The sequence below is a fragment of the Vidua chalybeata genome, chromosome 1 (assembly GCF_026979565.1).
Source record: "Vidua chalybeata isolate OUT-0048 chromosome 1, bVidCha1 merged haplotype, whole genome shotgun sequence".
Classification (NCBI taxonomy): Eukaryota; Metazoa; Chordata; class Aves; order Passeriformes; family Viduidae; genus Vidua; species Vidua chalybeata.
In genome coordinates this window covers 107,559,433-107,662,114 of record NC_071530.1, presented here as the reverse complement: position 1 = coordinate 107,662,114, position 102,682 = coordinate 107,559,433, and the positions used below count along the sequence as shown (strand labels likewise).

Sequence of the window (102,682 nt, the reverse complement as noted above, 5' to 3'; positions counted from 1 at the left end):
AGGTGGGCACTGGGGCTTGGCTGTGCTTCCAGGCAATACATCAGGGATATGAGGGAGCAGCAGCAACGCCCCGCACTGGGGAGAGCACTGCAACAAGGCAGGCTTGGAGGATTTGGAGGGCATGACAACCATCTGAGGCTCCAGCAAAGGGAGGATGGATTTATAAGCATGTGTAAGCCTCAACTCCAGCCCACCAACACTCTCTCCCCAAGGGAGGGCATACAGTTTCCCCTAGAGCATTGAAAATATGGAGGGAAATACCCTTCAGGAACTGCCCAGATTTCATACTTGGAATTCAGACCACCAGTCTTGTGATTCCTGGAGATCTGATTCATACTTTTTGAACGTGTGGGTTTGGCAATCCTGTGCTTACACTTACAGCCATTTCCCAACCCCTTATTTTCCCCAGAGGTGTTCTTACTTTTCCCTTTTTTTACTCTTGTACACATGAAATAAACTGCTTGGGGGTTAGGGGGGTTGTTACTGATAGCAAAACTCATCTATTAAATTCACAGTGAGTTGCTCACTAAATAACACCAAAAAAATCCCCCACAATTTTATAGTCTAAACCAACCACAGCAGGTTGGAGCGACTCCTCATGGCTTTTGCTTTGCCTTGGGGCAGGATATACTGAGCAAGGGTTTTTCTCCCCAAGGAGCAGCAGGGAAATGCTGTCCCCCCACTGCAGCCATGCTGGGGGTGGCAGACAAGCCCTGTACCATTGTGGTGGATGTGACCTATCTGTTCCCACATGTTTTTGTGGGAAAGGTGAGCCCCTGTCCCCCCCAGCTGCTCTGGGGAGGAGGTCTGGGTACGTGCAGGCACATAAGCTCCTAGAAGAGCATCTAAGGGCCTTTCCTAGGGTCATGAAAATAGGATGGTTTTGTTCTGGGAGATTTAGTGTGAGATTTTTGGGCCCACATTAATTTGGATCAGAAAAAAATCCATTTTTTCCTCCCATATATTTATTTTGTGCAGTCATAGAAAAGACTGTATCTTTATCACTGTAGATATCAACCAGAGGCATAAGTAATACTGTAGCTCAAAGAAACAGCATTAATTATCCAAGCCTTGTGCTGAGCACCATTTGTATTCCCTCAGACAGCCTGCTGTTTGCACAATGGAAGGTAAAACTATGAACCTGGGGGAGTGGAGACTGTTTCCCATTCTCTCTGAGAGCTCCCTGCACATTTGAAGACAGAGCAGAATCAGGAAGCAAAAGGATGAGGGAGAGGGTTTGCAAAGTGCCACCTTCGGAGAGGTTACAAGATGTGACCTTCCAGTCAGTTTAGGATTCACAGCTAATTTCAGGAAAAGGCTTTGTTGTGGTAAATCTTAGGAAGGTATAATAAATACAGTGCTGTCCTTGGTCTTCATTGCCTCAAGCAATGGGCCATGGACCTCCACACAGGGTGGCACATTGGGAAAGGGAACTACCAAAAAATAGATGGAGGGAAATTCCCAATGCAGGGTTTCAGCTGCTGAGAAGTGAGTACTGCCTTCTCTGTGATGCTGCAGAAGCAAGTTTTTACTGGCATCACAGCAAAGCCCAACTTGAACGAGACATCTGAAACAGCTTAATAGCCTAAAAGCACTGTAGCTGCATGGGACAGCGTGCCTTCTTTCTGCAGGAGGTACACACAAAAATCTAGGGAAGGAAAACTGCTCCACCCTGGCAGTCCTTCCCTGGGGAAAAGGGAACCTACTTCTCTGACACCTTGGAAAGGCAGAAATGACAGCAGAGACTTTTGCAGCCAGTACTCCTCAAGGCTCTCAAGAAGTTACATTCAAGGTTTGGAAGCTCTCAAGATCACAAATACCACAGGATTGACACTGCCTACTCATTAACAAAGATAATGGGAGAGGAAGTAACTGAGCCCTATTTTAGCCCTGTTCAAATTGATTTAATGTCTCAACATGCCCACAGGGACCCCCAAGTGCTCACAATTCCTGCCTGGACAACAGGTTTGCGATAAAGCTTTTTGAGCTCTCAGCTCAGACAAGGGGCAGCTGAGGACTTGCTTGTGCAGGAGATGTCTCCTATGGAAGGCAATCAAAGCAGCAAACCTGAAGAAGGCTGAGAAGTGATGGCAGTCATCCAAGGGAAACAAATTATTTGAGGAATGGGGAGGAGAATCAGAGTAGCCATGGAAGCTGAAGAGGAAGGCAGGCTTTCGGGCAGAGCAGAAGTGCCCAACAGATGTAAAAAATGAAGGTGGAGGCACCTGGTCTGGGTGTTGCTGGTCCATGAGCATTTCACTTGGGTTTTGCCTAAGCACAGAAGTTCAAGTCAGGTTGGAAGGTGCCTGGATGAAGCAGACAGTTCCCTCCCAGTACAGAATTCACAGAATCATCATAGCAGAACAGAGGGGCTGAATCACCTTCCTTGATCTTCTGACCATGCTGCTTTTGATGCAGCCCAGGATACAGTTGGTTTTCCAGGCTGCAAGTACATGTTGCCTGCTCATGTCCAGCCTCTCATCCACCAGAACCACCAACTCCTTCTCATCAGTGATGCTCTCAGTGACTTCTTCCCCCATCTGTACTCATGGCTGGGGTTACCCCGACCCCAGGTGCAGCTTTGCACTTGGTCTTGTTAAATCTCATGAGGTTTCTGTGGGCCTACTTCTTGAGCTTGTCCCGGTCCCCCTGGTCCCTCTGGATAGCATCCTTCAAGTGTGTCAACTGCACCACCCAGCTTGGTGTCATCTGCAAACTTGCTGAAGGTGCACTCGATCCTTCTGTCTACGTCATTAATGAAGATACTAAATAACACCAGTCCCAATACGGACCCCTGTGGGACATCACTCGTCACTGATGTCCTTCAGGGCTCTCAGCCATTGACCACTATCCTCCAAATATGATCATCCAGCCAATTTCTTATCCATCTAACGGTTCACCCACCAAATTGGATGGACTGTTCTCTCTCTAATTTAGAGAGAAGGATGTTGTAGGATATTGTGTCAAAGGCTTTACAGATACTCAGATGACATCTGTAGCCCTTCCCTTGTCCACCGATGTAGTCACTCCATCATAGAAGACCACTGGGTTGGTTAGGCAGGACTTGCCCTGTGCTGATTGTCCTGAATCATGTCCCTGTCCTTCATGTGCCTTAGCACAGTTTCTGGGAGGATCTGTCCATGATCTTCCCACACATGAAGCTGAGGCTGACAGGTCCATAGTTCCCAAGGTCCCCCATTCTATTCTTTCCAAAGATGAGTACAATGTTTCCCTTTTTCCAGTCACCTCAGTCTTCAGTTGAGTGGCGTGACTTTTCAAATATCATGGAGAGTGGCTTCGCAACTACATCAGCCAATTCCCTCAGGATTCTGGGAGATTTATCTACATTCAGGTTCGTCAGGTGGTCATGCTTACACAGTGAAAAACACTTTGCTCTCCAAGTCCATATCCTGCTGTCCATCCACTTGAGAGATGTGGAAGAGAAGTTGCCATTGAAGCCAAAAACTTGTTGAGTACCTCAGCCTTGTCCTCATCTGCTGTCACCACTATCCCAGCATTGTTTATTACTGGGGCTACACCCTATACTTTCAAAATACCATTCCCAGGGTTTAAAACACTGAGAAAGGGAAGGCCAGGGAGAACAGTAAGGGAATGCAGGCAGTGCTACAGCAGATTTGTGCAAGGCATGAGCAGGGGGGAAAGATGCAAAACTAAGGCAGCTGTAGGGGTAAAGAACTGGTGTGAAGGGGATCCAACACCACAGAAAACAGGTGGAGGGGATAAGAGTGGGAAAGAGGAGCGAGGCCACTGCATGTTGGTCAGATGTGCCTGGGGATGTCAGCTCCAAGAGCCAGGGAGTCTTTATGCTGCATCCCGATGTGAGGAACTTGAGCCCCTTACGTATGGCTTACTGCCCGTGATGCAGACTGGCTTCGCAAGGAGACCTCCTCAATGAGAGATGTGCCTCAGGATGCTGGTGCCATGTCACATCACGGAGCACCCAGGGAACCATGGTTCAGTGAGGGCCCACATCCCCCCAGCCAGGCCTCCCAGCCGCCCTCTGGCCGAGAGCCGCGGCGCTCCGAGGGGAAGGGCCCTCCTCACGGGCAGGGCCTTCCCCAGGGGCTGGGCCGGGCCGGGCAGGGCAGGCCCGGCGGCCCCGGGGCAGCAGGGCGGTGCTGGCTCCTCTGGGCCCAGGGCCAAGCAGGAGCTTTCTCAAGGCTGCCTCCGCCAGCGCGGCCTCTCCGCCCTTCCCGGGGCTGGGTCGCCGCGCAGGAGCTGCCGGAGGGTCAGCGCCAGCTGCCGCCATCCATCGCCCCTGTGCCACCCACCCTGCCCCAGGCCTGTGCTGATTCGGCTGCTCCTATGTGTCAGGTGCCGGCCAAGGCGGGTGACAGCTAAACAGGAATTTTAAATATCTTCTTGATCCCTTCTTTAAATCATCCCTGTGTTTCTGGGGGAGGGGAAAGAATCACCAAAAGAAGCAGCACGCTACCCCTTCCTCTCTGCGAGGGCTGGGTGGCACCGCCCGGGCTTTCTTCCTTGGGGAATGCTGCACCTGGGGTCAGCTCGGCTTCCCCGTTCCCAGACGTGGCTCGGAACTGCAGAAAGTTGAGCCCGTTAAGGAGAAAAAGCCTGAAAAGGCAGAAGTCTAGCTCAGAAGGTGGAGGAGCCTCACCCAGGTACAGGGAGGTCTGGAAGAGTCAGGTTCTCTGCAAAGTTTTCATCCCTACGAAGTTTTTACTCAATCAGGACTATAGAGAAGGGAAAAAAAAAAAAAATGAAAGGAAGAGAGAAAGAAAAAAAGAGAACGAAAGAGAGAGGGAGAGGAAAGAAAGGAAGACAGAAAAGAAAGAAAAGAAAAGAAAGAAAGAAAGGGCTCCTGACTCATTTTCTTCCCAAGACTGCCCTAGCCCAGGGCATTTTCCCTGCCTTGGGAAGTGTTGCAAAATTTGAGCTTGCCCTGGAGGTATCTCTCACTAATAACTGGATATCCTGGTTTTGTGTAAGGACATAGGCAGGACCTTCCCACAGGTTCTTCTTTACCGCATGGGAAAAAAAAAAACTCGGAACGCTGATTTCTGTTCCAGCATCCTCAGCAGACTGCTGTGAAGGGCTGATTGCACACTTGAGGGGATCTTTTTCTGGAGCCATCCTCCCCAGCTCTGGGGCACCAACAGCTTCTAAGAAGTGTGGAATTTCAAAGGCAAAAACAAGCTTACTTTTAATATTTGCCCTCTCTACCTGACGTTTGGGTCACTTTCAGTTTTTTTTCCCCTGTAATAAAGAAGGCTAAAGCTTTCAAATTAGAAGCAAAGACTGAGAGCTGTATGAGATGAGGCCTCTTTGAGCTTGCAATACCTGCCAGCCCATCTGCAAAGGGCTAAGGAATGGGCTGGTGAAAGGCAGGGTGCAGAAAATTACAGACCTGGCCCTGACAAGAGGTAGCACAAGCCTGATTACTACCTCAGCTTGATGCAAGGCGGACGCTCACGTGGGCTATAAGCCTCCAACCGTGGTTTATTCACATCAGTAGAGGAAAACTGCTTCAGCTATGAGGTGCTGAGTAGACTACATTGTATTTACACATCTCCTGGTATGTCTAATGTAGCTATACATCTCCTTACTCCAGCCTGTTGTTTCAGCATTAGGCTAACAACTCCCATAGACAGCATGTGGCCCACAGCAGCTCAGTTCTGTGCTGGTGATAGCACTTGCTACTCCTTCAGAGAGAGATGAGGTGATAACAGAGGGGTTTTCCAAATTGTAAGAGACATGAAGTTAAAAATGAAAATTGCATTGAGCAGGAAGCAACAATATAAGGATTTCTTCCTCAGTAAGTCTGCTTCGTTAAATACACAGTCTGTGTACACATACTCACCTACTTTGTTTCTAGGAAGGTCCTTTTCTGTCTTTTCTCTAAAAGAAAGGCTCTGCCAGAATGCACATAAATGTATCACTGAAGCTCCTGAAGAGAGGAGCAAGCTCTGTTTTCGATTCTCTGTATGCATTCTCCTTTTCCTATCCTTCCTTCTTGAGACTTCCCGCTGATCAGCTCTTCAAGGGAGTCTTTATTCTCTGCCCAATTTTGCACAAAGGTATCAAAGGATTTTAACACATTAAAACTTGAAACCTCTTAAAGAAAGAAGATAATTTATCTCCTTCCTGCCTCTCTCCTTATTGCTGGAGTTTCACGCCTGGGAGCTGTTATAACTCAGTCTTTACATAGAGTATTTTTTTAAAAGTTATTCAGCCATCCTTATACACACAGAGTACATGTATATTCACACATAATTACTTGAAAAATACTTCCATCCTCCCTTCCAGGTTCTAAGAACAGAAATAAGAAACACCTTAAAATAACTGTAAATAATAAACCCTGTCATGCTAAACACTTCAAAGTGGAAGAGCAAATATCTCAAGAAGCTTGGGGAACTACACATAATTATGAATTAGCTCTCAAAAACAGATACAGATGATCTGTCAGATAATTTTTAATTTCAAATAGATTTAAAAATACTATTCCCTGTGATCTGGTAGAGACAGTAACTGCTTACTGATAACTGCAGAGCAGTTATCAAACAAAGCCTGTGAGTGGGAGCATGGCATGCCAAGCTGCTAAGAGGCACTTTATGTTTTAGCAGTACCTATGCAGAAGACCCCCACCTTTGCTCCCTCCCACCAGGGTGCAGGGGAAGTAGTCTTTTAGTGACACTGCAAACGGGCAGAACTCTGGTGAAACACATACTGGTCACCCTCTGGGGCCTCAGGGGGGTCCTGACACTCCTCAGTGTCCACTTGAATGACACAAAACAAGCTCTGTACCCTTCGCTAGTTCTGAGACACACAGGCGGACAATGAGACATAGAAGAGCTGTGGGACTGTGAGATGGGGCTGGGGAAGAGAATGGATGACCATCTCTGATAGGGTGTCCAGCAGGAACTTTGGATGGTTCTGCCAGGGAAACATCCCTTGGAAGATGGCAAGTACCTACTGCTATAAGGACCTTGTAGAAAACCTCTGACTGAAGTAGGACTTAATGGTGGAAATCTTGGCCACCATGAAACACTAACTTCCTGCAAGAATCTTCCTGGCGCAGAAAGTAGCTGTGGGCTGACCTGTGCCACTATCTCCTTCCACTCCAGAATAACCATTAAAGTCCAGTATGAAAATCCTCCTTTTCCTCCCTTCTTCACAGCAAAAACCCCTTTCAAAACCAGGCTCCCCAGAAGGGGAACTGTGAAGCAGGGGCTCATGAGGAGAGACTGGGTAGCAAAGTTATCAGCTAACATGCCAGAATAGCTACAGAGAGCAGGCAATGAGTGACCATCTCATACCTGCAAGAGAAAAGAAGAGGCTATAGGATATATCTGAAAGGAAAGGATGAAGTTTATTTCTTATTCCTTCAGTGTTACAAAGCCAGATGAGGTGCTTGTCTAGGTTACTGAAGGTCTGCACCAAATGAAACAATGGCATTGTGGCCTGTAGACAAGCAGCCTTTGCATCCAGTGAGGGAGGGACAAGCCACTGACACATCATAATGAGCCCAAAACCCAAAGTTTCAGAACAGACAGGTACAGTGTGCTGTGGTCTTCAGTCTTGGTGCTCAGCTTTGCACCCCTCAAAGGAGTAAAGCCTTCACTACAGATTGAAGTTATTTCCAGAGCTATGGCCATGGGACCTGGGATAACAATGGCATCCAGTTTTCACAGCATGTGCAGACATTGTGTGCTACATGCACAGGGAAGAGTGTGGAGCACTTGGCCTCAGAAACCCAGCAGCCCTCATTTGAAAAGCTGCTGGGAACAAGCCTGTTTCACCAAGTCCAATCACTTGGACTGTCTTCCCCTTCAGGACATCCTCACTTGCTTTAGTCTTTCTCTCTTCACCCCAGTGATTACAAATGAAGAGGAAAGCAAAGAACAGAGCAAAGAAATGAACCTGGAGAACAGCTGACAGCACTTTTGCTCAGCACAGTGCACTCACATGGCAGGACACAGGTGCCTACAAAGAGAGGGGGGCTAGAACAACTTGATGCAAACAGTAGCCTTAAGCTACTCGTGTCAAAGTGTCCAAGAGAGTGCAATGGCTTTGAGGAATCATCCAGCAATGTCTCACGATCCCCTGCTACCTTCCTCATTAAACCTCGAACAAAGCTGCAGGGTGTGTTAGTGCACTCCAGCTAGGCTTTCCCATGGGGAGAAGGGAAAAGCTGGAGTCAAAGACAGTGCAAAGGGCTAGATTCAGTGCTAAGACTTCAAAATGGCAATAAAAGGAAAAAGCAGCAGTTGGAGGAGAAACACTAAGGCCCCCTTTTGACAGCAAGTAATACACAAAATTTGGCATAGAATGCTGCTGAGATAGCAGTAAAGAGCAAGCAACAACAGCTTTCCCCCCACAGCTGTATACCCTTTTCTCTGAAGGTTGAGCACTTCAGTGGCAGGGATAGTTGCCCAGCCAGCTCAGTGCATCAGAAACAGCCACTAGGCTGGCAGGCCAGCTGGAAAGCAGGAAGTGCCTGGAGCAAGCTTTAGAGCCCTCCCAGCACCGGTAGCACAGACAGTCCCCCCAGGTTCCCAAGCTTGAGCATGAGCACACTGAGAACTACAAGGCAAGGGAGTATGATAGCAGGTTTTGTCCTCATACTCTTATGACTGGGATTTCAGTATTCCCATAAAGGGTAGGAAAAACGGGGAAAAGCATGGAAGCGAACCCCAGCTGATCTCTCCTTTAATTCCTGATGTGGCTGAGCAAAGCCCAGGTATCTCCTGAATGCCACTTTAGAGGACACTTTTCTCAGAAACAAAGCTGAGGTCAAATGGGAGGCAGGATGAACTCTTGGCAAGGAGACAAGTATTTTCAGTTTTTGCACCAAAGACAAAGCTGTCCCTGTCTGAAATTAGGCCTAAAGACTTGCTGAAAAACCTTTTTGAAACATCTGCTACTCCTTACAGTGTGAATTTTTTGAATTTGAGAGGTCTTTTGGGAGTGGGGTGGGTGTGGACATGACAGATGGGGGAAGAGGGAGCAAACAGGGAGAGTCTACTGGTGAGAGACAACTTGCTCTGGCAGCAATAAAAGCATGTGATCTGCATCATAGGCAGGCCATAAAAACACCTGAATCATCCATAATCCTTTAGATACATCTATTTATCAATCATTTTCTCCAACATATTTCACTTCAGTATTGCACTGGTTTCAAGAGAAAGAGGCAGGCCAATTTGCAGATGCTCTTGGTGGTTCTCCAGCCTGCGCTTAATTAATTGTGAGTTGCTTTAAAAATAATTTAGGACAGTGCTTCCATAGCACATTGCTGAAGTCTGACACAGTTCATGCTTTTGCTTCCCAGAACATGTGCAAAGCTCTCACCTCTGCCCAGCTGTCAACAAAAAACCCCACAACCCAGTCTCCGTGCTGAGAGGAGGAAATCAGACATGAGACATTGTTTTTTCTCCCTGCCCACCCCATCCCTTTCCAGCAATCCTTTTCTCTGTCACCTATTTCTGTTTAAAACCCCTTCAAACAGAGTTGTTCATAGTTAATATGTCACGTGAGGAAACCGTGCCAGCTCCTGCGATGGGCAGACAGCTGGGACTCGCTCTCCCAAGTCACACCATTAGTCATGGTGCTGACAGCTTCGGATGCTGAACTTCTCACATCAGGAAACAAACTTGCCAATTTATTATTTTTAATAAAATAATTGCTTTAATGCAATAGTTAAAATAATTTTTAACATCTGATCAATAAGATAACAGTACACAAATATGGAAAATGCTGCACTTTACATAAAAAGTAAAGCTAAGCATTTAATAATACAAAACAATTTTGCCCGATGTCATCAATATCTTGCAAACTATAGTCAAAGTACTGCTTTTCTTATATATATATATATATATATGTGCTATATATACATATATAAATAATTTACAGTATTCATTATTCATTTACTAGATTTGTTTACTACTGTTCCAACAAAAACCAACATAACCAATTCACAACTTCGTGAATTTGGTAACCATCTACACTGGTTCTGACAGTGCAGAGTAGTTGTGTGAATAGCTGCTTCAAGTTTTGAAGCAGCATGCCAAATAACCATAGGAAGCTTGTTTCTTGTCAAAGAAAAGAAAATTCAGCAGGAAGCCATTCAGTAGTTGGTTAGAGCACAGTGCAAATAACGTTCTGTGTTCGATCCCTGTGCAGGCCGTTCTCTTTAGAGTTGGACTCGATGATCCTTGGGGAGGGTCCCTTCCAACTCAGGATATTCTGTGATTCCATTAATGCAGTCAGTGTTTTCCCACCAGTCCTGGGAAACAGTCATACTATACAGCGCCGTGTCATGAAAGGCAACATGTTTGGAGCCTGGGGAGACGGGTGACCCAGAGGGCTTTCCTTCCACCACAAGGCAGTCTTTACCACCAAGTAGACAATCTTTGAACCTGTTCTAACAGTCTTTATAATCCAGAGTCCTCCTTCTCACTGAATGGGAACAAAGCAACTGTCTAAATACTTTCTATTTGAGAAGCTTCCCTGTTACACCACATTAAAGTATTAAAACAATATTCTAAAGCAGTGAATCCTGTGCTTTGCAAACACTGCTCCTCTCCAAGGAGTCTTCAGCGCCAGTTTCAATGCATCTCAACTTTTTCCTTTTTTATAGTCAGAACAGGTTTTGTTAATATCTTTCCACATCTATGCTCAACTTTAATGCTATTTTTTGTATCCACAGAAAGATAAGCTGTTTTTTCTGTTTACCCTCCCTTTTTAGGATCTTTTACTCCTTTTATTTTTAGTAATTCCGAATTTTCCATGACCATGCAAGTATGCCCTAACTACACTATGTGATGTACTTCCAATTACAAGAATGACTGATTTGTCCTCCTTCCCTCAGTCACTTTCTCAGAGGAAAGGCTGAGGGCAATCGAGGCAAAGTGTGGGGTAGAAAGGACCCCTCATTCCTTTTGCTTGCTACTTTGATCTCCACCAATGAGCATCCAGTAGTAATTTTAAACCCAGAAAATTTAAGATGGTTGAGTCAGACAGGCAATACATTAGCATGTTTACTGACTGCTGGCTCATGATTAAATACAGTTGCCATGCTATGCTGTGCCATTATAATGATATTTGTTTCCCTAAATAAGATTGGGTTGGAAGGTGGCACTACACATAGAACAGATGTTGCAGACTCTGGAGTACTGAAGCAAGTGGCATACACAAACTAGGGACACTTATCAAGCCCTCAGAGCTTGTAGGACAGTTAAATGCAAGCAGATAGGTGCTTATGTGTGCAGCTCAGTGTTTTGACTGTTTTACAGACTGATTTAAGCCAAGTATTATTAAAAACCTTACAGGTGCTAAGTTAGGTATTTAATAAAAAAATGCTTATCTGTAAACAAGAGTTATCCTTACAACGGATCATTTTCCAGAAACTGGAATTTCAAGACAGTGCAACAATGCTTCAGTGTTATCTTTGGCAGTAGACAGTATGGTGAAATGCAAGATTCAAATCACTTCAGAAGAGCATGGTACAAGCGTAGAGAATGCTTCATCTCCCTCTCTTGTTCCATGCAGAATATCAAGTCCCTGAGACAGACACGGGTTACTCTTGGACAGAACATCTGCTTCGTAAGGCTAAAACCTGATGATCCAGCAATTCCGTTACTGTTCAAACCCTAAATGGGGGAGAGAGGAAGAAAAAACCCATCAGAAACATTAGAATTTCATGTAAATAGAAATTTTAACTAAACTGGTTGGATTATACTGCCTACTTGTATAAAACTAGCCCACTGATGTTCAGCTTTCCATGTTGAAAACCATCAATCCAAAAATCTTTGCAGATTATATACTGAAAAAGACAAAGCAAGCACTTGCCAGCTGATGATTTATTTCAGTCAAAGCAACCACACAGTTCTTTCTTCCTTTAAAATTATACTAATATGGTAAGATAAATAACTGCTGTTTCACTGAAGTCTGCTAAACAGACTTGCACTGAGAAAGGATCAGGCAACTATGAGGAAGGTACTAACACAGTACCTATGCAGAGCCCCAGGTCATGCACAGCTCTAACTACTGCTTGCTCCAGAGGTTTCCATCTCTTCATGAGGCAAACTGTCACTGTGAGTGCACCCTACCTTTAGAACATGGCCAGGAGAAACTCATCCCAGCCATCATCTGTGCTCTGTCCTTTAAGAGGGCAACAAATACTCAGTGAAAGCATCCAGATATTCAGAACACTGTATCTGAGCCTATCCATCTCAGTCAGCTGCCTTGCTTGGTTATGAAAATACAACTGGTAGGAGATGATGTTATTTAGTAGTTTTATATTCAAGCTACTGGAACGAGCAACCCCCATGCTTTCCAAAATGCCCCAAGATTTATTATTAGGGGTGGGGAAGAGGAAGATTACCATGAGCTGCACAATAGACTGGCTACTTATCTTGGAGCCAATCTGTGCTGCACAGCCAGTCTCTTATCACTACTGGAGGGTTCTTGGTAATGAATGTAATTTGTACAAATACGAGTGCTCAGTCTCTGTAACTTCAGCAAGGCAATGCCTGCCAGCATCAACACCACTTGGAGATGGTGTTGCTTGGATGCAGTGTTAACTATATCAATTCTTACCCTAACACTCTCTGCAAGACTTCTGCAAAATGACTTTGCCCACTTTGCTTAGAGAAATCTGTTTAAACCCCCCATTTATTAGAAATGACTACCAGTGCTGGACTACATATAGCAGCAAATGCTACTGTTGTTAGGGTGGAAGCATTGAAATTTATTAAAAATATAAAGAGATTCACCAGAGAGCACATGCTAGCCACAGAAAACCCAGGGCACATTGCAGAAATGGAAGCTGTATTTTTTTACAAGCAGCATGCAGGGTATTCAGCACCATTTCATTTGCTTTACAGTCAATACTATTAAACACTATGAAATGCCATCATTTGAAACTTTCAGTTTGTTAAATGGCTTGGAACAAATGCGTGCGTGGGGAAGACTGCTGGCCACATTGCACAGAGGGCACTGCTGTCCTGGTAAGACACAAAAGGGTCACAGTTCAAGTTTGTCATATGACAACCCTGAAGGATCCAGGGAAAAGATAGCTCTGCAATGCAGCTGCCAGCACGGGTTGAAAAGGAGGTCAGTCCAACAGGATGCAGCAGAAGGCCCGAGGCAATGTTATAAATGAAACAAACCCCAAGGGTTTTCAGTAACCCAAGAGCAATGTCCTTTATAATTCAAAGAACTTTATTGAGGTGAAAGTATTTTCTCTCTAAATAAGTCATTAGACTAGAAGTCTTACCTTGAAAAAGACACCAAACAAAGCCACTCAATCCTGTTCACTCTTACAAAAAGGGAGACAGACGGCACAAATCGCCCAGCCCACTTTGGAAGCTGCTGTAGCTGCAAGATGCTACAACAGGGCAGAAGTACCAAGCTGCCTGAATTTGAGACATTGTTATGGATTTGTTTATTCTTAAATTCTTACCCATCATGCCCAGTGCAGAGACATAAAGCGATATTATGCTGTAATACCACATCCAAAGTCAAAGCTTATTCTGGGCCCCTGTTTACTAAGACAGCCATTCACAGTTCTAAGTTTCCCATAGCATCACTCTGGCTTATCAAAGCTACCCAGCACAGCATTTCAGGGGCCAAGGAACTCTTCGACAACCAATAACTCCTACTACAAGTTCAAAGAAAGTGTCCTTCTCTCACAGTACATGATGGTTTAAAATAAAAGAAACCAACAGACAGCCTAAGTCATTCCAGTCCAGATAGGGACCATGCTAGGGAACCCACTTTTAAGAGAATTTATGCAGTGCTGAGCACTATCTCCTGTTAGCTACTGTCTTCCACAGTTGTACTGAAACACTGTTTTTTCCTGGTTTTGTTTTGGAACTTGGACCAAGCAGTGGTCCAAGATCTGCACATCCCAAAGAACCATCACAAACCCTGCTGTTAATGTCCAAGACTTTACTTATTAAATGCCCAGCTCTAAGCTCTCAAGCGACACAAGGGACACTTTAGGGGAGGGTTCTCTGCTGCTCCACGTGAGCAAACTCCTATTGGGTAGGAGGTCAACCTTGTCTAGCCCTAGGCAACAGTCAATACTCCTCTCCTTTAGATCTCACATACTCCTTCCTCAAAAGCACAAAACTTTTGAGACCTGAAAAACACCAGTTGACTCCTTGCTCCCAGACATCTCTATTATGCTCCTCCCATTCAGGCAGCAACCACTTGGGTCTTGCTGTTTTGGAGGATTCTTCACTGCTTGTCTTCAGCATACCCCAAGACAGCTTTGTCTATTTCTAGGGGAAAACTGCTGCTTTTCAACCAGGTCACAGACAAGTACAAAGATAAACAAATAGAAAATGCATCCCTGTGATTCTGATAGAATCAGTTCTAACAAAGGGTACTACAATCAGCCTGCATCCCCCTTCTGCAACATCTAATTATTAGTGCTCTAAATAGCAACTTCTTTTTTTTTTCTCTCGCTCTTTTTTTTTTTTTTTTTTTTTTTTTTTTTTTTTTTTTTTTTTTTTGTTTCCTTGAAGTTCCTGACTTTCAGTAAACCCTCACCACCCTGCCTTCCTTCCAAAAGGGAAATGACAGACACACAGCCCAGGAGGGTCAACTGCCAGTGTAGATTCTACCTGTCAGCCTGGGTATCACAGCTGGCAGACCCTGTTTGTTAGCCAGGCGAGGCACTACAGCAGTGTAACTGCACCACTGTAAACCACCCATCCCAGTACTGAGACAACAACTGGCTTAAAATCAGGCCCAGGAGGTCACAACAGCAGCAGTCCTGCTTTTGAACTATCCTCAGAATTGAGCCCAAATCAGCACCTTTTCCACAGCAGCACACTCTCACCCCTAGAGCCTTTTATAAACACCTGACAGAGATCAATTACACTCACTTGGCAGCAGATCCCATTGTGGTGTTCCTGCTGTAGTCCCAAGCTGTTGAACAGCCAGTTTCATTCAAAGGTTGCTCTGAAACCTGTTTAAAGATCTCTAGAGCTCTCTCCAGTGGCTGGATGGAGAATGAAATACCAATTTTCTGAAAAGGCAGGAGTGTATTAACTACAGAGTCGCCACTACCACCTTTCTTCTAGTCTGCAAGGTATCTGGAGCTTGGCATCTGCAAGTTTGGACCATGGATACCAACAAGGATTTCGAAACTGCTCAGAGCTATTCTACAGGCCCTGACACAAAACTCATGGAGGTCTGCAGACACGTCCCTCCCCACCAAGTTCCAGTCAGGTTCAGTGAGCTGTTCCTGGTGGAGTATACGCTCCCTTTCCCAAATTCAATGACTTTAACCAAAATTCAAAATTTTAAACTCTTGGGAGGCAGAAACTTTAAGGGAGAAAAGCACTCAGTCAAATGTTTAAAAGTCAAGCCAAGAGTTCTCATTTCAATTTTTGGTGTGGCATAAACATATTACAGGCCCAGAGCCAAGATCCCAAGAGAGTAAACTGTTATTGCAGCTCTGCTGAACATTATAAAAATACCACCAGCAGAAGGAAGCAAAGTCATGAGACACTTTTCAGTGATATCCCCAAACATTGAAAAATGACAGCTGTGTACAGCAGAGATGTTGCTGAAAGGTGGTAAGAGCACCTAGTGAACTGAAGCAAAAGCATCCAGGTTCAGCCCCCATCTCTGTCACATGTGGTCACCCTGAGATCAGTGATATCTAGTGTATGCTGTACTTGGTTTCCCAGCTGTAAAACACACAACACATTTCTGTCTCATAGGAGGAAACAAGAGTTAAAAAACCATTAACACATTGTGTTCTAGCACTTACCTGAGTCTCCTCCAGCAGGCAGGGGGAAAGGAACAGACCCTGGCAAAATTGTGACGTTTTTGCTCGTACACGTAAGTGGCTAATGTAGGCCAGAGAAAACAAAGTGAAAGAAGTTGATAGCAGTCTGGTGGCAAGCCAGCCTACTGATGCTGCCTATTCTAACAAACCTCAGTCTGACAGAAATACTCCCACATTCACAACACTAAAATATTACACGACTCAATATTTATATGATTCTTTTTTAAAAATAAAGTTGGTTGTTTTAAGTTGGGGTCTGGGGATTTTGTATTTTTTTTAACCCTACAGACCATTAGGGTAGCTCAAGCCAATGGCTGAAAGACTCAGATCTCTATGTCCAGACTGCTTCTTGTGCAGCTGAAAACAAGCGTGTATTTATGATGTTATCTGCAGCCTACAAAAAAGCCTCACAGAGCTGTCAGATCTATATAATAGAAAACTCCATTCAATTACACATTTTTCTTCAGATTTCATTGCAACATTCCTACAAGTCCTTTCAAATGTAGGCAACAACATGTTTTACATATTGAAACAAATTACTGTGAATGCAATGTCAGTTTATTCACTATTATGCCCAAGATTCATGTACGCATGTCACTTCTTATGGGTACATCAGATGCTTAATCTGTACCTGGAGGTAATGAATCCTATACAAATATGTCATGTTAGTTAACAGACAATTATTAAGCTGAAATTTTCTGGCTCTTTGCCACATCATTTTAAGCAATGTATTGTCAACTAAATTATAAATCTCTTGACCCTTCACATGTCATCAACATTTGTGCATTACCAATATGTTCAGCCTAAAGCTACAATGCAATTAGTCATTTAAATTGCAGATCTCTTTCACATATAAGAAGAATTAAGTTCATCTCTAGCACAGAGAAGGCACAATATGGGCCAATGAACTGTATTTCTGAAGTGTGTGAATGGCAGTTGAGAATATTTTTGCCTATTTATATGGGGAAAAAATCAGATCAAGTGTATAGCCTAGACTGACAAGCACGAGGAAATTCAGCACAGAAACTGAAACTCTTTAGCTGACAGAGCTGTGCTTTCTTAGGTCTTGAAACAGGTAACTAAGATGCTGGAGACATTTTATAATTGCAGTAATTTTTAGCTGCCTTCTTCTCCAAAGGTAATGACCATGTCACAGACACTTCAGTTGTCCAAGTGCTTAAATAAGAACCAGAAATTTAAATCAAGAGTCTGCATACATTCAGCATATGCAAAGTAGAAAAAACCTCACCCTCCAGTATCACTTAATACCTATGGGCTGGGAGAAGGGGTGACAGAGACAGAAAGAGACACAGAGAAAGTGAAGGAAACCACTGAAGTGTAGAAACAGATTCTGTAGCCTTGTTATGAACACCTACTTATATATAAGTAGCTCAATTTGAAGTGATTGCTTTTAAATTAATTTTATGCAGCTTCTAAGAAAATACTTTTGCAGATGATCATGTACCCATGCCAAAGACCAAGCAGTGGCCTCATTGCACAGAGAGCTATCATTTGCTACAGAGCCAATTCATGCCTTTAAATTCACACTTAGACACAGTCATGTCCTTAACACCAATACTGAAGCTGATGATTTGTCCTAGTGTGTTCCCTCATCAGAAAAGTTTATGGCCAAAACGAGTGGCAGTAGCTTCTACAGTTACCACTTATAAGAGCAAAACCCCTTCTGGGAATAAAAAATGAAATGAAATGAAATGAAATGAAATGAAATGAAATGAAATGAAATGAAATGAAATGAAATGAAATGAAATGAAATAAAATAAAATAAAATAAAATAAAATAAAATAAAATAAAATAATAAAATAAGCCATTGTATTGTCACACACCAGAAAAAACAAATCATATGTCTTCCCCAGTCACTTGGAAGAGTTGGGTTTACTTCCATTCTGCAGAAAGGACTTGTTGCTCAAAGGCTTAGTTCTTCCTTGGTCAACCTAAAGAACATTTCCAAATCTTAAACAAGCACCATATACAGAATATGTTTAATCAATGTGGATACCAGCATCCCAAAGTTGTAAAGCAAGAAGGGTAAGTTTAAGTTCTGCTAACAATGATCAGATGTGGCAGACACAAGAGAAGATGACAAGCTCATTTCCTCCACCCACAGTCAATACTAAAAATGGAACAATGCCCACTGTGGTAAACAAGGCATTTCTTCCATTTTTGCTTGCCAAACTTCTTTGCAGAAGAAGAATGCGAGTGTGGACTGCTGTATTAGATGTGCACAACCCTGGAAGTATCAACTTATTTTAAGTATGTTGGCCAGGGCTAGGAGTTTGACAGAAAGGGAGTATTTGAATGGCTCTGCACTGACCACAACATATCAGCTGCATGATTTACTTATGTAGCAACTACTTGCAGTAGCTTATGTTTGCACAGCAAAGCCTGTGACGAGGCAAAACCCACACTTACTAACAGAGTAGCCAGTCTTGGCAAGGGACAGAACAGACACAAGCAGTATCTGGAAAGTGGAATTTCCTTTGCCATTTGATCTGGCAAAAAGAAAGAAAAAACACGAAATGTACACCCCTGAGTCAGTCAGTGGAACCAGCCTGGAAGAAAGCAAGTGAAGAACTCAGCACCAATAGCCTTTGGGGCAGGAGAGACTGCATCACTTCTAAGTTATAATGTTCTAATGTGTTATCATGGACTCAGGAAAGCGGCGCAAAGCAAGTGGCCTACCCCAAAAAATTACACAGAAGTACTAGTATTCAACTAAATTCTCCTATACAAAGTAGAAGAATTCAGATAATGACCATAAGTGTAACAGCCAGTCTTCTGAATCTACTTTCAGAAACATCTGCAGACATTTTTCCTCCCTGGTGCACGATTCTACACAAATACACAGCTCTTGGTTCAAGGCCAAAGATGACCTTGCACCCAAGACACCTCTGAATAGCAGAAAAGAAAGTTTAAGGACTCAGAACTGTAGTCTTCAAATTTCTAAGACTCCAGTTACAGTGGAAATGAGAAAAAGCTGTTTCCAAAATGGCTTTGTCAACAGAAAAGCAGTAAAACCTAATAAAAAATATAAAAAATCCTTGACTATTTATCAGCATTGAAAACATTATGGGGCGTGTTACCAACCAGTAAAAGCTATGAAACAGAACAAAGAATTGGGAAAATGAGTCTGTGGTTTCAAGTTTACTTTTTTCTTATTTGTTTTAGAAGTGTCCTCCCTTCCCAAGATGAGTTAGTTTTCAATTCTTCCTACCCTTTAATTCATTACTGTTTACCATATGCCCTCAAACTAGGGGAGGAGTAGAGGTGGGTAACAAATGCATAAATCCCAAGACACATATAAATGAAATCTGAAGGCCTCTCCTATTCATTGTATCCAAAACTGTCCAGAGGGATAAGAATGAGAGAGATGAAGATATCGCCACCTCTGGATTACAAGTAGTACCAATTAACACATTTTCACAACAGAGGGATATTCTTACCAAGGCTGTCTCAAATTGCTCTTTCTGAACAATACCATTCAAATGTTAAGTTGCAGTAAAGAGAACATGCAAAACTACCCAAACTAGTGTTTCCAACAAGAAAGGAAAAAGAATTCCCATTACACTGATGTCTTTCTTTAATTTTTTTTTCAATTAGGCCTAGAAAATTAGCCTTATTTTTTCATTCCATGATCATCATGGATTTGTCCCTACTGCTATTTCAACTTTAGAGATACATAAGCAATCATGGCAATATATAGATTATGGTTTTTATGTTGCTTTCAGGTCCAAATTAGTTGACAGGCACTCCTCTGGACAAGAGCCTCTTTCTGTACTTGTTAGGCTATGAGGTGATGAGGCTGCTGGCAAGCAGGCTTCTAGCTGGAAAGCACATCCTTGTGTCACCACATGTTCTAGTTACCACATTAAAATGACCCATAATAGGTCTCCTGGAAAGACCAAGAAAAGCACAATTTCAGACATCAAAATAAGATGAATGTGCAGGAATCATGTGCTCAAGTATCTTGGAAAAAAAGACTTTTCAAAAGAGGAGCAAAGCCTAGTGCTGGTGTGTGGAGAAATAGAAAACCTTGGGCTGAAGAATCATCCCAGTTTAACACAGATACTCATTTGTGGATAAGTTAGCACACCATGCTCCCTAAAATGCTGGTTTGAGCCCTTCACATGTACTGCAACAGTAGGCAGCAGATCCAACCAACCCAGTTTGCTGAACTGAACTTTCCCAATATCCATTACATTTTGGTACTGAATAAAGGAAGGTAAATATATGACAAATTTGCTTACAGAGTTTCACTTTTTTAATACATACTGTAAATGATTATTTCCTCCGTCTGCCCAAATACATTAGGGCTTCGGTTTGCATCAATAATTGCTTGAAAGAATTCCTTTCCTTTAATTATTGCAGTAGGCAACCATAAGAAGAAGCTGTACAGAGCTGACATGGCCATAGGAGACACAAAGAACATTATCCAAAAAAGCTGAAGTCATAGTTAAAAATCTTAATCCAGTTAGCATCAGTGATTTCACTCAATAATGTTAAATATCATTAATATTTAGGAATAATTTCTTCCATCATACATGTCTACCAAGTTATTAGTCTTTAAAAAAAATTTTAAAAGTCACAGGAGTATTATGCACAGATTTACATGCCATTGCACAGTCTAGAATTTCTGACATTTAAGATTATTTGAGAGTAAAGCACTCTGTATTTTGTCTGTATTTGCAATTTGAAATGAAAAAGCACATCCTGCCTGTTTAAATTACTCTCAGACAGGTTGCCCAAAAAGATGATTTTAAAGATGCCCAAATGTGTATCAGCCTAAGGCCATATTGTACTTGCTTTCAGTTTCAAAGACCTCCTTTCATCTCTGAAGAATGGAATGTTGTTTACTGCTCAGGATGTTTTACCATGTTATCATGAATGTATTACAAATGTTCTGCTTCTTGAACTAGAGAGAGTTTGTCAAAACCATTCTTTATTCTACATGAGGAGTCTTAAGCCTTTTATAAATCCTGCTCAGACATATTGGGACACTTAAAAACATTTAAATCTAAATGTTTCTCAAGGATTGCTATCCTGCATAATTTCACAAAATAGGAAAAAAAAAAAAAAAAGGTCTGCAGAGAAATGCTTTCTGGTAGCATGAAGCCTAAGAACTAGGCACTGGAATGCAAGCTTGCATGCAAGAAACCAAAATGGTTTCAACTGTCAGAATCAGTTTCACGTACTGCCCTTACAAATCAGTCTATGTGGCAACCATAAGACAAGCTGCTTAAAATACAGCAGGTAAATTTGTGACAAGGGAATGTTATCAAGGTTTATGGTCAGCTTTAGGCGTGTCGTGTCCACATTCTTTTAAAGTGGCAAAGTAAATAATGGATCACCAGCTTTCAACAGCAACACTGTTATCTGCCTCACTTTGGCATAATCTCATGAAGCTTTTAATAAAGCAGACATACCACAGATGATGAGAAATAACTGAAAACTACTTAACAGGCAGACTTGTTAAATATTCAGAAACAAATCCGGCAATAATTACAGAAAACCACTATGAAGAACAGGAATAGTTACCCGATAGAAGCTTGGGGGAAGACGAGAAAAGGATGGGGAAAACTGTTCTTCTGCTAGACTGATTTTTTCAAGTTTTTCCAGTGGTATTAAAAAAAAAAAAAAAAACCACATACATTTAGCTTCATGTGAAAGTGCATTTAAAAACTTCAAAGAAGAGAAGAAAAGCTGCTCAAAAGCTGTGAATGCTGCTTTCTGCAGCTTGTTTAGAAAGATTGCTTCCCTTCACTTGTGGTTAACAGGGAGTATTCAAAGACCTAATTCTGTATCCATGTCAGGGAAAAAATAAGTTAAAAATTCACTGAAGTAACTCTATCTCACCTGCTTAGTGAGGCCTCTTGTCACAGTCCAGATGAAGAAAAACTACAGGACAGTTGCCACCACTGTCTCAGTTACAACGCAAATAACTGAGGACAAGGCCCTCCTAGACTCTGCTATGCTAAAATGACAGAGTATTTTCAATCCTACCATCTATTTAAACTTCCCAGACAACAAGAATGAAAAAGACTGAAGGTTCATCAGAAAGGACAACTTTACCACCACTGCCTCCACACAAGAGTTACTTTCCAGGTTCCTGATCATTGTGATTATGTCAGGCCAACCAGCCTTTCACTTGAGCAATATCGAGGCTTCACGATAGTGGGGCAAAACTGGCTGTAACACCAATTTCTCCCATCTCCAGCAAAGATGATGACCTCTAACAGAAGTAGGCTGTCAGTCTCCTCAGGACTTCTGCAGCCACAAAAGCTTCCCAGGTATTGGGAACAGTTACTCTTCGGCATATTGAGAGATGTGCTCAGAAAAGGTTTGTTAAAAGCACTTTCAGTATTCAACATGAGCCATAGAAGATGATCTGGCTCATTGCAGGAAGTGAATGGTCTAGCTTTACTGACTTACTTACTGCTTTTTGGGAGAACCTAGCCAAGGTGAACTCACAGAATATTTGAGAAGAATCCCTATGCATTGTGCATGGATAAATGTGCTCAGTCAAATGTTAAATCAAGAGCCATTTCAAAAGCCATCCAAACCAGGAACTGTGAGCTCATCTGAGGGGCCATGACAATTATCCACTGTGGAAGGCCACCACAACTTGGTTACCTTCCACTATAGATGGGAATTTCTCTGAGTCATTATTTCATTTAGTCCTTTACACACAGTGCTCTTATGCACAGTCTTTCCTTTAACACACAATTACACATTCCCATCAAATTTACCAGAAACAATCCTTTCAAGCACCTAACACACAAACTAGGCGTCTTACAGAACACAACAAACCATTTTGTGTTAAAGAATTTGCACTTCTTCCTACAGGGAAAGGTAAATGTAATTCAGGATGAAGATGTAACAACATGCAAGTCATTGCAAGCCACATCTGTACCTCGAGCCCAGATCCAACGTTTGATGAATCCAATGGTCTTTTCTTCCTTGGTCCAATGGCTGCCAAAGCTGTGAGGTTGGCTTCTCTTTGTTGCATCTGTGCTAATTCCAACTGTTGCATCTAATTTAAAAAGAAAACATCTACATTAATTATGATACACATTATGCTAAAGGTTCTTTTTAGAGCTGTTTCAGATGGCTCTGTAGCTCCTCCAGAAACAATGTCTTTCACAGCATCTTTCCCCTCTTTCTGGTCATTTTTGACAAATTCCAGTACTCGGTCATGCTTGAAGCCCTATGGACAGCACTGTTAAAGTAACACCTTTTATGGAGACCACACTGTGGTATCAATGCAACCTTAACACAAGCATTGCAGCTGCTTCCTTACCCCATAAGGTTTGTTGTTTCTGATTAACAGAAAATCTTGGTCTGAACTGGTTTATGAAGCTGGATTAGTATTAAAAATTGAAGTTACCAGGTTATGTGACCCGGTTTTATTCTTATTTCAAAATCTCAATTCCTGACTGCACAAGAAAGATACTCAATTTCTTTTATTACCTGAACTCAGCACTTAATATTGCCTTTGTGAAACACTGTACTACCCAATTTAACAGGATGCTGCTAGTTGACTACTATTCTTTCTTTTCCCAGTACATACGTGCATGTTGAGGAACATCTGAAGCAAGGTAGAGATACAGTGCATGTTTATTTTCACTCACCTCCCAAACTGTTGAACACTAAGAAATCATTAGAAACAACCTTCATCTGGGTTAGGTAAACTTGGGATGGGATAGAAAACCATAGTTTTCTATCTAGAGGATTAAAATTAAAAAAAAAAAGAAAAAAAAGAAAAAAAGAGAAGTTTTATTCTTGTATTTTGAGACACATTCTATTCAATGATTATCGATGCCAGCTGCTCTGGAGCTCAACCCAGTCAAGTCTGCTGACAGACTTACTGTCTTAGATCAGCCACCTTGCTAATACAACCACACTGCTTCCAGATCCACCAGCTGTCCAACTTGGAGCAAGGATGGAGGATGGAGAAGGAAGACTTTCGAAACATAAACCTCTGGGTGATGTCAACCCTGGGATGGTCAACTAGTATAGCTCTGTAGCCCACATCCTCCCCATACTCAGGACTTAGAAGTTTGTTCAGATGGGGATTCTCTGCATGGATGTGTGTGCACATCTTAAGAAAACTGAAGTACAACCATACCATGGGTAGGAAAGCATCCAAATCTCTTTCCCTCCCCATCATATACCCAATGAATTCCCTGGACTTCCTCACCCAGTCAATACAGATATCTTGCTTACCAAGCCTGCAACACTCTATGATTTTGCTTGCTTTTCAGCTCTCAAAGATCCCACCTGGAGAGGAGAAGAGCAGCTGATAACAACTGAGCTTGCAGTCCCTACATGGTGTAAGTCTCCTGCTTGCTACCACTTAAATAGAGATGAATCCACAACCAAGAAATACTTTGGGGTTCAGGGGGAGTGTTTTGGGGGAGACAGCTTTTGGCTGGGTGGTTTCTGTGGTTTCTGGGGGAGTGTTGTTACAAGCCTCAGTTTACATCATATAAGTAGACTTCAGTGATGGTAGCAGCTTCACATCAGGTACTGCAGCAACAAGGCTATTTAAATAAAAACAGTATTTCAGGTCAAGATTCCAAAAAGGACAGTGTTCCCTGGAAGACTCAAACTGCTCAAGGTTTTTCAGCAGAAATCAGGGAAAGCAAGATTTTAACAAATATGTTGAGAATAGAGTTTTTGGGGGGTTTGTACATTTCAGTTTTGAAAACAGCACATCTTTGATCACCCTAAGGAGGCTTTTATTGTAGTAGTACTTCTTCACACAGTAGTACTTCTTCAAAGCTAGATACCATCATTCACTTTCCACACACACTATTCTTGCTTTTGTGCGCAGTGTACACAATTAAAACCTTATTTATCAAAATTTGCTCAATTCAGTCAGCTTGTTTTTATCCAAATATACACGACTGCTTTCAAGAATACTTTACAGACTATGAACATTCAAACTACTAGTATTTTGCAATTGTCTACTAGCATAAAATGTTTTAAGATAAATTTTCCTTTAATCTCACATATAGATTAAATATCATATCTTTATATTCAGTAACACACTCCAGCCAATCAGAGATGGGGGAAAGTGAAAATAAATTAAAAGAAATTTTGAAACTTCACAAACTGTGAAAGATTTAAGCAGGAGCAATAAAATGCTTAGAATAAGTGTTAAATCTCAGCAATAAAATGCTAAGATTTTTTGGCAGAGGCAGGTGCTCACTTCCAGCCTCAGCTGCCCAGGACTCCAACACCTGGAGCCACCCATCCTTACAAGCAGCTATGGAGCATCCCTGCAGGAGTAAAGCACTCCTTCCTGCTAGCAGTGTAGTTCAGTCATCATGATGGTCACATGTACACCACAGTCTTCTTGCCATGAGAAGGGGCATTGCAACATGCCATGGACACAGCACCCCTCTGGGGAAAGATTAAATTCCTAAAGGCTCCAGTGAAAAAGAAAAACAGAAGGGGAAAGATTATTTGCTTTAGTTTAGGAACCATTACACTCAAAGTAAAACGACTTTTAAAATTATTAAACTTGAGACAAAGCAAAACAAACCAAAAGCCTTTATTAGTCTAACTGTGGGCTTCCATCCCTGGAAACCACTGGAAAACATATCCCCATTCCCTCTCAACCCTACAAAACACACATCAACTAGCTTTACTGCAGTTAAGACTTGTCAAAAACGTGTGGCTGCTGAACACCTCTGGCTTGAAGCAACATTGAAATAAGCCCCTCTCCCCTTTTTACAGCTGCTGCTGATGGGCAGCCATGGTCAAGTGTGAGGATCAAAGGCAGAGCTATGAATTAAATACCAAGCAGGCTTTGGGTCAGCATCAGCATGAGGTAGAGGGGACTGGGCAAGTTAAGGCTCTCATGGTGGAGCATCAGAATGCTGCTCTGGTTGAGGACTGGCACCATCACCATTTACCCCATAGAATTCTAGCGGACCAAGTGTGCTGCTGGCACAGACACACTGCAGGAGGGAGCAATGCTGCTGGAGAGCAGTGCTGGCAGAGGTTACAAAGGAGAGGATGACACTTGGGAGACTATATAAAAAAGATGTGCTTTCTAGAAACAGAACTGATGCATCTTTGACCAGGCAGTTCCCAAGATGATGCTGGAATCACATGTCATTACCAACATCTGCTCTCTCCAATACATTTTGCACCTCCTACCTAGTCAAAGGATTTTTCAAATCATAAAGAATCTCACCAGGGGTTTGGAGCAGAAGAAGAAAAAAATCATAATCTTGTTGCATTCTACACATCTCGGGGATTTTTCTGAGAACATAATTAAGACAAATGAATTTAAACACTCAATTTCTATAATGGACTCAACAGATCCCCATTAAGTGATATGGGCAGGCATCCAAATTACCCTGCTGAAGCCAGCAAAATCATCTTTTCATCAAGTTTTGTTCCATTAAAAATTGCAGATTAAATGTCTAAACATTGTGTGAACAGTAAAAAGCACAGGATAAGGAGAAGACAGGCAGATAATGTCAAGGGATACCTGAGGATACTGGCTGGCTAACTACTGCCAGATTTTCCTAAACAAGATTAAGAAAAAGCAAGAGGTGACTATGTGGAGTCAAATCTTTCTTTAATGGTTAGTTTTGTAGCATGTAAGTTAGGGAAGAAAGATCACTGCATAAGGGGCAATAAAAGTGGTAGATATATACACTTTATTAAAATATACACCACTATACTAAAAGTATAGTAGTATAAAACATACTACTATATTAAAAGTAGCATATACACTTTGTTAAAATGTAACATAGAGAAGCTGCATGGCTTCCCTTCTAGAGGTCAGTTTCATTATCACTGGTGTCTTTGAGTATGATAGGATACAAAGAGAACTGTCACACCCAGATGAAATCACACCATCATACTCATCTTGACAACAGACTGATCTTCCTTGAAGACTGAAGTGTGTGATGGTAATTCCACAGGAGCAGGGGGGAGCTGCACCATACATTGGACCCCCAAACTAGCAGGCTGCCCCTCAACTTGACCTACTTCATGTACTGAAAGATGCTGCTCTTCCATCACAACACAAGAACCCAACACATGCCCTATTCAAAATTCATTCCCCAGGAAGGGCATTAAGGGGGGATGGGTTACAGGCAAGTGGCAAATGAATGTTCATGCTTCCGTCCTCCCCTTTCCGATTTCACATATGCTAAGAATTGCAGTACAAAGAGTTCTAAGAACCTGTGTATAAAGATCAAATTGCTATGAAAACGTCTCAGAACTTGTAAAATAGTCTTTGTTGCTGCTGGCCTTTTTAATAATAAAAATAGGGTTTAAAGTCTGGTCTTCCAGCAAGCCGGAATCTCTAGGGTGACACAATAACCATTTTAGTTAATCTGACCTGCAGCAGAAATCAGGAAATAAGGTACGTTTTAAAGTCCTTCCTTATAGTGAAATGGCATTTGCAGCATGGCTGTAATCACACAAAATGAAAGGTTTTAAAATTGACCTCTCTGTTCTTCACTCAATCCTCTGAGAAAAGTATTTTTTTCCCGCTCAGAGAAACTCTCTCACGTCTCATACACCACATTTCAGAAAATACGCAAAATCTATTTTTCCTGTTACACCAACGACATTTTTGAGGCACTTTAATATTAAAAAATAAATTTTAAGTTGTATAAGAAGACAAGAAGTACTTCAGCTATGAGATGCTGAAACTTTTACTTAAAGCAATACTGCAGATTGGTTTTAAACTCTTTTGGTTATGAAGTACATGATTATGTGGTTGCCTGCCTTATCAGAGCCTCAATAATGCAAGTTATGCAAATCTCGAGGCTTTCCCTGAAGAGAAAGAATCCCTTAAACATAAATGATGAAAAGTATACACTGCTACAAATAAAGTCAGCTAATTCACAGCAGCTAATCCATGATATGTACAGCAGAGGGTGGCTGTATTATCAAAGGTGTGGAAAAAAAGAGTGTTATCTAGCTGAACACAAGTTCATCCTGGAAAAAGAGTAAATTAAACTCGTCATGTCTGGTCACAAAGTACCCAGGACAGGATTCAGGTATTTGATACAAGCTTTCATAGAGGACAAAGTGCTTGAAACATTTGCTCTCTAGATCCTCAAAAAACAGTTTTACCAGGGAAGGTTTTTCAACAGGTAGTTAGGAGATCACCTGTCTTAGCCAGGGCTCACAGAGCAGTAACAGGACTGAGGTTAAAGGAAAGCCAGACGGGCGGCTCTTGTCCAGCAGATGACATGTCAACATCGTGCTGGCATGAGAAATTCATACCACTGTCTGCTTCTGCAGGCACTTCAGTATACAAAGTACTAGGAAACAAATCTGAGGAGCAGAGAAAAGAAATCTCTCTTCATCTGAACGCTAGGAACTTATGCCTGGGGAAAAAAAAAAAAAAGCCAAAAAATTGTCTTGGCAATACAATAACAAATAAATAGAGCCCCATGGATGTAAATGAGCTCAGAAAAAATGCTGGCAAGACAGATGTAGCTGAACACCACAATTCTGGACTTGGTTATAATTAATATAAGAGAAAGACTTAAAAGTACATGTGCAAGATACTGGGTTTCATATTAAGTAAAAAGTGGGGATGTCTCGACATATGACATTACAGGCAGATAGAGTACAGGACAGATTAAATAAATATTTAAACTAACAGAAGAACTGGCAGGAAAGGAAACCAGGGAAGGCTGAAGACAACTTAATGTATGCCTAAGGGTTATGTGTGCTATCTAGCAATAAGTACATCAGGAGTAATAAAAGCACTAAAGCAGATGAACAAGAATTTTTATAAGACTTGCGGGGGGTGGGGCAAGAAAGGAATATAGGCATACAAAAGAGTCAGAAGCTCCCAATCCTATCAGCTTCCTTAATGAAGAAACTAAACAATAAATTTACAAATAGTAAAAGTCAAGTCAGTAGAAGAAACTGAAACCAAATTTCAATGTCTACCTTTTTTAGCTTGCATCTGTGAAAGAGAAACTTCAGGACCTATCTGAGCCTTTTATTGCCCTTTACTGTGTATTTTTAAAGAATTAAACACTAAGGTTACATTTTAGTGGGTCCACTTATTCCACTGAAATGACTTTTCTCTTTTTTGTATCTCTTTTTGACCAGTTTTTTTCAAGCAAGGTTTCACTGGGTTTCAGTAGATCCTCTGTTTAGTGCTTTGAAAGTTGTCTACTGCTCTCAGTCACTTCTCTCTTCATTGTCTTTGGAAGAAAGAACTGCAATTTTTTTCACATCCCCTTTAAGCATTTTAAGGAACTTGAGAAGAAAATGAAAAATAAACGTTAAAATCTGCTTTCAATCCCAAGCCTCTCACACTGGTTGTCATAAAGCTCAATGAGCATTACTGCCTCCAGCCTCTACCTTTCCTATACAAAATTTTCTGCCCTACAGGTTGAACGCGGCTGAATAGAAGACTTCTCATATGGGGGACATTCTCTGAGGAAAACTGATACTTGGAGGCTGCATATTTAAACATTTACCATCCTCTCCTCTTGCCTATAATGCAATTTCTCTTCTTGCAATTGCTTCTTTTTAAACTGTTTTAATTAGCCATACAATTAGTTTCCACTGACTTTTCCCTCTGTTGTAATTTAGATTTAACAGCAGAAAGGCAGAATAGCATGCACTGGTTTGAAATGCAGCCCTGACTTATAATAGAGCTGTATGTAGTACTGTAGATTTCTTTCAGGTCAATATCCCACATACCTGCTTCACTGGCAGAACAGGCCCTACCATGGCTGTGTGCCCCAAGACTAAAAGGGTCTAAACTGTCTAAAAGGGTGCAATTAAATGTTCTGAAGAACAACAGAACCTTTTTCCAGGATACCCATGAAGTAATCTACACATAGGAGAAGGGGAAAAATTTGGTATTCTTAGTGGGTATTTCCTAATATATAATTAACTCCACATGAGGAAAAAATCCAGGGCACAGTAATTTCCTGATCCCTTATTTTGCCCACTCTTGGTAAGGATTTCCAATGTGTTGGAGTGTGTATTTCTTTTTACCAGTTTTTTTTTTGTTTGTTTGTTTGCTTAACCATTATTGATACATTTCTGTGTTTTCTAGGACACTTGGAACATGATTTCTCCTGTGCAGTCCCATCAGCTTGCTTTACTTGGAGGCCCAGGGAAGTTCTTGGGCATCTGGCATCCAGCATCAAGTTCTCTGTGTGCTTTCAGACACTGCTTAGGCTAATTTTGCTGCAAGGACAAGAAACAGACCACAGCACCCCACACCAATGCAACGTATTCCACAGGTTTTGTTTCAGATGCTATCACTTAGGACAAGACTGTTCAATGACCATCAGCAGGCAGGTTTGTCCATCTCATCATACAGTCCACCCAACTCTTCTTGGCACACAACTCTCTGGATCTTCATTATCATTTTCTTTTTGTACTTTCAGCCCTAAAGTTTCCTCTGTTAGCAAATTTCTAATCCAAGGCCATACTTACAACCAGTTGTGTGTTCATTCTCTGTCTCTCAGACAAACTGAGAAAAGGCTATTTTGTAAATCCAAGAACATGCTTAATGGAGTTTTGTGTGGGAGCTGTTCTTCACTAAAGATAGTTGTTACCATCTTTCAGGCAGATGGTTTTAGGGTATTAGATGCAGTGTCTCAGCTGCTCTTTTCTTACTTTCCTTCAAAACACCAGTATGAGTGTCACAAACAGCCATTTGGTTTGCTTTATAGCTCGCCCAATAATCTAACACGTCGTGGAATTTCTATTCTTGACTTTCTACAAGACTTGTAACACACCAAATCTCTGATGAATGCCCTTGGTAATTTGTAAGGCTACATTGCAGCTAATAAAATTTATGTCTCTTTGATTATCATGGTTTGTCTTTTTTTTTTTCCAAAACATGCAGAAGCAGGTAAGAAACACAACAGAACAATAAAGATAATATAAATCAAGTAATTAAGCAGAAGCTCTTAGGCTGCCACTGAAGGCTCATAAAAAAGCCAATTGATAACAATGAGGTCTTGTTTTGTTTGCAGCAGCCTTGCTTTTTTGAGAGGTTATGGTTAACTACTGCCCTGCCACAAGAGTAGTCTTAAATAATTTGAACCACTGGGTCCAGAAGACTAGATAGAGAAGCAGCACAAGAAGAAAAAGAAAACAAACAGCTTAAAAATGTGAGTTGGAGGTGGTAGGGCAAGCAGCAAAGAATCAAGTTATAGTAGCTTGTTACCTGAGAGTGTGAGAGGAAATAAGGAGTTAGAAGGTTTTATGAAACAGGAAAAAAAGATGGTAATTGTTGAAAAGATACTACAGAACAACTGAAATTCAGTCATTACTATTTAAGACCAAGAATGCACTGGAATTATGCTGGCTCTTTGTTTGATGTTTTTATAGGGGTTGTTTTGTCTCTACAAAAACCCTAGGGTTTGCCAATTTCCTCCCAGTCAATTGATACTAAAGGTACTGAATTTTCTCAGCATCTCATCTACTGCCATCTTGTATCTGTGTCAAAAAATGCACAAGTGCGTCAAGCAGGCAGCAACAAGGGAGTGGGAAGATCTGTGCAGTCCCAAGTGAACAGAGCTGCTGAGAGAGCAAAGAATGGGGCGGGCAAATCTGCTGTCCATCAGGTGCTTGCTTCACACACTCCTCCTCTAGCCCAAGATGTATCTGCTCCCCTTTATGTGCTGACGGACGCCGCAAGGTGACACAAGGTAAGAGCAGGGATAAAGGTGGCTGCTATGGAAATAAGCAAAGATGTTCCCAGTAAAATACCTCCTCACCTGCTCAACCCCAAGCAGGTATCTTGCCCAGGTACATTCAGAAAGGTTTGCCTAGGCTCAGCCCTAAGCTTCCTGAAGCTGTAGTACAAAAGCACACTCACTTTTGAAGAGGATGGACAGAAGTACAAAGAAATTGGGAAAAATTCCTTCACCCAAAAGGGTTGTCAAGCATTTGAACAGGCTGTCCTAGGAAGTAGATGAGTCACCATCCTTGGAGGGATCTAAAAAATATTTAGATGTGGCAGTTTGGAACATGGTTTAGTGATGGCCCAAGACTTGGCAGTGCTGGGCTAAAAGCTGGGCTCAATGATCTTAGAGGTCTTTTCCAATCTAAATGATTCTAAGGGATCAGAGTTTATATTTAGAATTACACTACACACTGTTTAATACTGACATTTTTACAGGTCTTCTGCGATGAACTGTTAATATGGCTGGCTTGCACATTTGACAGTATCCTACACCTACTCAATTTAGGAAAGCTCATTTCAGGAAAGGGGAAGAAGCCACAGATAAACTATAAATACAGCAGCAAGAATCACATTGACTGAGCATTTTCTTTGTAACTGGAAGCATTGTGGAAAGTAGAACAGAAAATAGCAGAAACCACCTAAAAAAAGTCACGGTTTAATAGTGCAAACATCATGGACAATGAGAGGACTGCATCTTCTCAGCTTGAAGAGGCAGATAAAGCAGAATGAAAAACAGGGGTAATTTACCCAGACTGCAGGAACGCCACTGCACAAAGAGCTGGTCCGTGAGGAGAGCAAGGACAAAATTCTTGAGTGCACAAAGCAGCAGCTTGGGGCAAGCCTTGCAGCTGTCTCAGAAGGAATGTGCACTTTCCATAGGTATTAAAATCTGCTGAAACAGGTGAAAGACGGAAATAAATACAGACTTAATTCATGGCAAGCTACATAGATTAAGAATATAGGAAAGTAAATGACTTAGCATAGGGGAAGTTTGAGGCAGTAAGTCATGCAAAAAGGGATGAAAAGGTCACAGCAATTATATATAGCCTTTTGGATAAAAGAATCCACTGCAGAGTCTCTGGATGTACTTCCAGCAATGTTAAGATGTTGCTTCCAGCTACTGGATGACAGCACATCCTGGATTTATAAGTATTCATTGTCAGGATGTACACCCTGCATTTTGGGAAACTTTGTTTTAGAACATACTACAGTGCCATTACTCCACACCCTCTTCCTTCTCCCAGGGAGTCACCATCAACATACAAAAGACAGCTTTGAAGAAGGCAGGTCCATATTAATTCTTAAAGAACTATAAGCAGACAATCAGATCAGGCTTTCCAGCAGATACTCGACTGCAGTGACCTGGAAAGGATCTGATTCCAGCTGACAGAGGTATCAAAGTTTCCAAGTTTGGTTCCTTAGGAGCAGACTATAACCACAACATGACAAGACAGACAGACAAGGGTAAGCCATTCCAAGCCTTCATCCCACTGTACACCATGCTTCTGTGTTACCAGTTTTAGTCTTGTTGACTTTTATTTTGCTCTTATTCCAGTCCTATTCATGCTTGCATTTTTTCAAAGCAAATGTGTGCTGATCAGTTTTCTCTCAAACTGTCAATAAAGTGCTAATTTTTCCCAGCTGCATTTGCTCTCATTTCCACTCAACCTTGAGATGGTCTGAGATGAAAAAGCACCACTGGCACAGAAGGTGGGCGCCCCCATTCTCCATGTGAAGCTTGGAGAAGCTTCTGGCTGCCTCATTCTCTGGAGAACAAAGCAGCAGGACAGAGGGCAAGTAAATACCAACACAAAGATCTGTGTTGCCCCAAGAGGCACATCTGCCTCCTCCACTTTTGGTGGAGCAGTTGGAGACTGTCACTCTGGGAGCAGCACGGCATGGAGAAACACACAGGACAAAGAGTGATGCAGGTTGTGTTAGTCTGGCACAAGATGAGATGCACTGAAGGAGGGGAACTCAAGACATATTAGAATACCAAGCAATAAACTTATATGCCTTCTCTGCTCTCTTGGCTCCTTTTTTGTACACCATCATGCCACTTTTTAAAAGAGATCTCATGAAAAATATCAGTGAATCTAATCTAACCTTCTTTGTGTTCTAAATATGTAAACCACAGAATACTTTTAATTATTTTGGATACATTATTGTTCAGAAAACAAGAAAAAAAGAAGCTGCATTAATGAATTACTTTGCAGTCTTTATTAAAAGAAAGTACATCTAGAAATGATCAGATGATGCAGAGGTAAAGTCACCTACAAAACAAGACAGATTAGCATCACCCACTGATTGTTGATCCTGGTGGCACTAGAGGCAAACTAGGAAGGGCTTTAGGGCACCTTTGTACTCACAGATTTTAGCAATGAAGAAAGAGATGTAAACTGAAACAAAGAATTAAAAGATAGATAGTAAAGCAAGTTCCTTCCTTCTCATTTTACCAATTTCATCTACTGTGGTGCAAATCCAGAGCATTGATTCAAATACTATTTTACTGGATTTCCATTTGTTTTGCCTGGGCTCCTACATTAATCCAAACAATAAGGGCCTTTAAAGCATTCATAAATAACCTGCTGCTGCTGGCACCTAGGAGCCAAGTGCAGCAATGTTAAGCAACAACAAATTTCATAGTTCAAGAGGCACAGTTAAGGAAAAAGGTTGCTCAGAAAATCACTCTCATTTAGCACAAAGATCCTTAAAAATTGCATGAAATCACTCAAGTAACTATAGAAACCAATTTCTTCAGCTCGGTATCACACGTCTCACACCTCAATTGTCTTTATTATCGTCTGCTGTCAGATCCTTAATCAGAAATGTGAACAGGCTTGATGATTTATTCAGCAGGGACAAGAATCTGTAGGTCAAGTGAAAAATTTCACACACACATACACACGCACACACATCTTCAACCTTAGGTACTTTCATTTCATTCTGTTCCCAGTAGCTCTGGGGGCAACTCCAGTGAGATCCAATATTAAGGCTCAATTAAAATAAGCTCCAATTAGTGGAGCTTTTTTCTCCCAGGCTAGAAAAGTCAGGAAATGGATATTGGGAAATGTAAAAAGTCAGCTACTGAGAGGAGGCTGCAGACATAAATGAACTTATTTGTTGATTTCTACAGTTGCTATGCAGAGGCCTCTGGGAGTAAAAGCTTAACCAGTCTAAGCTATAAACTAAAACCCCTGCAGCTAAACATGAACTGTGTGAAACAAGGGCTCCATTCCAGAACAGAAAACTGCTGGGCCCAGAAAATTAAAAGCCAGAGGCGTTTTCCATTTAAAACTAAATCCCAGTACCGCCTCCCAGCCAAAGAATTATAAGCAGTATCAGATTTACAAAACGAACAATTACCCTGGAAAAATGTAGCCTATTGTACAGTCCCAGATGCTAAATCTCAAAGTTTCTTTTTTTTTTTTTTCCTTCTAATCCCACATTATATTCCTACCAAGTGTACTGCTGCAGTTTACAAAGGACTGTTTCGAGACAGGACTGAAACTGCAAAAATAAAATGTTAAAAAAAGAGAGCTCATAATTCATTGACCTCATTTGAAGCACTGCCCTTGCCTGTGGCAGTTCCTGTCCTTCCCCAAGGCCTCTGCAAATGGTATGCAGCAGCAAAATAAACCCTGACCTAATTGCCAGGACAGGGCTGCCAACCTTCTCTCAACACACAAAGGCAAGCATGGTAACTGGAAACTCCTACCTCTTTCGCTTTCTGCTTTAACCGCAGTTGCTCTGGATCTTCTTTATTGGAACGGCTCTACCAAAGAAAGAAGAAAAAGACTGAATAGAAATTACTGGCGTCCAAACACCATCCTATCTGTTAAATATTTAATAAATGACAGTTTTCTCTGGTGATTGAAAGACTTAGCTCCAGGGGTGAATGCCTCAATCCAGACTGGCTTCCATCCCCCTCCGTGCACATACGTGCACACCCCTCCTCATCTGGGCCGGCTGCCTCTGCTCTAGCCAGAGGCAAGATTAAGCTGAAAATGATGCTAACACTGTCAGTCAGGTCCAGTCTAGGCATGATGTTGTTCATGTCAGCAGCAGACACTTAAAAAGGACAGGAAGTATAGGAAAGAAAGGAGTTCTATTCATGCAAGCACAACACTGTTCCTTCAACTCTAGATTAGGCTTCCACCCAAGTGGCTCCAGAATTCAGCCTGAAACAAAACCAAAAGAAAAGAATCAACAGAAGATGGTCGAGTCACAGCTGATGAAGCAACATCTACTGTTGCAGTTTTTCTTTTTTTCCCTCCTCTTCCTGAGGGGAAAGAAGAGAGAAGAAACTTATTCTGTACTAGCAACAGCTCCACCAGAGGTTCGTGGATGCTGTGGTACCAGCTCCAAGGCTAGCCCTCGGAACTTGACTACAGGAAACAAATACACCTGCAAAGGTGGTGGATCTCACCAGGCTTCCATTTCAGAGGCAAAAAGAGATACAAGAAGGACATTTATAGATTTTTACTTCACTTTGACCAGTAGAAATAATCTCAAAAGAATAGTTCACCCCACCACACATTTCAAAGAACTCTTGTAGACTTTTTAAGAAATTTAAAGAGGTTCCTTTTTTGTATAGCCTCAGTTGTCCTAAACATTATAGATTTTCAGTGACAGAATTAATGGTTATTATATTTAAAGCACAAGTAGGAGAAACCTGAAGATGCTCACCAATCTAGAGGACTGGACTACTTCCTTGGAAACCTAGAGTCTTACCTTGGCTGCTCGAAGCAACATTTCACGTTCCTCTTCATCTTTTCTCTGCTTTTCTAGGTGATCGAGCTTCTCAAGAAATCTCAGTTGTGCTCTGGTGTCACTACATACAATGTACTTATCACTTCCCTGAAAAAACAACTTTGTTATAGACAACCAGGAGCTGATAAACCTAATGGGAACAATCTGAGAAGAACAACAGTATTTTTGAAGGCTGAAAAGTGAGGGCTGTTTTATAAAGACTTTAGGTGATAGGTAGTCATTTACACATCTCCTCTCCACTGAAGTATGTTTCCAGGTGACTGTGACTAGTAAGAGGTTATTGAACAAGTGACATTAACAACATCCAGTCTAGACTGACTATATTAATAGAAGTCTTCCCTAACCTTAGACTAAAGACTAAAGAAATTTTGTTCTAAACCACCAACTTAATATCCAGTAAACATGTCAGGAAAAGAAAAAGGATTTATAAAGCAGCAGGGCACAATATCTTTTTTCCTTTGAAGAAAAAGAAAATTAGAATTTGACATTTTAAGTTTCTAGTGCTTTGTGTTCTAGTTTCAGCCATTTAATGCAGAAGTTGAAACAAGCATCACCTGGTATTTCCAAAAAGATGATTTATGTATTGGAGGGACGGTCTAGAATCAGTTACAATGAATCTTAGGGGTGAAGAAGGTGAAATCTATTATATATGGTTTATTATAGCTTTAAGAATACATATTTTTGCCTCAGTGAATCTTTCAAGTACCAGGATAGCTTATGTTGAAAGGTAATCTAGGGAAGTCATGTGGTCCAGCCACCTGTACAAAGCTGGGACGGTGAATACTAATGATTAGTTTTAGTCCAACAATCACTGGACACACAGGCATTGAAACCGGACTGAGGTCCTTTTGGTCTCTAGAATAACAATCAGTAGTTTATTTTACGTTCTATTTTTGCCCCCACAGGAAAGCCTGAGTTGACATTTACTTTAGCTCAGAAAGGCAGAGAAAGGAAAGATCCAAAACATGGTCAACTGGCATTGGTTTTACTATTGTGCTCTTCCACAGACAGACTTCTTGAGCCATGCGTTGGCCAGATGGCAATTAGGCAACACAAGACAAGGAGCCCGTTCTAGATGAGGCATGTCTGTGCCACCTGTTTGTATAACTTTTTAGTGCACGTCCTGCAGCTGTCTTTTTTCTCTGTTACTTTGTGAACTTTTTTTTTTTTTCCCTGAGAAATTTATCCTGAAGCATTTATCAGCCAAAACCACTATGTACTTCCAGTGACTCTTCATTCTGTCTTACACCAGTCTCACATTGTAATGAAACAATTCTGACATACAACTATTCTAAAAGAAGCACAGGATATTTTACGGCTGTATTTTAGGCAAGGTTATATGCTAAGTATATGGACTATCCATGACTTCAGTTACTCAGTTTTTAGTTTTTATGGATACTATACTCAGACTCTTCTTCTCGCACACAGTTGTGCACTATGAAAAGATGGAAGGAAAGTAAAAGTTTTTTTGTGGAGCACTGTTGTCTTCTGATCTGAATTTTCACAACTGAGTCAGAGCATGAAATCAATCCCTTTTCTGGTATTACGTTTGATCATTTTCAATGAGCCACCTCATTGTCACATATTGCCATGTGTGGCTCCAAACACGTCATATGCTGCAACCAGAGACTTTCTCAAGCAGCGTCTGTGGCTCTGCAAAAAAAGTCCAACAAACCTTTTCCCCTCCACTTCTGTCACTGCTCAAGTCTTTTTTAACTGCTCCCCACAAAGCATAAGCTATTTCTGAGTCACTCTTAGTACATCAGTACAACTTGTTTTGAAGCAGCAGTTTATTATAATCCACCACCATGCCACAATCCTTTTAAAAGGACAAAGAAGAAAGCTGTAGTACCAGAAGATTATTTTTTCCAAAGTTTAGAAGTGTTTCGCTTTGAAATAGCCAGATATTTACACATTTTAAGACAAATCCATGTCCCTATACCAATCAGCAATGTAAGTCTCAAGCAGAAGCTCCCCGATGCACTACCATGAGCTTATATGGGACAAGAAATAGGTGCATCCACAACAGTATTTCAGCTCATCACCTGTTTTAAGATAGCTTATTTCAGGAATTTTTAGAAGAGGAACACCTGCAGTTATATTTTGTCCTACTCAATGAATTTCTCTGTGGTCATTTAGCAGGGAATTGCTGAGACAGAAAACATCACATCGTATGCCTATTCATGACTTGTAGCCAGTGCTGTTATGATGAAGCATTATCACCCATATCCCATGGCCCTACAGATAATGCAGTTTAGTGTTGTGGCATTTCAGTGCTACTGCATGAGAGGAAAATGTTTTCATGGAGCATCACTTATAGCTCAGCACCACACCATGCCTCTTGGAGCCATGAGCTCAGGGGCTGCAACCACAGGAGCATGGCAGCTCTTTCATGCTGGGATGAATCTACATAAAAATCCTTTCCCTTTATGGTCTTCCAAAGACTCTATACAAGAGTCTTTGCAACAAGAGCTCCATCACAGAGAGCAGCTCCCAAACATCTGAAAGGCATCTGAAAGAGACCACCATCATAGCTTTATCCCAATTATGTCAGTGACTTCCAATTATAATTTCTTAAATTTAACAAAAAAAGGACTACAGTTGACAAGTCTACATGATGGCATAGCATGAAGCTTTTACCCTGCCAATTCACTCTCTCTGAAGGGCTTTCTATGAGATGAAAGCTGCTAGGCATGAGCTGAGCAGACTAGGAAGAGGAGTTTCCTGACTATGATCCCATCAATTACTGGCCTTTTTACACCAACTCCTACCCTAACAATAATTACTTTGGTTTCACCATAACTACCCCTATTACTGTATTTTTGTAATGAAGATAGACCAGTACAAAGCCCCTTATGGAGCAACCACCCAACCCTCCCGGAAAGACTCTGGGAATTTATCTGACATAGATGTAGCCCACATTGTGTAGGGGTACCAATCAAAAGCCATGAGGGAAAAGAGAACAGGGAGTAAGCACCAGGGCAGATGGAATACAGGGCTGTATAAATACCTATATTAATACATAATGGGACTCCAGCATCCTGCAGTGTTCTCTTCTTGAACTTAAGCCTCTCTTCTAAAAGCCTGTCAGCATCCCTCACAATAACATTGCTCACAGAGGTAATCCTGTAGGACACTCCTCTGTCACGTAATACCATCTTCCTAACAAAAGAGGGTATCTGTGCCTCTAAGATTACTGTGCCCCTTACTTTTGATTTTTTGTTTGTTTTGCTTTTGAGAAAAGAGGAAAAGAAAGCCAGCTTATTGCAATCTTATAATCTTATCATTGCTTCTGGCAATTCAATCAGACAAAAACCTGGTTTTCTATTGCTTTAGTTCAATGAGAAGGAAACTAGCCCTATCCAGCCTACTGTCCAAAACCATTTCCTTCTGCTCTTGTTGTCTGCAAGACACCATGTCCTACTGGTTACTCCGGACTTCAGCTTCCTCCTCACTTTTGCTCACAAGCTCAATTGTACCTCCCACTTCGGAGAAAACAACATACAACAAGTGCAGATTTCTGAAGTCTTTTCATACAAAACTCTGTGCCTGTTCTATATTGATTTTCTTTTCTATAACATCTTCTTCTGGCAAGGAACAGAATACTCTTACTGCTCCAGAAAACACCATAAATACTCAGAAGTTTCCAGATAGTTGCTCCTCTTTACTATTGCTGCTCCAGTGCTGAAAAGCCTATAAAAAGTGTTCAGTACAAAAATAACTCTTATTCCATCAGTTGGTTGCTCTTGTTAAATTTCATTAAGTATAAATTTCTTGAAAAAAACTCAACCTGAACAAACAGGAAACTAAGAGTTGACAGATACATTTGCTTCTCACTTCTTTTTTTTCTAAAACAGCTTCACACTGTAAGTAAAGATTAGTATCTTGCTATTGAATGACAAAAGAAAAAAAGAAAGAGCTGGTTTGGCTAGTAAATGATCACTTCCCATTTGCACCACACAAGCATCTTAAGGGATACTAGCTCAGTGGGACACAATATACTTTATATTGAATAAAGCAAAAAAAATCTTAAGATGAAAAGGGCCTCTGCCTTCATGGAGCATTTTCTAAAAGTAAAATAATCAATTCAGTTTCCCAAGGCTTTTTACTGAGCCAATACTGACTGCAATTCCACCAACAGTATAGGCATAAGGAAAACACAAGACCCTAAATCAACCCACCATCAAGAGCATTCAAAATTAGCTTTCCATTTACCATTAAAGAGACTTTGTATAACAGCCACCACTGCTATGGAAGAGAAGAAACACATGCATTTAGTCTTATGCAGTTTTTAAGAGCACTTGTCCAACAAATCAAATGGAACAGTTATATGCTGGGCTAGACACAACTAAAACCAGCCTTTGGTAGCTACTGAGAACACAGATGTTGCCTGTAATGTGCCCACACTTGGAAGAGGTTTACCTTCAAGGCTGCAAAGCAGGAAAACTTTGTGCAAAACTTGCTAATGATTTCCTTTACCTTGTGGGTTGATACTCTGTGCTGAGCAATTACAGTTAGTTTTTCTAGGAGTCCTCGTAATCTCTCCTGTGTAGCGTGGGAGATCAAGTTCACAACATCAGAGTTAAGTTCCATAATGTCATGCCTTTTACCTGTGGAAGCAGAGAAAATCCATTACGTGTTTTAGTAGTAGCTGATAATTGAAATAATTAGCACAGCAGGTATTCTGTTCCCCCTGGAAGTCATACCCATTATGAATAAAGGTTTGGAGATTATGATTTTCCTGGTAAAGTCACAACTTCAAAGATCTTAGACATTACATTAATAAAACTTAGCCTGGAGCTTCAGAAAATATAGACATTGTTTCACTTAGCCTCCAGAACCACTCTCCTTGCAAGGTCATTTATAGGACAAAGTTAATAAGAACACAAATCAAGCTTCATGTTCAGGGAGGGGGAGAAGCAGTAGCTGTAGAAATTAGTGCCATATTCTGTTAATTCCAGTAATTAAAAAAATACAGAATTACATTTTGCCCTGCTTGACACCGTGCTTGTTAACAACTCATGACATTTATTTGACGAGCAGCAATGGTTTTGCAGCGCACTCCAGGCACACGAGACCCTCCAAACTGCCTTGACCGACCGACACGGGGCAGACAGACCCAACCGAGCCACAGCAGCCGCTTGGACAGCGCGGATTCCCGTCCAGCCGGGGTCATCCTGCCATCACCTTCAACCTTTCCTCTCGGGCTGCCGCCGAATCGCTGCGCCTCAGCAGCTGCGACCGAGGCTGGCGACAGCTCCAGGCAAGGCTGTGCTGGCCCTGCACCCAGAGCTGGGCGTCACCTCTGCGACCTTCCCGCGGCTGCAGGCTGCCGACGGAGGAGCCTTCCTGCGGCTGACACCATCCATCACTCTGCACAGCTCCGTCGAGACACCTGGGCGGCAGCGGCTTTTCCCTGGTAGGCACGGCAGGCAGCAGTTCCACATGCCTCATACGTTGTACCTGTCAGAAGCACTTTTCCTTGCCCTATGCTGCATTTACGGCAGCTGTAATACTTTATGATGCAATATACAGCACGCCTTCAAAACCCATTTCAGTATTTACTGCCAAGTGAAGTGTTAAGAATGGATAAACAGCACACTGTAAAAAAACTAATCACCTATTTCATTTGCTTTCACTACTATAACTGAAAATGAATGACAATCTCACAAGGCAAGGAGAACCTAGAATGTTGTCCCAGATGCAATCAACCCTGATCAACCCTGTTTGATCAGTAAGCACTGGCCTGTAACTTAACTGACTGCAAAGCTCATTTAGCTCAAGTACCTTTCAATACTTCTGCAGCTTCTCACTACACCATCAGATTACTGAAACACCAACTTAAAGACAAAATAAAATCCCCCCAAACCTCAAGACCTCCCTACACACATGCACATGCAGATTTCTTAATCCAAAGATGGCTCAGTTCAAAAGCAGACATGTTAACTTTCTGAATTGCTCTTCAGGCAGCATTCCTTTCCTTGCAAACAAGCACTTATAATTTATGACATTAATTACTGGCATTGCTATTATTATTATTACTATTATTAATTTGGAGTAACTACCATTCTAGCTATGAAATAGCCAGGCTTCTATTTTCTATCTTTCAATACTTTGTCTTTACACCCACAACCAGCAAATTATTCTAGAAATACTCTCTCTGTTTTTGCAGAGGTCTTTGTTTTTCCTTATACCCACTTCCCACGAATGACTGATTAATCTTCTACTGAACTTTGAGAACATCTTCTAGGCACCAGGTCTGATGTGCGTTTTCCCTTTGCCACTAGTAACACAGCATTTGCTATGCCCCATACAGCTTGAGATGACACATCTGGCTGACCGAGGCAGGAGCACCAAGGTCACAGGTAGCACTTGCAGGTTATGAGCTTGTCACAGGCTAGCTGCTCACTCTGGACTAAGAACCAGTTGTGTGTAGAAACAGAAAGACTTTGTGAACATGTGGTTAAGCCACTGTGACAGAATTGTGCCTGCACATTCAGGCTTTCCTGGATGCTCAGGTGTAAAACTCGGTGCTCCAGTACAGCAAGTACCAAGCAGAGGGCATGAGCAAGGAGCAACATGCATTGAGTTTGGGGTCGACAGCAGTGGGACCAGCCAGCGTGCTGCTACACAACTGTGTGCTCCTTGCTCTGACATAATACAACATTGCTAAGCAACACTTATTATTTTTGCTCAAAAGGTAACAGTTGAAATTATATCTACACTAGAAACTTCCTGTAACACAGGCATTCAGTGTACATTCCACAGTATTATTCATTATACATACAAACTACTTCAACATGTCTTTTTTCCATGGAGGGAGTCATAAACAAAGCTCTGCTCTGTGTGTATCTGAAGTTTGAAACTTCTTCCTAATCTTAGTCCATAGAGTACATATTCCTGAACAGGCTCAGGAATGCAAAAACTGTTAGGGAAGTCAGTGTAATGCACCAAGTTAGAAGCTGCTGAGACAGAAAAGCACATTTAAGTGTTTTGACACTAGCACCTTTATGGTTGTTAAGTGTTGCATTAGGTTTAAGAGTAAGAAAGTTGCTCACGTCTCACATGTTAAAGTGGCATCAATTTCTTTTTTCTGGTTGTGCTTCATACAGTTTCCATGTAAAGAAAACCTTAAAGGACAGCTGCTTCCTAGAAGGGGAAGTGAAAATTCCGTATTGTTTGGTAGAAACCCATGAGATGAACTGAGATGGTAGATCATAACACTTCCAAGTCCTTCTTCAAAGACTGGAGGCTGGCTGATGAAAGAGGCAAGGAAACACTACATCCATACATGTCTGCTATGTGTGCTTTGTTCTCACCTATGTTCAAGATCTTACTCTGAAGAGCTTCCAAAGACAGAAATGGTTCATCTGCGCAAGAGTGAATCACTGTGCCAATGAGCTCAGAGTTTGTTGCCAAAATGCAGGCATTCTCCTCGCTGAGATTAACCCCAGCCATAGAAGTCACATCATTTAGGTCATCTTCATCTCTACAAAAGAGGAGACCAACATTTATGCTTTGTTCAGAATAGACACACAGAAAAAGTCTCATCTATCAACAAGCAGCTACATTAACATATCCTGTATACAACAGATGTTCAGTGTGGGCGTGGATAGGGAGCTCCTAAAAGCTCTCACACTTCTGCAAGTTGCCTCTGAAACATTAATTTGGCTAATGCCTCAGTTGCTAGACATGCAAATCCTTTATATGAAACTGAAATTTTGAGCCAGCTTGGAAACCTAGGACTGAGTTAAACCTAGATTAAAAGTTCCCACAACCCCTAACCCTGCACCACCACTCTTGCAGCCTGAAATTTGTTCGAAAACTAATTCACCAGGTAGAACCAAGTGTGGAATGAAGTTGAATGTTGACTTACTGGACTATAAACAACCCATTTTCTAACCAAGATGTATATCATGCAAACTGAGGCTTAAAACACAGGCTTATTAGCACAGACATGATCATCAGTTTTCTATAGCGAGTTCCCTTAAAACACAGGATACAAACACTCCTTGATTATTTACTAAAACCAGTCCAGACCTTGTACTTTGAATCAGTCCTACCATACTTGTGTATATAGCAGGGAAGATACCACAGCTTCTGAAGCACCATGCCAGAGCTCTAGCTGGTAACACCATTAGCTGGATTCTCATGTAGCAGCTTTGGACTACATGTTCAAAATAAAAACTCAATTACGGTGAACATCACCCAGACTAGCTATAGTAGCCAGTGTGCTTCAGCCTAATGTTTTTGTTTTAGAAATCATTTAAGTTAAAATACTGAATGAATCTTACATGGAAAAACTTTTTGCACTACTTTGACAGTGAAACAATCCAAGCTTTTATGAAATGAGTTCAGACCATCAAGAGAAAGCATTTTTACTTCACAATGTGACAAAGGCCCTAATGGTGGCTTTCAGGGATTTAGGATCAATCCAAAACAGACATCCATAGTATTAGGACAGATAAGTAAAATCACTCAATCTGAACGTCTTTTTATTTGGAAAGCACAGAAAACAAGCCCCCTCTTGAAAACTATTCTCTACCAAGGTTTGATAAAGTTCACCTTCAGAAAACACTGTGTGGCCTCAATAACTCTTGAACAAGGGGTTAGCCAGAAATTTGTCGTTCTAAGATGAAATGATATTTCTTGGAGGCTATCCTTTGACTGACTGGAGGCAGAAGCTAAAGTTATTAGAACATGATTTGGGGCTGAGGTTAAGCAATACTCAAAAGACACAAGAAAATGTTAGGATATTTTTCTTAAAACTATAGATGCATTTTCTCCTTTGGGTTTCAGTATACTTTTATGGCACAATTCTTTTGCAAACTTCCAGTGAGAGACCAAGCCAGAAAAGGAGTTCAGCCTTGAGTCCAGCCTTCTTCTACCCCTCCTTCCATTCATGTGCCCTCATTGCTAGCAGCTCCTATGTGTGTGTGTTCAGGGAAAAGGAGACTCAGTAGATTCTCAAAACAGCTCCAGCTCTTTAGGTCTAACTAGACACAATAGCTTCCCAACCAGGCTTGTGCCCCAAATCCATCATGCTAAGAAAAGCATTAAATCCCAGGACTGTCAGAACAGTTAGATGTCCACAGCTACAATTTAAAGCTGAAGCCAACAGTGCCAGAATAGCTTCCCTCCTCCTACCCCTTCTCAACCAGCAGCTGAGCAGCTTCAAGTGTATACTCAGGCTCTATCAGCCTAACAGAGACTCTGAACTTTCAACAAGCGTGTCAATGAATCTTCATGGGATGATAATTGAGTGCTAACTGATCTTCACAAGTACATTCCAGTTCCCTCTTCTTAGTGACCACTACAGAGAAGTCTTTGCTGATGGCAGAGACAAGAATCCCACTGAAGCACAGCAACTGCCACAGATCTGCTGACAAAATCAGCACAACCAGCACCAGGAACACACATCAGAAGCTATCGGTGCTGGAACCTGTGGAACTGTTACTCCAGTGGAACTGTTTATGGAACCCCAGGGAGGATGCTTGCATCCCAAGTACAACTGTATAGCATGCAGTTTCAGGAAATCATTTTTTGCTTTTAATCTGGCCACATACTGAAAACACTCAAGCAAAGAACAGATAAACTTCTATCCATTTTTCTACATAGAGAAGTTTCATTTCTTTATAACCTGCCTTTACCAGGTTACTATTTTCTTGATTATTTCCATGCACACAGTCTCTCTACTGCATACAAGCATACAAGAGTTTATATGCAAGCAGACATCTCTACCTGTACTGTTGTTCAGTACCAATTCTAACTTTTCCACTGTGAGACGTAAGTTTGCATAAGTCAAGCTTTGATTAAATATATGAAAACCCTGTTGCACTTATTTCACTTAACCCAAAGAAATTACCACTATATTCCTTAGAAAAAGTGCTCACTAAAGATTAATGAAAGTTTCAGAAGCTATGGTAAGTTCATACTTTTTACTATTCTTCTTTCTTTGTTCAAACAAACGTCAGTCATTTAAAGTAAGGTATCCTGTACTTTGAGTAAGCTGTAGAAATCATTCCACTAAGGTGATAAATTTAAAATATTAGTGCGTACACGAAGGTGTTTCTATGGATATTGACTTGCTTTCACTTTCAGCAATCCCTCCATAAAGCCCCTTTTCTGCACCACTTCCTTTAATGCTCTTTATATTTGATCATGTCACACTCAGAAATGAACAGGAAAAACTCACCCAGCTGTTATAAGCCTCCAGTGATTTAAGCTTACTAGGACAAGGCAGAAAGCAGAACTCAGGAGTTCTGAGCGATACACCGCACAAAGTCAGGTTCGACATTTCTACTGGATATTCACTGCAAAAGAAGCCCAAGCAATGCAGACACACCTCACATCTATGAAGTTGCCTGCTGCCTGAAAAGTGAGTCTGTGGCACCCTCTGGTGTCTGGCGACCGCACGAGTCTCCTGAATCCCCTTATCTTTACTCCATTTTATCCAAGAGTCAAAGGGAAAACCAGAAAGACACACTGAACCCAAACCTCTGTGCACCTTCCCTGACAACTACCCAGGCCAGAACAATTCCAGCCAAGCCAGAAAGTAGCATGTGCTTTGGAGAACAACTCTATTAAAGAGAATAAATTCAAAATGAATATTTGAAGATTAAATATGCAATTTATTTTTTTCCAGAGTGCTCTAGCATATACTTTACAGAAATGTGTAGATCAGTTTACAAAAATCTTGATTTTTTAAAAACAGACTATTTCTTGACATGCTATGGTGCAATGTCCATGCTTAGCTGAAACAACATCTAGAAGGTTGGAATGCTTTGTGTTTTGTTGGTTTTTTTCCTGTTTGTTTGCTTGGGGGGGGGCAAGAAATCACCACTCTTTCTACTGCTTATCTTGGGCAACCTAAACCAGCGTGTTAAAGAGTAGACAAAGTCAAATTACAGCTAATTAAGTACAGCTTAGTGAGTAGAATGTCCTCAAATCCTAAGCTAGCCTAGTCACACAATGGCAGAGGGAGTCAGGCTGGATGACACACTGCAAGGAGAGTGCACAGTAAGAGCACTCTCGTTAGAGCCACATGTATAATCACATCAATTACAAGGCACACTCTGTCCTTGTAACCAATTTCATCACACAACCTGGAAACAGGCTATGGTAACTCTCTCTGCCTCACACATGATCAGCAGTTGATTGATCACAGGTAAGGAAGTTTGATTATAGCAGTGAATAGAGGAAACACCAAGGGTGTATCCAAAGACAAATTCTTCAGAGACAAGAGACTACAAAGAAAATTTAGGGTGAGTTAGAGGTTTCCTACCTAAATTCTCATGGACTTGCTACTTTGGATATGGATATGTTCATTGATATGCTACTTTGAAGATCACAATTCAAAAGGAACAAAAAACATCTCTACTGAAACACTTTGTAAAAGCAGTTTTTTTCTACACTATGAATCTAACAATTCAGGGAATGACTTCCGAGAATTCTAATTTGTCATGTAAGACAGCTAATATATTCCATTTGGAAAACTACAGATTTTTTTTTTTTTTCTTTTTTGGATATGAGTTTGTTTATTGTTGCTTTTTTTTTAATTATGATATTTATGAAGGGTTTTTTTTTTTAAACATAACTACCCAAAATTACATCCCACATTACTTTCTAAAGTATACTTCATAAGACCTTGAGACAGATGAACAGAGCTATTGCTTTAATATGAGCTTTTCATTTCAGCTGCTGGCAACCACTGTCTTTAAGTGTTCACTGTATACTGTATGTTACTGTAAAAAGCTGCAGCTTTCTGTCTATACCAGTGCATTCAAAGCTGCAGCTTTCAAGAGTTAATAAGTCAACTGGTCAACAAGATAGAGGTGTCATCATGTCTGCTTTTTTTCCTTGGAAGAGAAATGTCAAACTTGCCCTGAAGTGGTAAGACTAATAATGCTGATGGCAGCCTGTACCTCTGTTCCAACATCAAACTTCATAGCTGCAAAAATAATTTATGCTTTTGAAAAGTTAATCAGTTGACAGAACTACAAGGTTTAAGCATTCTTGCAATCTACAGACCTAGAGAATATGTTAGAAATCATGATTAAAGATGTAGTCAAAGACTTCCATCCATACAGACAGAAACAAGGAGCTAATAAAAGATTCTGAAATGCAGCGCAGAGCTTTAGACAGGTTACAAGCCAGTCCAAGTAACAGTTCAGTGCTATCAGACTATATGCAAAAAACAGAGATTCTATCTACTTTACTCCTGTTGAGAGACTTTACTACAAGATAACTAGATTAATAATTGTATTCCCAGGATGGAAAACATGTTAGTGACAAACTGACACAGAATGCAACCCCACCAGGACAGTTTTCTTACACTAAGAATAATTAACATCTGCATAGAAGTTTTAAGGTTACCCATTGCCTCTGAGTATTGTGACACAAAAAAACACGTGTCAGGAAAAAAGCTTCTGAAGAAAGTTGCCAATATTTGGGCTCCACTCCCACCTCTATACTTGTTTCTTCCGTTTGTTCCTTTCTATACCTAACTTCTGATATTGTTCATTTTTACCTGAAGGATGTTGCTCCATTCTCTTTAATTTTCACTTTCTGAACAGGAGATGCTTGAAGTGACAATATTTTATTTCTTGGCAAGGTAATTTGCTTCAGAATAGAACCTAAAACAAAACACAGAAAACATGCTATAGTAGAAAGCAAAATGCTAAGACAACTGTTTACTTAGTTCATTATTCTAAGTAAGGTTACTGCAGACTCAGTAACAACTAACTGGGTCCATCTGAAAACCAAACACTCTAGAATCTTACATTCTACAGGTTCTGTATGGCCCAAAGCCTCCCACACTCTCAGCAAACACCCTCCCTTCTGTGCTGACCAGGGAAATGTTTCCATGAAAACGGACTGGCTGAGACAAACTCTTAATGTGCATCAACCTGAACCTGTTGAAGGAAAAAGCAAGGCCTCATGAAACAACTCTCAAAATCATCAGCTTAGAGGAAGTTCACTGCAAGGAGCTCAGTTATTGTATTTTAACAAGTACAAATATTTGACTGATGTGCTCTTAACAAGTGCCAGATGTAGATGTGACATTGATTTTCTCATCAGAGCTCCAGACAGTAAAGATGTTCAACTTAATGCACAGAGCTGGCTGCTCCCAACAGACAACCACCCTCTTGCATTCCTACAAGCTACCAACAACCTGCACACACTTCTACACCTCAGCAGTCCTCCCCTTTCTCCATGAAAGAGGTTCCTGCACTTTACCTGCAGGAAACTGGTTGGTTTGAACAAGTGTATTCAGTGGCACCTTCTTGTCAGCAGGTGTCTGTAGGGTGAGCACCGAGGGCTGTGGGAGCGTGGATACTTGCTTGACAATGGTTCCCGATGGTTGCTGGAGTACCTGGAAGTGGAATATCCAATATCAACAGTGAGAAGAGCTAAAAATACAGAGAAGTAAACAGTATGAATGTTTCCATTTAGCCAGAAGTGCCACTGGGCAGGTATACTTGTCTAGTTTTCAGTTTAAAGCAAACAGCATGCTCAGAAAAGACCTTTTTTTTTTAAACTTCACGTCAAGAAATCTTACCAAGTGGTAGTGAGCTTTAAGCTCATTCAGTGAGCTCTAACAGACACTTCACCCCATTCTCTACTGATGACTCTATTTGACAAGTTCCACTAATTATCACACAAGCCATTACACTGAGAGGCTTTCCTCTGTGTAGGTCTTGCTCAGCAGGCTAACTATTAAAGAGTGAGTCTGCCAGTAACTTCAAAAGGGTAGGTATCACAAACACCTAGTCAAAAAGGGAGAACACCAAAATAACTGAAGTCTTGCACAAAATACTGTACCTGCTAAGAATTAAAGAGTACATGCTATAAAATTACTGACGTGCTTTTGGAATTGCAACCTCAATTGTAAATTGAGGTGCTGAGTTTCAAAGTGTTAAGTTAAAACACACTAAACAGTTGCCAGGAACATGAAGTACTAAATAGCAACACCTATAGCAAGTAGAGCTTCTACACAAAGACATCAGTACACAGCTGAAGGGTAAAAAGGAAGGCAGTTCATAGTTTTGTTTAAAGAGGCTCTTCAAAGAAACAAAACCAGACAGTAGGATGTCATCACAACACAGACCTACTGGCACAGCCCATAAATACTAATCCTTCCTCTTCAGGGGCAGCTATTAAAATGCAAGAAAGTAATAAAATTGCAGCAATAAAATTGCAGCATCCCTAAAAATCTCACTTCTAAGCCTCCTAGCTACCAGAATGTGGGCTTCAGCTTTGATACATCTTTTAAAAAGTTCTTGATCACAGACAGTAGAAAGATGTTACTTCACCAAAGCATAAGATCAACATCTTCAGATTGAATCCTATTTTTTTTAGCAGCAGAAAACCAACAAAGAAAATGTCAGGGTCAAGAAGCCATTTTTCTCCTCTACATCTTTCATTCTTACTTCAGAAAGTCTAGAGGGTGCTTGCACAAGTGTAATTAAAGAATTGACATTTACAATACTTGAGAAATTAGGCTCTCTCCTGTCACTTCTCCACTATTAATAAATATCATCAACATAAGCATCACACATTCACAAAAAGATAGTTTGTTATCAAAGAGTCAAGATACCCTCTCAACCATCTCTGTACTGGTAGCACTAAGGCTTGGTGTAGGCAGCAGTAATAGAATAACTGATCTGAAAGTGGTATCTGAAAACCTGACAGACAGTTAACTTTAAGATCTAGAGTAAAGAACTACAGGAATACAGGGACAGACTGTGGACAGAGATGAGGCTCACATATGCAGCACTTTCTCATGGACAGAACAGATGCTAACATTTACTTCTATGTGTTTATCCCAAAGCTCAGTTTGATCTCTCACAAAGGACTGGTTTCCAGAACTGCAAGTTGTGAATAACCTGAGCAGTGTCTTTTGTGAGTTCAGGTAACTAATGAGGAGCCAACCAGCTTGGACACACTATTCACAGGCTCCACTAGCACTAACACAAACCTAGAGATCCTCCTTACCACCAGGAAGAATGATGCTTCATCTTCAGCATGCAGAACACTGGAACAGCACAGGAGGAAACATAAGCATTCCAGACTGAGGTACAGCAGACAAAAGAACAGAGATAGCAATGTCACAACAATGGTGTAAGTGGAGACTGGGATTTAAGTCAAGTAACCAAGGAGGCGACATTGCCAAGAAACAGAGAGGATGTGATGGCAGTCGAGCTCCTTTTCTGTTTGCCATTCTAGCTCTAGACTGACAAAAGCTGAAAGTCCTTGAGAGTTGCAATGGGAGAGAACAACAACACTGGAAATCTCAACAAGGATACAATGCCAGAACAAAGCATTATCAACATCGGTAATATTTGTGAGAATATCCTTTATTCAGGTTAGCAGCAGGAAATAATAAAAGAAAGGGGACTGCTCCTTTGTGTGCTGTTAAGCAGGCTGACACAGACATCAGAATAAAATTATTGATGTTCCTAAGTTAAAAGAAATGCAACACAACATTCAGCTGACAATGAAGAGACAGCTGCCTGAAAGAGACTTTGATTAGCCTCACTGAACCTGTTTTACATTCATAAAACAAAGTCTGGAGATCAGCAGAGGGATGTTGAGGTATCATCACACACAAGCAGGATTGCTTCATGAAGGAAGCATCACTAATTGAATGCAAGAGCAATAACCAGGACAAAAAAAATAATGGAGAAAATTGTTCATGAAAGCTCAGCTCCAAGGGGACATGACACTAACAACTCACTAAGAACAAGCAGTTGCAACAGCATAAACACTTCACTCCTTGGTTCAATCATTAATAATCTCCAGGCAGTGTGTCTCACTGGTAACTGTGGGGACTACACCATAAACCCCTAGCTGGTTATGCCTGAATGTAACTGTAATCTCACAGCAGCTTTCTCACCAATGGATGCCAGCATCTGGTAATGTAAATTTTCATTTATGGTGCTTTAACAGAAGACAAAGCAATACTAGAGCAAGATAAACTTTTATTTCCAAGATGAAACATCTTTGTAAGCCAACACTCTTAAATGAGGTGGTGTTAAGAAAGTCACAGAAGAAAATCCTTCAAAATGTGCAACTCTCACAGCACAGAAGTGCAATCAATCCCAAGAGCACCCTTGAAGAACAGGTCCTGCAGTGTCCACACAGAGTTTTGGTAATAATGCTACAGAAATGAAAAGTTTTTTGTTGCATCACTGCAGACACAAATTTGATAGTAAAATACAGCAGTGCTGCATTCTTGAGCACCACCAACATTATAATGGAGCTGGCATGTGAGAGTTCAAATTATCTCAAGCACAAAAAGCCAAAATTAGAAAGGGGCATGCAGAGGGAGTGTATGGCATCAGGCATCCCTGTGGGCTGAAAAGGGAAAAAACTGCTGGCAGTATTGTATGAACAGATTTGCACAGCTGGCAGTGTGCTTCCTTTTTCAGCTGGCAGTAGGACCCTTCTGTTTAGGGAGGGCAGGTCCAGATTTGTTTTCTTATGGGAGAAAATAGACCCTCTGCCCTTTCAAGAAAAGGCATCAGGGAAACCGTAGGAGATACAGCCACTTCTACTAACTTGCCCTTCATGCTAGTAAGTTGTCTGAACAAACACCAAACTCCTGATATGGCTAAGCTGTGAAGCAGTCAACTCAGTCCTTCAACTGTATCTGAGAAGAGCAAGTATTTTAATCACTGTGCCTACCCAAATGAGGATGAAAACCATGTTTTGTATGCAATGCAATACATGTAAGGCACAGCAAAGAAAAGCAATTGCAGCAGACTGCCACAGTGCAGCAGTGTAGAGGCAGAAGACATTTCTTGGGTTCACCAGTATCAAATTCAAGAAGTGTTTTGACTCCCCTGTGTGGAGCTAAGCTTCCTTGCCTATTTGTACAGATGGTCAGTCTTTCCCCTGGATTACAAGACTTGCTATATAGCCAACAAACTGCTCTCCTGCCCCTGTACTACCTAAGAAATTCTCCTTTTCTTCTGGCTGGAATTTCAAACTTAGTCCTCGAAGACAATATGAGTACCAACTCCTTTTCCAATTTGACTTTAGCTACTACTAGCCAAGATTGTCAGTGCATATGTTTAATAACTCCTCTTTGGAGTTTTGGGGTTATTTTGCTTTTTTTTTTTTTTTTTTTTTTTTAACAAATCTACTCAGAAAAAGGTCTCCTGATCCATCCCAGTGTTTTGTTCTTTTTAATCAAGTCTGGAAAGGTGAAAAGCTCATGCTTATGGTAGTTTATGCTAACCATAGCATGAACTCTTTATTTAGAATGCAAGATTCTTGTATTAGATCTACCTTATGCCCTTTGAAAGGAAGGGAACTGAAAAGGCAAAACATTTTAGGGGTCTGAACACTGTTAAATCAAGTATACAAAATATCCAAGCTAAAAAGAAAACTCACACTGCAGATGTCCTACCATACCTGTGGAAAGTAAATCTAGTTTCACAGGAAGTCTAATACATTTTCCCACTTTTTAAGGAAAAATAATTTTTACAAGGAATTCCTTTGCAAGGATCGAGTTCTTTATCTGCCAAAGGGAGACAAATTCTCTCAAAATACTTGAAAGCATTACTTACAGGTAGACCAGCTGGACACCATGCTACTTGGTATCCTAAGCATCTAATATTAGCCAAACCTAATTTATTTCACAAAGTTGCTCTTTCAGGTATACCTGTGATCCACAGTTTCTAGGTATTTAATATTAATATTAGCAAGAAGTTAACCTGTGCCAAGAATAAAAAACGTTAACACATTGCTTTTGAGAGTATTGTTTTAATAAGATAGTTATTCCTCCTGGAATTTGTTAGCTAATGAGACCTGATAGAAAAAACTCACTTTTGGACAACTTCATAATTAACACGTCTTAGTAAATGAGGAGGTCAGAACGCAGCTCAGAAAAGCTCCTTGAGGTAGCTCATGCATTTCAGATAACATATCACTGAACAATATCAAACCACCTGTGCCTGCCAAGTACCCAGGGCAGGAACTGCCAGGGGAGAGAGACTGGCATCCCTGGTGGCTAGCTGAGGCACAGCCCTAAGAGGGCATCCAGGAGCAATTAATGTAGGTATCCCATCAGCACTTTCTGTTTCTGACACTTGTATTTCCTAATTTTTCTTCCAGGTGCCTGGCTGTGGGCCTAGTGGGGGCTAGACCTTGTATCCCTCTGTGTCTCAAGATAGATGTTCAGTCTGGTGAAATGGTGGTCAACATGTCTTACAAGAGATCAAGCTGACAGCTTGGCTTTAGATTCACCTTTCCAGCAAGAGCTCAGCATTTCTAAACTATCACAAACCTAACTGATGGACTCTTCATATATTAAAAATAAAACCAAAAGAAGAACCAGAGGTCCAAACTGGTATCCTCTTTATTAAATGGCAAGAATGAAAGTAAAGGAGCTGGGTTATTACAGAGAAGCAGAGAATCCACCTTACCAGCTGCTTCACTTTAACCACCTGCTGAGCACCCGCTGAGCGCGCCACGATGGAGCTGGGCTGCGAGATCTTAATACCAATCGGGGCTCCAATGACTGGTTTCAGAGGCTGGAGAGGGGTTGCTGCTGAAGACGCCGCTGCAGAGACCAGCACTGGCTTTGCAGACTGCAGAGAGGGCGCAGGCACCGCAGAGGTGAAGACCGGCTTGCCAGGCTGCACAGCGGTCAGCCCGGACGACGGCACGGCTGTGGTGAGGACGGAAGCTGCGGGCCGGAGCGATGCTGGCCCCACGGCAGGCGAAGGAATGGCCTTCGCGGCCTGCAGAGGAGCTGCTGCCGATGGGCTGGCAAGGACTGGTGTGATAACTAGAGGGGCTGTGACCGCTGCAGAGGCAGACACAGCTTTTACAGCTGGAAGAGCAGGTGTTGCTACAGTCAAAGTTGCCGCTTCCGTCGAAGGAGCTGGTACTGCAGAGGGACAAGTGGAAACCACTTCTTGAGTTGGAGCTGGCTGCTCCATACACTGCTGGATAAAGCTCTGAGGATTAGGCATTAATTGCCGCAGGGCAAGCACGCTTTTCTAAAAGAAAAATGAAAAAACACTGGATGTAGTAGCAGCAGAGTTTTCCACAATAATAATACATTTTTAACTGAATCCTCTTCCTCATTTTCCAATTAAATTTTTCATGAGACAATAAATGGCAAGCAAGTTCTGCAAAATTTCAGGCACCCTTAAATCAATGACCCTTAAATCCTGTTCAGTGAAGATGACAACAAACACCAACACCAGCTGAGCAAAGGTCAACCATCACCACAGCTACACTACACATAGTAATCCCATCTATGAGGAAACTCACATCTAACTTTGTTCTTCTGTTTAGATTTTTCAGTTTGGAATTTATGTTTCAGAGTAAGATTATTTTAACTGCTTTATTACCTCAAAGAATTTCTTTTTGCCAAAAAACCCTGCTATATTGGAACAGCTGTGTTTATTTCACGGAGCCTGACAGGAAGCTACGAATTATCCAAGAAAGTCAGGAACAAGCTCTGAAGACAAGAACACTTTTATACCAATACAGCTGTACCTACACTAGGGGGGGATACCACTTTAATAATGTCTGTAGAGCTGCAGCAACACAACTTCAGCCAGCTACTTCTCTGCAATAGGAGAACAAAAGTAAAGGAATCTGGCAACATCTCATTTTTACTACAGCTGTGTTTGAGAAGGTTAATGGACAGAATAATCTTCAAACTCTCTACAGATTTTTCTCCTTCACTGTTTATAATCTGCTATGGCTCTGAACCAGGGGAAATCAGTTCTGCAGCTAGCTGTATATTCTTGAAAACCCTTATGTTTTTTCCTCCTCTCTTAACAGTTGCTAAAGTTTCTAAGAGCTCCTAACACAGTGCTGCCACTTTGGACTTCGTGCAAAAGGTGTCTGTCTCACCTGCCAGCGTATCAATAATCATTTTGTCTCTATGCCGCATCTTTTGCAGATGTTTTTTAATATTCACTTCTTTTTCTTTTAAAAAGCTGCTTAGCTCCTGATGCAATTTATGTACCAAAAGCATCCAGCAGACTTGAAAAATCAAGCAGGCTGCACAGCCAAAGCCACTGTACTTTTTCCACCTCTTGGAACAGACAAAACGAAACACATGCACAACTTCATCAAAAACCTGCAGCTCAAAGATAAGAGCTGACTCCAGAGAGACCTCCCTAAAATTCCACTTCACTAGCTAAAAGTGGATTGGCAAAAAGCCGTATCACATTTCTTTCCAGACTCAAGCTGCAAACATTTCCCCCACAAACAAGGCCAGCACTGATCCTCTTAGCACCTTCGAGAAGTGCTCCTGAAGTCATCCTCCATTTGGCACTCAGTCCTGTCACAGCTGCTCAGTTACAGATCAACCTAATTGTGTGTATCAACTGCACATCCTTCCAGTGTTTCAGGAAAAGGCAATCTGGGTGCAAGATGTTTTAAAGGATTGGCAACACTGCAAAGCCAGCTAACTCTGACCATGTCTGAACAACACTTTTGAAGTCACAGTGTATCTCTGTTAATGTAGCACGCAACAGGGAGAGAGCACCATGCAAAAGGACTATGTGGTATGGACACTGCCCAAATCAAAGAAGCTTAGATGGTGCCAGTACCTGGCAGTGCGCTGCAGAAGAAACACACAAGGGCTCTGCTGGAACAGGTCAGGGGCTGACCCACGCTGATGAACCCAACTTAACCCCTGCAGAATTGCCTTGAGTTCTCTGCATCAAGTGTAGCAGTTCTTCACATTGTTGGATGGCTTCTTATAACAGCTGAGCACTTTCATGAGTGCCAGTCACACTGACCCTGTACTCACAGCCTGGTCCTTCTGCAGCCAGAGCCACACTGGATGCAGAAAGCCCATTCTCAGAGCTATTTATTTTTCTGGCTTTTGCATGGGCATTTAAGAAGCCTCCAGGAAATTAAACAGGTAATAAATGATCAATTGGAAAATTTTATGTATCATAGAATCATCAAGGTTGGAAGACACTTATACCTTTAAGATTATCAAGTCCAACCATCAGTCCAGCACTACCACTGCACCCCCTAAACCACTAAATCTCATCACCCAGCACCAGATCCAGATCCTATTCAACACCTGCAGGGATGGTGACTGCACCACCTCCCTGGGCAACCCATTCCAATGCCTGACCATCCTAACAGTGATTTTTTTTTTTCTAATATCAAATCTGAATCTCCCATCTCAGCTTAAGGTCCTGCAGAGATGACTGCACTCTTTCAGACTCATGGCAAACTTACTAGCAAGGCATTTACAAGTTGCCACTGTAAGGAAGATTTTTATTCCAGATTTGAGCAGATTAACACCAGCCATCTAGAGCAAATTCAACATTATCACATGCATTGTTATATGGCCTGTCAAATACCAAGGAAAAGGGAAAATTCCAGAAAAATTCTGTCCCAGCTTTGCCACTTAACTATTCTTCCTTTATTCACCATCGTGCCTATAATGAATGTACAGATCTAACAAACCTAAGTGTATAGTGTACATTGAAATTTAGTAAATTTAACGTAGTTTCCCATGTTTTCACTGAGATTTAATGCTTGCTGTATAATTCATTTTTATTTTGTTAATACCATTCTATAATATGATTAAAAGTCTCAAGGAAGCATTTTTTCCTTTATATGGTTATTTGCTTGAACAGAAGTAGAGTCCCTGGGATCCTTTTCCTAAGCTACAGTAATCTTGTCAGACCCTTTCTGGAGCAAGGGGTAGAGACTTTTTCAGCCTCCAGCTAAACATAAACCAGCAGAAGATGAATAGCTTTATTCAGATTCTTTGATCTTTAACATGGCATAAGCTTGTGCATCGCCACTCTTGTCAGCCTCTGAGTTAGAATTGCTACAATTTTGATGAGAAAGTAGGAGGTCATCTTAACACAGCTGCTCTACTGTAGATTAGATGCACAGCTTCCAGCATACTGGTCTCCACTAACACCTAGAGGGCAATTACTCTACAACATTAGGAACACAGCATAAATTACTCCTCAAAAACTCCCCTTCCCCTTAAGAATTGCCTTTCCAAGCACAACAGTCACAGAGGTGTCCTAAGTACCATTCTTCAACTGACCTGACGAAATCTGAATGCCCCAACTCTTCTCTTTTCTGGTCCTCCTCCCTTCCCTCTTTAAATACTACATATCCATAATCAGACACTTACCTTGAGAAAAGGAACTAAATATGGTTGTGGAGATGACTTAAGCTCTATGTACAACTTTTTTGTAAATTCTTCTGGTTCAATTTTTGCTTCCTAAGAGGAAAATATAATTACAATAGTAAGTTATAACTGAATCCACCACACTTTTTCCCCCAAGATGTATCAAAAAATCAGGGAAACTTATCATGGCATTGTTCAATTTCAGTACTCAAATGCTTTTTTTCCTGCTTTATTTAAAAAAGAAAAAAAAAAAGGGGGAGTTAGGATAGAATAATGTTGAAATGTTCATATAGTATTACCCAAGTTGTTTATGCTTTCCTCAGCTACAGACAGTTAACACACTTAGGGATAGGTGTTCACACCCAGTCACTGAAGTGAAGGGATAGAAAGAAGTTTATAAGCAGCACTGATCTTTTGAATATCTCGTTACTGATGCATTTTAAATCAACTACTAGTACTTCTTTCAGTAAAGGTAGTTTAACTGTATAAAAATAAACTTAGAGACATTTAAGACTAATGACAGCTTAGCAGTTTTTGTAAGACAATTCCAGACTACTGCATACAAAGCATAATAGAACATTTAACACAGTCTTTCCCAAAGCAATCAAAACATTTCTGCATATCCCCAGGTAACAGTCCTCTAAATTGCAGAGTACTGTTTCCTTTCTTAATGCTTTCCAGCCTGTCCCAACACAAACACCTGACTCAAAGGCTCAGGAGGGTTAGGAAGCAGCAGTAAACTTCTGAGACCCCTCACTTGTACACAGGGCTAAGCCCCAGACTCTGCTGCCCTTCCTCACCCTCCCAGAGTCATCAAGAACACTGTCTCCCCCAAGAAGGTATAGACACACAAAGAGCAGCACCAATCTCCGTTTCTGCTGAGAAATTACTCCTCTCACCCATATTCACCTCTGGGGCAACTGTTCCAAGTTGTTACATAACCAGAACAGGGATTTTAAAGACTGCATTTACAGACAGAGCTTCCAGCAGCTCTCCCATTTAGCCACTTGATCTGTTGCCTGTTAGATCTCACTGAGATGCAGACATGGGTCACCGAGGTTTCACTGATACGGATGCAAGTGTTTTGGCACACTAAGGCTCAGTGCATACAGGGTACTTGACACCCACTTCATGAAACACTGCCTTAAGGATCATTTTGCTGCCCAGCTGCAATTTACTAATTTCTCTCATACACACAAATGCATTTAAATCATACACATACCAAACAGCAGATTTTTAAATTACTACAAAAAGCAAACAAGTGTGCAATTAACAACGTATTAACGACTCTTAGTAAGTGCTCTTAAAAAAACCCCAAAAACCAAAAAACAAGTACTGTAAGCACAAGAAAGAACAACTCTATTTTTCCCACAGAAGGAAGGTGTGTAGTCCAGCAGGGACAGAGGCTAAGGAATCAAATTTTTGCAAGGCTGCATTCTTCAAACAATCTGCTCTCTGAAATTACACCTGTCTACATCACACCTTCCTAGACTGAAAAGCCCTTTGGTACCACTAGCAAAGCCACTCCCCTCCACCAGCACACAGCCTTCTGCTACGGTGGAACAACACCACAGCAGCAGCGGTCAAATGCCATGACAAGAAGTGGCAGGAGAAATCGTTACCAGGAAAACCCAGCTGTGCTGGGATACAGCACAAAGCACCATACGGAAGCCACCTGCAAAGAGAGAGAGGTTGGCAGCCACCACATTGTTTGCCCCATCCTACTGTTTTAAGCTATTGATAATGTCATTCTTGTTCCACTGCTCAGTTCTGTCTTGGAGTAAAGCAGTAGTATGGACTTAGCACTGCACTGCAACCTCCACATCAGATCCTTGCTACTGAGGACTCAAAACTACACTAACATAACAAAAAAAAAAAAAAACCCAGAAGTTGTGTTAACACTACCAGCCCCTCCTGCTATCAGTTACCTGTGTGTATGAAGTGAAACAGAAATGTGAGGGGGGGAAATAACACAGCATGGGATTCAGTTAAAGTAAGATTCATAATGTAAGACTTAACAAGGGTCAGATGCACTCAGACACAAATCCAACTCTTGAGCTGTTAAAAAAAAAAGCTACAAAATAACAGGAACAAAACTATGATAAATTAAATGTCAAAAATCCATAGACAAACGATGCAGACGTTGTTTTGAAAAAAGTCTCACCAGTAGGTTTTGCACCAGACTCTTCACATTCTGCCCCATCTCAGGGGCTTGAGGTCCACTAGACGCCAATTTTACTAGCGTAGCAAGAAAATTCTTGCATTTCTTCACATTCTCTAGCATCTCCTAGTGTGGAAATAAAGAGAAGACTGTTAGATGTTGCACTGTCTCTTCAACCTCTGATGAACATACAGAATGTTAATTTTTAATTAAAAACTTTTTTTTCCTTACTGTAGAAGCGCTGGTCTGTGCTACTGCTGTGCCCTCTGCTTTCACAGAGACTGCCTTTTGGGAGATATCTTGTGCAGGTGGTCCTGTAACTGGAAGTTTTACAGGTGTTCCAGTACTCAAAGGCTTTACAGCAGTAACTGTAGTAACACTAGCTGTTGCAGCTGCTGGCTGAAGAGAAAAATTAACGCTTTTTAACCAAGGAACAACGTGACAAACATACTGGATTCTGCTAGCATATAAAGTAGCAACTGCTCTGGATTCTGCTAGTTTATAAGGTAGCAACTTCCCTCCACACTGCTATTTGAAACACAAAGAAACAATTCTTCTCCTTGTTTTTAGAGTTTAGATTCATTTGCTTTGAGAGGCTCTATTTAATACAGTAAGTGACAGCCATAGCCATAATTCTATTTTACAAGTCAAAGGTGTTGGGAAGAAATTACAGAGGCACATCCAGACCAAAGCACTGCCGGCAACTTTGAAGGAAGAGAGGAAGGTAAAATTGTCTTGAAGAAACCAATATATTAACTTTGCCAGGCTCCTACAGTCTAAGACTAGTGGATTTTGGACAATGCTAAGCCAGATTATACTATTCTGAAGACAAGCAGAACCAGAAGTGATTATTTATCATCCAGTCTTGCCCTGAAGCTCCTCTCCCAGTGGCAACACCCCTTGCTTTTCCTATTACACACAGAGCAGGCAAAAGACATCACGTCCACTTTGGAAGGATGCAAGTGCCAGCAGAAGCAGCCAGCTCAGCAAATGGACCTAACAAGTTCTTCCTGCCTTTTCCTCATGGGCAGCAATTTGGATGTCCTTCTCCTCTGCCCTGACAGAAATTCTCACAAAATTCACTTATTTTGAGACCTCTTTTTAAAAGCTCATTATAATTTACCAACAGATTCAGAAGCTCCAGCAACAGGAGAGTAATTAAGGCTTACAAAAAAATACCACCCTTTTTCACAAATTAGGCTAAATCTAATACCCACTAAACTGAAGTATTTCTACTTCAGATTTTAAAGAGAACAATCAAACAAACCATACCCAAAAAACCAATACAGTTCATTTGATACAACAGCATACAAAACAAATAAAATAATCTGCCCATGCAAAAAACCACTACTTTTGATTCAACTTAAAAACTGAAAAGCCAGAGGGAACCCACAGGCAGAGCTCCAGGTTAACATTTGAAACCTGAAGTTGGGTGTCATCTCTCCTCCAAGCCTGTAAAGAGGAAGGAAAAGTCTGGTTTTGTTTCTAGTCTCAGATCTGCACAATGTAATGGCTTTCACTGACTCTTAACACATTTAAGCAACCCAGCTTAGTCGAATAGGCACAACTAATACTGGCTAATTGCATCAATCATAAGAGAGTTAGACGGGAGTCTAACTTACCCTACCATGGATGAAACAAAAACTAATTAAAAGTGGGACAGACATAATTTAGAATAGCAGTCTTTCAGGATAGGGAAAATTAATGAACAAACATTTAAAGGTAAAGCAAAACCTTAACACTCTTGTCACATATTTACAATTTTTTTTTTTCTGGGTGGGTGCCCTCCCCTCCCTAAGCTGCTGCCAGCTTGACATGAAAGCAGCAGGCAGCTACCAGAAAGCTTTCTAGCTTAGGCTCCCACTGTTGGTAACACTTTAATAGCTCTCTGCAGGATCTTTGCCACCACCACTGCCTCTTCCAAGGATGAGGCTCAACAGCTCTGAGACCACAGGGAGGCAAACTGGGCACAAGAATCCCACAAACAGATGGGCAGGAGGAAGACGGAAGGGGACACAGTACAGATCTGCCAAGTTGCAATGCCCTGGGCTTTTAAAAGTCGAAAACAGGAGCTGATCTCCTGCAAATTCCAGCATGCTTACACATCAAGACTAGAACAGCATTTTATCAGCTGAGGGAGGAAACAATAGTAAGTCTGTTGGACCCTTTTCCCAGGAAAATTAATATATGGGAATTAATTTCCGTCATCTGCCATCAACCTTTTTCACTACTGACAATTCTCATTCTCACTTTGAGCAACAGAGAAACGGTCACCACAAAAAATGGCATTAATCCTGCATATTTTGAAGTCATTTCAAGAGAAGAAGTGTTCTGCATCTAAATGAAAGTGCCCCAGCATGATGCTAATTAGACACTTTGCAGCTTTCTTACCCCATCTGGGAAACAGGTAAAAAATAAGAATGTGCAGGTAATTTTGTCTAATCTCAGAGCTTAAACATTCAGGAAGTCAGAAAAGGGATATATTTTCACTGATGAGGAGAATAATCCTGCAGTCAGTACCTACGGAGTTTTGCAGAGAGTGCTACAAGTTGTATTTCACACAAGATTGAAGATGCACATCCAAGCCAAGGATTATTTCCTCTCCACTCTCCACCACTTTCTGTGGTGACATCATACTTCCACACCAACACTCCTCTCCTGTGACCTCAAAAATTTTTTGAGGCTAAGATCAGGAAGTTATTTTGAGACTGATGAATGAATTGCTGCCAAGGAAATCAGATTCAAGGGCTCTGCCATCCTTCCCCCAGATGGTTCCATCAACTTTTTGCACTGACTCCCTTTTCATCACTCTTCTCTTGTCCACCCCAGGATGAGGAGCAACGTGACCACGTGATGGCAAGATGTACCCACATTGCATCTATTTACTCTTCATTGTACAAGGAGCTTGTACAGAAGACTTTGCAATCCTCTGTAGAACAGAGGGGCTTCAAGGAAGCCACAAAAATACTCCAAGTCTATGTCTTTAAGTTTCTCAGAAGAACACAAGTTCAATAGACTACATCAAAACTGAATTAAAGTACAGAAAAACCAAGCCAAAGGCAGATAAAAGTTTTAAAAAGAGAAGTTAATAGCAGGATGAACCTCAGTGTTTACTCACATGAGAGTGTGAGGACGTATGTGACTTTATTCATCAGATGATGGATGACCTTCATCTCTTTTCCCCAGAGCGAGGGTAGTATAGTAAATGACTATTGTTTTTATATCCTGAAGACCTCTATGCAGAGATCACAAACGCAGGGTTTGCAAGCTAATATTCCAAGCAAAAGTAAGGAATATCCATTACTGTATTCAGACACAAAGCATAAACTGTTTCCATACTGAGCAAAAAAGAGAATGTATTAAGAGAGGCCTCTGGGTTTCCCACTTTAGCCCCAACATTATCCATCTGTAGTGAGAGGGAAGTGAAAAAAGAGCACAGAGTGTGAGTAATGTTCAGTTGCTGATACAGAAGAACAGCAGAAGGATGAACTTGTTAGTCAGACTGTTACCACGGTCAGTACACAGATCCCCCAATCCTTCAAACATCCTCAGGTTCAAGAACATACATCCAGCATGTTTTTTTGAATGACTGATCCTGCTCGTTTACTGACTGTTTTGTCAACTGCTACAGCTCAGCCTTCTTCAAAGTCTTGTCACAAAATACAGGTACAAGCCAGACTTCTTTATGATTTCTCCTCCAGATTATGAGAACAGAACATACTATCTGCAGAAAAATGTAAGTTTCTTTTCATTCCACATGTTTATCCAGAAGTCTGGTCCCCAGGAACAGAGGACGAACCATACGCAGGAAAAATCTCATACTCTGCCGCTGATAAAAGCCTCTTCAGAAGAGTGCTACAACATTTTTCTCTAGAAAAAGCAAAATAAGGCCTAGGAAATAAGACAAAAATACAACCTAAAAATAATGAGGCATTTTCAACCACTGCCTATTTACAGTTGTACCTGTGGAACCCATCTGCCACACTCAATTAGAGAACAGGTCTTCAGCTACGACCTTCCTTCAGTTTGTAATAAGGGGAAAAAACATCATACACATAAAGAACAGCTTGATTGGTGCAGACAGCTCACTTTCCCCTCAACATCATCTCAAGTATACCTTTTTCCCCACTAAGGAATCGGGGAACCCCAACAGGAACACATCTCCCAGAGAAGATTTAGCAAGAGATTGAGGGAGCTCTGTCACAGCATACAAAAGCACCAGAAATGGCTCTCTGAACTATTTCTTTTATTCATTGTTCATGTGCTTTCTACTGTAGTGAGATAAGATTATCTGACACATGCTGACAGAAGCCTAATTAAATTATGCATTTAAAAAAACAGATTTGGGAAGTAATTTTTTATGAGGACAAAGGTTACTAAGCTTACTGAAAACCAGATTACAGTTAGAAATAACAAGAATGCATCCATATTTTCTCTATTTCTTTCTGTCACTTATTCCACCATACTATAAAGCTTGCAAAGTACCTGTATTACAGCAGGTGTCTGAACAGTAGAAACCACAGCATTTGTTGTTTGAGATAACGTTTTCACAGGAGCAGCTGCTATTTTCTTTACTAACTGTGTGCCAGAATTCTTTGAAAAAATAAAAATAAAAAATAATTACACATGGGCAGAGAACAGATGTCAGACAAGTCAGTGACAAAACAGACATTGAAGCTGGGGTCAGATACAAACTGAGACACATTCTCTTACAGTAACAACACAGGTGTCATTCACACAGTCCATATAGTTTAAACATTGCTCAACAAAGTTCTTTGTCTACCAGTTTAATATTCAATAACTGATCCAGAGACATTTAGAGATAATGCATAATCAGAATAAAATGGTTAAAGAAATACATAAATTGTTGCTTTTATGTAGCTCCTTACGCTCAAGCGCTGACCACACTACAAGAGGTGGAAGCAAGAAGCCAGAAGAGCTCAGGGAAGGAGGAATATCCTAGGGACATGGGAACGGTCCTCAGCTTTACTCAGCTTCAGAGAAATATCCCAACAGAGGATCACAAGGTTTTAGATACTAACAGTAACCATTTAGGCAATTTTGGCTGGCATTTTTTCTTAAAATGGTTTACATATCATCATTATCAGAGAGGAGTTCACTAATTTGACCTTTACTATATGTAACAGCTCACAAGTTTTTTCCCAAGCTAGAAAGCAAAGCACACAGTGATGTTTACTGGTGCAAAACCAAACACCATCACCCCATTCAGAAAGGGCTCACACACTTATTTAAGCCCCCACAACCTATTTGCAAACCCTGTTGTAACTACATAACATACAGCTATGTCAAACTGAAGCTATGAGAGCAGTTACCTGCACAGCACGTATTCTGACTGCAGGTGTGCTTGTTGGCACAGATGGTCTCACATTTGTGCTGTTTTGTGTCTGGTTCTGTGGTCGTGCTATGGACTGTTGAGATACCAGCATTAGGTGGCCATTACTGCTTCTGATAAGAACAGTTCCTGTTGAAAAAAACCCACATTCAGGCTGTGAAATTAAGTTGTATTATGGCTTTTCTATATTTCTGTGGAAGAAATAACTAGACTGCACTGATAATGTAATATTTACTTTATTACTCCAAGGAACAGCTGCCAAGAAATGTAAGAATTAAGTGCACATCAGCTTTACTATGCATCTTACGACAGAAAAGAATTCCTAAATTCCAGAGAAAAATTTAACCACTGGCCATGTTGAAACACAGCGTGCATATAAGATGCAAATTGCAAAGCAGCTCACCATTTGAGTCAAAAAGATATTCTGAACATTAAAAAGACAGACACACAAAATATACACACACTCTGGGATTACTTTAGCACTAATTTTAAGCAGTTCTTCAACCTGCAAAATTCATTACCACTACCACACTTGGCTGCCTCTTCAGTTTCTGAACATTTAGGCACATACTTAGAGGTGAAAACACAGCTTAGAGAAAACTGCAGTGGGAACTGAAGCCTGATTAGTATCAGCTCACCTACCTGTATCAAAACCATCCCCCCCAATCAAGAGGGCAGTGGTCTCCCATGAAAATCAAGGTCACTGAGGTATTTGAAACTGTCCCTCTGTCAAGAGTCCAAAAAGCATTTAAACCCAGGATTTTATTGAAGAAGTTTGAAGCCAAATAGGGAGATTCCAATGGGAAAGAATTAAAAACAAAAAAGAAAGGAAAAAAAAAAAAAAAAGACCATTCAGCTACTAAAGCCTCCTTCCTCTTCCCCTAAAGGGCTCATCACTGAACAATTCAGAGGACTCAATCATAAATACAAAATGCCAGCTGGATACTTGGTCTGTACCACATCAGATCCTTCAAGGGAGCTACAGATGACCCTACCTTTGTGGTGTCTCACCTCCTTTGCCTCCAAGAGCAGCTGCTGCAAAGTCCACCACTGAAAACACCATCCTCAAACACCCTCACTTAACACCGACCTTTCAAATAAAAGGAAGGAGGAGGTACAGGGGAATCCAGATACGTAATTAAGACTTCCTCAGTGTTTCTGGAGGACTGCATTAAACTTCCTTGCAAGTTATCCAATATCCGAAACCCAGATCTTTTATGCACACTTACGATCTTTCCTAGTGTAAAACAAGACTGCAGTAAAAGTCTTTTTACTACTTGGTTACTCTGAAAGCTGTCAAAATACAACCATACAATACAGTCTAAAACACTGCTTCTGTCTGAGTTTAAATGCATACAACAGAGAAAGCCACAAGCTCCACAAGTTGGGTTTTGTTGAGTATGTTCCGGGCTTTTTTTTAAAAAACAGTCAAGCTATAACCACATGCTTAGAAACAGCTTTTCATCCTCCACATCTAAAAGCATAAGAGGATATTGCAAGACAACACAAAACCTGGTATAAAATTCTGTAACATCAACATATTGCCATTTACATAGTAGACACAAGCTGAGAACTGCAAGAGCAGCATCTACATGATCCCCTCCTTTCTCAAGCAGCTTTTACTACATGGGGCAGATGCACAAGGCTAGTTGCATATACAGAAAAACACTGCTAACTCCATCTGACAGCTCAGCTTTCTCCTCCTTCACTGATGACTTGACTATAATTATATTTAGGTACAGATGGATCATTTAATTTAATCAATGAATAACCGGAATTATAGAAAACATATTAGATTTCTCATTTTCTTTTCACGCTGTCTATTTAGACAGTGATTCATGGCAAACAATTTATCATCAGCCATAAAAAGGGCATTGTTTCCCTTGCTCAGACCACATGCTTATGCAGATTTCACTGAAAGAGAGAAAGCTGACCACATTTTGCTAGCAATAGCATTTCTCTATGCTCTAGGTCTACATTCAGAATGGCAGAAGTGTTGCTACTGGAGATTTTAGGCTTTTCTCTTATAAGCCTGGTTTAAAACATCACTGCCAGCTCTACTACTTTGAGAAGCCACATATAAACTTAAGATTTCATTCCTTTAGAGGTTTGGACTGCATTAAGAGCTAGTTTTCATGTACTTGGATATTTTGTCACTACTCATTACATTTGTCTGTTAAGTCAAATTATCAGAAGTGCATTTTCTACTTCTTCATTTGAGAAATCGCATTGATACCAGTCAACTTGATTACAGGGCTGGGACTGCTTTTGCACTACTGTTCTGCATTTTCAGCTGGCATTCACCAGAGATGGAGACCCTGCTGAAAAAGTATCCCATCTTCCAGTCTTCTGAATAGAGTGAGTTTCCAGCACAATCTACTTGCTTGACAGGAAATTACCTCAAGAGCAAGCTAGAAAGTTTATGCAAATACAATACAGTTCATATGTAAATTCATTAATATCGCCAAAAAGAAAAGGTAAACAAGTAGCCCCTTTACATTTGAGCAGGATAGCAATGATCCCAAAAAGGATGTAACCCAAAATGTGAAGCAACTTTCCCCCTAGGCAACACAAGGACATCCATACTGAATTAAAATAACTTGGTGAGAGCATCCACAGAAGAAGTTACCTAAGGCCACTCCAGTGGCCATAGCCTTGATTTGAACATTCAACTATGATAATGCCTGTTACTGGAATACAATTTAGAGTAAGAAATTGTTCCCCTTGGAACAAACAATAATTTCCCTATCTTTGTTCCATTTGGCAGAATTTTAAATAAAGCATAGTAACCTTTTCGTGGCAGCAGATCTTTGTAACACTGGCAAAAATATAACTCCAAACCAGTATTATGGTAATCTACTAACTACTGCTTCTGTAGGCTTAGTGCTATTGATGTCTGCTGCACAGATAAAGCTGAAGGCAAATTTCAAACAACTGTTGGAGCTACAGCTCCACACGGTGAAGAGGCACATCTTGTCCAAGCACAAGAGACAGTTCTGGGCAGTTACAACCTAATGTCACAAAGGGACAGTAAACTGACACATGAATTGTCTGAAACACTTTGAAAGCTGTTGAGAACAGCACTTATTTTTTACCTTTCATTGCCACAATTACAGTTTTTCACAACTTTGATACTCCCCTTCCTCCTGGAAACAAAAGCAATAACCCCATACTGCAGCCAATAGCACAGACTCCAGGAGGTGGCACAGGAGGTCTCTTATGCCAGAAGAAGAGGTTCCATGGCTCTCCTGAAGTCTCATACACTTTATACAGCTGCACAAGCATGAAATGAGGGAACAGCAGGTGATGGTAACCTTGAGGCTCTCAACAGAAAGGTCATGTAAACACACTCGTGCAGCTACTAAGACACTACTATCAGAAATGAAGGTAAGTGCAAGAATCCACATTCTTCACGTGGTGGGGGGGAGGATAGTACTTCTTATCAAGAGCTGTTTTCACGTTCGCTAGAAGGCAAATACTAACAAAATAAATGTGAAAACACATCATGTCTTGCAGACACTGCAACTCCGCAAGAAAATGGGGAGAAGGAAGAGAGAACATACAAGACAACACAGGACCTTTGAACAACTGAAGCATGAAATTTCAGCTAACACCTCTAAGCACTGCATTTAAAAACAGAAAAGGTATTGGCAATCTGAGCATCAATGGTAGCAAATGAGCGATAAGGCATCCTCATAACACTAGAGATGCACTTCCAAGAACACTGTTTGATAGTTTTACTGGAGTTGTTTCACAGAACAGGAACAACTTCCTCACTATTCATGCACTTTGATATGAAGAGCAAGGCACAATCCCTTTGGGACTACAAAGCTGTTCCTATTTTCAAACCAAAGTGACCAGCTACTATCAGGGATTATTTCTTACATGCTTCACTGGAGCACTCAGATGTCTCTTGCAGATTAAAAAAAAAAAAAAAACCAACAACTTCTGTCTTTAGATATTCTGCCAAAAATGTACTTTGCAAAGTTATTTGGTTTTCCTACACTGGCTGAAAAGGCAGTTAAAACACAATCAGCTGTTTCAGCCATTTGTTCTCTGCACATCTTTCTTCAGCTGTAACCCTGTGAAGAGAGCTGGAGGGGAAGTACGTGACAACCAAAACCCAACTCAGTTTCCTACAAAGCTTCAGAGAAGGAGCCATGCTATACCTTCTTACCTTGAAGAGGTCTCATTGAGATCCACACCCAGTGCTCTGCCCTCTCCTGGAACCAGGGCTGCAGGTAACCAGCCTTGAGGAAGAGAGCTGGGCAACAGTCCTGCAAAGCTCCGGCAGCCACCACCCAGATCAGCCTCTACCTAGACATGCCAGCACTGTGAGCAATGGAAAATCAGAAGCCTTTTAATGAAACTTCATTTCATTTTGCAAACTCGAGATCCCTCTGCTACAAATTTTCACTGTCCCAATACCATTGATGAAGGAAAACCAACTTTGTCTGAACTTGGTTTAGCACCCAAACTAGGAAACAAGAAACACAGGTCAGCAGGAGGAGCAGCTTCCAGATACCTCTGCATTTTAACTAGAAAGCACCAAAACCTCACTGGAGCCAGGAGCAAGCCGTGGGATAATGGCAGAGATCTGTTTATGCCGCTGTATGTAATGCCACCTGCATGGGTTTCACTGTAGTTCAGGGAACAGTGTTAAGGAAACCACAATGCTGTTAACACAAACCTGCGCTGCCAACTGAAGCTCTGGGCTTCATCCAGCAGCACTGAACACCAATGAACGATAAAAGCATCCCACCATAAGGGCAACTTCCACCATGTAAGACAAGCCCGAGACATTTCTGAAGAGGAACTGCCCCCAGGAATTTCCTGAGATGAACCAGCTGGTATTTGTGCTCCAGTGGAGATACACCTTATGCTGTTACTACAGGTGAAGCAGAAGTTGTCAAGTTAAGCCACCACTTTGATTACAAGGTTTCTAACCCAACTGCTCAACCAAACAGCTCTTGGGAACTACTGCTTAGGGAATAACGTGAGGAAATGAAAGCAGGTCTTTTGCTCCTAAAATAAAATACAAGCAAGAACCAACCACAATGAGATTGAGCTCATTTAAGAGAACATAAGTCACAGAAGCTGCATTCAAAGAAGGGTAAATTTAACTTATTTCATAACAAGGAGTGCCTGCATCAGGTATGCTGCCAATCTTAGTAAAGCACACTTCAACCCAATTATAAAAACAAGGCTAAATGGGGACTTCCAGGTCTCAAATCAGTAACTAAACAACAAAAATGTTTTAAAACAACAGTAATGTGTCAGAGCTCTCTGTTCCTAAACAAATCCCATTCTTTCACTGAGCTACTCAAAACAAAGCAATAGCTCTTATTTCAAGCTAAGACCAAGCTGTAAAGGGGGTGTTTTAATAGGAAACTAAGTGGCAATTAAAAAGGAATATTGGTTTTAAGTTTCTTTGACTATTTAGGATCATTCAAACTTGGAAAATAACATACCAAATACTACTAATCCATGCAACAGGATAGCATACAGTTTTTCTCTCTAAAGCCATCCTTTAGGAAAAAAAGCCTGGTTTTTCCTCTTCAATTCCATTTATTGAGCCCCACAGAATGCACCACTTAAAAGTTTTAAAAAATACATTACAGGACTGAGGAAGACAGACCAAAAAAGGGCATTATTAGATATGTAGACTGTTGCAGCAACGATTCTATCAAGGTGCATTATGTCAGTAGGTTAGCTGAAAAAGAGTGCTAAACAGGCACAAAGTGTTAATGAAATACTGTGAAAGACAGTAACTTAACTTCTACATGATTGACATAATCCTTCTAATATGACGGGGCTCTAATGTTTTCAGATGAAGTTTGGTCTGTAGTGCATGCAGGAGAAATACTTACTCCCTATGAACCTCACTCATATTTGAGTTCTTCAAGATGTCTATGCAAATTCTGTAGTGGAGATGAAGAAACAAGATGAAGAAACAAGGCCCAATTTGGAGGCAACAGCTAGCTGTGCTTTTCACTGTTTTAGGAATGAAGCTACAACAGTGGTCTAGAGGCGACACCAAGTTACCTCATCACAGGCTCTCAGTAATGATCTCTAACTTCTATTTTTAAATGCAATTGACTTCAGACAACAGATCTTTTGTGAAGTCACAAAGATTGCCTGGTTTAGGCTTTTCTTGGGAATAACACCTATGACTGTTCTCATATTTCCCAGATAAGCAGGGCAGAGGGCTCATCTACACTATATGGGGTCAAGATAAGTTGTTCAGCATCTACACTACAGCCACAAAACATTTTACACCATACAGCAAATCATTCCAACCTTTGGAAGTTGATTCTGTCCGATATAAGAAGAACTCAGAAATGTCCAATCCACAATCAAACACTGCTATTGCAGCAACCAGAATCACTCACCACACATCCAGGCCCTCAGCCAATTAATTCCATTCACATTTTTTTTTCACAAACTAAATAATTGCATTTCTCAGAAATCAACCAGTGTGCTCTTTCCCTTTGTTCCAGGGAAACTTCTAAACTTCTGGGTCTTCATAGCAATGGCTCAGGACTAGTTACTAGCATATTGCAGAGTCACAACGAAATGTCAGATTCCAATGAAAGACACCTTGTTTTGCCTGTGGATATGGAAATCATTAATTTCCATGTCAGGAGAAAAATTCAAAGGGCATAATCCCCATATTCTTTCATGTTACAACAGAACACAGTCTCTACACAATGTTAAGTTCTTTAAAGATGTTAGTGGCATCTTTGCCAGCTGCACAAACTGCGCTGCAGATTCATGTAGACTCTGGAACACAACTTTCAAGGCTGATGTCTGACATCACACCTTTTCAAAGCCAGTGACCAGCTTTCCTTGCAGACATCACTGTCCAGCTGACAGCACAGTTCCACCAGCACTGACGTTTCCCAGACTGTCTGGGTGGCAGTGAGCAGCGTTTTAAACAACCACCATGTACACACTAACAGCTCGAGGGGTTTACAGTCCCAGCCTTTGCCTCCAGTAACTCAAACCTTTCTCTAGCTAAGCATCTTTCTGTGCTAACAGCAGGCACCAGCTCCTGACATAGCCAGTGCAGACAGAGGCTTTCAAAGCATAGAGAGCCAGGAAAGGGATGATGCTATCTCTTCTAGGCAAGATGGAGCAGACTCCGGTATCCTATTGTTTAAAACAGTCTGGAATAATGGACACCACACATCTTTCTAAAGATGTAAACAAAGTTCTCTCTCCCTCCCTTTCTCCAGGAACTAGACACAAACTGCTAAAACTGCAAAAATGTGAAGCCAAGTTTCACACACTGCTCAACCAGCAAGTCTTATCCGAGCTGTTGGAGACTAGCTGCTCATCAATGCATTTTGGTGCCCAGATGGATATCTGTTTAACAGTCTAGCAACTGGGCCCCCATCATTTTCACATTTTCTGATGCCTTTTCACAGAATACAGGCCCACATTTCAGCATTAAAAGAGTTCTCCTTGACTGCACATACGGATGAGCTTCTTTCCTGGAGAATACATTTATATCCACATAATTTCAGTTATAGTAGAACTCTTAAGCAAAAGTATAACTGTACAACCAACAACAAACAACCAATAGGTTTTCTGGGCATAGTTACAAGACGGCACTACCATTTCTATTTGGATTCAGAGTGTATTTATTACACTTGAATCCCAAGAGGTGTTGTTTTTATTGTGTGTAGGCATCAGGGATTCCCAGCCAACACTGTGTACCACAAGGCAGAGGATTATTTGATATTGTGATAGCATCTAGCTCTTGTCCTTGGGCCATGCCTTTCAGGAACTGGGATAATTTCCCATCAGCATTTCCCCATCCCATCTCTGTGGTTTGCAACTTTGCACCTTGAGGCTTGGTTGCTTTCCTATCTGAGTAATCAGACAGTTCTAGGACTGTCTACAGCTGAGATGATCTGACTTGAGCATTCTCCAGGACCCAAATTACCTCATACAGGAGCTTCAAATATTTGCTGGGGACTCAGCTGATGGCAGTGAAATAGTACCGCGAAGGAGCAAAGTGACACTTCCTTACTCTCAAGACAATTCCTGCTGCACTGAAAGAAGCATTGAGTCTCTACACCACATCCTCTTGTGTACTCCTAGTATTCACTGGAGTGAAATTCTTCAAACAGCAAGTTATATGCTTGGCACACTGCAGCCATATATATACAGCAGACAGCTTTCTAAGGACCAGAAGGTATGCCAACAGCCTGCACTTACCATTTCTGGAACAGCCATTTAGCTGTTACAGAGAAATCTGAAGCTGAAATGTTGAACCAGAAATCTTAATTTTAAACCAAGAGTTGCTGAAAATATCATTGGTGTTTTAAGAAAGGACAAGATCAGTCCCCTTTAAATCTCTGTCTTCTTTAAGTAAGAGGTCAGTTAATTCAGATTAATTTTACAATGCGACATTTGTTTCCTCATTGCTCACTTGGGGACCAGAAGAAAGTTGAATTCCACTTATGAAAGTGCAAATTCACTCCTTGGCTGGATGGTTTTTCACTTGCAAACAAGGGATCAACACTGAATTTTTAACACTGATCACCACCTTGCTCTATGTGTGATGGAGCAAACAAAAAATTATTGCAGAAGACAGCAAAACGTTCAGGGGAAGTATTAACTTCTGTCCACACAGATATTGTGGAAACTGTCACTGTGGAAACTGTGTAATATTTGTCAAGTGCCTAGTATGCCAGCTATGTATAAAGGTGGTCTGAGTGCACTAACCCCCTTCAACAGAGAACATTTGGCTGCCCCACTGAGACTGCCTGGTAATGCACCACCCACCAGTCAGCTGGACCCGGCTTCCAAGGCTCCACTGGAAATAGGTGGCAACTGCCACTGGGCAAGCTGCCAGGGAAAGTCTTCAGGTGCTGGGCCAACCAGGGCGTGCTGTTTCGCCCAGTCCTTATCTAGCCTGGACATCCACGCAAGGAACTCTGATTTCCCAGGCAACTCCCAGGAGCAGCCAGTACTAATGAAAGCATCTCCTCTGCCTCCACCAAACTGGAAGTGTGCATTGGAAGAAGTCTGCAAACACAAGCTATGAAAATTAAGTGTTACCATATCATTGGACTGTTCTTACAGCACAGGAAGATCACTGAGCTTCACCAATTCTCCAGCCTTAACAGACCCTAGATTTGCTCATTAGCAACAATGATCTTCCATCTATTGCTGTTTTTACTCCATTTCAGTTGCAATCAGAGACTATTTCCTCAAGACACTGGTGGAAAAGATCTGTTAGTGGACTTTGTTCTAAAGGTGATCCAGATGGCAGAGCAGACCTTAATCCTGACAAACTGAATAGTAAGACACTTAAAAACATCTATGGTGATCTTCTCCATTTTGCAAATTATACCTGGTTTTCTTCTGACATCAGTTTTCAGAAAAGTTGCTTCATGCAAAGACAATTCTAAAAAAAGTATCTGCCTTTTGCTTTTGTCTAAATGGTTAATGCAGTACTAATTATTCACCTTTGATAGTTATCAGAAGTGTTGCAATTTACATCAAAACTAGCATATACATAGATCTGCAAATACAATCCTACTCACTAGGCACAGCACAGACTCCAATCAAATGTCATAACAAATACCTGGTTCTCTAAAGAGACTTTAAAAACCTGGTATGGTTACGCAAAATAACAACACATGAACTTACCTAGATTTTATCAGCATCTTTGGGAAAAAGAATACTGAAACATAATTAGTGCTTCCTCCAGCTGTCACTTGTGTGGATGATGCTATTTTTACTGCTACAACCTGAAAGGTCCTTTAAATACTGCAACAGCAACACAAGTCATGCTCACATTCTCTCTCTTCTAAGGATTAAAAAAAGTTTACTATTCACCAAACTGTAGCTGTAATTCTTTGCAATACACTCCAATCAGCTGTAAAAACTGAACAGCATTTAACATTAATTTTACTGAGCATCATATTTCCATGCTTCAGTATTCAGAATGCATCTTTTTTTTTTTTCTGTGTGTTGGAAAACAATAAATCTAGACATTAGCTTTACATCTTCTGCCAAGATTTAGATCTTAATTCCCACATGGCTGTGCATTTAATCATATGAAGGCATTATTTTGCTAGACACACTCAGTCCTGAAAGCAAAATCAAGTCCTACAGTACAGCTGAAATTTCAACTAGTTACAGCGCAACACATTTCTTCACTGTTACCTAAGTTTGACTTAGTTCTTCCAGCCTGCCAAAGCTTTGTTCACCCTTCCTCAGGAAAGAAAAAAAAAAAAGTTAATCAGTGTCACCTGATGTGAAGAGAGAAGTTTGCAGAGAATCCATTCCCAGAAGCTTTCTAAACAGAGGACGTTATTGGGACACAAAAAGGTACAAGCACCGATTATTTAGCCCCTACTGGTCTAACCATAATACTACGCTCAGACTTCATGGGATTATCAACATGCAGAAACTGCATACTTTAAAGGAATTTTTACAGTTTTCTGCCTGTTGAAACAAGAAATCTTTAGACAGCCTACTCCTACTCATAACATAATATAAATTAAGAAGTATTTTAAAATCAGCATTTCCTCCTATTCTAAAGCAACGGATCAGATACAAATATGAAAATATCTAATTCCTCATATGGATTTACCACTGAAAAACCACAACTAGAAGATGACGAGGGAGATTCACAGCGCTCTGCAAGAGACATACTAGGTCAATGTCAGAGTCCAGAACATCCCTTTGGCTGCTCTGGATGTCTCAAGACCCTGGCAGGGGGCTCAGGGATCTTGGCAACAAGTCAAAAACACCTGTGGCTTCGATTTTAGCCCATGGGAGAGGCTGCCAACCTTATATGAGGAATTACAAGCCAAAAGGGTTCGAGTAGTGTAATAAGGGAATTGGCACAGGGTGAAAAAGTAGAATTTTGGGTTTTTTTAGAATGTAATTCAGGGATACAACATGGAAGAATCTGGGCGTGCCCTAGCCTTTTCTTCCTTCTTCTTGTCCTCCATGTCTCGGTGTGATAGTGACACTTTTCTATTGGTCTAGGATAGGGACACACTGTCCAACATAGATTTTAGGTATTGGTACAGGAACTGTAAACATGGTACACATAATTCTGGGTATATAATGTGGGAGATGCCCGGGGCTCGGGGCAGACTGCCATTGCTTCTGTACTAGGTGGACCTCGGCAGGTCAGAGAGAAAATATTTTAGATAAGAAGAAATAAACAACCTTGAAAACTCAGCTTCACGCCTTCCAGACCTTTTCTTTGGCTGCCGGGCTAGGGAAAAAGGACTTTCACATTGTTGGGATTTTGCCAACCTGACCCTGACAGGTCAACTTCAAAAGCAGAAGGCAGCAACATCCAGATGTTTATCAGCCCTTACCTCTTCAGGTTTCCTACCTTAGGTTCTACAGGCAATTAGGAGAAACTCGACAAGACTAGGCTCCATGCCATGCCATTGCAGTTTTGGAATACCCACGCCAGTTCTCTCCTTCCCACCTACAGGAGTGCACATGCTGCCTTGCCTGCCTGCTTCACGCCACACAGCCCAGCCACCTGACACAGTGGCTGTGCTTTCTGAAGTTACCCACTATCAGCCTAGATAAGCTGCAGGCAGTGGAAAACCTGCCACAGACGAGGCAAAACATCCAAGCAAAGACAACTGAGCTGCAAACAGAAACCAAGAAGCTGAACTTGCTGCTGTTCCCCTGTGAGTCGGGTGCAAAGGAAACCTTACACGGAGACCATGCCTTGCACCACACTGCTAGTGAAATTACAGCACGCTCAGGGCCCCTCTTCTTTGCTGACACCGTGCTTGCTCAGCCCCACTGGTGTTAGCAGTAATGGAAAGCATAAAATAGAAATACACACACCAGAGGCAGCCAATGCTACAGTGCAGAGTGATGGCAGCTGCTGCCATAGCCCTGTGTGGCATGAGGTGAGGTTTTCAAAGAATTTTCCTGCTCTAAGCAAATTGAAGGTAACAATGGAGGATCCCCGGCATCTGGTTCAGTTCTGTCCTTTTTCATCCCATCAGCAGAGAAGCAGATTTATCTACTAATTGTCCTTTCAACACCTGCTTGTAATGAGCATTCCAGGGCCAGGGATAGACTGAAAATACAGACGCAGAAGTGACAAAAACCTAAGTTCAAGAAAAGTAAACAAAACAAAGAAACAACATTCTTTTTGTTGTTTTTATGCTCTTTTTCTGCCCTCCACTTCTCCAAAGCAGTGCGGGACCCAAAGACACTAAGGTGAACTAGAGACATTTGTCACGGCCCCTGTCTCTCCTTCTCCTTCCCAATTATTTCCTCCTGTTTAATAGCACAGCCCATCCATTTCTCCCCCCCATTAAGCTCAGGTTAACCAAGGACACAGTTTCTTGTTAAGCAGATGGTCCATGACATGAGACTTTTGCAGGTTTGTTCGCATCAGCACAGGCCACATGGAGCTCAGGACTGAGGCAGCACTGCACTCACCATGCCGCTCTGCTCTCTGCAGACCCAGACTGCTACGTGCAAAGCTTCTGAAATGCTGCTAGCCTTGCTGCTCTTGTCAGCAAAGAGGGCAACTCAGGAAAAGTCCCTTTAGTAGATCAAATTCCCCTCATTTGGGAGGACATAGCGCAACCATTGAGTCTGAGAGCTGATGGTATGCCCCATAAGAAGACCAAACCTATCCCTGAAGTCAGACCAGCTGGGGTCATACTGAGTGCTCAAGCCTCCAGTGGTAGCCAGCCAGGGATTGACTGGAGCAGGAGGATGGCCTTGGGTATCTGCAGCACTGCTCTGACAGCTGGCTGCTCCGCTGACAACCAGCACTTTGTAGAGGAAATCATAGGAATGTGACAAAAAAGCCTTGTTACTCATGAGCAAGCCTGAGTCCTTCAAGACCAAGAGAACCTGTAAAGCTCAGTGGTCTTTCCTGGGCAGTCAGACAAAAAGAGGCACTTGGCAGACTGGCAATCTGTGCTCAGGGACATGAGGAGCCAGTCATTATCTAGTCATCTGCTTTTCCCAACTCCTGGCTTTATTCTGAACAAGAGGAAAGGGGAGGTAGAGATGGAAGAGAAAGAACAGCATAAATCTCAGATTTCAATGAACCTCCACTGCCCTCCAGGTCACAGAGGCAAACACAGCTCCGCTGGTGCCCTTCCTTCCCCAGTCTGCAGCGCCATGGAAGCAATGCCAGGCCACACACACAAGCAGCTCATGAGTAACTCAGCATGACCAGTAAGGGCAGTGCTGTCCAGCCTTCCTCCCAGCAAGCCACCTCAAATACGGCCCTTTGAAACTCAAGGGAAGGATGTTTTCTGTATGCATTTTTCTTAACAGGTGCCACAAAAGATGAATGCCATGATTTTAAGCCTAAGTGCATTTTCCCTCCTGTATTTTATCCTGTATGGCTAGATTTGACAGTTTATTTGAAATAAAAAAAAACTTTTCAAGCCTAGGAATTTGGTGGTTTATTCCACTTCCTTTTTTTAATGCTGCTAACTCTTGTAGCTTTAATGCTATCTTGCATTTTTTATTATTAATTAAAAATTTAATCCACCTAGAAGACAGAGGTAAGATACTAACACCTTTTCAAGACAGAATGCATAACCTTGTGACAATTACATAGACAAATTTCCTTGAGACACTGATCCATTTGAAATCTGACAAAGTCTAGTTTCTTCTGAAGCACTGAAGTCCATAGAGTTATTTTTATTTACAATGCTGCAGAGTACCAGCACCTCTGAACTTCTGATACAAAGACTGCATTGTCTCAGGAGCAAGGAAAACAAGCTGATGCAACTGAGGGGTAATACTACTTTTGTGACATCTGCTTCCTACCACAATACAAGTCAGATGACATTCAACAATATACCTGAATGTAATCAAACCTAAGCTACTACAAAAAACCTGTAAGTTTTGCTAACCTGAAGTTCCCAAACCACAGGCAACTCACATGATCATCCACCTTCACAGAAAGGTGTTTAACTCAACATCAATACATTCCAGAAAGCAAAAGTATTAGATACAAAACCTGAATACCTGGGAAGCCCTGCTACAAGAAGTTAATTTATTTCCATTATGGTTCATTTCAGAGGAAAGTTGGCAAGGATTTAAACTCATCCTTGACTGCTGACTACCCAGACATTACAGCATCATGAGTGCTGGGAAATCTACAGTGAAACTGACTGACTAAAGACTTTTTTTTTAATTAGCATTATATGTCTCCTTGGGAGGTGCATGTCTTTGATAAAGACATTGAGATTTTTTTAAAAAATTAGGAAAGAAAAAAAAAGCAAATATGCACTACCAGCACAGGGATTACTGTAAAGCCAGTCATCATTTTCAGCAATAGCCAACCTGAAAGTAATTGCAACAGATGCTCTAACAACAGAACTGTCCTGGCAGGAAATAATTATAGCATCAAATAGCAATGAAGTCATTACATATCTTGGGGTCTCAACAGAGCAAGACCAAAACCAGTGGAAGCAAAGTCACTTTTTTTTTTTTTTAAAGCACTTAAATACATCCCAACAGGGAGAAGTGGGAAGTTCAGAACCATCAGCACCTTCTTCCTCTTAAGAGAAAGTGCAGGTGGAAGCCCAGGCTAATATCTGTTGCTATCCAAAGTATTAAGATGTCTGTATCAGCATTGTGCAATTCCTACGTTATTTTCACTGCTGCTATAGGAAGCACATCTATAAGGGCAGTATCTCTCCGAACCCTTATCTTTCCCACAGAGAGTTTATAGAAAAAAAGGGCTTCAAGGAGCAACACGTAATGAACTATCAACTCTGTCCTCCTTAGGCACACGGTAGTATTTTGTTCCATGAACAGTCGCATCGGCCTGGTTGTGCCAGTGACAAAAATTCCCGCGGGACCGCCCTGTCGGAGGCGAGTGCGGGCAGCCTGACCCTGACCCGCTCCTAAGTCACGGAGCCGCTCTGCAGTCGCCAACCCACACTCACACCCCCTCCCCGAGATACTCCTTCAGCCAAGTTCCACTAAACCCTCGAGCAGTCTTTTTCAAGTCACATATAAGGGTAACTTGGCCGCTGAGTTTTTGGTTACTCCTCCTGCTCTTCGTGCTACCCAGCAAAGTAAGAAGTTGCCTTTATCCAGAGACTTCCAGATCCATCCTCCAGACAGGCTGTAAGCATCCCCAGGGCTACCCGACTGAACACAGTCACAGTGCCCATGCCCTGCAAGGCAGACGCACACGCCGGTTCCCAGAAGTTTGGGGCAGACAAGCAGCCGAAACACACACCGCCACTACATCACCACCACCACCCCGCCGCCCTGCCCGTCCTTCGCCACGGCTCGTCTCCAGCAGCAAGGGCAGCGCGGCGGGCTCCGTCCTGCCCACCGGCCCCCCGGCAGCGACGACCGCGATACGCCGGCTAAGTCGCCACACGGAACATGCCCGCAGCTAGGGCAGCCCGGGAGGGATCACTCACCTGGGGGTAGCTGCAAGTTGGCCGGCAACTGGAGGGCAGCCGTGGGCGGCCCCTTGGGCGCCACCGGCCGCGGGACGCCGGGAGCGGCCACCCGCACCACCGGGGTCCCCGCGGGGGCGGCCGCGGGACGCGGCGGGGAGGCGGTGGGGCCGCCGGGCAGAGCGGCGGCGGGGCTGCCCCGGTCGGGCGCCGAGCCCGCGGCTGGGGCGCAGGCGGCCGCCTGCTCCGGGCGCCCGCCGGGCATCAGCCTGACGGGGGCCGCCGAGGTGCTCATGGAGGAGGAGGCGGCGGGGGGACGGGGGGCGGCCGCGTCGCGCAGAGCCCCGCGGCGCCCCGCAGCATCGCGGGCGGGGGGCGCTCAGGCGGTGCCCCGGCCGGCGGCTCGCCCGCGGAAACACATGGCAGCGCCGCTCCTCCGGCTCCCGGGCGCCGCGCACGTGGGCCCGGCCGGCCCGGCCTCCCCTGCCGGCGGCGGGAGGGGAGGGGAGGAGGGGAGGGAAGAAGGGCGGTCCAATGCCGCCAGCGCGTCCTACTGCGGCGGCGCCCGGCCCGGCCCCGCCGCCCCTTTGGGCCCGCCGGTGTTTATGGAGCCATGCGGACTCCAGCGCCCGTGTCGCGTTGAAGTTGGCGGCAGCAGAGAAAGAGTCCGGGCGGCCGGAGGGGGACGCTCCCGGAGCCCCGGGATGGGGGTGAGGCGTGGGTGGCCACGGCAGAGCCACGGAGCTGCTCCTCCCGCCGTGGCAGCCTCCGGCCCGCCTCCCTGCGCCAGACCACCCCCGGCTGTACCTGGGCTGCAGGTGGCCTTGGGGCTTCCATTCAAAACAAGAGCAGCTCCGGCAAGTGTCAGAGTTCGTCGTGTCGTGACGGGAACTTGCTGACAGACCGAGACGGCGAAAGCAGCACGGACCTGTACGGGTGAAGGGGACAACACTGTCCCGTTTGACCTTCATGCCCGGGGCTCGACTTGAAGAAAGGCTGAGAGAGGACGTGGAACTCAGTCCGCCTTGTAAAGCAAGGGTGATCCTGACAGAATACACCCGACACAGCTCTAAAAACAAATTTTAGAATACAATAGAAAGTTTTTGCACCTGTGATGGGGAACTCAGCATGACCTTCAGTAATTCTGCTTTGAGCTCGTTGTATATCATAGCCAAGTCTAGATTAAATTTCAATACATTCTGAAGCATGTTGATGCACATGCTTTATTTTATGCATAAAATTAAAGGAGTATTGCTTATAACTACCTAAACAGAGCACAACATAAGCAATTATAAAATACAGGGCCTATTGTATGGTTCATTAAAGTGGTACAAAAAGCTCGAAGTCCAAAAAATATTAGGAGAAAAAAAAATTATTCTTATATTTAACTTACCTTGCAACTATGTTTTTCAGATAGAAATGTCGACAAGAAAGGTAAACACTCCTCCTTTTTGGTCATTTCGAGTAACAACTTTGCTTGATTCCACAGCGTTAGTGCTTTATATTGCTGTCAGCAGCAACGGAAACAGAGAAGAGAAATTGCTCACCTCTTGCCATGCCTACTCTAGTCCAGAACAAATCAACCCAAAATCTCAAAGAGGTGGCAGCAACAATGGTCAGAGTTTCCAAGTGTCAGAGCAAGCTAAGAAGATGGTGAAAAATAAGAGGTGGTAACGCAAGAGAGAGCATCCTCTGTGCTTTCTACAGCTCTGCCAAGTCTGACCAAATTACATCACTTACACATATGAAGCTGTGTTACACACATAAAGTAACAACCAGGGTACAGTGAGTTACCTCCTACGTGCCAAAGGATGCACAGAGACCAGGAGAGAGGGATGCTTCAGTTTCAGCGAAGACCAGCAGTGACTGATGGCAGAAGGGAAGAGGATGCAAAGCAAGGCACCATGTTTATTATTTTTGGACTTCAAGAAGAATGAAGTTGGCTTCTTGCTTAAAGCCAAGTTTTTATCTTCTTGCAGCCATTGAACTTTAGAGGGAATCTCTGAGACTCCCATGCAAATGCTCAGGAGTGAAAGTGCATCTGAAAGAGGCAAAAAGAAACAGCTAAAGACAACAGAAGTGTATGCACCAAAGCTGCAAAGCACAGCAGTGTGTGAAAATGAAAAATAGAAAATACAGCATAATGAGAGGAAAAAATACATGAATCAAGGAGCGTAGGAAGCAATATGGAATGTATTACAAGAAAAAGCATACCACGATTACAATGAAGAGGAAAAAACCCCATACCTAGAAATGTAGAAATATGCATATCTTTAAAAAAATTAAAAAGTTAAAGCGCCATAATTATCTTCTCCAAACAATGCAGAGACACCCATCATTGTATGAAACTGCACAGGAAATAAAAGGAAAAGTTCTTTTCCCACACTGGAAATGTGTTATCATAGAAGTCCAGTATGCACTCTTTATTAGCAAAGTTAAGAGAAGTACAAAAAGTCATTCAGAATAAAAATGAACAAAGAATCTGGAACTTGAAAGCTATTTTCATAACTGAAGAGGTTACAGCACATGTAAGGAAGTTACTTTTGTCATTACCTGGAGTTTTGGGTTTTTTAAAAAAACTCCATTCTCTTGGGTAAATGTTACCATCAAAAAAAGAAACCCCAAACATTGAAAAATTCTGAATTAAGACATCATTCTTGTCTACACTCTTTTTTACCGTGAGACCTTGTCTGAGGAATACTGCTAAACAATGTAATTGCTTTCCAAAGTCAGCTGAAGATGCATCTAACCATGTAACCGTTCCTTCCATGAACACCCGGCCTTGGAAAACTGACCTGCTCTACTACTTCAAATAACCCATGAATGGGTGCATCTGACATTCATATAGACGTCCCTTCTTTACCTTCCAGGCACAGGAAAGCATTACAGCAAATAGCAGCTCAGATTTCCTTTTCAGGAGCTATTAGGTTAAATAGATCCTGCCTGTAGTTTGCTCTGCATAACCTGTTCCCAACAGCCAAGACCTTCACAGTGCACACTGAATCAGTCTGTACTGTTCTAAACTTTCTGGAGGCTTTCAAACAGCATATTTAAAACACAAGCCACCCTCCATAAAGCCACTTGCCCTCCAAAATTTCTATCCACACACCAGACCTTAACTCTTCCAAAGACGGACCTTTTGAAGTCCTTAGGTGTTAAGCCAGTTTCACATACAGCAATGGTTTCAGCTTCCTATAATCCTATAAAATCTATCTAGTATGCTTCAAGGGTTCTTTTTGTCCATCATTCTTTTAACAAAAGTTTTATATTCTCTGAGTTGGAAATTCAGGAATACAATACATAAGCAAAAAGACTAAGTAAGGGGAATCAAAGTTGTAAACATGTATCTATTTACTAATGAAAACAAAGTGAAATCACAGATATTTAATATCAGCAGTAAACACACCTGCATTTTGGTTGCAATTTCAGTAGATTTCTTTGTTTGTTTGTTTATAGTCAGAGATACAGTCTGCCCTGCTTTTTGTCTTGACTGATGATCTTTTTATGGAAGTGCCTCTTTTGGATATTCCAATCACAATGTATACACAGATTTGCATAAGTCAAAGTCTTTGTTCCATAAGGTACAATACCCTGCAGCTTTAAAACCTTATAAAACATTAAAAATACAACTGGAAGGTATAATAAAAAAATTGGGCATATATTTTTATACTGTTATATGACATAAAGCTTGGTTGGCTATACTGAGCTACTAATAGCAATAGAGCTAACAGTGAGGCATGTGAAGTCCCAGCAGAGAAATTCCTGTCTGGCTGTGCACCTGCAGTGCCAGCTGATTTGAGGAACCCCAAGCTACATCACAGTCATAGATACATTTATGCTGGAGACGACCACCAAGATCATCAAGTCCAACCATTACCCTGCACTGCCAAGTCCATCACAAAACCTTGTCCCTCAGTACCACACATATAGATTGTTTCAATACCTCCAGGGATTATGACTTAACCACTTCCCTGGGCAGCCTGTTCCAATGCTCAGCAGCCCTTTCAGTGAATAAATTTTTCCTAATCTCCAATCTAAACTTCCCCTGGCACAATCTGACGCCATTTCCTCTTGCCCCATTACTTGTTACTTGGGAGAAGAGATCAACTCCCACCTGGCTACAGCCTCCTTTCAGGTAGTCGTAGAGAGCAATAAGGGCATCATCCCTCAGCCTCCTCTTCTCCCAGCAACTCCCATAGCCATTCCCCCAACAACTTGTGCTCCAGGACATTCCCCAGCTCCGTTGCCCTTCTCTAGACATGATCCAATACCTCCATGTCCTTCTTGTTGTGAGGGGCCCAGAACTGAACATAGGATTTGCAGCCTCACCAGTGCTGAGTACAGGGGGACAATCATTGCTCTGGTCCTGCTGGCCACACCACTCCTGATACAGGCCAGAGTGCCATTGGCCTTCTTGGCCACCTGGGCACAGCTGGCTCGTGTTCAGCTGGAAGTGACCTGGTGAGATGGGAAGGTCGGGAAAGCACATGCACCTCACAAGCTTTGCTCTAAGTGAGAAAGATAGATCAGAAAACAAAGTGAACAAAGGAAGAAAGAAGGGAGGAATGGGCATGAGTGATAGCCATGAGGAGCTGAAAATAAACAGTAACAGGAAACAGGTAGAGTAAAAATGCCTGTACAAAAGCTTAGCCATTGGGCACAAATATATTCACAACAGAACACAGAATAAAACCAATTGATCTCAGACTTAATATGGTAAGAATTACAGAATTATACTATGAAATTATACTGGATACCACTTGCTATCCAGTAAAACTCACTCAAAGAAAAGAGTTTTATCACTAATGCTGCAGTGGCCTATAATAGTACAGCATTATGTAAGGTAACATTGCTATTTTATTTATTTATTGATATTGCTCATGAATAATGTACATATTGCAACACTTAGTAAATGAAACAGAACACAAATAAGATCTTTACCAGACTCATAGTACCACTGAGCAGTAATTAACCTATTTGCAAAAATTACACTAAAAAAAAAGGAAAAAAGATGTTCTGACAGATTTTACATATCCTGTACCACCCAGGCCAACCATCAGCTTCTGGAAAACATATCAGTAATTTTTTGTGGGAAATATATGTGCGAGGAAAAAAAGCCTCTTTTTACACAGCTCAAGCATATCGGAAGTAGCACAACCCTAGCTCCATCATGTTTCAGGAAAAACACAAAACTCAGCTTAGATAGAAACAAGTTCACTCAGCAACTCTGTGCACTGTGGACAATTAGTGCCTCTTAGGGCTTCAAAAACATCATGCTGTCATAATTGTTCTGTGACTTAGATATTTTTCCCTTCTCTGCTTCTGTAACTTGCATTTCAGCATCTTTTGCATTAAAAATCGGAGTAAAAATTATTAATGCCATGGATTTCCAATTGTGATGCTCCACTCTATTTTTCCTTTATCCTCGCAAGTATCACTTTGTAGAAAACTATTTCTGGAGAGGTGTGTTAAATTTCCACCTCCCTATGCTTGCATATCATCTTAGGTTAAGTAGGTGCATGTTTTTTAGCTAAACTACTGGTCTTCCACTGGGAATTCATAATTTGATTCACGCTTATTACATAAAGAGCATTTTAAAAAGCATAGAAAACTACTGATTTCTGAACCTGGAATTGCAATCTTGTTTCTCTGTTTTTGTTCTATGGATAATTCAAAGAAATTGGTTTGCTTGATCAAAAAGTGCCTGCAAAGAATACCTGGATTTCTCTTTTTTCCTTTTGGTCATTAATAAAAATACTGAGATTTTTTTTTCCCTTCCTCTTCCTTCCTTCTCACTGTTCTCATATTTGAAGGGGGAAAGAGGGGTATTTTAAACTCTGAAGAAATGTTAAAACTGAAAAATTAGTCTAATTTCAAAAGCAAATTGTTTGCCCTATTTAAACATTTGGGAAAACGTATTTACATATTGTTCCCTCCCCTAGTTTTTCTATGCTGTTTCCGAAACACCCAAGTCACAGTCACTTCCTGTACTATCATACTGGGAGAGAGGAATTGCGTACTGAATTTCAAAGTACACACTCGTTAAAATTTGTTATTCAAGCTGAATACCTAGAGACAGACAATACCCTCTGGTGCTCCATCATCCTCATCATAAATAAATAAATAAATAAATAATCCTGATGTTCAACATAACTTCCTGTGTTTCAGTTTGAGCCTGTTACCTCCAGTCTTGTCACTGAACACCACTGGCGCTGTTCTCTTCGTACCCTCCCACTAGATATTTATAGACATTGACTTTATCTCCCTGAGCCTTCTCTTCTCCAGGCTGAGCAGTCCCAACACTCTCAACCTCTCCTCACAGGTGAGATGCTCCAGTCCTTTCATCATCCTTGAGGCCTTTTGCTGGACTCTTTCCTGTGGTGGTTACCTGCTATGACCTCAAGCAGTTGAAAAGCCCTGGCTAGCGCTGCCTTTGTAAGGCCATAGCCGCCACTTGAGTGGGCACTCCAGGGTTAGTGCTGAGCGCTGCAGCGTGGGTAATGCAGCTTTGGTAGCTTCACGCTGAGAGGAAACAAAGGGACGAGAGAAGGACACTTGCTTGCTGGTCCAAAGAACTTTTATTCCCCCATGCGTGGTCGGAGGGATGCTCTCTGGACTGCATGCAGTGCAAATGTCGACAGGACAAAGAATTTGCAACAGATTAAGTAGGGGGTGGGCGGACAGGGGTGGAAACCTGCCTTGCCCTATGGGGACAGACGACAGGGGAGTGACATGGATTATAACAACCTATGGTAACATCACAGAGGTGGGTACAGCGTTCTGGGACGAATAGCATTGCTAAGGTGGGGTGATTGATGCAGAACTTTCATGAAGAAGCAGGGAGTGGTTACAAGATTGGCACCACGACAAGGAGTGAGCAAACCTTAACTGACAGAACCTAATAAGGAGAAAGCTGTGTAAGGTGAGAAGATTGATATGTCTGAGTGACAAGAGCTCCCATCGTAAACAACTTGGAGCAAACCACTGTGAGGGAAAAATAGGGGTACAAGGAACAAACCTAACTAATATTAATAAAATCCCTGACTAAATCAACCCAACCTACAACACTTTCCAGTACATCCATGTCTCTCTTGTACTGGGGAACCCAGAATGGAATACAGCACTCCAGGTGTGTCCTCACCAGTGCTGAGCAGAGAGGAAAGTTTGTCTTCCTTTAACCTGCTGGCAGTACTTTATAAAGGTAGTATTACAGTAACTATTATGAGAAATGAGAATTCTGCATTCTGATAATATTTTCATGCAAAATTTTTTATACACAATATAGCCAGTATCTTCCACTTGTGATGGAAACAGAAGCTATTGAGGTACAAAGGGACAACAACATGTCAGAAACTCTGTGGTAAGGATCACTATAGGATAAAACACTGCTACAATTTTCATCATTTTCAAAGACAGTGATAATGTCTTAGACAACCCCCACAAGTAGCATGTTACCATACACCTTCCTACACTGCTTCCTGCATGAAATGCTCCCAACAGTGTCTTACACTATTATAAATCAGCAACAAACATTATAGCTCCCAGCTCTATCAATCTACAGAGACACTACAAAAGTCACCTAACATTATACCACCAGATGTTAGGGGAGATTTCATACATCAAGTTGAATGCACGGGTGTCACCTGGAATAATTTTTGTCAGAAGATTTTGCATACCGTCTCTATAATTGTTTCCTATAGAGTTATTAATGCATACCTGGGATGGCTGGTTTCTCCTTATTATAGCAAGTTCAATGTTTTTTCCACCAGATTTCACAGTATAGCATACAATGAAATCATTAAAACAAGTACATTTACCAAGTATTTTGCATTTTCATGAAAGAAAGAGGCCCAGGCTTTTCTTGAAGCTTTTGGCATGCACTTAGTACTGGAAGACTTCTTAGCTATTGATGGTGTCTTTTGAGCTCCTGGAGCAACTTCGGGCCATTTCTGTTCCAGAAACTGCTTTAGCATTGCCACCAATTGCAGATGGCATAAAGGAAGTTGCAAATCTCACCACAACATACATGAATTTACCTGCTTAAATTGATCTTATAAAGGCTCACGTACATTTTGCAAAGGGACTCCCTCACAGTCACTATGCAACATGTGGTGCACAACTTTTCTGTCTGCCAGGTCAACCATTTCCCCTTGCAGCTCGCAGTTGGACTCTGATAACGTTCCAGTACTTCATCTTAGGATATCTAAAAACATAAATACATGAAAGCAGCAGTTCTCAACTATTTTTATGCCACGTGTCTTTTTCTTTATTCTCTGGCAACTTGTTTGCCAAAATCTCTTCTGATCAACAGCTATGGAAAGCAAAAAACTTCAATCCTTTAACACACTCCTGTGAGCAACAGTTGAAGGAACTCAAATTCTGTCCATGGTAGAAGCTTTCCAAGTAAGCTGGAATGTAGACTATGTCACTAACCCATGTAGATCTATATTCAGCATTTTAGAAATGCCGTGCCTGAGTTAGGCAGGGTTTTTTTGCAAAAACAGCAAAGAAGCTCCATTTGAAAGAACTGCCAAAGTTTGGTACATACTTCTTTACTTTCAGAGAAGAAAAAAAGACATGCACAGGGTTTCTCTCAAATGGAATTCCAAACTTTTTCCAATTTCATTGGCTTCTAAATCACTATCAACTTCCTAGTGAATTGAAGATTGTCCTCATGGTCTAATGTTCAAGACTAGCTTCTAGTGCTGTGTTTTCTTTTCTTACATTATCTAGAGAATAGATATTTGTAGTGGTTCAATGATTATCTTTCCCACCCTGAAGTTTAATAATAAAAGAATTATTCTAATATAATAGCACTAAAAAAAACCACAGTAGCATTTGTTTATTTAGAAGAGGGGCAGAAGGTGGGCAGAAACTTCACCTGGGTTTACTGAAGAGCTGATTATGACCATTTTCACCTCTGCCATGATTTTTCAATAAATGGTATCCCTGGTGGTCCAACTGCCAGCATATGTTCACCAGTCCTGAAGACAAGGATCATTCATCAGCATTTTTTTTTAATTGAAATCAGAATGGCAAGAAAGGTGTTCTGCACTGTTTACAGTGCGGAAAAAAAAAAAAAAAAGAAAGATTCAGAGGATGGGAAAAGATTGGTCAAGGGCTTCCCTGCTTTCTCTCTTTTGGGAATCAAACAGAGAACGTGAACAGTAATCCAATTAACTACACTCTTGAGGCAAAAACTAGGGAATATAGGCAAGTACAGGCAGGTCCCAGAAGGACAGGGAGCCAAGACAGTGTGATGGGCACATCAGAGTATAGAACAGTAGAAGACTGCAAAGTTAAACATCACCACTTGCATTGGTAAGTAACTCTGCTACTCTGTGCTTACCTTGGGAAAAATAAAACCACACAAACAAACATGCAATACTTAAGAAAGGAGAAAAGAAGGAATTAGGACTCATCATTACCTTTTGTCCAGAACCTCCAAGTTAAGAGCCCAAATCACTGAGCAAAAAGGAATCGAGAGGGAGATAATGGTAACAGCAAGAATGGTTACCACCTGGCAAATTAACAAAAAGCAACTGTCCCCACCAAGGTTCTTAATTAGAGACAACACAGTTGTCTCTTACCAGTTCTAGCAACTACTTCAATAACATTAAGAGATTATCAATAACATTAAGAGATTAATAACGTCAAGAGATTAAAGAAAATTGGCAAAAAAATCAAATTGATAAAACTGGCATATCAACACAGTAATTAGAAGTACTTACGTAATAAAACTACCCACTTAGAAATGAATATAGGTCAACACAGAAGTGATTATCACAATTCAACCTTGAATTTTTTTATTTCATTGGTGGACAAAAGCAGAGAAATTAATAAAACACACAGAACATATATAAAATTAATGTAAGCCTTTTAAGGATCCTTATGTCCTTCAGTCCTTTGCCTCAAAGCCAAAGGCCCTTGATTTTCCCTTCACCAAGGTACACACTCTTACAAGTCTGGGGGAGTTTTAATTCTACAGAAAAATTGTTCCAATTTATTTATAACCAAAGAATGAAAGCAATTACAAAATGTGCCAATGCACTGTTTTCCTCCCTTCTCTTCTCCTACTAAGCCTTACCAAAGAGAACTAATTAAAACTGAGCAGTGCACTCCTGCTGTGCACTGGGGAGACAAATCCAGTGTAGCAACTTGCAGCTGCCTTAGCCATACCTATGCCAGAAGACAAAAGTCATCAGGCACTGGGACATGCTCATCTCTGTTTCTTCAGTGATCTCTGGCACACATTGGTAACCTGCAGTCAGGGCACAGTGGTCCATTCTGGAGGCAAGGAGACTCTGATTTGAACATGGTCTCGAGGACAAAACCTGGTCTTCAGCATTTTTCTCACTAGTGAAGAGGCACCCCATCAGCTCAGGCACTGTAAGAGCTTTCAGAATCCACTAAGCACAAAGTCAGCGATGAAATTACTCCACTGGATTATAGTGGTAAATACTTGATGGACTGAGTAAAAAATATGGACAACACCAGCTGCTGTCAGGCGTGACTGTTCCTTTAGCCAGAGGATTTCCTCAAGCAGCTTCCATGCCTCTTCATGATACTCACCATCATCTGACACTTTAAAGAAGAAACCCAGAAGTGTCAAACCGCTTATCTGCTAAAGTTGCAACGCAGTGTCTGATGTATTCTGCTGTGGCTGGACCCTCAAGAGTCAGTCTATGGTGCTTTCAGTCACTATTGTGGCACCAGCAGTCAGGTCTGCATAGTCACAATGATAAAGTCTTCACAAAGAGTCCTTCATTAACTAACAACAAATTTGTTATTCAAGAAGGAGGAAATCATTGCAACTTTTTTTTAAAGTAAAAAAACTGCTAAGAGAGCAATGTAGGTGAAACCAAACAAATTTAAAACCGGACACAGAAGTGACTTTATTATGAGAAATAGCAGTTTTAAGTAAATTTCAGGCCATAACAGTTTTTAAGTTTACAAAAAATTAACTTGCATAATTAAATATGGGTTTAGCTAGTCCAAAAACACATATGAAAAGCACCTTCTTCCCTAGATACCACATATCATGGTTTTGGTATTTACCACTACCACCAACCACAGTACCAGGAAATGGGGGTTGCCAGCAGCATAATAGTGTGTAAGAAGAGAGGCCTACTAAGGTACATCCTTTTTCTTCCTCATTACAAGATACTGTAGAAAATACAAAGCACAGTACCACATTACAACTTTCCTGATGGTAAAACCAATTGATTAAGTCCCTTATTTCCTGATTTCCTAGTAAATTATTCACTCTCTGGCGTAGCACTTCATTCTCCCATTCTCCTACAAATTCACCTGCTTGTGAGGCCAGTGAAAACATGCAGTTTCCAAAGGTAAAAGATTTTTTTTTTAAAGTTTGATCATTGTGATGAGCTGTTTACTACAAAATAGCTGAAAATTTCTTTGATCACTTGGACTCCCCTTTTTGGGAGCAGTTCCACATTCAGTATCAGCCAATCTAAGAGCCCACTGCTCTTCTCCTCTCTCCTGCCTCTCTCTGCATGTTTTGATTCTCTCGCTGTTTTAAGATGAGCAATTCTACAGATGTTAAGTTAGACCTGTGTGTGGATCCAACTCAAAACTAAATTTTTTTGACAAGCTGAATTTTGTTTTCATCCATTCTGAAAGCACACAAAGAGGATAGTTTCACCTCCTGATAGCATAACCTAAATGGAGATCACCTCAAAATACAGCACTTCTGTTCTTCCCAACCACTTCCACAGACATTCCTGCAGCTTTCCTTGAACTGGATTTAACAATCACACAGCTTTGTGACAACTCACCAAAAAAAAGAATTCACTTTCCATCAGATCAGTGAGTTTAGCACAATTCTCTTCAGAGGCAGCCTGCATGCAGAACTGGTTAGGTGTAGTATCAAATTCCACCCTCAATGGGTGACATTAATGGTCTGACCCCCAAAAAAAGACTGTTACATCTCCCCCCCAACTTCTTCCTTCACTCTGCCTTTCCCTCACAGGTATGGGATACATATGGCTGCCCACTGAATCAATGCAACAAGAAAGTGAAGGGTTTCTTTGTTTTTTTTCTGGGAGGTTGGTGAGCTGAGTCAACTCACAAGGGCTCCAAAACAGCATCAGAAAGGGCACCAGGGAGAAGATGACAGTGCTTAGGACAGAGTAGGACAGAGCAGAGGCAGGAGGAAGAAGTGCCACCACCCAGTTGCACACACTAATGTGAGAGTTTAGCCTGATCTAAGTCAGTGCTGTGGCTTTGCTCTTTGAATTGCTTCCTCTTCTGAGTCTGTGGCTCTCACCTGGCCTGGGTGAGACACTGCAAGAAACCTTCTCCAGTTTTCCTGGCTTATCTCTCTGCCCTGCAGGGCTTGCAGCCTGGTTTGTCACACCCCAGCCGGGCAGCAAGGCCAGCACAGAAGTGACAGTGGGAGAGCACAGCCTGGGGTAAGACCTTTGCCTTGAGGTGCCAGGTAGCAATGACCAGTTGGTTTAGGGGTGCCATGGAACTGTACAGGGGGGTGATATGTATGCTCTAGGTAGTTCTGCTAACTACCTGCTGAGCTTCCATGCAGTTTTGCCTTCATTCAGTTCTCATCTGAAGAAAAATATTCCTTGTGGCGGCAAATGTTGTAAAGCGCTGGCTTATTTATGTTTGGAAGAGGGGTCTCTTTTAAGAGATGGACTTGTCAAGAGGCAGCAGCTAGGACAGGGGAGGAAGACAGCAGCAGAGATTTAAGCCCAAAGTTGTGTTCCAAGTTTCCAGAAATATTTCCAATATCCTCCTCATTTGTTTTGATGAATTTTATCTGTAGGTTAGCATTTCTTGTCCTTTCAGTCTGCCTATTGCCATTGGAATTAGTCAAGAGCAACTTCTGCTATCCAAATGGCTTGCTCCTAATAATGAGATGCAAACAGACACCTAAAAGATGATTAAAAAAAAAAAAAGTACCACTAATTTTGCAAAACCAAAATGATTCCCACTGGCCCCATAAGGATCCTTTATTCAAAATAGTTGTGTAGAAGCCTTCATGTCCTAGTACCAACGTCCCAAGCCATAGTGTCCATCTTCACAATATTCTTCATAAATTCATAGTTATTCAATTATCTTCATGCATTCAATCTCCTTAAATTTAATTTTTAAAGTCTCCTATGTACCATATACCTGCAAGGCAACATATTGTGGTGCAGTAACTGGTAACAATACCTGCAAAAGCCAAAGAGGTGTGATCAACCAGTGCACACGTTCTCCTCACAGTTCTTTCCTCTTGAAGCTTGGTAACATTTTTGTTTTCATATACCTAACACAGCTGTATTCAGCCCTCAAATTCCATCCTGTTAAGTAAGGATAAATTTTTCTTATCCAAATATTTATTTATGTTATGCAGAGGAGATGTTGTAATAATAAGCCTTTTCACAAGGACATTGGCAAACAGTTATCTGGAGGCTGTGTCATCCTCCCCAAATTAGAAATAATAATAATTTCTGACACCTGTTAAGAAGGAAAAATTCTAAAAAGTTTTGAAGTTGCAAAAGTTGTGGTTTACAAATATAGTACAGATAGGCAGCCCCTGGACAAAAGGCTTATAACCAAGTAGAAAATAAAGGAAATAAGGTGGTTAGAGACATGAGAGCCCAGGCAGATAACAAGCCAGCACAGATCAATGTGGTGAGTAGTATTTTCAGTATGGTCACTGTTTATAGGTGCAGTCATGGCTACAATCTTCTTAAAGTTAAATTCTGACAAAGAAGGGTAAAGCTGCTCCACTCTTCTGTCCCAGAATAATTTTCCCTTGCTTTGATACAGAAACTCATCTGCTCCCAATCTGTGAAACTGATCAGGCAGAAAAGTGCTTTTAAAGAAAGACAATTGGTTTTCTGCCAATTTAGCTACCTTAAACATCTCACTACATGATCAGACAAGTAAAATCGATGGCACAGGAGACAGAGTGGGAACACGAGTGTAGAGGGGACTGAAGGAAAAACATGAATTTTTGGTAACAGCTTGCTATGAGGTTTACTTAGCTGTAAGGTAATACCAGACTGCAACTTAAACACTGTCACTGGTGTCATAAGTATTTTGGTGGGGATGAGTTTTGAAGGCAGATGCACTACAAAGATTTATAAGAAGCTCCTTTTAAAGGGGAGGGAGGGAAGAGGGAGGGAGGGAAGAGGGAGGGAAGAGGGAAGAGGGAAGAGGGAAGAGGGAAGAGGGAGGGAGGGAGGGAGGGAGGGAGGGAAGGAAGTTCGGAAGGAAGTTCGGAAGTTCAGAAGGAAGGAAGGGAGGGAGGGAGGGAGGAGGAGGGAGGAGAAAGGAGGGAGGAGAAGGGAGGGAGGAAGGGAGGGAGGGAGGGAGGGAGGGAGGGAGGGAGGGAGGAGAAGGGAGGGAGGGAGGGAGGGAGGGAGGAGAAGGAAAGAAAAAGAAAAAGAAAAAGAAAAAGAAAAAAGAAAAAGAAAAAGAAAAAGAAAAAGAAAAAGAAAAAGAAAAAGAAAAAGAAAAAAGAAAAAGAAAAAGAAAAAGAAAAAGAAAAAGAGAAATAGAGAGAGAAAGAGAGAAAGAAAGAAAGAAAGAAAGAGAAAGAGAAAGAAAGAAAAGAAAGAAAGAAAAGAAAGAAAGAAAGAAAGAAAGAGAGAAAGAGAGAAAGAAAGAAAGAGAGAAAGAAAGAAAGAAAGAAAGAAAGAAAGAAAGAAAGAAAGAAAGAAAGAAAGAAAGAAAGAAAGAAAGAAAGAAAGAAAGAAAGAAAGAAGAAAGAAAGGTGACAACTGCTGCTTTGAAAATTTCTGACAGAGACTAATGAAATGAAAGTTAGTCAACATCTCAAGAGCAGATAAGATCTCTGTTGCTTTCTCAGTTGCTTGAAGCTCAGCACTTCCCCTCATAAAGCCTTTTTCTTAGAAGATGCAAATAAATAAAAAGGAAAACTGACCAGCACTGTGTCAGATCTGACAATGGACTGAAGAAATTAAATGAATGATAGGATCAGTGATAAACTGATCCTAAAGGATTTTGAGCTGAACATCTCAAGCATGATTGAAATACAACATAAGCAACCCCTTCCTTGCTTAGTCAGTCTTCCTAAAAGATGCTCTCCTACTAACACTAATGAATTGATGTAAAAGAGGACTTACAGGATCACACACAGTCCTTTCCTTGCAGACATGTATTTTCTTATCTAGCACTCAAGAAAAATAAGCTCTTTTAGTACACTACATACAAAACTCATCCCTTTTTTGCACAACTTTCTTATGATAAATATTCTCCTTATTATTTACCTAAGACCAGTGCTTTGGTATATCACAACCAATGTCAAACTTTACAATTTCTGTGACTATTTTATATCAAGTATACATACGGTAAAATATCCCATGCATAAATGTAGACAACAGTATTCTTTTAAAAGACATAAGCTGATATTTTGGTCATTTAAGACCAAACAGGCCATGATTTCATACTTCTAATATAAAATGTTTGCTCTTTTCAAAAGTCCAAACCAATAGGTACATACAATCTAGCCATCAATTATATTTGTTTTAGAGCTCATAAAACTTCTATTTTAAAATATGCCAGCAAGGAGTTTTTATAAACAATTTAATGTTACATGTCAGTCCACTAAAATTTTGTCCATTGTTCTATACTTAAAATTCTTCAAAATGCTGAGAAAAATTAGGTCTAAACCAATAAATATCAATAAACATAGAAGGTTTAATCTGCTTCTCCTTACCAGATTTGATCACTCTCTCTTCCACTTGGCTCTCCTTGTCATAATTTCTGATGAATTCAAATTTTTTAATTTCCTTTCTTCAGAGAGCAAAGTTACTTCAATTCTTCATTCATGGGTTAAAACTTACCATCTCTAATGAACCTTCCAAGTTGATGCTGACCAAGTACTATCAGGAATTCTGAGAAAGAAAAATAAAATCTATGCTTAGTATTTTCAATAGATACATAAATATTGAGTCCTACAAAAGATAACTATCCCAAACTGCATTATTCTCACTAGCTAAATCAACATGGTAAAATGATGCATCATGGATGGCAGAATCAAAGGCTCACTTGGCATAACTAAGGAAGAATAGAGCACTTATGAGTAGCAAAGAGCAAAGTGGGGTAATGAATTTATCTGAGCAATATACCTTGTTCCTTCAAAAATATGTACACACTAATAGCTAGACTGTGAATGTATTTAGAAAATTACACAAAACTGCATTTTGTCATTACTAGAAGACTAGTAGTATTTAATAATGAAGGTTATAGTCTAGGGAAAACTTTCTTATTCCTATAGAATCAACATAAAAGAGGCATAAGTATTATTATGGCCCACTTTCCCATCAGCAAGGCTTCTAATTAGTCTTTTAACTTAGAATTTTTCTGACTGATACCAAGAGGAAACTTAACTTGATTTTCAGATTGACTTAATAGTAAGATATATTGCTATTTTACTTGGAAAAGAATATATTGCAATTATGGAATAACACTTTTTTAAAGTATCTTTTTGTATGAGAGGCATGTTTTAAAATTTCATGCTGAATAAAAGGAAAAGAGAGTGGTAAAAAGCATTGCTACATCCTTACAAGAAATACCAGAAATCAACATAGTTACTATTTTTTCTCTGTTTTCTCCTGTTTTTCACAGCAGACCTCTGCCTTGGGACCATCTTCTTACAGACTGTACTCACACAAAGCATCTTCCTTCTCCTCCTTTTTGCTCTTTCTTAAAAAGAAACACACATGCATAGATGCAAGGGGTCTGCATGGATGAACAGCAGCAAGGATCTCCTGAGAAAACCCAAACATAAAATGCAGCATACCAGAGGTGGAAGCAAGGACAGGAATAATACAGAAATACTGTCTGAGCAGAGAGGGGTATTTTAATAGTCTCAGCTTTAATTAAGTCTTTAGACATTATCTCCCACAACAGTCTCATAGGCAAGCTGATGGAACACAGACTAAAGAAAATTACAGTGAGGTGTACTGAACATTTGTTGAACTGTTAGTCTCACGGAATTGGGATCAGCAGCATGGAGTCCAGCTGGGGCCAGTCCACAGTGATGCATCTCAGGAATCACTGCTGGGGCCAGTGCTGCTCAACTTCTTCATTCCTGACCTGGATGACAGCAGGGAATTGGACCCTCAGCAAGTCCACAGATATTGCAAGAGAGAGTTGTTGATACACATTGCTCTTGGATAACCTCAGTGGAAGAAATAGTCAGACATGAACCATGTGAAGTTCAACAAAGGGTAGAGCAAAGTCCTGCACCAGGGGAGAACCAACCCCATGAACCAGCTCATGCTGAGGGATGACTGCAAGAAGTACCTGGGAGTCCTGGTGGACAAGGTTGTAAGCCAGCAATGTGCTCTTGCCACAAAGGGCAAGAGCATCTTGGACAGCACTGGAAAGAGCATTGCCAGCAGAATTCGGGGAGTATTCTTTACCTCATGGGATCAGAGTCTCTGAAAGAGAATCATACTCAACATAATTTGCACTTTCTATTTCCCCTCAGGAGTTGATTGGAACTGTGACAAGGTGGAAGTACTGCCCTCTAGTTGTTCAGTCATCTCCTCTGTCCTTTACGGTCATGAGTCTTCAGAAGGCAGATGCTGAAGATGATGCAGATGATGCAGAAGTGAGAGTCCCCAGAAGAATAGTATGACTCTTCACTGCAAATGTGTTGCCTTGTACCAGATATGAAGGTTTAGTGATATTCAAGATCATTGCTGCCTTTTCTTCGGTATGGCTTGGCAGTGCCTTCTCATGTCTTTTGTCTTTTGAACGTTGCTTTCAATGTTCAAAAACTGAAGAAGTTAGTGAAACTGTACCACTTTGCTTCTGTGCCATAAAATAAAATATTAACCTCGAAGAATACTTGAGGAATCTGCAGCTCTAAGGAGGCTTAGATTAGATGTTCTGCTATTTTTTATTTATAGCATATGTTCCTAGTAGCTGGAGATTCCCTTTTGAAGAGTAAAATCAGGACATGGAAAGATTTTCTCACTGCAGATATTGCACTTACTCCCATTAGTGCAAACTGCTGAACCTGCTGTGAAGCTTCTTTACTCTAAATATTTATATTTGCAGACTAAAATGACAGGTAGTAGAATAAAAGTTTAGTATCCCAATGATTTTTTTCTGGGTTTGTTATTGCCCCTCTGGAATATGGCAGAGCCACCAATATCCTTGTAGTGTGCAGTGCTGTTTGAGAACTTCATTTTATACTGGAACATACAGGCTTGCATTTCAGGTGCTACTTTTTATTACTATTCCATACAATAGCCAATACAGAATGGAAATTACCAAATTCTGTGGAAAAAAAAAAAAACAATCAGGCAAGAAGCTGGCAGAATAAATTCAAGACAAATTTATTCTGTTAGCATCATCCCTTTTAGGAAGCAAAAAGCACCATTTACCCTAAAAGCCACTCCGATATTGTTGTGTATTTTGATAACAAGTTGCTGGGTTTTAAATAAACAGAACTTGAACTTCAACCATTTACATAGACAGACCTTAAAGTGCAAGATTAATTTTGCCACAAGATGAAGTAACACAGAGACTGGGCATGTAGAAAACCCCAAAAAAGTTATGAGATCACCAAGTTCAGTTGGTAAAGAAATACTAAACTAAAAATGGCATTCTTTTCCTTTTGCCATCTTCCTTTTTCATCTGCTGAAGACCCTTCTTCCTTGGGATCTGCTCTGTTACCTGATGGTATTGTTGATGTTACAAAACACCAGCATAAACACCTCCTTTTTTTTTTAATTTCAAGATGAAAAAGTAGTCTACTCTGAAAAAGAAGCTCAAATTCACCACTATCCTATCTGTTAGCAGTAGATCCTGAGTTATCATCCATCCTTACTTCAGCAAAGAAAGTGGGAGGGTTGCTGTCAGTTGGAGTGAGTACAGAAAATAAGGTGCTCTCACCAAAAAAGATGTTAAAAGCTTTGTCTAAGCTTTAACACCTGGCTCATAGGAAGAATTCTTAACTTTCATACCAAGACCTGCAGTCATAAAAGTTTTTAAGCAAGTGGTACTACCATAAAATTCTTTGCTGTCCCTTTCTTACATATATAGCTTCATAAATACTACATTTAAATTTTTTAATTTAAAGTGTACATTTGAGGATGTTAATGAATCAGCCTTCTCTATTTTCCTTCTTGTGGATGGAAATGTCCATGACTCTGTGGAAATTTAGGTAATACAATTGGCAGACAACAACTTGTTACTAAGAAATATGAGTTGGAAACATAGGAAAAAGTCTTTCAGGAAAGGACTGATCTACCTCTGTCTGAATTCTTCTCTCTCCAAAAAATATGACATACTCATATGCACATCAACAAAAAAGAAAGACTACACTGACAAAAGTTGGAATAGGGGTGGAAATAAGATCTCATTGAAACATATTTGCATTTGAAACTCCTGATGATGACTGAGATTTATGCATCTAAATTACAATTAAATAATGTTAAGGTTGTGAGTAACTCACAAGAGCAAAGAAATGTGCAATTAAAGGGAAAATATACCATATGTCCTTTGATATCTAGGCATATTGCAGTGCATTAAGGAAGTCATAAAAGAGACACCCTGTTGTGGTTATGTGTTCTGAGACATGTGGCACATTTCCATTGTAGCTATCTATTTCCCTGCTTGTATGCATTTGTGCCATTATTTAAATGTTGATTTTGAATGTGAATCTCCCTTTGCATGGTAATAAAACCCAGAGCTTCAGACTTGCTTTTTTCAATGTTTGTTTAGATTTGCTGCTACTTATGAATGTGGAAGTCCAAAATGTTAAACACATGAATGAAAAAATATCACAAATGGAAAAAAAAAAATTAATCCTCAGACAAAATGAGGCAAAGGAGATAGTTTTGACAACTATGAATGAATGATCTTATATCTTCTCTCTAGAAACAGACAGAATTGCATTTCAAACACTGCTGTCCTGTATTTTGTATGGAACTAGGAATGTACTAAAAAAAAAAAAAATCACATACTTAGTTTGGACCATCTAGGGAAATAAAATGGGAAATTACTGCTTTAGTGTTAAGGTTCCTCACCTGTGGCCTCCTACAAGCTTTTTTTTTTTTTCCCTCAACTCAAAAGCCAACCTGAAAGTGTGGAAGAACAAAAAGGAGCATTCAGATCCTAAGAGCACTGTTTATGTGGCTGGCATCTAACCCATCATCTCAAACACTGCTATCACCAAGACACCCCAGTGCAAAATACTTTATACACAGGGGCCAGGTAACCAGAGCATGACATCTGGACGTCACACTTGTGAAAAAGAAAAAACATTTTGTGGCATTCCCAGTGTTCAGTGTATTTCATAGGAACGCGTTTCCTATGCCTGCAGCCTTGGGACACTTTCTGACACCTCACCAGTTCTCCAGGAACAAGTATATGCTAAAAAAACGAGTCTTCATAATTCTGTTACTAACTGGGTAGGAGATGGTTGGTTCTGATTACACACTGACTTGGCCATGGCCATCACGCATTCTTCATTTGTAGGGTTCTTTGCTGCTGTTTGTAGTAACTAAAAACAGGTACTACACACGGGTACTACAACAGTTACTCTCTGAGTTCACTCCAAGACCATGTAATAATAACCAGAGATCACCATGAAGCATATCAACCTTAGTAAAATATGGATTCGTCAAATCTTCCTCTTTTATTTTTGGTTTCCTACAAGTATTAAGTAGTGATGATGATGGTGGTGGTGATGATAAAGTGTGTAGCAGACAGAAAAAATAGACCAAAATAGTCCAAAAAATGGACCACAGTGGTGAGTGAAATGGCTAGAAACACAAAGTAATGGACACGCTGGCATTGCTCCATCTGAGCACAACCTACAGAGCAAGCACTGAGTCACAGATATTTCCTGGAGAAAAGCAAGCCAGATTAGCAACCCATCAACTCTGGGTCCTGTATAATCTGAAGAGACAGGGCAGAAGAAGTGTCATTCTGGTAACACAGAGCATCAGGTCCAGGGGGTGAGCCCTTGGGGAGTGGGATCCTGTAGGAATGCAACAGCTTGGAGCCAGCAAGCCTGGGAACTGGCTGTCAAGGGGAGAAAGCAGGGGGTGATGGGCAGTCACAGCACATCCTGGGACAGCGGAGCCAGCACGAGAATTGTCATGGGACTGGGTGTCGCCCTGGTTATCAAGAGTTTTCTAAAGCCTTCTGAGTTTACATTCTTGTAGAGAACTTTCCCACACAACTTTCTGTAAACAACCTATTGTTTTGCATTCTTTCATAGAGGCGGAGAAATTTGATGTACAGGTAGTTTGTCCAGTGTCGTTGGAGAGGTGGCATGTTCACCCTCCAATCCACTGGCATCTTTTGAGA

General features: G+C 41.3%; 1 protein-coding gene across 1 annotated transcript; it reads right to left on the bottom strand.

Annotated features, from left to right (window-relative positions):
• Positions 1-9,077: 9,077 nt before the first annotated feature.
• On the bottom strand, positions 9,078-81,650 carry TAF4B (TATA-box binding protein associated factor 4b). The gene is made up of 15 exons (XM_053964166.1): positions 81,377-81,650; positions 65,932-66,080; positions 65,084-65,191; positions 60,830-60,997; positions 60,602-60,724; positions 58,441-58,530; positions 54,725-55,303; positions 49,530-49,665; positions 48,820-48,925; positions 43,610-43,779; positions 40,770-40,900; positions 36,252-36,377; positions 35,236-35,292; positions 22,716-22,835; positions 9,078-11,630 (listed from the first exon to the last, which is right to left on the bottom strand). Exons 1-15 carry the CDS (start codon positions 81,648-81,650, stop codon positions 11,466-11,468), a joined length of 2,502 nt encoding a protein of 833 aa, XP_053820141.1. The 3' UTR covers positions 9,078-11,465.
• Between the last annotated feature and the right edge of the window lie 21,032 nt (positions 81,651-102,682).

Bases quoted from the DNA above. Each gene is read 5' to 3' on its own strand.
- TAF4B (XM_053964166.1), bottom strand. From the start codon at position 81,650: ATGAGCACCTCGGCGGCCCCCGTCAGGCTGATGCCCGGCGGGCGCCCG. The intron at 49,666-54,724 runs GTAAGGTGGATT...TTCCACTTCCAG, and splicing joins TGGTTAAAGTGAAGCAGCTG to GTACTCCAGCAACCATCGGG. The intron at 35,293-36,251 runs GTAAGACTCTAG...TTTCTTTGGTAG, and splicing joins TGTTGCTTCGAGCAGCCAAG to AGCCGTTCCAATAAAGAAGA.